Here is a 144,179-nt window from a genome sequence, read left to right on the forward strand (position 1 = left end):
ATTTAATCGAGAATTGAAATAGAATTGAGAGCTTGCGAATTGAAATCGAATCGAATTGTAACATCTGAATCGATACCCAACCCTATTGTTAAAACGTTGTTAGAAGGTTGGTTATGTTATTGTGCCAACGTTCTGTTTGCTGGGCCGCTCCGTCTGCTAAACGTTCATAAGCATGGGTCAGAGTTTGCATGCAGGTGCGCAAATTTTCCCGTCAAGTGTGTTTTAATAAATCACAATTTATGCGTCGGGAGTGGCGTACGCCTCTTTTAGGGCCTGTTTTGTGCATACACAACAGTTATAAATGAGACCCCAGAGGACCAGACAGACACATACACAAAAAGGAAATATGTTTTTTTTGTCAGAAACACTATTTTATTCAATCTTATTGATTAAAATGAAAAGTAAACTCATGTCTTGCATAAGAACTCTTAAACTATTTTAATTCAGTAATTTGTATAAAAAACTAAACAGAAAAGGGTTTAGCCTAAGCTCATGTTTCGTGTACACATCATGGCAGATCAGACATTTTGGAAAGCAATCGTCTGAACATTTTGTCAACTTCTCAGCGACAGGTTGCTGAAGAACTTCACAATTTCCAGAGTAGTACTGAATGGTCACCTCTTCTGATGAAATAAACTCTGTGGCCAGACTTTTTAGGCCCTGTATATGTTAACATATTATATTTTAACATCTTAAAAGTTGTACAACCACATTACTTTCGTAGTTTTAAATGTTGTATATAAAACCACAAAATGGGGAGGAAATTAATAAAAAGATGACGTACCCTACCCTGATTTAAGTTAAGAAATTACTTTGGTAAACCATGTGTTTTTTGTTTTGTTTTTTATAATTTTTGTCATATATTTTGTAAAGGCAATATAATGTCAAATCTAATCAATAAAGAAAAAACAACATTATATTTTAAAAATAGCAGTTATACCATACTCACTCGGTTTAGATGATTCTGAAAATACAAATGAAGGAATATTCCCAAGGAAAAGACTGACTAATATTAATATCATCTTGGACATGTTTACATAACTCACTTGTTTTGAGTCTGTTTCAGTCTTCCTTGTTCTGCTCTAAATGTATCTGCTCTTTGTGGTTTGACGTATCTATTTCCTGTTCACCAGAAACCACTTTTTTGCTCACTGCCTGTTATGAAAAGAACTGAATGCTAAATATGTGTATAAAAGAAAATAGTAGTTAGATTTAGAAGAAATAGGAATTAGAATAACTTATTTTATATTACAGTTCACTTTTACATAAAAACACAGTTATCAAAAACCTAAAATAAGCAATACGTATAAGGAATAAATATATATTCTAACCTTTAGTTACATGTAGACATTATATATAACAATCAAGTATAACAAAATAAATGTTTCACATCACAATTCATATTGTAAACAAACTTTGCACTTCTGTGCTATCATTCAATTGGCTACCATATCTTTATTTCAGTGGGGAAATTTACTGTACTGAAGAAGATAAACCATTAAATAAACTGATAATCAATTATATTTTTGCATCATATGTAAGAGATGCTATGATACATTTTGATTGTTTTATTGTACATATATTTTTATATTTATATGGTACATCAATATTAAGTAACTTGCTTACGAATGCAGCGAACTTCTGCATGGCAAAGGAGGGAGATAAGAGATGGGATGACTGTGGAGGATATACTTAAGAAATACCCTTTCTTAAAAACACCCTCAGGGGTCAGTGATATCACAGATTTTATATCAGTTCTCAGCTTAAAATAAATGTTGAATGTTGATGTAAGCTAAAAGTATACAAAACTGATCATTTTCTAAACCCTCAGGTGAACAAATATATGTCCATTCAAGCTTAGAAATATTTGTACAATAATATTACTAAAGGGAAATTGCAATGAAAGAGGCAACATAAAATATTAAATAAAAAAAATTAGTTCATGTGAATAATTAACTTTCTCTTTCTGTCTATCTGTCTAACTGTAAATGATCAGTTTTGTATACTTTTAGCTGCAAAAGTAGTTTTAACTGCAAAATGCAGTTTTAATGATGTCCTGTATGAACAAAATGACGGAGTATGTTTTTATGTTTCCACTGTTCGATCGCGCCCGCGCCTCTCTCTCTTGACACACACACACACACACACACACACACACACACACACACACACACACACACACACACACACACACACACACATTCCAGCATTGCAATCTTGACATCGCAGCCTGTTAATTTTGCTGCGTTCACACCAAACGCGAATAGAGCGTCAAATTCGCGTCTAGTTCGATGCTTGAACAGTTTGAATCCATTCGCGAATAGGACGCGCCACGCGCTCAGAGCTAAGACGGGGATACAGATTAGGTGTCCCTAAAGAACCCTTATATGTCTATGCGCGTATCTAACCGTAGTTCCGCATTACATTAATTAATGTGCACGCGAGTTTTATTTATTTTCATACTGTGTATTCTCCGTGTAAATCCATGCACCAAACCGTGACGCACGTACCGAATGTACGTTCAATACGAATACATGTACGGTTCCACCCCTAATAGGTATCGGATCATATTTTTTTCTCCCCTCTGATATCCGATCTAGCATATGGGCCAGTATCCGCACGATACCGATGACGTGGATCGGATCGGGACATCCCTATTAAATATGGATGAAAACCTAAATATTAAATGTAATGAATATTGACTGAGTAATCCACTATTTCACGAGTTCACATGTTAATGAAATCTGATGTAGGCTAATATTATAATGCGTATTTGGCTTGCTGTCCGGGGGAGGGCTCCGTATAGGCCTGTCGCGATAGTCAATAATTAAATTAATCGCACGATAAAAAAAATGAGCTCGATAATTTTTCCGGCCGCGATAATTCCATTTGCATGCTTGTTTGTTTTCCTCGTCTCTCTCTCTCTCTCTCTACCAAAGAGACTGGATGACCACTCTCGGTTCCTTAGCGTATAGGAGGAGTGAACCCTCTTGTCAGTTGCAAGTGTGGGGAAGCGGGGAAGCGGCGCTTGTCAGTCACATGGTCTTTGTATGGGAAAGCGGGACTGCTTGTGACGACTGCCGGGAGAGAGAGAGAAGACGCTAGTTGAGTTGGAGCCTGGAGGAAAAGAAAAAGATTGAATCGGTTTCAAAGCCAAACGCAACAGTGAGCCCGTTCTCATGAAAAATTTCTCGTGCCATTTATACGCCAAAAATAGTTTTTTGCATGCATGATACGCACTTTATGGCGTGTAATACGCACGCACTCCTCACCCCTAATCCTAACCAAGTATTTTCAGTGCGTAGCATATACACGCAATAAAGTGCGTCTCCGTCTTCCCGACAGTACAAAATCACTCGGGCGTTTAGTGGACAAAGTAACAGGAGGACAGTGCAAAATGGTGTGATATGGCCTGTTGAGGCTTTTTTATTTGTTTACAAAGGTCCTAACTGGCAGTTTTGCCTGTTATGGAATGTATCACTATTTATGTCTGAGCCTAATGTTTAAGATTTTTTGAAGTGCAATTTTGTTTACATCCATTTTATTTATTGTTTTTGGTATTTATTCAAGTGTTTTTGTTAACAGACACTGAGAGTCCATTGCTTTTATTGTTTTTGGATGTTTTGTTCCTTTTTTGTGGATATTTAAAATGTTTTCCATTTTCAATGTTTAATATTCTTTAGAAATAAAGGTTTATAGGTCTTTGAAAAGTTGTACCTGCATTATTATGCCATTATCATTATATTAGATGAAAATGGTCTCAGAACGACAATATTATCGTTTATCGCAATAATTTCTTGGACAATTTATCATCCAGCAAAATTTGGTATCGTGACAGGCCTAGGGCTCCGAGCTCGGAATTCGGCCCGACCCCAGAGTACTCCCCCCTATGAATGTATAGATCATGGGTATCTATGAGCAGACCCATCTGAATGTGAGGTGATGGGGTGGTGGCGGGATGCTGAGAAATTTGTCATGAGACAGGAGGTAAGGGAAGGCTTTATTTATACTGGCTTCTTCTTGTGCTGATTGGATGATCACCTGAACATGCTCCTCCCGAACTTCGTTACATAAAACTTCTTTTTTTTTGGAGGAGGGTCAAAAATGACCATTTTCACCCAAGACCACTAAACATGAGATATAATACACAATAATCAATGTTATACTTGCATTTCTGTAGTCGAAGTCTGTTGATGGGATTCTGCTGGCACTGGCTCTGTTAGTGTTATCACCTCCTTCATCTCATGTGCAAATTTGTTGAACTTGGACTGTTTTTTAAAGGAGCCTTGAAATAAATATGAGATAATGTTCTCTGTGAGGCCACAATCTAGCCTATTGTTTCCCCGTTCACCTAATTTTCTGAAAAAAAGAAAGAATGATCAACGTGAGCTTGAGGTTAACAATAAAATCAATGTCTTTTTTTAAATACTTTTTATACTTTCAATGGAAATTCATCAGTATAAAATATTACTTTAATTTAGAAAAATACACTATAATAACTGTACATATACACTCTCAGAAAAAAGGTACAAAGCTGTCACTGGGGCAGTACCCTAAGGTACAAAAGCTAAAAGGTACCAATATGTAGGCTACACTTGAAGTAATAGGCCTAATAGGCCTACAGAGAGTAATGGTTAACGTTACCTTTTTTTCTGAGTGTATGAATAGAAGCAAACTTATTTAAATTAGCAGCTCAAAGACTAGAAACTTATTTCACAAACTTACCAGTTTTGATAAATGGTGAACAAACTTTTTTAGGAGGGGCTCGATGCTGACGGACGCCTCGATCTCTGAGCCCTCGCCGCCCTGCTGCTCACATAGTTTGCTCGTGATGACTGACAGGACTAAATTATTACTCTCATGGACTAACGTTTAGAACGTTATTTAAATATTTAACGTTACCACATAAAACGGATATAAAATCAACTCACACGGATTTTTTTTTTTTTTTTACACAAAACGCGATGGGTTTGAACTGTTTCTATGGCCGCGGTCTCGCAATTAACCTTATAAGTTATGCTAAAATATATATCTTAATTTATGGCTAAAAACAAAACAAATAATTGTAATAACAATAAGTTTAAAACGTAATAACAGTACGTTGGTTTTGTCAGGTAGTATTTACGAAGAAAGGTTTTCCGTCACGCGTCAGTAGGCCTAACGTTACAGACGCTATGTCAAGTGCACATAACTCGAAAGGGAACCAACGGATTTTTACAATACTTAAAACTAAACATACCTGAATTTCTGTGCTTTGTCTTCGGTGATATTTATTCCGGCTTCTTTCAATTTCTGAAGAAGATCCTCCGTCGACAGGAGTGAGACAGCCATAAGGAATAACCGTCGTTTTTTGTGCACAGTGACAGTCCCTCAACTTCTTCTCGCGCTTAAAGTGCACTCACTGCGCGGGCTACGATCCCATTGGCTGGTCAAATGCGTGTACTTGAACTTTGAGGCAAAGTAAAAGTACCCCATATAATTTTAAATAAACGTTGAATAGTTTTCGTCTACATTGCTTTTAAAAATTGCTTTTGCTAAAAATTTTTTTACATATGTATTTATTTTAACTCTAAATTGAAACTTCAAACTTATTTTATAAGTTAAAACAGCTATTATATTGCACAGTTTAAAATTAGCCTACAATTAAAAACACAGGCCTACTTTATTACATTTGCTTTATGTTTAAAACTTATCATCTTGATGCTTTGCATAATCATTAAAAGGTCATGGACTTGTGTACTGTTCAGAACCAGTGGCAGTCAGTATGGGCTCACTTGGCTCCAGCAGATTAATAAAAAAATAAAAACAACAACAACAACAACCACAGCATCTTAAAATGTATAAAAATAAACTGCACAACCAGACAATTTAACAGGTTTCTATTTATTGTTTTAATGTTGAAGTAAATGGCTTTTGGAAACAGATCCATGTTGCACTTTTCTGTTTTAAAAACGAAGTAATGCTCCTTTCTTATTCACACCATTCTCAGTTCACTGTGAGAAACTCGTCATCTCCTGCAGATCCAAAAACAAAAAATTACACAACAAAAAAATGTGTTGTTGTTTTCCCCCAGTGTAATGTGTGTGTCCTACCGCTTCTCAGCATGACTCCGCAATACTCCTCACACTCCTTCTGGCTGTAGAACTTGTTGCCATTGCCCTTGCAGCCTCCATATGTGAAGGACACACACTTTCCAGCAGAAGAATCGAAGGCCCACAGGGCTATGGATAATTTACAAGGACCAGCGTCCATAGGCAGTCTACAGGCAGCTAGATGGACAAAATACACTATATATTAGGACCACACCAAGACTGCATTTTTACATTTTTGATAAAACATTGTTTAGTATGTTTTTAAAGCCATTTTAATTACAAGGACTCAGGAAATGTCCTCTTTAACCATGTTTATGCTGTAATACCAGTGTAATACCCATGTCATTATGCAAATTTGTGTCCTCATCAATCATATAAAGCACACACACACACACACACACACACACACACACACACACACACACACACACACACACACACCCTCAGTGCGACAGCTCTGCAGACACTCCTTTTCTGTCACAAAGTTGTTCTGGTTCCCCATACAGCCTCCATAGGTGAACATCTGACAGGTCATGATGGACGAGTTGTAATGGAAGCGCTGCATCATCCCGAAGCACGGACCGGAATCTGGCTCGGACTTACATGCTTCTACAGACACACACACACACACACACACACACACACACACACACACACACACACACACACACAGGTCAAAAGCAATATCAAAGCAATATCAAACTCTAGTCTTTAATCATAATGTAATTAAACTATATTTTTCTATATCAAAGCAATGATTATTGACTTTCATCATTCCTCACTCTGTGTTCTCTTTCTCGCGTAATAAAATAATGTAAAAACAATGTAAGATACACTACTGTTCAAAAGTTTGGAGTCAGTAAGATTTTTGGTTTGAAAGAAATGAATACTTTTATTCAGCAAGGAAGCATTAAATAGCTCAAAAATGACAGTAAAGACATTTAAAAAGTAGATATTTCAAATAAAAGCTGTTCTTTTGAATGTTCTATTCATCAATCTTGAAAGAAATGCATCACAGTTTCCACAAAAATCAGCAATATATTTCAGCAAAACTCTTTTTAACATTGATAATAATAATAAATGTTTTTTGAGCATCAAATCATCATATTAGAATGATTTCTGAAGGATCATGACACTGAAGACTGGAGTAATGATGCTGAAAATTCAGTTTTGATCACAGGAATAAATTACGTTTTAAAATATATTACAATAGAAAACATCTATTTTAAATTGTAATGATATTTATTATCTAATAATAATAATAATAAATCTTATCTGTATTTTTGATCAAATAAATGCAGCTTTTAAAAAATAATTGTAAAAAATAAATAAATAAATAATGCACATAGAAAGGGAATCTTTTTATTTTTCATAGTTTTATATATATTTTTTGAAGCCTGCCCAAATAAGCAAGACACATTTCCTCAATAACCATCCAAACAGGAAATATATTACAAAAAAGTATTTTAAACTGCATTTAAAAAAAAAAAAAATGTGTTTATTTATTAATTAATTATTTAACATGTCTTTTTATGGCCTCAATAATTTTGTGATTACTACTGACATATTTACTACTTACATATTAAATAAAATGGTTACCATCCAGTCATAAAACCTACAGATATACCCCAAAATATATAAACTTTCTCTTATACATTGCTAAAAAAAAAATTTGTCATACGTTTTTTTTTTTTAGCAATGTATAAAAGTTATTTGAGAACTACCCATGTATGAATCCTGATTGTTTCCTTCTAAATATGAAGGAGGCCCATTATTGGCAGTGTTACTCACCAGGCCCTCTGAACATGGGTGTGTCGTCGCCCGATCCCTCCTCAGGGGGCGCCACAACCACATTCCTCCTCGCCCTCTGTTATGAGCCAATCAGATAACAGCATCACTGGTTACACTTTACACTTTTAAATAAACTATATTGATTGTTTATGCTGTACGTATTGTTTAGATGTCTTGTGATGATGGCGAGCTCTTCACCTGGATCTGTGGCTCTGGTGTGACCGGCTCGCCTGGAACACACTCCCCTGATGACAGAGAAGGACAGAAAGGCATAAATAATGACATATGGTCAGAATAAAAGGAGTGTTTGGCACTGGTCCGTGCCATGAGGATACCTTTGTTCTTTTTGATAACTACAGTGTCGTCACCCATTCCCTGTTTAGCCACCAGAGTCTTGAAGTCTTCGATGAGAGCGGGCCGCAGTTGCATGCTACGTCCTACAGGGGGAGTATAACTAGATCATTAAAGTTCACAAGCACAAACATGTGTTCTCGCTGTCTATGTTCAGAACTGAACGCTAGCTTATTACTTACTGAATACTGTATTCTGCCTGATATTATTATATACAAAATAATGAACGGTAGTTCTTCTGAATAAGTAATTACTTAACGACAATTAAAAAGTTCTATATAGTATGAATGTAATCCACATGTACTACATCCGTCATTGTCATGTGACCTTACCAGCATCAGTTACGTCACTTCACAGCCATTCACAAATCCTCTCTCATGGCCTCATGGGACACTGTGAATTCGGACACTACCCTTTTCTTATACTGCTTTTCGCCTCCCAGACAGCAACATTGTGTCAGCCCAGATCCGGGCCACATCTGGTGGGCTACATGTGGATCTGGGCTGGACACTATTTTGCTGTCTGGGCAATTATGTAGTACAAATTTATGCAATTTCGGGTGCAGCCCATTAAAACAGCAGTAGCCTACCCCTTGTTGTGGTCACATGACCACATACTGCATGTGAATGGCATTCATTTATTTAAAAATACTAAAGTTTTTTTTTAATTAAACAGCATTTAGTTCAATGTGATGTAATTTAAACATTCAGTAGGCTCATATAAGCTCTAAACATAGACTAAACACACACACATATAATGACTATGTAGTAGGCAATTCTATTTTGAACATAGTCATTAAAGTCATTAAGAGAGAGTTTGAGTAGAAACAAAAGATGAAAATCATAGAAGGGTGTCTTACCACACACTTCTTTGTCTCATACTGTTTTCATTTGCATGTTAGCATTAGCATTTAGCTAAATTAATTGTTTGTTTCCATACATTTAAAACTTGTGGTGGCAACTTTGCCTCATATTCCTTGCTATTTTCTTCAACTGAAAGGCGAGTCATCAAACCATCACAAACTCCTTATCATCCGGTGTGGGTAATATTAGCAGCAAAAAAAAAAAAAAAGTAAAATCCCCAGAAATAATCTATAATGCATGCCCATATTTGGTAAGTTATTTTTTAAAGTACTTGATTTGAGGTCAAAGCTCATCAAGAAATTATGGAAATTGTGAAAAAAAGTTGAAGTGTTTCCTAAAAAGAAAAGGGTTGTTTTACCGTAGAGTTTCACAGCTATGGATTTTTCCCCGCCCGTTTTTTGTTTATACGTCACCACCAGCGCATACTCATCGTAGTTCGTGCCAACCACATACGTGTCCACATCGGCGTTCCACTCTACAGGCCGAAAGACACCCAAACCACAGTCAGATAACAGTGACATGAACCCAGTGATTGACAGCTGTGGTGTTGTACCCACTGGCATTGTGGTAGTGAAATCTTCCAGGTGTTTTGGTCAGCTGATATTCTCCACTGATGGACTTACAGGTGCCATGTCTGCAAAATAGACGAATAATATGTCATATGGGTCTCAAGACACACAAACTGCTTTTGAGGGTATGAAATAAAAGAGTTTCATACACTGGCTGCATTGTTCCCTTGGTGTAATATTATTCTATTGTTAGTTGCATGAGTGTGTGTTACCTGAGGCTGATGCGGGTCATGCTGATGGTCTGAGTCGAGACGCCGGACTGCTGGAGCTCCATCGAGCCGATGGATGCCTCTCCCTTATGACGCTTGAACCAAGGGCACGTGGACGCTATCGCAATATCATACCATTTTCCCATGAACTTCCAGAGGTGGAGCGGAGGTGTCAGATTCGGAGGAGGTCAATTAGAGGTCAGTTAGATCAGTGGATCTCAAACCTTTTGACTTCAGGTTACCTACTTTCTTGAGTAGGCCTAACTACACTGTAAGTACAAGTACCGTAAAATAAAGTGTAACCGTAACAATTTTCATGCTTGTTTTGTCATATGGATTTTTGTTGAGAAATAATAATAAAATGATCTGCATATTCATAACAGGAATGAAAAGAAAAGTGTCAGCCAAGTGTAATGGCAACAAAATGTGTGTGTTCATGGACTTTTCAGTCAGTTGTCATTTGTTCCTTTGTTCTGTTTCCCGCCACTAGTCTGTCTCCCTGGTTGGTGGTGCAACAGGGCAGAATATTGCATAGTTATTTACATGTTGTGCAATAGCCAGAAAGTCATTTAATGCAGACTTCACCTTAACACTGGTGGTATATGGAAGAAAAAAAAAAAAGGTTATTGAAATGTGTATAAAGCAACCAAATTAACTAAGACCTATAAAGTAATATTACAATATAATATTTTTTGTTTGTTTGTTTTGTTAGCAATAGATTTCAACTGAACATTTTGCATAATGTTAGGTTAGTCGGCAGCACAAATGTTTTAAATGTAAATATTGTATACAATAATTATATTACTAAAATGAATTATTATTTTGGCTATTTCATGATTTGCTTAGATTCTATTTGTTTCATGTTATAATATATTTTTTTCTCAAAATATTGTATTTTAATTATTACAAAATAAAAGATTGCTAAAATGCAAATAACAAGCCTAATTTTAAACTGATTCATATTTTTTTGTTTCATATTTATTTCGTGTTTAAAAGGTTGTATGTACTTTTTTGTTTTATATACATTTTTTCTCAAATAATATTTTATATTACATATATTTTTTAATAGATATATTTTAAATACATATATTTTTTAAATTTGAAAAGTGGTGTTCTAAAATTAGTGTCAATAAACAATAAGTTCCCATTGTGACATACAGTGTGACCCTTGGGGCATGTTGTCACAAAAGGTCAAAAGTCCTTTTTCCCGACCAATAATGGTTGAAGTGTTCAATACATAATATGTAATCAAAGCATTTGAGTTTTTGTGTCGATATAGAAATCAACTGTATCGAAACTGTAAATATGAAAACTTGTCCTGGTCTCCTATGCATAAACAGTCTCTTAAACTTCCAAAAGGAAACACTTACCTGTTTTACATCAAAGCTCTCCTGGGTCTCGAGGACGGGCTCATCGGGCAGAGGCCCAGCATGCAACAGTCCCAGGAGGGGCAGCAGGAACACCAGAACAACACGCATCATTCTGTCTGTCTGTGATCCGAATGAAGTTCTGATCCCAAAGCCAAATGAGAACCACTACCACTCCATCCACAGGACATCGACCTGCAGGCCATGTGTGCAACACCACCCCCAAAACCAGTCCAACAAAACAAATAGAACAAAGTTCTTCTTATCGGTCTATTGACTCCAACCTGTGCCTTTTTGTTTTGGCTGAAACTCTGACAAATCACATGATTCTGTTAAATAATTGAATAATAGATTATTCCTACAATTCAGTAGCCTATGTAAGAGTCAAAAAGATTTAATCTTCAGTTTTTTTTGTTGAGTGACTTTGTAGAATGAAATAAATATATTGTCTGCTCTGCAACAAATAACATACCCTCACAGAATTAGATTTTTATTTACTATTACCAAACATCTGTAACCAAAAATGGCATGTTTGACAGTTTGAGGCCGTTGATACACCATATATAGGGTGATATCAGCTAAATTGGGCCTGTAGAAATTTAGCAGAAAGTTCTAGGCTGATTTGGCTGTTGCTACTGGAATGGTGGGTCCATTAAAACTCATTCAGTCATCAAGTACTTTTCCCAGTTTATTTGTGGTGACATATAGGAGTAGACATTTCACAGATGGCAGTGATGGTAATTGTTGGTTTCTAAAACCCATAAACAAAACCATTAATTAATACAAACACAATTGCAAATCTTAAATCATACATCTGAAATCAGCTTTAACAATCAAATGAGTATAACATTAAAGAACTACTAAACAACTAAAACTCAATATATCAAACACATAATCCTTTAAACTAAACAATCAAAAAGGAAACTTACATGGTCAACAACGCAACAATTCCACACAAGCCATGTCTGAACAACAGCTTTTTGGTTCAAACAAGAGGAGACTGCAACATAATTAGTAAGGGGCCACAGGTGCTCTTTATCAAGACTCAGTCAGCCAATCAGATCACAGCAGGATTTTCCACAGCCGCCCCCAAATATGTTAACATATTTGCATTTACAGAAAGTTCATGTGATTGAATTATCAGAATCAGTCAATTCAGGAAGAACAATCAGACGGCTGACTGGACGAATTAAATATTTCCCTTTGCTGAAAATCTCAGCAACTCTCACTCTTCCATCAGAACTTGGCAAAATCTTACTGACAGTTCCTATAGGCCAGTGTCCCCGAGGAAGCTGAGGTTCCACAATCATGACGATGGCAGAAGGAGCAATAGGATTACCATCAAGTTCCCACTTTTGACGAGTCTGAAGACTTGGAAGATAATCTCGAACAAAACTGACCCAGAAACGATCCGCAAGAACTTGGCTGTGTCTCCACTTTCTACGGGTAAGTAGTTCTGAATCTGCATACACCACTTGAGGAAGAGATGCATCTCGCCGCCCCATCAGTAGGATATTTGGTGTGATTGGATCAGGGTCTGAAAGATTTGAAGATACATAGCCGAGAGGTTTCGAGTTTAACAACTCCTCAATTTCAACGAGCACTGTATACAAAACTTCCTCTGAGACTACTTGTATTCCCAAAACTACTCGTAATGCCGTCTTAACAGACCGTATCTCTCTCTCCCAAGTACCTCCAAAATGGGGAGAATATGGCGGATTGAATGAGAATTTAATTTGCTGTTGGGCAAGTATCTCTTGGAAAGAGGGACTAAGCTGCGAAAATGCCTCCCGGAGTTCTCTTTCTCCTCCCTTGAAATTAGTTCCTTGATCAGATAATATTTCATAGGGCCTACCTCTACGGGCTGCAAATCTTCGAAGGGCCAAGAGGAAACTGTCAGTATCCATACCAGAGAGGAGTTCTAAATGAAGACACCGTGTCGTCTGGCATTTGAATATAATGCCCCACCTCTTCTCATGTCGGCGACCTACTTTGATGGTTAAAGGCCCAAAACAATCCATACCTGTCGACCAAAAGGGGGGCTTATACAGGCGAAGCCTGGAAACTGGTAGATCGGCCATTCTAGGAACTGAAGGCACACCTTTCCACTTCCTACATTCAAGACATGATCTCTGAATCTTCTTTATTAACTGTCGCCCTCTCAGAACCCAGTATTTCCGACGAAGCTGAGCGAACACTCTTTGTGGTCCTGGATGGCACAGAGTGGAGTCATAATCAGCAACCAAAAGTTTGGTAACATGATTCTCAGGATCTAAAACAATTGGATTAATAGCTTCAAGATCCAAATCCTCACTCTGACGAAGTCGTCCACCCACTCTTATCAGCTCTGTAACGGGATCATACTCTGGTGCCAAACCAACTAAACGGCTGTGTGAGGGAGCTCCATGACCATCTTTAAGCAGTTTATATTCCTCAGGGAAATCTTCCATCTGGGCTTGACGCAAAAGACATAATTCTGCTTGTGTTTGAGAAGGTTTAGTCTCAGCTCTTAATTCCATAGAGAGGTGCTCAACAGTTGCTGCAATCAACTCTGACCAGGTATTGAATTGAGATGCATCATACTTTAGAGAGTTTACTGATGCTTGATTAAGTCCACAAAACAAAGGTTTTCTCAGCTCTGTCCCATCCTCCTCTGTTCTTAAGGCTGGAGATTTTGGCCATTGCTGATGGGGCAAATATAGAAAGGGAGGTCCTTGAAACCAGGAACTGGTTGCGGACAATTGATCAAGTCTCTTGCCCCGAGTGATGTCATCTGCTGGATTACTTACAGTGTCAACATATCTCCACTGATCCGGACTAGTATACTCAAGAATCTCTGTAATGCGGTTTGCCACGAAGATCTTGTACCGGCAGGATTCGGATTGAATCCAGGTCAACACAGTTGTGGAATCAGACCAAAGTGTCACCCTTTCAACATCCAAGGTAAGTTCCTTTTGCAACAGGTTTGCCAGCTGAGCCCCGGTCAGAGCAGCACACAGTTCCAAACGAGGAATAGAAATGGTCTTCTTCGGTGCTACCCTTGAACGAGCCATAACCAGAGATATAGAAATCTCACCATTTCCGTTTACCAGACGCAAATAGGCAACTGAACCATAGGCCTTTTCGGATGCGTCGCAGAATATGTGAAGCTCTCTGATGACTGGATCTTCCCAGTTCGTTCTTAGACCATACCATCGAGGTACTTGGAGCTTGACCAAATCTGGCAACTCTCCTTCCCATGCCTTCCAAGCTGCCTTGATCCCCTCCGGGATATCTGGATTATCCCATCCTCTGTTAGGTTTCATCCATAATTGTTGCAGAAGAACTTTAGCACGTGTCGTGAATGGAATAATAAAACCCAGAGGGTCATACTGACGAGCAAGTACCCGATATACAACTCGCAAAGTTAGGACAGTATACTCCACTAGACGGTGCGTGTAGTTCAAAGTATCCTGTAAGCAATGCCAACTTAGTCCAAGAGTTCCCTCGCATGGATCTGTGCAGTCATGACTTAACCACAGGTCAGTAGCTACTGAACGAGCTTCGGCTGGTAAGTGGTCAGTCACAGAGACATGGTTACTGGCCCACTGTCGAATCTCAAAACCTCCTTCAGCCAAGGAAGAACGCAATTTCATAAGCATCTCCTTGGCCTCTTTAGTAGTTTGAAAACTTTGTAGGCAATTGTCCACATAAAAGGAATGCAAGACAGAAGACTGCACATCTTGAAATTCAACAGGAAGGTTTTGAACACATTTCTGGAGAGCATATATGGCACAACAAGGGCTACATGTAGCACCAAAAGGCAAGACCTGCCATTCATAGACATCGACTGGATCATTTCTTCTCATATTTCGCCAAAAGAAGCGTAGCAAAGGAGAATCAGAAGCCAGGAGGCAAACTTGATGGAACATTGATCTAATGTCTCCACTTATCGCAACTTGATGTTCTCTAAACCGAAGTAAAACTCCTATCAAGGTAGGGCCTAGAACCGGTCCAGGTAACAAATAGTCATTCAAACTCTCTCCGTGATACTGATAGGAACAATTAAATACCACACGATGCTTGCCATTATGTTCCACAAGATGGTGGGGAATATACCAAGATTCGTCACTGAGATCAATCTCATTTAACTTCAGTTTCTTAACACATCCAGCTTCAATGAGTTTCTGAATTTCTTTCTCATAAATAGCTGCTTGTTCAGGATCCTTAGCTAGCTGTCTCTCCATTCGACGCAAAGCCGGCATTACTGCCTCTTGAGGTGCTTTAAGGACTGGTGCATTCTCAACTCGAAGTAAAGGAGTCGCATATCTTTTGATTCCGTTCATTTCTTCAAGCTTTGTTTTCTCGTCTAGACACTCGAGAGCTTTCTTATCTTGTTTAGACCGCAAAGCATGCTTTGGAGTCTGAGAGAAAGGAACTACGTCAACTTGCCATAACTTCTCCACATCTTTATGCAACTGATCCATGGAGAGAGATGCCTGGAAGAAACACTGAGCCGTGGAATTAGTCTTCTCACCCAAGAAAGTAGGTCCATGTAATGCCCATCCCAGTCGAGTATGCAAAGCAGCTGGACTTCCAGGAGGACCAAAACGTACTCGCTCTTTGGAGCAAAGAAGGTGAGGATGATCAGCTCCCACTAGTAACAAAGGTTTAACTCTCTGAAACTCCTCCAGAGGGAGGCCTCTTAGATGTTGGTAGCGTCTCTGTAGGACTTGCACAGGATAAGTCTGTTCAGGTAAGTCAATCATTTGAGCAGTAAAGGCACCTTGTATCTGGTATTTACTTTGCTTGTGAGAAGCTGGAGATATAGTGAAGGAAACCGTTGCACCTTCAATTTTCTCTGTGTCTTGCTGAATGGTTCGAAGAACCAATGATTCTGCCGCCCCATGAAGACCTAAACTCTCTGCTGCAGAAGACATGAGCATAGTTCTCTCAGAACCGTCATCTAGGATGGCATACGTCTCCAGAGTCTTTCCTTTGTGGCTCAGAACTACCTTCACAATTTTCAGAAGAACAGAGTTCGGACCACTTGATCGGCTCAAATAAAATATCCTAGAATGTGGTTTGCGAACATTTACTTCATGCAGTACTCCTAAGTGACGATCTTGACACAATGGACATTTTCCTCTTAAGTCACACTTAGATGATCTATGGGCCCAACCACATCTCCAACAACGATTATTGTCAACAATCCACTTCCGTTTGGCTGCCGTATCGAAGCTCTGAAATTCAGGACAATGACTGAGATGATGATCATTACTGCCACAGCTTGCACATGACGGTTTAAGGCCTTCCTTACCGTGTCGCTGAATTTCGTGGTTTGCAGTTTCAGTGTTCTTTCTTTGAGTGGAATTAACTTCCTGACTTATGCCATGAAGAAAAGTAGCTGTGTGATATTGGGACTTGGTAGGCCTTGCTTCTCTTACTTGGTACTTCTTCATATTTCGAGATTGTTCAAACACTTGGGTAGCTAGATTCTGACAATCTGCTTCCTCTTCCAACCAAACTGAAAAATTCACCAAGTTATAGGACTGGTCTAGTCTGGTGGTTTTGGCATATCTTGCAAAACTAGCAACCTGATGTGGTGGAAGTTTACTGAGTAACTGATGGACATGTGATGCACAAGATAATTCCTTTGCTCCTTCTTCATGATCCCAGGATTGAAGCATTCCCACAAGAGCTTGTACCCATACAGCAAAGTCACCGAATCCAACAGAATCTCCTGAACGTACAGCAGGTAAGTTCTTAATTGTAGCGATCTCTCGCAGCACCAACTGGTGGGGTTGCCCATATCTTTTCTGAAGAGCTTTTAAGGCAGTAGTATAAGGCTGGGAATGATGGGCATAGGCCAAGGCCAGAAGACGAGCTGCCTCCAACTTCAAATGATCAAGAAGAATATGATACTTGTATTGCTCAGTTTCCTCTGAGGGTAACAAATTCTTTAAAGCCATATTCAGCATGGCAAACTCTTGGGGGTCATCACTCTTCAAATATGGAAATGAAAGTCTTTCAATACGGGCTGACCTAGAAGGATGTAGAGCTGGCATACTTGTGTGAGACACATTCACTGGTGAATGAATAGACATATGCTGGTTAGGTACCATCATTTGCATTCCAATTGGGGAAAGTGCAGTTATTTGATTCACATCTCTTTCCTGCCCCTGAGGTGCTGATACAGTGGTTATAACTCTGGGTATCAAAGGATTCTGACGAGACATAATGGAAGGATTATCTTGCTGCGGTACAGTTCTAGTTGTCTGCTGTTCTAAAGAAGTTTGATAAGAATGACCAAGAGAAGCATAAGTAAATCCAGCTGATAAATCTCTAGGAGGCAATGTTGCAACCCTTGAAGGAACTGGCGGAACATTCTGGATATGAGCTGGATATAATACTGGATAAGGAAAATCAGGTAGATATGGAGGCCTTAACAATCCTCCATTTGGAGGGAAGGCTGGCCAACTTGGAGGCATCCACGGAAGACCAGGCATACAAAATGCATTTCCCTGCATTTGATCAGGCGGCCATATGCTTTGATCCCTTCCTACTTGATCACTAGGATAAAAACTGGGATTCATTTGATGATGACTGACTGAAGATGAAAGACCATTATGTTGTTGCTGAGTTAAGCCTTCACCCATTACATTGGGATGCATTAAAGGTTGTGACCTGAGGTTATCTGGGAGAGGAACTGAGAGCCTAATAGGCGGACATGGATCAGAAGGCTGCTGGTGTTGTCTCTCTGATGGCCCTCTAGTCGTGGCTGCTGAGGAAGTAGGCATTGAAGAGGTAGGTGGCACATTCTGAGATGAGGGCAAAGTATTTTGTCTCTGAACTTTTGGTGGTGTAGAAAGCACATTATCCTGCTTGGTTTGATGTCGTCGCATACATTCACTCAACTCATCCACAATAGAATCTCTGGCGTTCATCTCATCTTGCTGGTTTGCTTGTATTGGGATATGAACAGGGGATGCTTGAATAGAACTGCATTCAGAACCAGTAGAAAACGAAGAACTTCTTTTCCTTTGCATATCCTTCATCATGTGTCCCACATCCAACAACATTCCTTTCATTTGTTTAATCTCCTCAGACAAAGACTTCACCTCATTTTGAGTTGCAGTAATGGAAGCTCCTTGTGATGCAACCAAATGGCTCAAATCTTCTGGCTGGTGTGACAACTGTCCAACTGGATGCATTGAAGGATTTAACTGAGTCATCATATAATCTTTGTGCCATCTTGGAGGTTTTACAATCCTTGATGAACGTTTAGGTTTCACACAGTCATCCTCAGTCTCCATTCCAGTAGCCTCTCCGGCTCGAAGGACCATGTAGAAATTTAGCAGAAAGTTCTAGGCTGATTTGGCTGTTGCTACTGGAATGGTGGGTCCATTAAAACTCATTCAGTCATCAAGTACTTTTCCCAGTTTATTTGTGGTGACATATAGGAGTAGACATTTCACAGATGGCAGTGATGGTAATTGTTGGTTTCTAAAACCCATAAACAAAACCATTAATTAATACAAACACAATTGCAAATCTTAAATCATACATCTGAAATCAGCTTTAACAATCAAATGAGTATAACATTAAAGAACTACTAAACAACTAAAACTCAATATATCAAACACATAATCCTTTAAACTAAACAATCAAAAAGGAAACTTACATGGTCAACAACGCAACAATTCCACACAAGCCATGTCTGAACAACAGCTTTTTGGTTCAAACAAGAGGAGACTGCAACATAATTAGTAAGGGGCCACAGGTGCTCTTTATCAAGACTCAGTCAGCCAATCAGATCACAGCAGGATTTTCTACAGGGCCACTTTTTGGTAAATCGTTTGGGACAATAATACGATACCATATATGCCTTTTCCATGTGTTTTTATGATTAATAATGACTGTTTTTGATCATTTTGTGTTGAAATTATGTAATAAAATATAATTATTTAGGCCCTACAGTTCTTGAAACATCAGCTGTGCCAACTTTTTTTGCGTGAGCAGTTTCAGGTAAAATGGGCCAGTCAAACTGCAAAGGGAAATAGTAATTTATCATCAATTTTAATTTTAAAACACAATTGCTTATACAGCCACATAACATTTAAACTGCATTAAACAAACATATTCATATGTGCCATTAATAAAAAAAAAACATTTTGGGTGCAAACCCACTTATTCAAATGTGCAATTAAAAAAGTCCATTTTGGAACAGCATAGATCAGTGAACTGCTGTCAGTGGTGTGTGTGTAACTATATAACTATATTTAATTAAAAATATAAATTTTTGGGTTGGCTTGGGTTGGAAAAATATATCTATGTAAATATACACCTTAGATGCATTAAGCAGGGTAAGAAGATGTAGTAATATGCCACTCTTGAAAACAGTGTGCATTAGCTGTTAAATTGTAATATATTTAAAGATGAGTTTAGCAGAGGATGATGATGTATCAATATGTGTGTGTGTATATACATGTGTGTGTGTATGTATATATATATATATATATATATATATATATATATATATATGTGTGTGTGTGTGTGTGTGTGTGTGTGTGTGTGTGTGTGTGTATGTATATATGTATGTAATTAGGGGACATAAATGGAAACATGTGACTATTATAATAACTATTTAATTAAATATAGTTATTTAGTTACACAGACACACACACACACTCAAACACATGTGGATGTGTGTTTGTGAGTGACAGAGATGATGGCCCATTTTAGCTGAAACCATGCGGCCCATTTTACCTCAGTGGGTTAAGGTAAATTGGGCCGCCAAGAAAAACATCACTTTTTCAAAAAATATGTTCATATACCAAACTAACAACATTATTTCTGATTGATGCCATCAAGACAGATATTATGCATAGTTTTTTTATGTGCATGTTTGGTTTTTTTATAGATTTATCATCCTTATAATAGTTTAGTTAGATTTGGTATGCCAGGCTACTTACCATGCAGCTTTCTGGTGCAGTCTTGATTTGAATTATTGCCCAGCCCACCATAGCAACCATAAACCAATAAAATCACCTGTTACTTGTCAAGCACAGTTATGACAACAGTTTAAAATCCTTTGCAGTCATTGGCTCTAAATTCCAGAGGGGCTGGGACCCCTAAACCTTAAATGGCCCATTTTACCTGATGGCCCATTTTACCTGATATCACCCTATAAATAGGCTATAAATCCATTTTCGATGGCTCCAGACACGTCGGCGCTCCCGCCATCTTGGAATGGTCACTTGGTCAGCATGTCGTCACTCACAGTGAGAATCAATGATGCCACAACATCACAGCTCCTGATTGGGAAACCACCAAGATTTAAATTCCCGAAGAAAGGATAACCTTTCACAGGTGAGATTGAGAATGTGTTGCTTTCTATTTTTATCTGTATTTACTCAAAATTACAGTTTTTATACTATGGTAACTTTTTAATGGTTTTACTCCTAAGTTACATTTGTTACTGAGTAACTTTTTAATGCCATGTCAGCTGACGCCTTCGACTTGCTGTATTGTGTTAGTTTAACAAAATCATCTGCTGAAGTCTATTGCAGATATAAATATGGTTATATATAAATATGGTTATTTATGTATGGTTATTTATCCTGTCTGCCTGCTTGGAGAACTTTCATTAAAATAGATGTAGGCTATATTGTTCTTAATCTGTGGTAAACGCACATTAACTATGGTAAACGCACAGTCCACTTGCTCTCGAATGTTCACGGACCGGCTTTGACCGTTTCAATATGGCGGCCGGCTTATGTATAGCGGCCCATAGAAACACCCGCTAATGAGGCATTTATGTATATAATATATCTATGGTGGTGTACACTGGACCGCACATGTTCTTCGTCTCAGGAGTAGCGCGAGCATTTGAAGTACGTCAGAAATATAACGGCGTCATTATGGGTTCTGTTTGCTTTTTCCGCGTCGCGCCGCTCGCGTCTGGAGTAGACACGGTAGGCTATATTGAGACAATCCTTAGCACAAGAGATGTAGGCTACTGTAACTGTACACTACACACATTAACATTCCCACATATTTACACATTAACTTTCATTTCTTATCCTAAACTATAATGGCAGATGGGAATAATCACAACGTGAATAAAAACAAGAGTGTTTTATTTTTTGACCTTTTCTGAATTTCCACTTTTCTGTCTAGGTTGAATGTTTTGTCAGCTTTATAGCAAAGCAAACAAATGACTTCAGTTACAGTTTTACAAACTGTCACAAACAGACATCATTTTGGCACATTAAGGTAAAGATGTGTGTCGTGTGGCCTCCAGTCCAGCTCTAAATGGGATCAGGAACTGAAAGAGAGACACATCAAGTGTGATGAGATACTAGTCAGGTTGTTACTGATGAGAAAATGTGGTTTGATGAACTAGATTCAAAGCTCTCGCTTACCTAATTTCCATATGGACAGTCTTCTAAAATGAAAAGAAACAAAAATGAGAAATTTTGTGAGAATTTTGCTGAAAATACTACTAGATTAGACAATAAACAAACATTTAAATTGTTTGTGAAGAAAAGTTCTGTCACACATGGATGATCGCTTGTTGTATAGCAAATATTTGTGTCACTCTGTCATACATGTATAGTCTTGAAAGATAGAGTATTGGACACTTCGGCCACACTTGTCTCAATATGTCTGAGTTATATGTAATATATCATTCATTCCAATCACTACATTGATCTAGCCTAATAAACCTGACATGTATGTAGACTGTAGGATGGGACTGATTGAAACGTAGGCTACGACAAAAGTTAGTATAGAAGAATAAAACATCCTCAGCATGTGCTAGAGGTAAACAAGTAGAGCAAGATGAATCACACTTTGGCAATTGTGTTTTTAATGTGCGGTGAAAAAAGAGAAGGAACGAAAGAGGAGATATGGACGCAGTCATGGATTGGGAAAGAGGCCAACTTGGCATGCCAGTCTTGCAAATGGACCTTGGGTGAGTAGTTTTAAGTTTTAGTGCCATGTCATGTTGATCAATACACCTTTTGTACCGTCATACAATGTGTACTGGGCATTAGATCAAATATCAAACTGTCAAACCAAGTGTCCTATTAGTGAACATGAGCATTTGACAACTACAAATTTCCAAATACCTTTTTTCATCAATTTGAACAGTATTATTCTATTCTTTAACCTTAAAGAACCTCTTTTTGAAATGTTTTGTTAGAGAAGTGTTCGTGTGCTGTCTTTCTTTAAAATAAATGGATTGATATTGTGTTGTTTGATGCATTCAGACAGTTTTAAGCATGGCTTACGTGTCCAGATAAAGTAAAGCTTGTAGGTGTGAGTGATTTACCTGTTTTACCAGCGGCTGGTGGAGTCAGGATGGACTCTCTGGAGAATCCTCGAGCTGTGGCGTACGCTCTGAACTTCTCCAGCACATCCGCCCTCAACCTCTTAGTACGACCTACAGCCAAATTACAGGCCGTGAGAACAAATCAGAAGAACACAAACACCCTCCCAAGATGCTTTAAGTGAGAAGTTCATGCTGTTGTTAATCTCAGGCTCACCGTAAAGAGACACTTGTGTGAACTCCTTGTTGATCTTCTTGTGTTTGAGGACCAGCGCATATTCAGTATAGTTCGTCTCCACCACAGTAACGTCCTTCACCCTTCTATGACCTGCAGATGACAGTACAAATCTGAACTGGAGTATCATTTTCTCTGTGTCTGATCTGATTCTGCTAATGTCTCATGTCTACTGCTGACTCACGAGTGCTGTAGTAGTTGAATACGCCGGGCACAGACGTCTTCTCATAAACGTAGACCTTACGCTGACAACCAGAAGACCTGCATATAATCACATGCAATCATCACACAACGTCTGAGTATAATAATATAATATAATGTAATGTAATATCATATATTTTAATATAATATAATTTTAGAAACTATTATTAACAACTTTGAGATATGAGACAAGAATCATCACACAGTGTGTGAATAAAATAAAATATTAGGAACTAACTATGATATATGAGATGAGAAAAATCACAGTGTGTGAATAAATAAAAATAAAGAAATAAAAAATAAAATAAAATAAATATTAGGAACTATTCTAACTATGATATATGAGACAAGAATTATCACAGTGTATGAATAATAAAATAAATAAATTAAATTAAATATTAAGAACTATTCTCACTATGAAATATGAGACCGAAATGATCACAGTGTGTGAATAAAATAAAATAAATATTAGGAATTATTCTAACTATGAGTTATGAAACAGAAATGATCACAGTGTGAATAAAATAAAATAAAATAAAATATTAGGAATTATTCTAACTATGAGTTATGAAACAGAAATGATCACAGTGTGAATAAAATAAAATATTAGGAATTATTCTAACTATGATTTATGAAACAGAAATGATCACAGTGTGAATAAAATAAAATAAATAAAAAATAAAATAAAACATTTGGAAATAACTATGAGATATGAGACAAGAATTATCACAGTGTGTGAATAACAAAATAAAAGAATAAAACAAAATAAATTATTAGGAACTCTTCTAACTATGAAATATGAGACGAATCATCACAGTGTGTGCTGTGTAAGAACTATTATAACTTCATTGTGAATCAAAACTAAAACAAAATAAATGGCCACGTTGTGTCTGAAATGTCAGTTTCTCAATATGAACTTGTAATAATAATATATAAAAGCAATATCACAGTCTAATAGTGCCGTTGTTCTGTATATATTCAATTCTTAATTGGGTGAATGTAAAATACAGTGCTATGCATAAGTTTAGACACCCATGCTAAAGTTGACTAAAAAGAGGAATAAAAAATTATCTTTTGGAAATTGAACTTAATGCCTTAATTTAAAAAATTAGGAAAAATCCAACCTTTTAGGACACCAATTTTCTTTGTGAATGAATAATGTATCGTAAATAAATAAATGTTCATCCTTAAAATACAGGGTGCATAAGTTTGGACACCCCTATGTTAAATTCCCATAGAGGCAGGCAGATTTTTATTTTTAAAGGCCAGTTACTTCATGGATCCAGGATACTATGCATCCTGATAAAGTTCCCTTGGCCTTTGGAATTAAAATAGCCCCACATCATCACATAGCCTTCACCATACCTAGAGATTGGCATGGGGTACTTTCCATAAGATGCATAGTATCCTAAAAAATAAATAAAAAAAATACTTAAAAATAAAAATCTGCCTGCCTCTATGGGAATTTAACATAGGGGTGTCCAAACTTATGCACCTTGTATTTTAAGGAAGAACATTTATTTATTTACGATACATTATTCATTCACAAAGAAAATTGGTGTCCTAAAAGGTTGGATTTTTCCTAATTTTTTAAATTAAGGCATTAAGTTCAGTTTCCAAAAGATGATTTTTTATTCCTCTTTTTAGTCAACTTTAGTATGGGTGTCTAAACTTATGCATAGCACTGTATATAATATGTGTACTTATTATTATTCTTTTAACCTGGTGAAATAATGAACGAATGAATGCTATTATATTATAGTCTGAACACAGTCATAAGTGAACACGAGTGTGCCTCACTTCAGACTCCACATGGTCATGTTGACGTCCCCATTCTCCTTTGGCTCCACTACGCCCATAGAGACAGTGAGTCTGTTCCTGTACGGCACAAAGCCTGGAGAGTCATAGGCCAGACCCACCCGATACCACTTCCCTGCAAACTGAGCAAACACAAGAGAATACGCATCATTTCACAAGGATGTGCTGGAAAAAGAGCAGAAATATTAACCCTGATTACTAATGTCCAATCGGTATCGGACAGCTGAACCGTGTGGAGTCTGTCTGTTCATTAACTGCCAAAACATTTGTCTCAGTGTCTCAAGAACCAACACTCTTCTTCATAAAGTCCCATGAAGATGCCTTGGCAGAAGTCAGATGTTTCTGGTTGCAACACTGAGCGAGTGACCTTTGCCCTGAGGACTGTTTGTCTGCACTGTCTCTGCTGTTAACGCAATCACTGGCCCTGTAGAGCGTTACCCTCCTCAACTCATCCACAGCTTGTCCATGTCAGTGTTTCAGCCTTTAAAACAACAACTCAAACAAACCTCATATATCCAGCTGTTCAACTCCAAGACAACACCAGCCTGCTCTCACTTTTCAATTTTTGATACTAGTCCAGAAACTGTCCTACAGATAAAGGCACGTCTCCAAAAACGTAAGGCTGAAGTTCTCACCCTCTGAAGGTCAAAGTTCTTCTGCGGCTGGACTCCGGCGTTGATGCCTGTCAGGAGCATCAGCAAAGAAATGGTCACCAAGGCGATCTTCATGGTTACGTTGTAGAGAGGAACACAGCCAGAGATTGTGGACTATGCAGTGTGCCAACCACATTAGCTCCGCCCCCTCAACAATCCAGCCAATCGCACGCAAGAACACACACCTAACAGAAGGACCATTCATTGAAGGCCATGCTTGAAACTTAAAAATATTAAGATTTCCAGCCCACAAAGTCAAATACATGTCCCTTTATGAATCTTACTTAAAATGACTAAAAAAACAACCACCTCAAAATAACACGGCTTCACATACAAAGTAAACAAACAGGAGCAACAGCAGAGAATTAATATATTTTTTATTAATATGGATTCTTGGATGCCATTGTTTTGAAAGAGCATGATTTACAGCTAGTCTTTAAGACAAGAGGACTTCAGTGTGACGCGGCACACCTCACACACCTCCTCTACATAAACACACACACACACACACACACACACACACACACACACACCACCATCTCACTCATAGTTCCCACCTCTGCATGTTGTTCCTGAGTACTGAACAGAAATAGACAAAACAAAAGTGCATTTATGATCAGTCTTTTGAGAAGGGTGACAAATCTGTACAGTTTATAAACAAAACTGTTTTAGGGAAATCCCTAACTAACAAAATGCAAGATCTTCATTGGCTTTGGTGCTCAATAAAACAAGATAAAAACAATATAACTTATGATGCTTAATGGTCCTTTGTAGCTTTAAAGCCATTGACAGAACAAAATCCACAGTTCATAATTAGGTTAAACATTAAACATTAGATATCCCTTATTATCAATGAAAACATACTGGTGCATTAACAAGATTTTGGATGGCAAATGGAAGGAAAGTGAACGAGCACCACAACCTAGTGGACAGACATGAGAACAACATCGCATTTCATGCACAACATCATCTGGAAAATAAAGCGACACACAAACGGATCCTTTAAAACATGTTCGGAGTGAAAACAGACTGACTGTTTTTATATGGTGCAGTGGGGGAAAAAAACATGTATTTAAAAAAATAAATAAATACAAAATTATTCACAGCACTGGCTTTTGCATTTCACATTGCTAATGCCTTTACAATATATGAAAAAAGTCATTAAACCATAACCGACATCATTAACGTGGAAATGACTGAAAGTGAAGGTTGTCTGTGCGAATTGTGTGTCTTTGTATGACACTTTAAAGGGACGGTACCATCGAAAAAATTCAATTCCGTCATCATTCACTCCCTTTTATGTTGTTCCAAACGTGACTATTTCTTTTCTGGAACACATAAAATAATCTTCATTCACATTCTAAAAAAGACAAAGCACGATAGTAGTAGTTGTAATTTACTGATAATCTTCTCTGTTGAAACTCAAGAAATGGCTTGTTAATGCACCAGGATGATGTCAAAGTGATTTGCATTTTTAATATGCAAAATGGAAAGGACATATGAAAGCTGAAGTGGAGGTAGATTATCAGTTTTCTCACATAAAAGTATCATATGGCTTCAGAAGACTTGGAATAAGTCCTTTTTGGAGGTTTGGAACGACATGAGAGTGAGTAAATGCTCACAGAATTTCCATTTTTGGGGTGAACGTTTCCTTTATCTAACAGAAATAATAAAGAGAGGCCTCGGCAAAAGATTCCTGGTGAGGATTCTTGCGGTCATAGGACACAAACATTAACACAAAGTAATATCATGAGAGAAAGAAATGTTTGTAGAGAAGATTTGACATCATAGTGTGTCTAAAATATAACTCAGTGCATAAGATACGCTTTCCCTCTCTTTCACACACACACACACACACACACACACACACACACACACACACACACACACACACACACACACACACACACACACACACACACACACACACACACACACACACACACACACACACACACACACAGAGCAAAAGAAAACAAGCTTAACAGAGAAATAAAGCTCAACCCATGACAAATCATTGCACCATTCTTTTACAAAATCATTTAAAAAAAATCCAAGGAAAGGACGAACAACAGAATAAAAACAGGAAAAGGTTAAAGATGGAGACAACTGCATCTGATTGGCTGACTAACCAATGACATCACTGCTGCACCCTTGGCTAGAAGTATCACTCGAAGACAGAATGACGTGTACAGCTGTGTGGCAGACACTTCATTCCAAAAGAAAAATATATTTTGAATGAATAAAAAAAATGAAGTCCTATTTACATTGTTGTACTGAATTTCATTTATGCTAATTCTAATGAAAAAAATGTCCTGACAAGAACAATATTTCTTGTCATTACCTACACAAGCATATATATATTTTTTTTAAGTAAATTCGATTTTTTGTCATTACGGTAATTAGAATGAGATCTTACTGTCATTACAATAATAAGAATTGGATTATTGCCATTACGGTAATCAGAATGAGAAGTTGTCATTATAGTAATGGAAATTAGCATTTTAGTGTCATCATGGTAATGAGAATGAATTTTTGTTGTTGTTATGGTAATGAACTAACATTTTTTGTAACGTAATGAGTGACATTTTTAATGTGAAACCATTTTTTGGCATTATGGTAATGAGAAGAGATTTTTTGCATTACAGTAATGACAAATCCTTATTTTTAATAATGGAAAAACATTGCAAAATAGGCTTCATTATTTTTATGCAAAGTATAAATCTTTTTTTACATTTATTTTTTGGTAAAGTATGTTCTTCATGATACTCGCCCATATAATGTCAACAAAGTTCTATGTTTTCCCACATATGTGCCGTACGTTAATTTATAGTGGCCAAAAAAAGTGACTGGAGAAAATCAAGTGCTGTCTCACATAATCATCTCATCACACGTGCACACACACTTAAATACTTGCTACGATATAAATAAATAATCCGCTGTCAGTGGGCGAAGGAGAACAGGAAAGTTTGCAAGAGAAGATGGCGCAAAATACACATGGAAGGGAAAGGATGCCCATAGATGTAGTGCCGGACACTTTGCATGATGGGAATTTTTAATGGGAGGGGAGTACAAGCTAGGTCTAGAAAATGAACTAGCTGTTTAAGAGACGTCCAGGGTCAGTTAGAGTAATGATACAGGGCAAGAGCGATAACACTACGTACGTGGTGACCTGACAGTAAGGCACAGTGCTCTGTTTGCATCAATCATTCATGCTGCTGAGAGAAAAACTAAAACCCAGGTGACAGATAGCCTACATCACTTTCCCTTCATTCTACTCTGCTTCCGTTCTCTTCACGTCAAGAAGCAAAGACGTTTTTTTTAGGTCTGGCGCCACTTTGCAGATGGGGATGTTCACTCTTTAGCACCAGAGTAGTTTACTACTTTCATTAACCTCTATGCAAAGTCCACTATAGTGTCCTGTAGGAGGTCCTCGCCCGGATCTGAACGGTCGTCACGTCTAGCAAATCGAAGCGAACCCATGAAGCCCACTCTGCACAATGTCGCACCGGGCTGTTCGGTCCACAGACATTAGCGAAAAATCAGCTTTCGTGATTGACGCTGCACATTAACGTCCGGAGAGGTAAAATAGACACAGTAGCAGTGCGATCGTGGATGTCTTCAATGCAGCATATAGATTCAGATCTTGAAAATGATGAGCTATTCTACAACTTAAATATATTTGGTGCACATTTAAATAAACAGCATTGATCAAGTCATGGCAGCTGACAAGTGCGCAGCCAGTGCTGGGTTTGTATTGCACGTCGATCCGCATGGTTTGGTGGCGCATTTACGATGGCAGACCCGTCAAAATGAACGCGTGTCAGTCCCGAATCCTGTAGCCAGACGAGCATTGTGCAGCTGAGGCAAAGGGAAAGCTTTACCATTTGACAGACGTGTAGTTGGTCCTTGTGCCTTTCCTTGCTGTTGGTTTTTTGTATTCTTGTTTGCTAAATTGCTTAATTTGTTGTTTTGTTTTCAAGATGGCTGAACACCACCTCAGTCCCATCTCAGTTGTAAGAGAGGTGGGCTATGAGAATGAATATGGGGCTTGAATAAGTGTCCAGAATGCGTTCCTGCGGCCCCTCACTGTGTTTGTTGAGGTAACGAGGGGCGGGGTGATGAGGGGGGTGGGGTTTGAGGGCTGTTGAAGGCGGGGTGGTGAGGGAATGCGTGGAGGTTGGCAGTAGTCTCATAATTTCTGCTTTCCTGAGACGATGCTGCGATGGAGCTCTGCGTTCAGCTCCACATATTGTCCCTTAGTGCAGTCCAGGAAGTAGAGTTTGTCAGAGACGACACTGGGGTCGAATCCCTCCCGTCGCATGTCTGTCTTCTGGAATTTGAAAGTCCCTGAAAGAAAACCACATGCTTAGCATTTTATACTATGCACTGGCGCACTGCACATCTTTTGGCTCAATTATCTGTATTGCCCCATATATCAAGTTAAAGGGTCCATAAGTCATTTTTTGTACAGTAATTTTTTTTTCAAACTTTATGGCGCTTTTCCACTGCATGGTACGGCACGGTTCGGCTCGGAACGGTTCGACTCGCTTCGCTTTTCCACTGCGTGGTACGACTCGACTCGGTACAGCACGGTTCGGTTCTCTTTAGCTCGGTTGCTTTTCCATTGCAGTTAGTACCGCTTCAAACTGGGTGGGACTGATCGTTATAGTTGCCGCCTCTACTGCCATGACATCATCGTAAACACGCCACATTTCAAACGCACAACACAGGGGATGGTGCTCTTGATTCTCGGCATGTTGATGTTTTTAAATTAAATTAAACGTTCTTATAATGGTTTACTATATGGAAGGAAAATTCTTAACGTGTAATTAAACGTTGCGTTCATATTCTGGGCTCATCTGATTTTTTTTGTACATAGCATAGCCTACTTTGTTATGATTTTAGTATCATAATGATTAATAAATGCACGCACAATTATCCGTGAACTTGATTTGAACAAATGCCTTTCAACTTGTGTGTGCAAAATTCAGAATTAAATGAATGTTCAGCAATCTTTACAAATAGAGAGTCTAGGCCTAATGTACTGTTTTAAACTAGCCTACTGCCATTAAAAAAGCGCATTTAGTTAATGTTATGTTATTTTTTCCATCTGCCTATATGTTGATTATGAAAAGTGAACAGCACGAGTAGAGACATGGAGCGAGTCGGACATAATTTTGACCACTTCATTAAGTTTTGTTTTGTAGAAAGCCTTTCTCTAAAGTGAATTTCGTTTTGTATAAATTGTATCTTAATATTAATATTTTTTTCATCAAACAATTGATGAAAAAACATCACATCCTCAAATACACAAAGCTTGAAATGTCTTTAAACGAAATAATTCAAAACAAAAAGAAATGGGCTACTCTCTTATAATTCATTATGTGCATTTCTCTCTATAGGCGCGTTTACTACGAATATGGCGATCGTCAACTTCATCTTTGCCATGCACAGACACTGACAGAAAACACTATTTTATAAATAAAAATCAGTGCACGCGTTTAAAAAAAAAATAAAACTTTAATTGTGATCATTAAAATAATTGAATATTAAATATTTTGAGGCCAAGTTTTGCTCATTTATTAATAGTATATATATAGGCTATATTTAGGCGTAATTGTATTAAACTGAACAAGTGCAAAATTCAGCATTCAATCAAATATTCAAAAAGACTTAGGCTAATAATAATGTTATTTCAACATAATATCTCGTTATTTCGACATAGCCTAATGTGCGTGCAACAAGCAAGATGTGCATTTGTAAATCCGGGGATGCGTGCATAGATTTTTATTTATAAAATAGTGTTTTCTGTCAGTGTCTGGCAAAGATGATTTTGACGATCGCCATATTCGTAGTAAACGCGCCTATAGAGATAAATAACATTATTATTAAGTATTTTTGAATATTTGATTGCTGAATTTAATAAATTTAAAACTTTAATTGTGATCATTAAAATAATTGAATATTAAATATTTTGTGGCCAAGTTTTGCTCATTTATTAATAATAATAAAAAAATGTGTGTGTGTGTGTGTGTGTGTGTGTGTGTGTGTGTGTGTGTGTGTGTGTGTGTGTGTGTGTGTGTGTGTGTGTGTGTGTGTGTGTGTGTGTGTGTGTGTGTGTGTGTGTGTGTGTGTGTGTGTGTGTGTGTGTGTGTGTGTGTATGTATGTATGTATGTATGTATGTATGTATGTATGTATGTATATATATATATATATATATATATATATATATATATATATATATATATATATATATATATCCTATATACACACACACACATCCTCAGCACATGCGTTAAAAATTATCTGGCGCCGCCCCTGACTGCAAGAAACAGTTTGCAAGAAACTTTTTAACTGCAAGAAACTACAGCGTTGGCTGTTGTCTACTGGCTATTTAAATCTAGCGGGTTTGTCTCGTGCATGGTCTCGTGTCGCAAATACAATGACACTGGTAGTGACGATTCTGTCTGACCAATCAGTGATCTTCAGTGTTTTCATGTCACATTTTAGTATCGGTACGGTACGCTTGGAACCTCAACAGAGGTGGTACCATTTAAAGCGAGCCGTACCGTACCGTACCGTACCATGCAGTGGAAAAGCGCCAAAGCGTGCCGTACCGAACCGAGCCGTACCGTACCATGCAGTGGAAAAGCGCCATTAGATTTTGTTAGAACCTTAGACTGTATATGTCCCCCAATTGTCATATTTAATGTAACCCTGAACATGTCAGAGTAAGGCTGCACCGAAATGGGCAGAAGGTGTAATATAACTGGCCTCTGGCCATCATCTGCACTGTCCAACATGTCAAGTTCAAGGGTCTATCATTTAAAAAAATACAGTACAGTACAAAACATTCAACCTTTGGGTTTTGTTAGAAGATTAGACCGTATGAAGGCCCAGTGTTTTACAGAGTATCTGCAGAGTGTTTAAAATGAAACTTTAAAACCTGCACAAATAAAATGAATACTGTATGTCCAGGCAGAACAAACCAATACAAATACAATCTCAAAATAAATAATGCATCTCAGATTATTTTACCTAATTAAACAGGATGTATATGATATGTAAACAGGATATATATCAATATTATATCAATCAGTATATCATACATACGCATTAGATGTTGATAGATAATGGATTTTTCTGATATAATAATAATAATAATAATAATAAATAAAAAAATTAACGTCAGGCAAAAAAAAAACATTTAAAAAAAAACATGCTAATACTAGTAAAATCTATATACTGCATTGCATATTCTTAAGGGTAAAGAAGCCAAATTTAAAAGAGTCTGGAGCCCCTTTTTAATATTTATTGAACATGGTGATATTAAAAATTTAACAGAGGAGGATCAAACTGCTTTTTTGTTAACTTGCACTACCAAAGTACATATCGTAGTAACCCTTTGCTGGTTTGTTGTTATGATTTAGGCTGTGTAGTCCCTTGTGTTGTGTTTTTTTAATTAATGTACATTGTTAATTGTGAGTGTTCACAAAATCTAAAAAAAAACAGCATTGAGAAAAATAATAATAATCTATATACAGAATAATGTTATTAATCTTTCCTTCCTATGACATGGTGGAATTAAACACCAGATACAGTTTGTTTTGTGACTAAAATACCAATAATATCCAGAAAAAATGAAAAAGCAGTTCTTTTCATTTTAAATAAGCCTAAAATACACCAGAACTCTATGCTCTCCTACTAATATGCACTCTTACAACCATCTACAACATATTACAATATAAACACCACAACATAAAGTGTCATAATTCATCAGTAGTAGATCATAAACAGTTGCTTAATATAAATATGCAGTATTCATTGATTGTGAACTGACCTGAAACCGTGAGCCTGTAGAACGTGCAACACTGCTGCGATTTAACTTTGAACGTGCAGTGCTCACATTTATTTCATTAATGTCCCCCTGTAGTCAACTGTATCCCTGAAAACTCACCTCTGATCACCAAAATTACACATTTAAACGTTTTTCCTTGAAAAAAATTCTTCATGACTTAAAACAGCTTGAATGTAACTCTACACCCTTCCTTCATTCAGTATACACGGCTCTATGAATAACCAAATTAGCCCCGCCTCCACTCACTCACACCAGCTCAGAAATCCACTTACAACAACGTATAAGGTAGTTTGTGATCAGAAACAACCGCATTTTTGAGACTGTCTTTGGTTCAGTGCAGTTTTAAGGAGAAAATACTCAGCAATGGTGTTGACTTCTGAATTTGCACTTAAAAACACCACATAGACATAATAAATCGATTTTTCTCCACAGGGGGACTTTAAATCACAGCCTTTTGAAGTTTAATGATTACATTAGATAATATCGCAATACCTGTTTTTTTCTGTCCACAAATTTAAGATATCCTAAAATAATATTTAAGACTTATGCTATACTATTTAAGTTATTTACGACTTTTTATGACATTACCTTTAATCAAACTGAATGTGAGACATTTTAAGGATCCATAGGAATCCTAGTTATATTTAAAGGAAAATCAGCACTTTAAATCCATTTATGGGAAAAAATGCTTTAGATATGGACTCAATGTACCGTTGCATAATTTAAGGTTAAATGGAAAGCACCAATAAGTTACTGGTGAATAAAACCTTGGCACATGGAATATTTACATTTTGGGTTCCGTTCTAAAATAGGACAGGATTGTTTCTGTGATATCAACAATATTCATCAGACAGGGGTCAGTTGGCAGACTGTGGGCTGTCTGAGGCTGAGATTAGACGTGCCATATCTCACCTGTTTTGTTCACTTCTGGCAGGAAGCGCAGAAACACGGGCCGGGCATAGGGCGGCAGGGCTTTCTCCAGGTCCCTGCTAAACTTCGCCAGGTCTGAGCTGTGGTCCGGGTCTGCTATGGCCGCCATCCCTGCCTTGCCTTCAGCTCCTGAGGAAAAAAAAAAAAACGTCCATATGAATCACACAAAGGCAACCTCATGCGATGCATTCTCAGCACTGCCACAAGAGGCGCTATACCCACCATTTGTAAAAACTGCTCTTTTTCTCTTCTGTTAGTTTTCTCTTTGAGGTCAATTACAGTAATTTAGCAAGTTGGTAAAAGTTAAAAAACTATCTGAATAATAACATCAGGCTTAATGGAGGCACAGATGTTTGAAAACAAAGGCGGGATCACATTAGCCAAATTTCTTAAAAATGACATTTCCCAGATAAAAACACAGTTTAAGTAAAACCAGATTAACACAGCAAGGTTTTTGCCCATTTTTCTGATTCGGTTTGGTATGTGAACACTTTAATTGTTGTTCTGCTTTTTCAACATTTGCAGTCTTGGGTGTGTCTGTTCATGCTAAAGTCAAGGCTAAAGAAAACCCTTATGATTTGATGAAAAGTTTTTCTTGAGTCATTGGTTTACTGATTTGCATTTAGACTCTTGAAACATTTTAATGGTTATCAGCGTATGATGTACACGTACACCTACATGTTGTAGACCCACAATTCCAGACTTGCTGATGACTTTGTTTTGAAGGTGAGAGTGTATTTTTCAGCTGGCAGTCTCAAATGTAGAGAGCTATTATTCAGCACTCTGCCGCCATATCTTTATAGATCTAGTGTAAGCAAAACCAGAGCCAGGCCAAGAGAAGACTTTGTTTGGCTGTGTATTCCCAGAATCCTTCAGGAGCTGCTGTAGTCAGCTTTGTTCAAATTAATTATTCTCCTCTCCACAGACTGGCTTGGCACCCGGTGATTCATGTTACTTCAAAACACTTAAAAGGAACAGTTCACTGCAAAACACAGTCTTTAGAGATGCTCTCTTTATTGTTACAAGATCATTTTAACTTGAATCTTAAATCGTATCATGTGCATTTATTTCTTTGCCAATTAGTCGTGCAATCAGGGTATCTGCAGGGTTTTTAAAACTAATAACAATATATAAACTAAGGGACCGTTCGGTATTTATGGAAGGGGCCACCGGAGGAAAATAGGGGAGGGTCATGTCTTTTTATTCTTTGTTGAGGGGAGGGTCATCCAACTTTTTTTAGTCTAGGGGGAGGGTCACCCAACTTTTATATTCATTAAAACAGCAACATTTCAAAGTGGCTTGTTTCGTGCTATTTTTTCCATTTAGCTCCATGTTGATCTCGCGTTATCAGCCCCCCTTCGATATCAGATGGGTCTGACCCAACAAAAATCCAGTTTGGCGCTGTTTGACAGTGTGCGCTTCAGTTCGCGCTTAGAAAAAGTGCATCATGTCAGAACAGAATGCCAAAGAAATGTTTACCCGGCAAAGCTTTAAAGCACGAGCAAATAATGAACTTTTGTTAAGTGCACAGTGTCCTGTGAGTGTAACTCTACCGCTGCATTAACATGTGATGTGAACGTACGTCGAGTTTAACAGTATTGGGACTGAGGCGCCAGAACTGCTGATAGAATGTGCGCTGTAGGGCGATACTGCATATTTTAGTTTCCACTCTTATTTTGTTTCCACGATGTGTAAGATGTAGGGCTACCACCAGCCGCGGCGCTACCATTGGGCCCGGGTGGGCATTTAGGTCCGGGCCCACCCATTTTCTATAGCCTATGGTTTTGTACGTTTTTTCATTCGGATCTATTTGCGGTGATCGATCCAAATTCTAAACAAACAGTTTACATGCTTCGTCCTTGTTACATTATTCATTAAGATAATAACTAATAAATGCACGCATAATTATCAGTGAACTTGATAAATGTTGCAGATATGCCCGCGTGGTCACTTGCACTGCTCGTAAACAGGAGCGCATCTCATCCTAACTTAACGAAACTCAGCATATGCCTCACATACATGAAATATATCTTAAGAAAGCTTGAAATGTCTTTTTAACAATTTAAAACGAAAAGAAATAGGCTACTCTCTGGTTATGTAATGATGTGCATTTCTCTCTATAGGCGTGTTCACTACTACGGAGATGGCGTCAACTTCATCTTTACAGCTGTTGTTGCTGTTAATAAACTAAAAATAATAGGCTTATAATTTTATTAAACAACAAATTAAATGATTTTTTTATTGTATTAAAAAAGCAACAAAAAAATCCTGTTTATCAATATTGTGTGTGTGTGTGTGTGTGTGTGTGTGTGTGTGTCGAAATAATTTGTCCGCTGCTGCTCAAAAAAAAAAAAAAAAAAAACGGTCAAAAACCCCACTGTCAGTGTTTTGTAAGGAACAGGCAAATATGTTCAATATAGCAGGAGACATTTTAATTTTTTACTAATAAAACAGTTATTTTTTATGTCAGTGTCAGCTAGACGAAGTTGACGACTCGCGATCTTCGCAGCGCTACCACATCTTTAAATCACTATTAGTAGGCTATTATTTAAGTTAACATAAAATACATAGACCTACACCACAAAAACTAGTTTAGGATAAATTCGTTAAAACTGGGCGATTCCAGTGAATGGACGTGACATTTGCAGTCAAAACTTAAAATAAAAATTAAATAAAGATCAGCCTCCACAGAAAATTAAAATTTATATTATTTTCATTTTATTTTTCGTGTTTGCATTTATGTGAAAAAAAAAAAATGTTACGGACGTGACAGTTCTCCATTACGCACGGACATGACTGCTCTGAACGACTTTAAAAATTGCACAGAGACCTCAAACAGAAAGCACAAAGCCTTTCTTTAAAGTGAATTTCGTTTTTTTTATTAATTTTATCTTAATTTTAATCAATGTTTCATCTGGATTAAATAAATAAGAAGTAAATATAGTAGAAAATAGATAATCATGACACGGAGACGCGGGCGAGTGAACTGGACTCTTGTCTCATAAATGAACCGAAACTCAGCGTAAGGTATTCTACTTGCCTCATAGACCTGAGAAATATATAGAAAGCCTGAAATGTCTACATTTAAACATGCAAAACAATTCAAAACGAAGGAAAACAGACTGCTTTCTCCTTATGAAATGTGCATTTCTCTCTGGCGCGTTCTGAGACGATCACGACGCATCGTCAACTTCATCTTGCAGTCGACACAGAAAACACTTGTTTATTAAAAACAATTAAAATGTCTAGCTATATTTGACATATTAATAATCATTACTTTTGCCGGTTCTTTGTGACAGCTTTTAGATGCTTTATTCGCAACGCCACCCACATGTTGAGCGCGTCACACCGCATCAGCACCGAAAACATGATTTTTTTTTTCCAAATCTAAAATAAAAAATCGTGATACGAACCGAATCATAGGTTTGGTCTATCGTTACAGCCAGATGAGAAAGCAAGATTTTATGGTTTAAAAACAAACAAACAATCTGAACATCTTTGCCAAGCCAAACTAGTACAGAATTAGGCTAATCAATAAATTATCGGGGAGGGTCGTTCCTTTTTTCACAATCATTTTGGAGGGTCATAGAAAAAATTATTGCTGGCGAAGGGAGGGTCATGTCTTTTTTGACAACAGATCTCAAAACTCCTCCGGTGGCCCCTTAAATAAATAACGAACAGTCCCTAAATAATAATAATAATACAATTAAAACCTTATGAGTGGGGTGGGGTAGTCTATGGGTAACAACCAAAACTGGAAAATGACCACGATTGAAACTTAACGTTAAGATTATAAAATGATAAATGATTTCATAATTTAAACCATTTTTTTAAGAAAAGGGATGAGTCAAATCTAAAAATAATATTATAATATTAAAGATTTAAAAATAATAAAAAATTTAAAAACCCGTAGGGATTCTGTGTAATTAAGATCGTCGCAATTTTTTTTTCTTTTCAATGTACTGCTTAGTTTAAAAATTGTTCAGGTGCTTTATAAATATATATTTTTTTAAATAAATAAATAAACCTCTTCAGCACGAAACTCCTGCCGATTTTTTTTTTTCCTTCCACTTGAAGATATAGTCCCTGATGAGTAAACTCTATGCGTGCTGCAGATTGATTAAGATTCTTAAAGGGTTAGTTCACCCAAAAATGCTAATTCTGTCAGTAATTACTCACCCTCATGTTGTTCCAACCCCGTAAGACTTTCGTTCATCTTCAGAACACAAATTAAGATATTTTTGATGAAATCTGAGAGCTGGATCACTCCTCCTGCAGGCTTATGGACACTATAACTTGCTGGCCCAGAAAATGTATTAAATACATTGTTAATATAGTCCAAGTGACTCCAGTGGCTCAATCTTAAGTTTATAAAGCGACGAGAATACTTTTTGTGCGCAAAAACAAACAAAAATAACGACTTTATTCCACTTTTCATTTCCTTCTCTCTGGACCTCGAGTCTTTTTACGTAGTGTAATAGCGTAGCGCGTCTGTGTTACACGTCACCACGTATCACACACATGACCAGAGTCGCCCAATAGTGAGCCTACGTGGTGACGTGCAACACAGACGCGCTACGCTATTACACTACGTGAAAAGACTCGAGGTCCAGAGAGAAGGAAATGAAAAGTGGAATAAAGTCGTTATTTTTGTTTGTTTTTGCGCACAAAAAGTATTCTCGTCACTTTATAAACTTAAGATTGTTAATATAGTCCAAGTGACTCCAGTGGCTCAATGTCTTTAATAAATTTTCTGGGCCAGCAAGTTATAGTGTCCATAAGCCTGCAGGAGGAGTGATCCAGCTCTCAGATTTCATCAAAAATATCTTAATTTGTGTTCTGAAGATGAACGAAAGTCTTACGGGGTTGGAACAACATGAGGGTGAGTAATTACTGACAGAATTTGCATTTCTGGGTGAACTAACCCTTTAAACAGGATGAAATGTCATTTGTGGAAAGACAACGAGAGAGAAAGACAGGATAAAATCAAACAGAAAAGGTGGAGAAATGTGCCGTTACCTGGCACCTCAACTCCATACACCACCACATCTTTCATGTCCAGCAGACGGCTCAGAGTTCCCTCCACCTCGGTGGTGGACACGTTCTCTCCTTTCCAGCGGTACGTGTCTCCTGTGCGGTCTTTGAAATACATGTAGCCATAGTCGTCCATCTCCAGCACGTCCCCTGAGAGAGGAGAAGCAAACAACTTCTATTATCTAGCTGAGTGTATGCAAGCAAGAGTGCGGTTGTGTAAAGTGTTTCAAAATACAATACCTGACAGATATGCACTGTCTCCCTTTTTGAAGACATCGTGGGCAACCTTCTTATTAGTGGCTGACTGATTGACGTAGCCGTCGAATCGTCTGAGGGGGTCGTTCTGAATGATTCGGCCAACCAACTGACCAGGTTCTCCTGAGAAACACAGTAAGGAAATGGACGATAAATAATATTTTTGCATTTTCTGTAGTGGTCGACTGATATAGATAGATAAGATTGTTTTATTTAATGCCATGTCAGCATCTAAGGCTATTTTCATGGCAAAAATTCAATTACAAAAATACAAATATCATATAAATACAATGAAACCAAGCAAACAAACACAAGTAGTCATATTATATATTTTTTTTTAAATTAACATATGATAAAAAATCCAAAACCTTTTCAGGCATAATCTTACTAAATAAATCCTTAAGTGAAATAACTTCATATTAAGAGTTGTATATCAGTCAATATTTGGCAATTTTAAATTAAAGGCAGAGGGCCGATGAGTTTTTGTGTTTGGCTGATAACTGTAAGAAGCGGGACTTTTATTTTGACAGCGCTAAGGTGGTCAGTGCCTGAATGTCTTAAGGCAGGGACATACCAAGCTGACGTCAAATAACTAAAGGCGACGGATGCTGACTGTGTTGTCTAAATATTAATAAATATAAATCTGTTTATTTTACAGGTTTATTTTTTTAAGGTGAAATTATTTTTTTATATAAATATCCATATGAAGTTATTTTCATTTTTTTCTGATTTAGTAAATATTAAGTCAAATTAATTAATTAACTAATTAATGTGTGTGTGCACACTTGTTCAACTGCTCGTTAAAGCAACACTAAGGAACTTTTCCTCTTCGTCGCCCTACAGGTTGGAAGCGGAATTGTCCATTACCGCTGCCGTAAATAATTTCGCCGCCCGCAGCCGACTGTCCCACGCACGCTCGCTGTTTATCCAGCACCGGCTTTGGAATGAACGATGTCCACTGACAAGGTAGAGTATGTTGCATGATTTCATGAAAGTATGATATATTGCGACATCAGAAACAAAGGAAAACTAAATAATGACTATTGTAACGCTTGCCGTAAAGCAAGTCAAATTTGTAGTTTTCTTATGTCTCATTCGAACTACAGAAACGCGACCCGGTTTGGCAAACTTGCATAGTGTGGTTATAGCAGATATAGGGCTGCAAAGCAAATGTAGAAGTGCCGTTCACCCTGTTACGACTTGTTGAATCACTGATACGATTTTGGAAACATTATTTTAAGGTAAAAAATGTTCCTTAGAGTTGCTTTAATGCAAACATCTAATCAGCCAATCACACGGCAGCAACTCAATGCATTTAAGTATTGTAGACATGATCAAGAAGTTTATTGTAGACATGATCTGCTGAAGTTTAAACTGAGCATCAGAATGGGGAAGAAAGGGGATTTAAGTGACTTTGAATGTGGCATGATTGTTGGTGCCAGACGGGCTGATCTGAGTATTTCAGAAAACTGTTGATCTGCTGAGATTTTCACACACAACCACCTCTAGGATTTACAAATAATGGTCTAAAAAAGAGAAAATATATGCTGTGCCTTGTTCTGTTCTGTGCCTTGTTGATGCCGGAGTTCAGAGGAGAATAGCCAGACTGGTTCGAGCTGATAGAAAGGCAAGAGTAACTCAACTAACCACTCATTTCAACTGAGGACACATCAAACATTAAAGCAGATTAACTACAGAAGCAGAAGACACACCAGTGACACTCCTGTCAGCTGAGAACAGCAAACTGAGGCTACAATTCACACTGGCTCACCACAATTGGACAATAGAAGATTGGAAAAACATTGTCTGGTCTGATGATTCTCGATTTCTGCTACAGCATTTCGATGGCCGGCTCAGAAATTGGGCGTAAACAACATGGATGAAAGCATGGATCCATCCTCCCTTGCATCAGCGGTTCAGGCTGCTGGTGGTGTAATGGAGTGGAGGATATTTTCTTCAAACACTCTGGGCCCTTTAGTATCAATTGAGCATCATTTAAACGCCACATTCTACTTGAGTATTGTTGCTGACCATGTCCATACTTTTATGACCACAGTGAATCATCTTCTGATGGCTACTTCCAGCAGGATAACATGCCATGTCACAAAGTTCAAATCATCTCAAACTGTTTTCTTGAACATGACGATGAGTTCACTGAACTCCAATGACCTCCACAGTCACCAGATCTCAATCCAATAGAGAAGCTTTGGGATGTGCTGGAACTGGAGATTCGCATCATGGATGTGCAGCCGACAAATCTGCAGCAACTGCGTGATGCTATCATGTCAATATGGACCAAAATATTTGAGGAATGTTTCCAGCACCTAGTTGAATCTAATCCATGAAGAATTAAGGCAGTTCTGAAGGCAAAAAGGGATCCAACCCGGCACTAGCAAGTTGTAAATATCAGAATTGGCCATCAAAAAAATCCATATCATCAACCAATAACTTTCTGTCTGCTCCCCTGTGTACGAAGCACGAATGTGAGCAAGTACTGTACCTGGACCACATGGGATACAGACTCCATCGGGTCCTCTGATAAGCTCCATGGTCTCCTCGTCCACTTTGACTAAGCGGATGGGGTAGATGTAGGGAAGGATCCGGCTATTGAATCCACAGGCCCCCGTCTGCAGTCAAAACATCATATGTTTGTTACAATCACCTCACACTCTTCAAAACTAAATACTGTGTCGAGCAAAATAAACAGCTAGGTGCATTTTCAATCAGCAACATAAATGGCCCATAACCACCTGTGCTTGATTACTGAACATATTGTAGATGGCCTTGTAAAATGGTAATGGTATGGTAATACACAACACTAATTGCTGCAACCCTTAAAACCCTATATATCCTTTTCCGCATGCACTATCCACTATTGTGTGGGTTTGCAAGTATGTGCTACTCAAAAAGGCTGTTTACAGACACTTAGTCTAAAGGTGTGCTTTTGTTAGGACAGACCTGGTTGTCGAAGTTGCCCAGGCTACAGTTGCACTCGGTGGCGCCGTAGAACTCTGCGATCTGTGGTATGTTGAAGCGGTTGGTGAACTCCTCCCAGATGGACCGGCGAAGGCCGTTTCCGAGGGCCATGCGGACCATGTGTTGGTGCTCCATGTCCTTCTTTGGCTGGTTCAGCAAATAGCGGCAGATCTCGCCAATGTACTGCACGATCTGAGACCAAAAATGATATTTTAAAACTCCATCAAGCTACATTTCACAACCATGCAACACAACTACAATTTGCAATCCCACAGCTATAACATTAAAGCTGAGGTCTGGAAGCCCTCGGTAAATTTACTGAATGTAAAATATATTGAATATGATTTTGTTTGACTTTGTCTATTAAACCTTTGACAAGTAGCCTAGGCTATGATCACAGCGAACATTCAGATCTGCGTTGGCGCTGCCGCTGATCAAGAGAGAGCAGTTGTCATGTATAGGTATGAAACAGCTTCACAAACAGTCTCTTCAACCACACAGTATCATTTTTTCTGTTTTCCCAGATTATCACAGAAGTAATGGGATGAAAGTTCGGATATAAACATTGATGTATACGGTAGCGATCAAAATAGAGCAAATCATCTTTGAAAGTAACTTAATGCTTCAAATAAAGGTGGTATCAATTACACCAGTAGGTGGCGACAAGTTACTGTTAAATATTTATAATTTAATCATTCATTCATGTTTCAAAAACTCTGATTCATACAGTAATTAAACAATGAAGTCTTTATAAGTAAGTAGTAAATTACATGTTATTTTGTAGAATCGTGGGAGAATCGTGATATCTATTTTTTTTTTCTCATTTTATCCAGAATCAATAGATGACTTCCATTCATTTCTGTGAATCAGTTCATTTAAACAGAAGTGGATCAAAACCTTTCATCAAAGTTATTCATGAATTTTGAACAATACCTGTTCTTGTCTTAGGACAACTTTGATTAACTTTTTTGATCAACTTCAAATGTTGACTACTGTACTTGAATAGAATACTGCTGGTTATTACGTATTGCTATATAATCAACATGTAAATGCATGTAAATATATAAACAAATTTTTTTTATTTTTTTTTGACAAAATGTATTAAATTTGTCCACCTCCAAAATGTCTTTTCTTAACGCGCTGCAACTGAAGGAAACACGTGCCAGTAAAAAAAAAAAAAAACACCAACAAATTAAGAAAACATCATCAGTTTGAAGAATCTGAGTAAATGAAAAATTCACAGATATCACATTTTTTATACACTATCATTTGGGGTCGATATGATTTTTAATGTTTAAAGAAGTCTCTTCTGCTCACCTAGGCTACATTCATTTGATTAAAATGTTTTAAATTTTAAATAGTTTTAAATTTTCACATTTTAAAATAGCTGTTTTCTATTGTAATATATGTTAAAATGTAATTTATTCATGTGATCAAAGCTACATTTTCGGTATCATTACTCCAGTCTTCAGTGTCACATGATCCTTCACACATCATTATAATATGATGATTTGATGCTCAAGTAACAGTTCTGATTATTATCAATGTTTAAAAGAGTTCTGGTGCTTCATATTTTTTTTTGGAAACTGTGATAAAACATTTTTTTCAGGATTCTTTGATAAATAGAATATTCATAAACAGCATTTATTGATCACTTTTTTGATCAATTTAATACATCTTTGCTGTAATTTGCTGTAAAAACTATAGACAAATTAATTTCTTGTATATTCCATAATAATCCATATATTCCATTACTCACCGTGCAGTTGTATTTGATACAGTCATCCCAGAACTTTGATGCACTGAACTTCTTCCTGATCACCACAGTCATTCCATGGATCAGGCACTGGCCAACTCCCACTATGTTTCCTGCCACAGAGAACAACTCTGACCTCAGAACAAACCTATTGATTACTTCCAGATTAAAGACTCACAAATAGTTGGTTAAACCAATAAAATATAAACAAACTAAGTTATTTTTCTCAATACAGCATTGGACTCAAGGATCTTATGTAGACATCCATCAAAACAAGCCACAAAACTCTAGCCTGAACCAGACTGTGACAGGAAGTGCACATATCATGAAGGTGTAGAGCAGCCTGTGTTCAGTGATGTACCTGCTGAGTGGTAAAGTGGTAAGCAGTCATAAAGCACATCTTCAGACTTCATTCTGAAACCATAGTACACCAAGGCAGCCATGCGGTAATACCTGAGGAAAGAACGCAGGAAAGACAGGGTGAAAAACAGGGAGTTTGATTCATTGAGAGAGAAAAAAGAGAAAGCAAGGAACGAGAGACTGAGAAATTGAAAAAACGAACACTGTCATACACTTACCGGCTATGTACAACGATAGCAGCTTTTGGCATCCCAGTGGTTCCCGACGTGTAAATGTAAAAAAGGCGATCTAGAAGCAAAGAAGAAGAAACAACTATGGTTATGTGATTTATGGGCCAGATTTACTAAGAGCTTGTGCCAGTCACTAGTCAATTACTATGAAATACTAGTCAAATTGACTAATGCACTAGTCAATTTACTGGTATTTGCACCATTTTTACCACCCCAAAAAAGCATGCCTTAACCTATTTTGACGCATTCGGTGTTCTTTAATTTGTGTATTGTCAGTAGATCAGGCTCAGAACTTTCCACTCCCACCGGCACTTTATGGGATTGCGGTCTCACGCTAAATTGCAAATTTGCAATTTCCAAGCAATGCTTAATTTTGTTCAGTCTGTGGTGTAAAAAGGTCGCATTAGCAATTAAAGGAGAACTCCGGTCAATTTTAACATTGAGCTCATTTTATTGTACATTTGGAGTGCTGTCAATACAGAGAACAACGACAAAAATCGGTGTTGCCTACACCGAGTTATTCTATTTTTAAAATTTGCACCCTGTTGACTTCAATGGGGCAATGTTTAAACCTGCTTTTAGCCTCTTAACATCCTTGATGTGTCATTACAAGTGCACAGAAAATGTGAGTGATTCCTTCTGAGTGAACACGAGTGGATCTGACTGCGGTAGATTTAAAAGATATGTATAAAAATTATGTTATTTAAGCCAGCGCAAATACCTGTTTACATCCTGTTTTTCGGTTGAAGTCCAAAGTAGTCGATTGCCGAGTTCATGCGCGTGATCATTGGTAACTAAACCTATGCGCGTGAACTCGGCAATCGACTACTTTGGACTTCAACCGAAAAACAGGATGTAAACAGGTATTTGCGCTGGCTTAAATAACATAATTTTTATACATATCTTTTAAATCTACTGCAGTCAGATCCACTCGTGATCACTCAGAAGGAATCACTCACATTTTCTGTGCACTTGTAATGACACATCAAGGATGTTAAGAGGCTAAAAGCAGGTTTAGTACTTGCCCCACTGAAGTCAACAGGGTGCAAATTTTAAAAATAGAATAACTCGGTGTAGGCAACACCGATTTTTGTCGTTGTTCTCTGTATTGACAGCACTCCAAATGTACAAAAAAATGAGCTCAATGTTAAAATTGACCGGAGTTCTCCTTTAAAGAAAACACACTTAAGCAAAACATGGTCAGGTCAAAGTGTCTGAATATTTGGTCCCACATTTTAAGACATTTTACTGGTAGTCACTGTATGAAGAATTTTTGGGTGTAATATGTCACAGTTTACTTTATTTTGCTATCTTCACTTACATAAATGTAAGACATCGTTAAATGTATATATATATAGTGTCCTGCACCCGCTAGTAAAAAAATATATAAAAAATTATATCTGGTGTCCGAATAATTTTTGGTTTGACTGTGTGTGTGTGTGTGTATATATATATATATATATATATATATATATATATATATATATATATATATATTATATAAATATATATATATATATATATGTGTGGACAGGAGCTCATAGGCCTTAAATGGTGGCAAGTCTCTGTTTCGATTATCTTGCCTGTGAAGCTGCGATCTGGTTGTCTGGGCTGGTTTGTAGGCGTCTCCTCCAGCAGCGGCTCTAGATGCTCCGTCCCTTCAGGAACACGCTTAGGGTCCCATTCTCCAGAGCAGAACAGCTTAACAGTCTTTCCCATGGAGCTGTGCACCTCACACAGCGCTGAGACATTTAAAGAGCGAGAGAAATACGTGAATACATCACAGACACAAATAATGCAACAAAATGAGCCTAGAAAATCCTTCAGCGAAAGCACAGGACAAGCAAACGCCCGACAATGTGAAATCAATAAGAAACGAAGCTGACTCAACATGGCATGCTTTATGAGTCAGTATCCAATTACTTAAGAGACAACTAGGAAACCCAATTTCATTAGGATTGTGCTGCCTTTCGTGACCTCAGGAACGAATACTCTTTGGTGCAATGACATTCTTTCACTATGAGTTACACGCAGTGACCTCTGCCCAAGATAAATATTTACTCTATGCTACTCATTCATTGTTTCTCTGGAGTTCACACACTAATCTTTGTCCAAGTGCCACTTCCTTATTTTCTTCTTGTGGTGTGTCACTTTTGCTTGCAACACTTCTGAACCACTGCCTCAACTGATACTATTGAGGCACATTTTATTCATAAAATGCAAGCCTTATGCTTAAAGTCAATTTGAAATCAACTGACACTACTGACATTAAACTACACATTCTTGGTATATCACTGTGTAAGATGCACCAGTGTACCTCATTAAAAAAAAAAACACAACAATTGTTTTTTATTTAGACAAAATGTATTAAATCTATCCATCTCCAAAATGTCTATTCGATTGATGTCACCAATCCAATTTTTTTCTAAAGTACCTGACTCCATTTTGGTGTGTAATGAACACAATCCAATTAATTCCAGATGGATAAAATGAATATCCTACGGTGGCCGAGAGAGCTTAACTGCAACTGAAGGAAACACATGCCAGTAAAAAAAAAACACACAAAAAAACATCAACAATTGGTTGCGCTGTGAGTATTTGCAGCTTGTTTCTATATATTTGGTTGCATTGTGAGTATTTGCAGCTTGTTTCTATATATTTGGTTGCATTGTGAGTATTTGCAGCTTGTTTCTATATATTTGGTTGCATTGTGAGTATTTGCAGCTTGTTTCTATATATTTGGTTGCATTGTGAGTATTTGCAGCTTGTTTCTATATATTTGGTTGCATTGTGAGTATTTGCAGCTTGTTTCTATATATTTGGTTGCATTGTGAGTATTTGCAGCTTGTTTCTATATATTTGGTTGCATTGTGAGTATTTGTAGCTTGTTTCTATATATTTGGTTGCGCTGTGAGTATTTGCAGCTTGTTTCTATATATTTGGTTGCATTGTGAGCATTTGCAGCTTGTTTCTATATATTTGGTTGCGCTGTGAGTATTTGTAGCTTGTTTCTATATATTTGGTTGCGCTGTGAGTATTTGTAGTTTGTTTCTGTATTGGGATGCGTTGTGAGTATTTGTAGGTTGAATTTGTGGTTCAACTGATTCACTGTTTCGAAGCACTGGTGGACTTTGGGAGTTTAATACGCGCTTCAAAAAGACAATTCATTATTTTAAATTTAAAAAGAAACTGCCTCCGTAACAGCCAAATGCAGTTAGCTACATTTGTTAGTAGCAGCATGGCTACTTTATCAAAAGCGTAGCTTGACTGTGGTTTAACTGCTATAAATTAGGAGTAGTTTCCTCATCTCTGATAACGATCGAATCACTTCTCACCATCTGTAAGCTCACTGCCGAACACCACAGCTTTGGCGCTGGAGATGTTGACACAGTGAACCAGGGCCTCCAGTCTCAGGTTGAAGTTGATGAGCGCTGCCTCCACTCCGATCTTCGCCATGCCCAGCCAGAGCCCCACGTACTGAGAGCGGTTCTCCATGAACAGGGCCACCACATCGCCTTCCTTGAAGCCCCTCTGGAGAAGAAGGTTAGCCACGCGGTTGGAGTAATCGTCAAGCTCCTTGAAGCTCCATTTCTCGCCCGTTCCTTCGAAAATCAGAGCCGTCTTGTCACCGTATTTCTTGAGGGACTTGGCAAACAGTTTGGGAATGGTGTTGCGCTCACGTAGGTGCTTTTTGACATTCAGCTTTACCCTCAGCAACACACTGGCTGCACTGTAAAAGAACACAAAAGAATTGATGGTATTATTCCGGACACTTTTTAAAACATCTACTTTGAGTTTTGGGTGAACTCTTAATTAAAATAGATACACTACTTTTAAAAGTTTGGAATGATTAGGATATTTGTATGTTTTTAAAAGAAGTCTCTTCTGGTCACCAAGGCTGCATTTATTTTAATTAATTTTTTTTTTTTTATTGTCAAATATAATTTATTCCTGTGATCAAAGCTGTATTTTCAGCATCATTACTCCAGTCTTCAGTGTCACATGATCCTTCACAAATCATTCAAATATGATTTGATGGTCAAGTAACAGTTCTGATTATCAATGTTGAAAACAGTTCAGCTTCATATTTATGTGGAAACTTTGATAAATTTTTTTTCAGGATTCTTTGATTAATAGAAAGATCAAAATAACAGCATTTATTTGAAATAGAAATCTTTTAAACTTTAAAAATGTCTTTACTGTCACTTTTGATCAATTTAATGCATCTTTGCTGAATAAAAAGTATTAATTAATTTAAAATATATATGTATATTTTACTTACCCAAAACATTTGAATAGTAGTGAATCATGGTCATGCACAGCACAACGGTTTTAAACATTGATAATAATCAGAAATGTTTCTTGAGCATCAAATCATCATATTAGAATGATTTGTGAAGGATCATGTGACACTGAAGATATATTCACATAGAAAACAGCTATTTTAAATTGTAATAATTTTTCACAATATTACACTTTACTGTAATTGTGATCAAATAAATGCAGCCTTGGTGAGCAGAAAAGACTTATTTCAAAAACATTTAAAAAAAATTATTATAATTATTCCAAACTTTTGACCAGTACTTTACACCATTTTGTACATTTAGTGTGTGGGTTTAATGCATATAATCATCTGTTTAATGATAATGATAGTTATACTGGTCTCATCAACTTCTTGCTTAAGTGACAAATAAGAAATCTGTAAGTGGCAGGAAGTAGTTTGTGTGTGTGAGTGTGAGCACAAAAACAATGTCACATTGCTAAAAGCAGTGATCCCTGTCCCATAAGAGTTCTTACATCCATTAACAGCTATCCTAAAAGCCTCCATCCTCCAATCCAGGCACTTAGAGTAATCTGTGCTGTAGGAAAAGATAAACCCACACCTCCAGGACCTGAAGTGGAACTGAACTCCATAAGCCCCAGCACTTGCTACAAGAAGCGGCAAAACTGTGATTGTTAGCAGAGGTTTTGCCTTGTTTGCTCATCAAACATAGAAGTTCAGGGGGAAGTTCAAGTTCAAGATTGAAAAACTTGAAAAGCAAAATCAGGAAAAACAGGGTGAACCTGCCATGAATAACCCAGAAACCCACTTCAACCACTTGTTCCTCTTAACAAACTCGTAGCTCGTAATACAGGAATGTGCGGTTATAATTTGTTGAGGAACTTCTTTAAGGGTGGTTAAAGGTTCACACTTTTTTTTTACATTTTTTTTTTTAGGTTTGCTCATTTTCTCCAGCCCCCCCTCCAAAAAAAAAAAAAAAGTGTTCACATTTTAACACCGAACCTAAATGCAAAATGCTCTCGCTGTGTGTGTGTAGCTACATATGATGGTATTTTGAGGAGCTGAGAACTCGTGAAGAGCTTATAAAATGTGTAAAGGAGTCAAAACAGCATCAGGAATCCCTCCGTCACACACATGAAGATCTGCTGTGAGGAGACGCGGTTCTGTATTATGTGATCTTAAAACCACCAATCAGGTTTCTTTTACAAAGGTCTGTTAAGAGTGTCAACATTAAATGGATAGTTCACTTTGAAATAAAATTTTGGTATGTTTTAGCTTACCTCAAGGGCATCCAAGATGTAGCCTTGGTGTCTTTGTTTCCGCAGTAGTTTCAATTTTGATATTTTTAGGTCAAACCGTTCTTGTCTGTCAGTCATATAATGCAGGTCTATGGTCACTGTCTCAAAGAGCATGCACAGAGAAGTCCAAATGAAACAATTCCCCATCGTAAGTACACATTGATGGCATAAGACACGAAACGAGCGGTTTGTGTGAGAAAACATCGTTTTATAATGACGTACACGCACGAGAGATCACTTCCGGCGCTTGCGCAGACTAAGCCAGACTAAGCCGTCACACAGCAGGAAGCGTGCGCGCCCTCAGTTCACTTGGACGTGTGCTGTGTACAAGAGGTAAAAACGATATAAATACTGTTTGTTTTCTCACACAAACCGCTCGTTTCGTGTCTTAGGCCATCAATGTGTACTTACGATGGGGAATTGTTTAATTTGGACGATGGGGAATTGTTTAATTTGGACTCTGTGCATGCTCTTTGAGACAGTGACCATAGACCTGCATTATACGACTGACAGACAAGAACGGTTTGACCTAAAAATATCAAAATTGAAACTACTGTGGAAACAAAGACACCTACATCTTGGATGCCCTTGAGGTAAGCTAAAACATACCAACATTTAATTTCAAAGTGAACTATCCCTTTAATGAAAGAAAGTACTTTTTTTTTTTTTACTTTTAACACGTTTTTACTTTTTTAACGTTAATTTTTAACTTGATTTAAAAAAAAAAATTCTCAGAGTAAAAAAATATTACAATTTTAGATAAATTACGTTTGACAGACAATGAGCTCTGACATACTTCGAGGGTATGAAACTCAATACGGTTTAAAAACATCCAAATAGTTGGTTAAGAAAATGTCCAGAATGTGCAGAGCTGGAATATAGATGAAGTGTGGAAAGCTAAAACAAGATAGTTTTGATTTATTTGACTTTTTTTGTCACTACAGAATTTCCATACTTTCACTTGTGTGCATTTCAGAGTTTTCACTGAAAAAGTGGAAAAGTATATTCATATTATAGAGTATATAAAAAAGCAAGTTAAAATGTATATTATAACATATAAACTTACTGCAAATCGCGATATATGGTCTTTGAAAACACATGGATGGACTTCCATCCTCCAGAACCCAGGTAGAAAATGAGAATGGATGGTAGGACCTGGAACCAGGACAGGCCGGCGAACAGCCTGAGAACGAAGAGAAGAGCCGTGGAGCACGCCAACCGCAACATCCTGACAACACACACAACACACACAGCACAGTCATTCAGACAGCAATTTCAACATTTCATTATTGCATTAACATTTTATTGGGCCTTTAAAAAAAGACCTTGATAAAAGTTATAACAATCATTATAAACCTGATAATTACAATGGTTGATATGCAGAACTCTTGCCTTAAATCGACAGATTCTGAGATTAACAAGATACTTAATCATATCAAGACAAGAGAGAAAACAGATCTTTGACCTTGTAAATGTATGTTAAAGGTATACCAGTCCAGAGTACTCGTATTATCTTACTCGAGAGAAGTCAGTGACTTAGGTTTCCAGATGTGTTTGGACAGTAAATCAAACATTTGTTTTGAAATATTTATTTAAATGCTGCTGTTCATCACACATTTAATATATTATGCATATGAAGGATATCATTACACATAATGATGGAGGATAACCAGTTTTTATGTTTCCATATTTCTGATGACCAATGAAGATGGATACAAACAAATGTGATAATTATATATATATATATATATAAATAAATAAAGGTAATTCATTAAAATGCTCCTTTACATTAAAGTGTATTGACATGTTTCAAGGCCTTCTTGTCCACTAAATCACCTGTAAAGTAACTAGGGTGGATTGAATGTCAGGCAAGAGAGCTATTTGATCTGTACGATCCTTTCCTACAGCTCATCTGAATGCAGCAGAAGCTTGACCTGCTGAATTACCAGTCACATCACATCACTCTAGGGCCAGCTATATAGGGACACCAGGGCTAGTTGTCACATAGGAAAGCTGCCACAAGGGCTTTCTTGCACTCTCTGTAAGTTTGTGGTTGAATCCACAAATGTATGTTTTTTTTTAGCAGTGGTTTTGTTCCATGCTTTCAAACATCTAGTTCAAAACAGGAGATAAATATGAGTTGTTTTTATCTACTATTTTAATCTGACAGCCTAAAATAAATTAACTTAAAAACTCACGGCGTACAGTATTTGCAAACACATAGATGGACAAAATTACCATATTTTTTTGGTAATGCACAATACAACCACTCTCAGGTGGATATCTAAACTATATAATTAATTTTGATTTTTTTTATGAATTATTTATTTATTTAGAATTATGCAGGCAACTTAATTATACAATTTATTAATTTATCAATTTCTGTTGAACAAAAGTTTGTAATCTTGTCCATTGTTACAGCTTCATGATTTTTTTTTTGTTTGTTTCATGTAGGTTTTACTGTTCAAATTTGCAGGAAAAGACATTAAATAGAGTTTCCATTGTGACAACGAACTTACCCCATATAGTGTAACAACAAGCCACGTTGTTAAAATAACTGTATAACAGTGGAAATAAATAAAATGTAAAACACTATGCATTCAAGAATTCTATCCAGAAACGAAATCAAAACCTACTCTGGGAAATGTTCACTGGAGTAAAAGTGTGACAACTAGCCCCGGTGTGATTCACCTATAGATAATACGCCATTTCATTCACATATTCTCACTCTAATGACGGACAGAAGCGATGTTGACACATCGTCATATCACCACCACCATCATCATACATTTTCGATACAGAAGGGAAATCCAACAATGCGCGGCTGTGTATCGTGAAGGATGCTGGGGAGAATGGTATGCATGGTAACGTCTGTTCGGTCCTGTGACCGCGTGGTGTTGTAGCGAGACAAAATGATAGACGTGCTGGGGGTGCGGATGGCTATTTAAGCAATGCAGAAGAGCCATCATCTCAATCATTACCGCAGAGCCCTAATTCGTTGCTCCACCCGGAAACCTGAGCGAGCACATTGGATTGTACAGCACTAAAGATGACTCATTTCCGCGATTCGGCTCTTTCGAACAGTTCATTTCCAAGATTCAGCGATTCTCTTACGCCATGAACACATCACACGTTCGCGGTATTACATCCTTTTGCTGTTTAGAACACAAATATAACTTGCATTTATTTACAATAAACAATACTTACATTTAATCTGCATCTCTCAGTAATGTTTTAGCCTCTTCATTCCGTTTATTATAAACAACTTTCAAATGTGTGTTGATAAAACTGTAATGCAAACAATTCAAATACGTTTCTGTGGTATTTCTTGTGTTTTAGGCTCATTCTGAATCGGATAAAAAAGAGTGAGTCTGTGAGTTGTTGATTCCAGAACCGTGAACGAACAACTCAGTCCGTTTTAGTGATTCGGTTGAAACGAACGAGTCGTTGGAGAATCGAACATCACTACAGCACTGCAGTAACGTTACACTGAGCTTCACTATACTGATACTGTTACAATCACAAGATACATTATGAGGATTTCACACATTCAGACTATACATTATAGTATGTGTCTATACGACCAGGTTTACACAGTAGTAGGCCTATATCAGTAACGGTTATGCTGCGTTATTTGATGTGCGTGTTTTATATATTTAAAAAAAAAAGCCCAGTGCGGATATCTGGCATCCTATATCCCTTTATCTGGATTATCAGCAATAAACTGTAACATATGACACCGCATCCATCAGCATACGTGAACAGGACACAGTGTGCGCTGAAAATGCATCTTTAACTGGCAGTTGACATCTGCGATCATGACGATTAATGATACAGGAGATGCCGGAAATGGACAATGGCTAAAATATTTGGCATGTAGGTGTCTGTGGTCCAGGAAATACCTTAATATTGGTCTCCGTGGTCACAATAACGTGTGTATAATGGCAGAAGGGGAAGCTGTTCCGTACGATCCCACCTTGATCGGCTTAAGCGAAACCTCCACCGCGTTTACCTGCGCTGAGACGCACGCGCCGGTGTGTAACGGCCGCACGCCTGCCTTTTACCTACCGCAGCTTCTTTGGTAGACTTTGCCCCCGTTTATTTCATTTTTCATTATTATCTGTTATCGCTTCATTGTAACGATGGCTTGTAGCGCTGATAATTCCAATGACCTTATAATTTTCTTACTTGAGCCCGCCTTCTCTCTATTCGCCGGTGCAGTTGCGTATACATTGATTGACAGCTCTTTGAACCAATGGCGTTCTCGGAGCGCTGCGTTTGCCTCAGTAAAGGCGGGACTTAAAGTCCTGTCAGGGAAATGTGGCTAAGCCAGCGAATCATCACGACAGTTTCCGCCCGGTAGTTGCTGCAAAGCAGCTCTGCAGGTCCATGAGGCATGATGGTGGAGGAGGAGGAGGGCTTTTGTCAGATATCTGTCCGTCTGCTGGTCATTGTGATGGCAGAAATTAAAATTATGTAATGCATATGGCATTTTGAATGAGACATGCTTCTTACTTGTGCATTGGAAATTACTATAATGGAGACGAGGATGTTTTTTTATTAATCAAAATGCATGAAACTGCTAATTTAGTACTGTTTCTTTGGAAACAGTCTATATACTTTCTTAATGTGTTTTTCTGGTTTTATTGTGCACAACTAGTGCATATTACATTACAGAAAAACTCTGCCCTCATACTCTTTAAAATACATTTAAATACCTTTTTGGCTGCCGTCACACATCCCTCTTATTTTTCAATTCTCCTAAAATGGTTGTGGATACCATTTTATGTTGACATGCTTTGCCAAACAAATACATTTTCAACTAAACAATTCATGCTTTATTTAAACTGATCACACTATTTGCCATTTTATACATTATGTTCCATCATGTCCAAGACTGGTCAGTGGAAATCACAAGTGGTAATAGAAGCAAACAGACATTTCTTGATTCAATTTTATTCGGTATATCCAATTCACCGTGGATATCATGTTAGATAGCAAAAAGCATTTTACAACTGTCAGCAAAGTGAGGCAATCTGCTATCAGTGTAGCAGATGGCTTTATCTATTGTTATCCAAAATATTGACAGTGCATAAACCTCTATCATAACTTCCATAAAGTGTATTTAGTTCAACTTTCACACAGTTGGATTAGTTCTTGTAAGATAAAACCTTTGAGCAACCACACAAATGTGGCATATACACTTTGAAATACACACATTTGCTTGTTTTATAGTTAAACAATGAATAATAAAGCAAAATTGAACCCAACAGCAATACATAGGTCAATCAGTTTGCCATAGCACTTGTTTAAAGGAATCGTTATTAACCCATAAACGAACATTTACATTTGCAAAAGTGCAAATATGAGTTGTGTGAACACTGAACATTCATAAAGTTTCATCTCGTCTCATTTTTGGTTGCACTGAGAAAGAAAGTCATACAGGTTTGAAACTGTGTAAATGATGACAAATGTATATTTTGGGTGAACTAGTCCTTTAATTCACCAGAATTAGATGACAATCTCTCTCATGCACAATAACACCTCCCATTTGGTGCAAACACAATGTGAGGAAAACCGTGTGCAGAGATAAACATTGAGGGAATTCTTCTCACAATATTGACAGAAACCTTTCCATTTCTTTGAAGCTTTATATGTATCATGGAATTAGTTTGCCAGAGTTAAGCATGTTCATTTCACTGAAACGTCTTAATTTTACTCATTCAGCACAAGAGCATGAAGAAAACAATACTAACGGGTGTATTTGCTATTAATAAAAAGATAAAACAAGAACAGTATTATGAAGCCGTACAGTATTCCATCTCCTCTCAAGAAGCTCAGTCAGTCTTCCAACCCAAGGCCAAAGTGACTGTATAAGTCTCGTGTGGTCACTCCACGCAGGCCAGCTGAGAGACACAGAGAGACAGTTGTCTTTGTCAGGTCACATGGGGGAGAATGATGTGGCACAGACCCCCTCTGGCCCTCAGACCATCTGAAGTCACAGAGAGGCCAGAGCAGGCAAGAAACTCATCTTGCTGGGAGTCTGAAAGGGTCCATTATATTACAGAATACAGTGGTAATACTGGAGGATGCTATTATCATAATCTTGACACTAGAGAGAAATGCCAAGCGCATGGAGGCTGTAACCTACTTATATGAGTGGGATGGGAGAAGTGTGTAGGCCACAAGTGGTTATGAACAGGAGATGAACGATTATCATGGAATGAAATGTTTTTATGTTGGTATCAGACACCGTTGCATTTACTATTTATCACACGATTGATCCATCAAGTCTTACCTAGTGTGCCCAGTAAGGTTTGTCCGATGTCTTTGATGTCATTGTATTCGTGCAGCAGGTCTATGTGCTGATCCAGCTCTTGTACAACAAATCCTCTGTAAATACAAGAACAGAGTAACACAAGCTCAATTTAATCTGAGAATAAATAACAATGAAACACTTTAAAGAAAAATGTAGTTATCAGCAAACGATCTAAATGGACCATATTATGCACTTTAGATTTAAAAATAATAATAATTTGATTTAAAAGAAATTGTTCCGCCAAAAGAAGTTGTTACACAGTTACTGTATTACTTAAGAACTATCAGAATAAAGCACACAAGTCACATTTTAAAGAGTTAGTTTACTTGTCATAATTGTGCAAACTGCTACAGCAAATGCTGAACAAGTATTTAAAGGTTGAGCAGCTCATTGGCTACCGATACAGCAGGAACCAATCAGCTGTGCCCTATAGAGAATGATGTGATTGCAAGAAGATTGAGTTAAGGACCTATCAGCCATCTAGAGTTTCATGACAGAACTTAGTGCTTACCCTAATGTCGTTCCAAACCCATAAGACTTTGTTCATCTTCAAAACACAAATGAAGATATTTTGAAAGGAATCTGAGATTTCTGTCCCTTTATTGATTGTCCACGCAACTACTACTTTGACGCTTCAAAAAGTTCATAAAGAGATCGTAAAAAATCCATAAGAATTAAATGGTTTAGTCACAATTTTTTTGAAGAGACAACCGCTTTATATGATGAACAGATTGAATTTAGGCTTTTATTAAAATATAAACATTTATCAGCCTATATAAACAGAAGCTCAAGCGTGCTGCGTAACACGAGAATGAACCTCATTGGTTCTTGCTGAAGTTCAAACGTGATGCGTAACACGAGAACGAACCTCATTGGTTCTTGCTGAAGCTCAAACGTGATGCGTAACACGAGAATGAACCTCATTGGTTCTTGCTGAAGTTCAAACGTGATGCGTAACACGAGAACGAAACTCACTGGTTCTTGCTGAAGCTCAAACGTGATGCGTAACACGAGAACGAACCTCATTGGTTCTTGCTGAAGCTCAAACGTGATGCGTAACACGAGAACGAACCTCATTGGTTCTTGCTGAAGCTCAAACGTGATGTATAACATGAGAATGAACCTCATTGGTTCTTGCTGAAGCTCAAACGTGATGCGTAACATGAGAATGAACCTCATTGGTTCTTGCTGAAGCTCAAACGTGATGCGTAACACGAGAATTAACCTCATTGGTTCTTGCTGAAGTTCAAACGTGATGCGTAACACGAGAATGAACCTCATTGGTTCTTGCTGAAGCTCAAACGTGATGCGTAACACGAGAATGAACCTCATTGGTTCTTGCTGAAGCTCAAACGTGCTGCGTAACACGAGAATGAGCCTCATTGGTTCTTGCAGAAGCTCAAACGTCCAGCGTAACACGAGAATGAACCTCACTGGTTCTTGCTGAAGCTCAAACGTCCAGCGTAACACGAGAATGAACCTCATTGGTTCTTGCTGAAGCTCAAACGTCCAGCGTAACACGAGAATGAACCTCATTGGCTCTTGCTGAAGCTCAAACGTGCTGCGTAACATGAGAATGAACCTCATTGGTTCTTGCTGAAGCTCAAACCTGCTGCGTAACACGAGAATGAACCTCATTGGTTCTTGCTGAAGCTCAAACGTGATGCATAACATGAGAATGAACCTCATTGGTTCTTGCGGAAGCTCAAACGTGATGCATAACATGAGAATGAACCTCATTGGTTCTTGCGGAAGCTCAAACGTGCTGCGTAACATGAGAATGAACCTCAATGGTTCTTGCTGAAGCTCAAACGTGATGCATAACATGAGAATGAACCTCATTGGTTCTTGCTGAAGCTCAAACCTGCTGCGTAACACGAGAATGAACCTCATTGGTTCTTGCTGAAGCTCAAACGTGATGCATAACATGAGAATGAACCTCATTGGTTCTTGCTGAAGCTCAAACCTGCTGCGTAACATGAGAATGAACCTCAATGGTTCTTGCTGAAGCTCAAACGTGATGCATAACATGAGAATGAACCTCATTGGTTCTTGCGGAAGCTCAAACGTGATGCATAACATGAGAATGAACCTCATTGGTTCTTGCGGAAGCTCAAACGTGCTGCGTAACATGAGAATGAACCTCAATGGTTCTTGCTGAAGCTCAAACGTGATGCATAACATGAGAATGAACCTCATTGGTTCTTGCTGAAGCTCAAACCTGCTGCGTAACACGAGAATGAACCTCATTGGTTCTTGCTGAAGCTCAAACGTGATGCATAACATGAGAATGAACCTCATTGGTTCTTGCGGAAGCTCAAACGTGCTGCGTAACATGAGAATGAACCTCAATGGTTCTTGCTGAAGCTCAAACGTGATGCATAACATGAGAATGAACCTCATTGGTTCTTGCGGAAGCTCAAACGTGATGCATAACATGAGAATGAACCTCATTGGTTCTTGCGGAAGCTCAAACGTGCTGCGTAACATGAGAATGAACCTCAATGGTTCTTGCTGAAGCTCAAACGTGATGCATAACATGAGAATGAACCTCATTGGTTCTTGCTGAAGCTCAAACGTGCTGCGTAACATGAGAATGAACCTCAATGGTTCTTGCTGAAGCTCAAACGTGATGCATAACACGAGAATGAACCTCATTGGCTCTTGCTGAAGCTCAAACGTGCTGCGTAACATGAGAATGAACCTCAATGGTTCTTGCTGAAGCTCAAACGTGATGCATAACATGAGAATGAACCTCATTGGTTCTTGCGGAAGCTCAAACGTGCTGCGTAACACCAGAATGAACCTCATTGGTTCTTGCTGAAGCTCAAACGTGATGCGTAACACGAGGATGAACCTCATTGGTTCTTGCTGAAGCTCAAACGTGATGCGTAACATGAGAATGAACCTCATTGGTTCTTGCTGAAGCTCAAACGTCCAGCGTAACACGAGAATGAACCTCATTGGTTCTTGCAGAAGCTCAAACGTGATGCGTAACACGAGAATGAACCTCATTGGTTCTTGCTGAAGCTCAAACGTCCAGCGTAACACGAGAATGAACCTCATTGGTTCTTGCTGAAGCTCAAACGTGATGCATAACATGAGAATGAACCTCATTGGTTCTTGCGGAAGCTCAAACGTGCTGCGTAACACGAGAATGAACCTCAATGGTTCTTGCTGAAGCTCAAACGTGCTGCGTAACACCAGAATGAACCTCATTGGTTCTTGCTGAAGCTCAAACGTGATGCGTAACACGAGGATGAACCTCATTGGTTCTTGCTGAAGCTCAAACGTGATGCGTAACATGAGAATGAACCTCATTGGTTCTTGCTGAAGCTCAAACGTCCAGCGTAACACGAGAATGAACCTCATTGGTTCTTGCAGAAGCTCAAACGTGATGCGTAACACGAGAATGAACCTCATTGGTTCTTGCTGAAGCTCAAACGTGCTGCGTAACACGAGAATGAACCTCATTGGTTCTTGCAGAAGCTCAAACGTGATGCGTAACACGAGAATGAACCTCATTGGTTCTTGCTGAAGCTCAAACGTGATGCATAACATGAGAATGAACCTCATTGGTTCTTGCGGAAGCTCAAACGTGCTGCGTAACACCAGAATGAACCTCATTGGTTCTTGCTGAAGCTCAAACGTGATGCGTAACACGAGGATGAACCTCATTGGTTCTTGCTGAAGCTCAAACGTGATGCGTAACATGAGAATGAACCTCATTGGTTCTTGCTGAAGCTCAAACGTCCAGCGTAACACGAGAATGAACTTCATTGGTTCTTGCAGAAGCTCAAACGTCCAGCGTAACACGAGAATGAACCTCATTGGTTCTTGCAGAAGCTCAAACGTCCAGCGTAACACGAGAATGAACCTCATTGGTTCTTGCAGAAGCTCAAACGTGATGCGTAACACGAGAATGAACCTCATTGGTTCTTGCTGAAGCTCAAACGTGATGCATAACATGAGAATGAACCTCATTGGTTCTTGCGGAAGCTCAAACGTGCTGCGTAACACCAGAATGAACCTCATTGGCTCTTGCTGAAGCTCAAACGTGATGCGTAACACGAGAATGAACCTCATTGGTTCTTGCAGAAGCTCAAACGTGATGCGTAACACGAGAATGAACCTCATTGGTTCTTGCTGAAGCTCAAACGTGATGCATAACATGAGAATGAACCTCATTGGTTCTTGCGGAAGCTCAAACGTGCTGCGTAACACCAGAATGAACCTCATTGGTTCTTGCTGAAGCTCAAACGTCCAGCGTAACACGAGAATGAACTTCATTGGTTCTTGCAGAAGCTCAAACGTCCAGCGTAACACGAGAATGAACCTCATTGGTTCTTGCAGAAGCTCAAACGTGATGCGTAACACGAGAATGAACCTCATTGGTTCTTGCAGAAGCTCAAACGTGATGCGTAACACGAGAATGAACCTCATTGGTTCTTGCTGAAGCTCAAACGTGATGCATAACATGAGAATGAACCTCATTGGTTCTTGCGGAAGCTCAAACGTGCTGCGTAACACCAGAATGAACCTCATTGGCTCTTGCTGAAGCTCAAACGTGCTGCGTAACACGAGAATGAACCTCATTGGTTCTTGCAGAAGCTCAAACGTGATGCGTAACACGAGAATGAACCTCATTGGTTCTTGCTGAAGCTCAAACGTGATGCATAACATGAGAATGAACCTCATTGGTTCTTGCGGAAGCTCAAACGTGCTGCGTAACACCAGAATGAACCTCATTGGTTCTTGCTGAAGCTCAAACGTGATGCGTAACACGAGGATGAACCTCATTGGTTCTTGCTGAAGCTCAAACGTGATGCGTAACACGAGGATGAACCTCATTGGTTCTTGCTGAAGCTCAAACGTGATGCGTAACATGAGAATGAACCTCATTGGTTCTTGCTGAAGCTCAAACGTCCAGCGTAACACGAGAATGAACTTCATTGGTTCTTGCAGAAGCTCAAACGTCCAGCGTAACACGAGAATGAACCTCATTGGTTCTTGCAGAAGCTCAAACGTGATGCGTAACACGAGAATGAACCTCATTGGTTCTTGCAGAAGCTCAAACGTGATGCGTAACACGAGAATGAACCTCATTGGTTCTTGCTGAAGCTCAAACGTGATGCATAACATGAGAATGAACCTCATTGGTTCTTGCGGAAGCTCAAACGTGCTGCGTAACACCAGAATGAGCCTCATTGGCTCTTGCTGAAGCTCAAACGTGATGCGTAACACGAGAATGAACCTCATTGGTTCTTGCTGAAGCTCAAACGTGATGCGTAACATGAGAATGAACCTCAATGGTTCTTGCAGAAGCTCAAACGTGATGCGTAACACGAGGATGAACCTCATTGGTTCTTGCTGAAGCTCAAACGTGATGCGTAACACGAGAATGAACCTCATTGGTTCTTGCTGAAGCTCAAACGTGATGCATAACACGAGAATGAACCTCATTGGTTCTTGCTGAAGCTCAAACGTGATGCGTAACACGAGAATGAACCTCATTGGTTCTTGCTGAAGCTCAAACGTGATGCGTAACACGAGAATGAACCTCATTGGTTCTTGCTGAAGCTCAAACGTGATGCGTAACACGAGAATGAACCTCATTGGTTCTTGCTGAAGCTCAAACGTGATGCGTAACACGAGAATGAACCTCGTTGGTTCTTGCTGAAGCTCAAACGTGATGCGTAACATGAGAATGAACCTCAATGGTTCTTGCAGAAGCTCAAACGTGATGCGTAACACGAGGATGAACCTCATTGGTTCTTGCTGAAGCTCAAACGTGATGCGTAACACGAGAATGAACCTCATTGGTTCTTGCTGAAGCTCAAACGTGATGCATAACACGAGAATGAACCTCATTGGTTCTTGCTGAAGCTCAAACGTGATGCGTAACACGAGAATGAACCTCATTGGTTCTTGCTGAAGCTCAAACGTGGTGCGTAACATGAGAATGAACCTCAATGGTTCTTGCAGAAGCTCAAACGTGATGCGTAACACGAGGATGAACCTCAATGGTTCTTGCTGAAGCTCAAACGTGATGCGTAACACGAGAATGAACCTCATTGGTTCTTGCTGAAGCTCAAACGTGATGCGTAACATGAGAATGAACCTCAATGGTTCTTGCAGAAGCTCAAACGTGATGCGTAACACGAGGATGAACCTCATTGGTTCTTGCTGAAGCTCAAACGTGGTGCGTAACATGAGAATGAACCTCAATGGTTCTTGCAGAAGCTCAAACGTGATGCGTAACACGAGAATGAACCTCATTGGTTCTTGCTGAAGCTCAAACGTGATGCGTAACATGAGAATGAACCTCAATGGTTCTTGCAGAAGCTCAAACGTGATGCGTAACACGAGGATGAACCTCATTGGTTCTTGCTGAAGCTCAAACGTGCTGCGTAACACGAGAATGAACCTCATTGGTTCTTGCTGAAGCTCAAACGTCCAGCGTAACACGAGAATGAACCTCATTGGCTCTTGCTGAAGCTCAAACGTGCTGCGTAACACGAGAATGAACCTCATTGGCTCTTGCTGAAGCTCAAACGTGATGCGTAACATGAGAATGAACCTCATTGGCTCTTGCTGAAGCTCAAACGTGATGCGTAACACGAGAATGAACCTCATTGGCTCTTGCTGAAGCTCAAACGTGATGCGTAACACGAGGATGAACCTCATTGGCTCTTGCTGAAGCTCAAACGTGATGCGTAACACGAGAATGAACCTCATTGGCTCTTGCTGAAGCTCAAACGTGCTGCGTAACACGAGAATGAACCTCATTGGCTCTTGCTGAAGCTCAAACGTGATGCGTAACACGAGAATGAACCTCATTGGTTCTTGCTGAAGCTCAAACGTGATGCGTAACACGAGAATGAACCTCATTGGTTCTTGCTGAAGCTCAAACGTGCTGCGTAACACGAGAATGAACCTCATTGGCTCTTGCTGAAGCTCAAACGTGATGCGTAACACGAGAATGAACCTCATTGGTTCTTGCAGAAGCTCAAACGTGATGCGTAACACGAGAATGAACCTCATTGGTTCTTGCAGAAGCTCAAACGTGATGCGTAACATGAGAATGAACCTCAATGGTTCTTGCTGAAGCTCAAACGTGATGCGTAACACGAGGATGAACCTCATTGGTTCTTGCTGAAGCTCAAACGTCCAGCATAACACGAGGATGAACCTCATTGGTTCTTGCTGAAGCTCAAACGTGATGCGTAACACGAGAATGAACCCCATTGGTTCTTGCTGAAGCTCAAACGTGATGCGTAACACGAGAATGAACCCCATTGGTTCTTGCTGAAGCTCAAACGTGATGCGTAACACGAGAATGAACCTCATTGGTTCTTGCTGAAGCTCAAACGTGATGCATAACACGAGGATGAACCTCATTGGAGCTCAAACGAACTTTCCTTTAAGTTATTTTAATCCTGTAAAGCCTGACCTATGAAATAAAAGTCAGAAAAATCTACATTTTTTAAATGGAACAGTTTTGATCATGTTGATAGATTAAAGGCCTTATACATTTGTGTATAAAATATAATACAGTAGGCGTTATAGTGTTAATGATGCTGCTTTCATTGTTTTATTTTGGAGCTTTTTGGAGTTCATTTTCATTATATGGAAACGAGTCCCCAGGATATTCTTCAAAACATATTTTGTGTTCAACAGAAAAAAAAGAAACATGAGGATGAATAAATAATGGCAACATTTTATGGGTGAATTATTCCTTTTTAAAAATATGCACTTTACTGGAAGCCAATTAATAGGTCTCACGTTGTGTTTCTATGACCTCCCAACCCCCTAAATTGAAAAAGAATTCTAAACCTAATATTCTAAAGTATCTTCAATATGAACAAACAACAGCATCTCTTGTATCTCTCTTTCCCACATTCACTACCTACTCTTTTTCCAACAAGGCGATCTCTGAATTCAGCCGATCAAGTGCTTTCCTGAGCTCTTTGACTTCTTCCTCAGGGCACAAGGGAGATTTCACCATACTAGGCTTCTGGACCTATGACAGAACAAACACAACTCACCACATATCCATATAAACCTTAATTCATCTGTTATTATCAGTTATCAAACTCACATGAATATTGCTTTCTACCTCTAGGTATCATATCACAGACTACTAATCTGCTAAAATCACAAAGTATACAATAGTCCTCTGAATACATTTGATTCAATAATAGACTTTACGTACAGGAGATTTAAAACCTGAATTGACGCCCCTAACGTTACATCTGGAATCTGCAGGTCTGCATGGAATAGACAAACGTTGCTAATCATGATAAAACAGACTTTCTTAAGATTTTAATTCTTAAATCTTCACAGAGTCGATATACTTGTTTACCTTCTTCTCACAGACACGCCCCCTTCTCTTGGAGTGACTGTGTCGTGCGCATCATCTACAATGGATTTGGTTTTCATTTCTAGTTCCGCGGTCGCATTCATTTCTTCAAAATCCACGTTAAGTGTTCTAACGGGTGGATTTTAATATTTTAATATGCGAACAGCTGATTTTTTGCGAGTTCTGAGCATTTAATAATGAGACGCTCTTTAGCTGTAAACAGTCGCGTGCTGTTTCTGTTGAATTCATTCGCGCCTTGTAGCGTCATCATACGCAATCGCTCTGATTGGTCCGCTCTGGTATGAGCGTTTGGATTGGTCCATTGATGCACTTCCGGTGCACAACTTTGCTGACAGATGTTGTTTCTGTAAACAGATGTCGGAAAATTTGTACAATTATTTTTTGTTGTATTTATGCTAAATCATTTTAGTCTTCACTTTTTCATTAATTGAAATTTGGTTTTCACAAAATTATTAAAATCTGATACAATGGTCTTGTTTAGGGATTGTGATAGCGGTCTATCACGATTCAAAATTCTGACTGTTTTGGCAAATCACATACATAAAATAAAATATATGTCAATTGTACTATATTGTTTTCCACTAACTTATATAAAGATATAAATGTATTTATATAAAGTTCAACAGCATCTTTGTTATTGCGATATGACTGGGGATTTTTTTGTAAGATGTAAATTAAGGCACATCTATTAGATTGTTATGTTTTGTAACTGTATATGAATTTTTAAAGTATACATTTTATATATCATTTCACTGGGAATGTTAGAAGTTTGAAAAATAACTATATGGGTTTTGTTATGTAGCAAATCAATAAACATTACAGACGGGATACACGAGTAGGATCCATAAAGCAGTTCCGTATTTTATCGGTAGATGGCGGCATTTCACAATTTATGGTTTAACGATTGACGATGGAACATTAGGTCAGGATTAGTATTTAAAATATCTAATTTGGAAAGAAATTATTAGTTTATCAACGTTTTATAAATTAAAGCACAAAACAGTGTTTAAAAAAGAACCTAGGTCTAGTAAAACACTGCTTACAAGAGACAAAAATGTGTTGTATTGTAGTCTCACTAGTGAGTAAAGTAATGGCAATTGATCGTGGGATATAAAGTGAGTGACAGTCACCTTAAATTGTTGAAAATGTTCTCATTGTGCACCAGACATTTATTTAAAAATGCTTCACTTACAGTACATTTACACTCATAACCTGAATATCATTCATCCAAAGACAATGGATAATGAAATGTGCATTAGTATCAGTAATATCAGTAATTTAAAGAATAGCTAAATCTCAATCCATGTTAAAGAATGAAAACACAAACTGAAGACTGTCTTGTAAAAAATATTTCAGTATGCAGAAGTAAAAGTGGGGTCCACTGAACAGTGTTTGGATACTGACGAGGACATGACCTCCACGGCCCTCATGAGACTGACACCAATGCCTCTTTCTGAATCACTGCACACAATTAAAGTGTCCTTTAATTTGATTAACAAACTGTATAATGTGGAAGGATAGTATCTTAGTACAGCTGCAGGGAATACAGGAGCTTTACACAAATAACTATAATGGTGTGGATAAAATCACACAGACACTATATGTAAGGTGTTGCTATGTGGTTGCTAAGGTGTTCTGAGTGTTTTTAGTGTTACCCGATGGACTGCTGCAATACACAAGTGATATGAGTTATTACACGGTTCTTCGAGAAGACTTCAGTTTCAGAGGAAGAACCAGGAGGTGGAAATTTACTTTGTGCTCCAGATTTCCCCTGACATTTAGATGTAGTTATCGGGGAAGCTGTTAAACTTTATCACCGATGCCAGTGTTTCAGAGTCTCTGCTGCACAGGGACAAACATTAGGAGAGAACTGTGTGAAAGACAGTACATCAAACACCTGATCTGTCGCTTGTGCTCGTCTGAAGCGATGCGTTGTGACGTCTGTAAGATTTACAGTTATCATTCACGACATCCTTGGAGAAGAAATGATTTAAGTCTTTGTTCAACAAGATGGTATGGAGACCCATCTGACAGTATAGATCATTTATATATAGAAACACATACAAATTGACTTATTTTTGATTCATTGAGCTGCATTAGTGAAGTGTTTTTATGAATTCATTAAACATTACTGGAAAACAACTAAACAATATGGAGTGTTTTAAAAATAAATTCCCAACTCTGCCTTGGGTTATGATGTAACGTGTATGATGTATGGTTTCTGATGTAATCATAACTAAGCAAAGAGCTTACCTTTCCTATGTGCTGCAGATTTATCTTGCTCAGGGCTGTTTGAGACCAACAGAGTCAGCGTTCACTGGACACATAATATCTGCTCAAAATCTGCCATCTGACGCTGAATATCTTGTGGCCATTTCAAAAGCCGTCTGCCTGTGGTTGAATGGGCAGTGTCAAAGGAAGAAGGGTTTAAATAAATGAATGAAAGGAAAATGAGTAATTAATCCATTTGGACAGCACTCATCTTGAGCCATGTTTATTAATTCTCAGTCTCTCCATACATAGAGCTGCGGATGTGAGTGGATAGGAGGAAAACTCCTCCTATTCCTCCAGATTTAAACTAACAAGCCTGCGGTGTATGGGCTCTTTAGATCTCACACCAAACAAATCTTATTTGCATGATTGTGTCATGTTTATGTCTGCAGAATTGTAAAAATCTGCTGATAAGACCAGCAGGAAAGGCGGTTTATTACTGTTGGTTTGGCTTGTCTAAAGGCCTGTTCCCAGCAAACACAGAACGCTGGCACAGCGTACCCAACCTTCTAACAACGTTTAAACAACATGGCCAAAGGTTTGCTATAACTGCGTTGTGTGGTGAAGGTTGTTACAGCGTTGTCACAAGGTTGACATTAAACCACCGTTCAGGGCCATTGCTTAAGCTTGTGCCAACGGTGACTGGACAACCACTGGACGACATCACTGATCTATTATAATGACATTCTATCTAGATCAGTGGACGACATATGTGATGCGATCTGGGAAAACCCGTCGGATGTCGCGCTGGGCCGTTTTCAGTAAATTCCAAAATAGTTTGAATGTCATTTTTTTTTGTCAATTTTTTTTTCCATTAAATTATTATTCTATAACATCTTTTCTCTTATCTCTGAAAATATCTTGGCAAAATTCCCTTGTTTAGTGCAGAAAAACAGCGATTTATAGTGTCAAGCTGAAAATACTCTCTTTCTCGTCTAATGCATTCTATGCGACCATTTCTCTAACGCCCGGCAGAGGTGAAAAAAAACAATCGCCGTATATCCCATACATCTGTCCGTCCCTTAACACTACAAAGATAGTTTACCTTTAAAATAAACCACATACATGTACAGTGAATGTGTATAGTGTGCATTTCGCGGCAATCCTGTTTAAACTATAACGTCACGCAGTTTTATAACAGTCGCGAGATGGACAAGAAGCGTCTCGACGGTGACAGTTAATTAAACCTGTTTTTCTCAAAATTCCGTTCCAGAAAATCATAGCGATCGGCCGACTTCAGATAAACATAACTTTTGCTACCAACAAGCTATGATAAAAATAAAAACAGATTTGGAAAGGGCTTGATACCAGCTTCCATATGATATCAAAACCTGTAATAGGTAAAATTTCACCATGTGGTGGGTTTTCCCAGATCGCATCACATATGTACTCGTCACTGCCCTGAAGCGCGAAAACCAGCCTTTTAAATTTCAACCGACCGTTGGGCTCAAGTCTCGTCTCATTCGTCATCGAGAAAGGATACGAGAGAATTGCGTTTAATTTACCTCAGCTAAATAAGATATGTAGCTAATTATTCAAACACAACCTACAACTTTCTTGTCTAATGTGACATGTATTTGTTCAGTCTAACTGAAGGGACAGAATAACGTTAGCTGACAATTCATGCGGTTTGCTTGCAGTCTTGTTATTATTAAATTACAGTAGCCTACTAGTGTATGCGCTAACGTTAGCTATATTTCTTTTAGTATTCAGATATCCTTTAATCCTTACAGTTAGGAAAAGTGTTGAAAATCTTCTGGTCAGGCATGACAAATATTTTAACTTTATGCCAAAAGTTATAAGCCATAATGAAGCCAAAATGACTTTAATAATGAGTAATTGACATTTCAGCACACCAACAGACAACGACTTAAGGGCGTAACTTGCACGGTAATGTTTTTTGGTAATGCACAGACGAAAATAAGAATAATGTTTGTAACCACTTGCACACCTGTTTAGTTTTTCCTTTGATTTGTCTGCTATTTAGTCTAATTCGTTTCTTTGCTCCTCTGGATTTGTTCTTTTCACAAAGAATACTCTTACGAAAATGAACCATGGTTTTAAAAGTGTAGTAACCATGTTTTTTTGCTTGATTACCATTTGTATAACCGCAGTTTTACCAGCAAAACCATGGTTATTTTCATAAGGGTAGTTGAATCAGAGAATTTAAATGTACAGATTAAATTTAACACACTGAATCACTGAAATTATGTAGATGTGAACACATGCTCCAAAGACTGCAGCTTATTTGCATTTCATCATGTTTGTAATGCATATAGCCTCCCACCTCAGAGAAGCGTCCACAGCTCTTCCCCCGTGTCACTGTCAAGGACCCGACACACAGTCTTTACGGAGGCAGAGGGAATGGAGAGAGGCCAAGAGATCATTGACAGAGAGAATGAGGTTCATCCCAGTGAGGGATAATTCAAGGCATGTCATAAAACATCAATACTGCTCCAGGGTCTGGCCAGCACAGCTGCATGCTGGGAAACGTTACAGTCTTAAATAATTCAGCATAGGATGAAAATCCTTCATTTTACTAAAACATTTACATCTGACTACACACATAAATACTGTCACAATATAAGTCACCTATATGTTTTTAATTATAACACAGTGTATTTATAAAGCATAATTTTCCCCAAAATGTTGTGCTTATTACTATATAATATGATATAGGGGAGCGCGGGGCTACTTGTAACACGCTCGTTTTAAATACTTCCGCACATGCTTGGATGACAAAACTTTGTGTATTTACTAGTTGCCATATCAACACTAAAAAAAAATCAGAAAATATTTTTTTTGGAAGATATCCATAGACATTTATTAAACCATAGCAAAAGTACATTTCTTACTTAAGTTAATTTTTCATCTCTATTTTTTGTGTTTATTTAAAATAAGACAAATCTGATATTATTTTAATCTCCAAGATGTTTAACAGTTGAGATAGTTCTTTAATGCTTCGCTAACTAGCAGAAGACACTAGCAGGGTTTAAATCCCAGTTGTGCAGGCGGGGGCATGTTGTCACAGTGCGTTACAGTGTGCCCCTATTAGAAATATGCTATTATATTCTATACTTTTATTAATTTTATTGAGAAAACGTGAGAAAAAGGCGAATAAAGACTGAGAGTCAATGTTCAGAAATGACTAATTATTTATTTGTTTTGAACTATGTTGTATAGCTGTGTTTTCCTGTGCTCGTAGTCAAAACTCAAAAATGAGTTTATATTTAATTATTAAAAATTGCCATTATCTTATATGAAAAAGTTTTTTAATTGTATTTTATTTAGAAAATATTTTAGTTTGTTTTGTATATTTTTTTTATTAGATCAGATAACATTTTAAGCTGTCATATGTCATGTTACAATGTGCCCCACGACACGTTACAATGTACCCCACCTATGGGGCATGTTGTCACATTTGACTTCCATTCTTTCGGGGTATATCAAGAAAAAAGTATATACTGTATTAATAAAACAAAAACACATAATTGTACTAGACATGTGGGAAATTAATGTGGGAAAAAATAAATACTCTGAACCATAAGTAGATTTACACAAAATGAGAAAGTCAAAAAGCGTTACTTTGTGCCCCGCTCTCCCCTAATATAATTAGATATATTATTAATTTTAGTGTTAGTACTCAAACTCTTCACTGTGACACAGCAAAGTTCATATCCTCCATGCCTCTCCATTATCATTGAATTGTGAACGTGATTGGAGTGCCAAATTTACTTGATTAGTCATGATTTAGAAATGCTCACATCTGTCTAAACTACGTCCTACAAGACAGATAAAGCTGCAGTGACTTTGGCACTGAAAAGTCTGAGAGCTCCAGCCAACTCTGAAGCACACTGAACCCAGAAGACCGTGGATTGATGTTATCAGATTCTCCCAATTCAATCTGACAGAGAGCATATCCAAAACAAAGCTTACACAACGACTGGACTGCTGTGCAACAAAATGAAAGCAAACATACATCTTCGAAATATTGCATATATTAGGCATATATTAGGCTATGTAATAAAATAAAGAGAAGATAAAATCGATAAGAAAATAATGTTTATATAGATTGTTTTGTCCATATGACGTGCTAACAAACAGCTAACAGCCTCATTAAGTTTCTGAAACGGGCAGTTGACTGTTTTTAATTGTAAACTGGTTAATTTATTTTTAAAATCATTTTAGATTCAGTGCGGCGTGCCGAGTTGATGCCCAATTTTCCCACATCAGCCATTTTGGGCCTTTTTAATTTTGCGGATTAGCGCATTGGAGTATCGATGTGAAACTTGGCAGGTTTCATCGTTGACCATGCCTTGAAAGCACTTAAAAAGTGTCAGTGCCATTTTGTGGTCAAAAGTTATAATGAAATTTTCTTGATTTTTCTTGATTTTCTTGATATTTTTCTATAATGAAAATAACTTTTGATTAAATTAGCCTATTGTAATGAATCTGGTCTTAGTGGGTCATGCCGAGAACATAGATACCAATTTTGTCATAGTCGACTGAACTTCCTGTCCGCCATTTTGTTTTTCTTTTAAAACCTACTTTTTCAAACTTTTCTTAGACCATTTGTCTGATTTTCACCAAAATCGAATCTTATCATCTATATACCATGGCGGAATTTTTGGGGGATTTCATGTCGACAGATGAAACCATTTTCGGATACCGCTGCAATGAAGTTGAGAGTATTACAGGTAGAGACATATTCCAACTGGAATCACAAAATGATCCAACAGGTTGTCTCTAGGAAATACCAAATAATGTAGGTTATAAATGAACTATGAATTTCACTTCATATTCAACTTTAAAACATGCCAAAAAGTTTTCAACCAATTTATTGTCCACAGTATTCTTAATTGTATTATCAATTACAGGAACATTTCGGCATCACTTTAGAACAAGAAACAATATTATTGACCTATTTCTGAAACAAAAATACTGTGATAAAGTAGTGATGCAAAAACAATTCAGAAATAATGATAATAATAATAATAATACAGTTGGTATTAACAGGCACTGAAACGTGTATGTGTGCGCGTATGAGAGAGAGACAGCGTGAGATTGAAAAGGGACCCAGTGAGTGAAAGAAGAGCTAGGAGAGAGAATTGAAATCACAACACAAGCACATGGTGATCATCACAAAAGTCAATGTCACCTGCAGGGCTGTAGTGTGCGGCTACACACCCAGAGAGAGAAGAAGATCACTTTCAAAACTAGAAACAGAACAAATATTCTTGATAATCACCGTAATTATAAAAAAAAAGAAAGTCGGTGCAACGCCCCACTTGTTTTCACATCAACTACGCAGGAAATAGGCTAATTGACGCCTCTGTAAGCATGAACAGTAGAGAGAGAGAGAGAGAGGGAGAGAAAACCCTTCTGGCTGAAGATGTTCTCTTCATAGTCCAACAAGCAGCGTTTAGAAAGAGCAACTGTAGCCCATGAAATCAAATCAGCCTTTGTATCCGTCTCACATCCAGATTTGTAAAAAAAAAAAAAAACAAATTCAGTGAAAATCATAACATGTCAATGCAGGTAAAACAAAAATCTAAACCTTTTCAGATAGGAGAAATGTGAATAAAGAAGAACAAATAATTTAAACATCCAAAACAGAAGAAAGTTTGTAATCGTGAAAACATCTATTAATACCTAGAATCACGCACGGTAACTCAGTAACTTTTGTCAGTAAAAAATAATGCCTCTCATCCCATACGTTACCTCAAAATCAAACGCCTACATCATGTTGTTTGCCGATGTCACATTTTGATCTAGCAGTGTTATTGCAGCCGCTTAGGGCTCTTTGTAAGTTGTCCTGTATGTGTTGGTTTGTTAAAACGAAGTCCGCGGCTATATCAGTGAATATCCAGCTAAAACGTCTCGAGCTACATGAATGAACAATACAAAAGTTTCAATTCAGACTGTATATTGAAAAGTGTCCCATTGTGTCTTTATTTTCTGAATCTTCTTTTCAATTACTGAAAACAGAAAAAAAAGGGATTCAGGAGTGAAGCAGAGGGGGTGAGGGAGGGAGAGGGGCTCCGAATCTCTGCTCTCACCCCATTTCCGCCTTTATAGTTCCCAGTTACGCACAAACACACTGGGCTGTCTTCCTGAAAGCTCGGCACTCTGGGAGTTTTCCAGAGGACATTGTTTTTATGCAGGCAAGTGCAAGAGCTTGAATGCTGAATTATGTTTTTCAATGAGAATTGAGTCTGTTGCCTGTGTTGACGCAGTTAGCCGTTAGCATCTAGCATAAACCGTTCGGATGGCAGGCTACACGTCGGTGCTAATGCTGCAGCTTCGCGTGAACATCTCCCTCATGGTGACCGAGCGGCTGAGGTTTAGTTTGTGGTAGTTGGGTAGCGGCATCGGCAGCTGGGTGGGCAGCGGGGCGGGCAGAGAAGTGGGCAGCGGGGTGGGCATCCCCAAATCCTGCTGAAGCACGCTGCGATAGCTAATGCGTTCGCCACCATTTCGCAGGCCGTCTGGCTGCTGCAGGTAAAATGGCAGGTCGTAATGCGTACAGGACGGACAGTACGTCTGCGAGCGTGTCAGTTTTCGTGCCGGCGGGGGCGTGAAGAGGGCGGGCCCATTGGGGGTGGTTGCCGTGGGGACAGTGGCCGCCAGGATGTTGTGATTTGAATGCACCGGCGGCAGACGAGACGTGACGGCGAAGTCAGGCTCCTCCTCCTCTGACTCCGACTCCTCCTTCTTACAGCAATAGTACTAGAGGGGTGCAAGGAGAGAGAGAGTCAGCTTCGCATTTTCACTCTTTAATGCATGAATATTTCACTAATCATTATTACATATATGGGTCTTTAGCAACCCGGATCTACATCTAACATGGATGGATCTCTAACTGCCGCAATAGATTAAACCCCATTGATATCTAAATAACAATGACAAAAGAATAAAATAAAGCATAATTTGTTACCTTTTGAGATTAGAAGGGTTCAATTTGAGCAAATGTTTTATACCATCATCGCTGTCCTTGCCAGAGCTCATTTCCCAGTACATTCAGCATCTGACTCATATTCACAATCTCAAACATATTCTCAAAACTATAATTTTCAACATTTTCAAAATCAATGTATTTAATCGCTAACAGCTTCTTCACTAGATCCACCATCAAGTGACAGTGATACTTATATTTGATTGTAACAGTTCTTGCTCTGCAGTAAATCGCTGAGCCATTTCAAGTTTTGCTGATGATACTTCCTATTCTTTTGTTTTATGCCTGCAGTAAATATGAGTGAAACATCACTTTCATTATTGTGTATTAGAAATTGCCTTGTGGAATAAAGGTGAATTGCACTTATTCAGTCATCAAAGATTTAATTATTGTTGTGCAGAAAAAAATAAACTTACACTATTACATACCTCAGGTCACTAGTGTGACCCTATACAATTTTTACAAAAATTAATAAGAAAACAGTTTTTTTTTTTGTTGTTATATTGTTCATCATGAATAGATTGAGGAATGCTAAAGTTGATGTCTATTTTTAAAAAATCAATGAGTGAATGACGTCCCAGGTCGATAATGACCTGAGGTATGCGTTTAAGGGTTAATTCTATAAAATAACTTATAACAGTAACATTTAACAGTATATATGTAAAATTTAAAAGAATTAAAGGCAAAGTTCACCCAAAAATCCATTTTAAATTTAAATTGTTTAGGACCCAATTGACTTTCATTTTATGGGTAAAAAGTATATTTTAGTTTACCATAAATGCTTGTCATATGTCATTCAGCAGTAGACTTTAACCAAAAACAACAGAATTATAAAATTACTTTAATTAGTTTAAGGGTATATTCACACCTGCCTCGTTTGGTTCGATTGAATCGAACTCTAGTTCGTTTCCCCCCTTGGTGCGGACCTTTTGGGCAGGTGTGAATACAGCAATCGAACTCGGGTGCGGACCAAACAATCGAACCGAGACCCAGCTGAAGAGGTGGTCTCGGTACGGTTCCAAACGAACTCTGGTACGGTTCGTTTACGGTGTGAACATGAACCGACCCAACTGCAGAAAACTGCGTCTTTTTATTTGACTGCTCTTATGAGGATACTTAACAAAACGGACATTTTGGCATAATGCTGTCTAAAGCGAGCGAGCAAGAGCGCGCCCACGGCAGAGAGAGGGAGCGAGAGACCTTGCGTGTGTGTGCCGTGCCTCACGAAGCGCATGTTAAGACCCAAGTCAGTGCGGGCGGGCTTTTATCTATAGGCTACCATATAGTTTCTTCATATTGCGTTTGTAGAGAATAACACCAAATCAGTAAAATAACAAATATTACATAACGAAATATCTCCATGCTGAGCCTGTTTGTGCACTTCCTGCTTTTCCCTGCTTGAGAATTCCTGTCCAATGAATGAACGACCTTAGCACACGTGTGGTTTTGTTTACACATTTTGGTTCACTTGCAAAAAGAACAGTGTAAAAGCGAACCGTACCAAACAAAAAAAATCAACATTCTATTTGGTCCGGACCAAAGCAAGTGAACTATCGGACTTTCCTGGTGTGAATACACCCTAAGTCTTATTTAAGTGGGTCAAAAATGCAATTGTTTTCTGCCCTTTTGGAAATGTAGTACTTCTCAAGTTTTGGAAAGTTACTCCAGTCTTCAGTCACATGATCCTTCAGAAATCATTCTAATATGATGATTTTCTGCTCAACAAACATTTATTATTATTATAAATGTTGAAATCTGTTGTTCTGTTCAATATTTTTGTGAAAACTGTAAACCATTTTACAATAGAAAGTTCAAAATAACAGCATTTTTTTTAAATATAGAAATCTTTTGTAACATTACAAATATCACCTTATGTGTCCTTGCTGAATAAAAGTTTAGGTTTATTTAAAAAAAAATCTTACTGACACCAAACCTTTAAACTGTAGTTACTTCTTGCAACTGAATTGCATTACAAAGAGTGAAAAAAACTTGCACAAAGTTCCATCTGCATTTCATATATACATAAATTGGTCACTGTTTCCCACTATGAGGTTATTTCTGAATATATAACTTGGTCAATTTTACTGCAAACTGTTTCAGTGTCAATTCAAATGACAAAAACAATGTAACTGAAAAACATAATGCTCCCTGACTTTTCAATTCTGATGTGACGTTAGTGTTTGTGAAAAGCAGACACATTCTTTACAGAAAACAGGATGAGATCTAACAAGAACTATAGAAAAAGAAGACCATGTCACTAATTCCTAAAGGAAGAGAAGGTACTAAAACACAGGATTATACCTACAAGACAGACTGAGAAAAACAGACACAGAAGCAAAATGGCAGCAAGAGAGAGTCTCACCTGCAGCCTACAGTAACACAGTACAGCGATAATGCACAGTAAGATTACTGTAGCTAGAATTCCACCTGTGATTACCACTGTCCCGGCTGTCATTCGAAAGGCTCTCCATCAACACCCTAAAAACACAAAAACAAAGAGAGAAAAGGTAATCAGAATTAGGTTACCGACAAATGCCTGTAAAAAACTTGCCTACGATCTACGGTAACCCTCCATACAGCCACTGTGTGTGCGACTGAACTCCATCAGCTTCAATCAAATGTGTCGGGTGAATTTTATGGACATTTCAGTGTGAGAAATGTTCCCCTGCATCAATGTTTTGAATGCCAGAATCATCACCGCACAGGGATGAATGTGAATGGGCAGAACAAATGGGAGGAAAAGAGAGACCACAGTCACCCTAGGAGCGATAATGAAAGTCAAAAGAACAGGAAATGATGGAGAGATACCCTTGGACCAAGAAGACTGATAAAAAGGGCAACAGTCAATATAGAATGTCAATAAACAAAGATAAAGTGATGGTATTTTAAAGTGATCTTAAAGTCATCATTTTGCACATTCTACAGTAGAACTTCAGGTTAAATGTATTGTTCAAAGGAATAGAACAAGATGCAAGAGCAAAATCTGTAATGTCGGTTTTAGCAGCCTAGATGCCTAAATATTACACTACCACCAAGCAGAAGGGGCTGATCATAGCACAAAGACGCTGATGCCCTCACACACCATTTGAAATTGAAAATACAATTCCTTTTAAAACACCCATCACTATACTTTAATAAGCAAATTATATACGTATTTAATAGCGGTTCACTTCTGCAAGTTAGTCTGGATTGCTTTCAAAACCACTGCAGATTGTACAGGCGTTCACATGAGCCGTACACCAGACAGACATTTGCCCAGAGCCCCACACCAGCAGGGGGCCCCGATGAGCTGCAGATCTACTTTCACTAGCCGGTTATAAAATGTATTGACAACACCTTCCCATGGACCCTTTTCACAGACCTTGATGATGCATTTCCACAGTTAAAAGGCAATTATAAAATTATACTATTAAAACTATTTAATTTTTTCTTTCTTTCACACAGTATAAATGGGTTTTTAACATTTATATTTGGTTACACATGCATAAAGGTCCATTGTTATGATATTCATTTCAGATTGGCCCGTAAAAATCACATAAAAATTTCCCATGTCAGTCTGGATGGACCCTTTCTAAGTGGAGTTTTTTTTTTGGGTGCCAGAATAATAAGCATCAATGTTGGCCAGTCCTTGTGTGAAATTATCTCTGACTGGACCCCAGGTCAAGCCAACACTCCTTTAGACATGAAAGAGAAGGAGCAGCAGCTGGAGGAGATGGACTGCTCAATGGACAAGGTCAACTGACCCCAAAAGCCTTGGTCAAATGTCACTGTCCTTTGAGAATTGAGCAGTTTGTCTCCCTGAAGCATGCGAAATAACATGTATGCCTTCACATGTTAAGATAAAATGGATGGAAAGGATTGGTTTACTGACTATAATGAAAGGCCAGACCTTTGTAGAAATCAGCGCGTTTCAGACAGACTGGGAATAGTTGCAATAATGTACAGTATGTGAAAAACACTTACATGTGTTTTTAGAACATTAAAGCATGTTAAAGGATTAGTTCATCCAAAAATTAAAAAAATGTCATCACTCACCCCTAATGTAGAAACACAAAGATATTTTAAGTCAAATCTAAGAGGTTTCTGTCCCTCCATTGACAACCTACGCAACTACCACTTTGACGCTTCAAAAAGTTTATAGAAATCATAAAATTAATCCATAGAGAATGAAGAATGAAGAATGAAGAATGAAGATACACAATCACTTTATATGATGAAAATATTGAATTTAGGCTTTTATTCACATATAAACATTCATCAACGCACACGTCAGTTGTGGTAAACAATCTTGCTTGACTTGCAAGAACCAATGAGGTTCATCCTCGTGTTACTCAGCACGTTTGAGCTTCAGCAAGAGCCAATGAGGTTCATTCTCGTGTTACGCATCACATTTGAGCTTCAGCAAGAGCCAATGAGGTTCATTCTCGTGTTACGCATCACATTTGAGCTTCAGCAAGAGCCAATGAGGTTCATTCTCATGTTACGCATCACGTTTGAGCTTCAGCAAGAACCAATGAGGTTCATTCTCGTGTTACGCATCACGTTTGAGCTTCAGCAAGAGCCAATGAGGTTCATTCTCGTGTTACGCATCACGTTTGAGCTTCAGCAAGAGCCAATGAGGTTCATTCTCGTGTTACGCATCACGTTTGAGCTTCAGCAAGAACCAATGAGGTTCATTCTCGTGTTACGCATCACGTTTGAGCTTCAGCAAGAGCCAATGAGGTTCATTCTCGTGTTACGCAGCACGTTTGAGCTTCAGCAAGAGCCAATGAGGTTCATTCTCGTGTTACGCATCACGTTTGAGCTTCAGCAAGAGCCAATGAGGTTCATTCTCGTGTTACGCATCACGCTTGAGCTTCAGCAAGAACCAATGAGGTTCATTCTCGTGTTACGCATCACGCTTGAGCTTCAGCAAGAGCCAATGAGGTTCATTCTCGTGTTACGCATCACGTTTGAGCTTCAGCAAGAGCCAATGAGGTTCATTCTCGTGTTACGCATCACGCTTGAGCTTCAGCAAGAGCCAATGAGGTTCATTCTCGTGTTACGCATCACGCTTGAGCTTCAGCAAGAACCAATGAGGTTCATTCTCGTGTTACGCATCACGTTTGAGCTTCAGCAAGAACCAATGAGGTTCATCCTCGTGTTACGCATCACGTTTGAGCTTCAGCAAGAACCAATGAGGAGCAAGTACGCTTGAGCTTCTGTTTATGTTTGCAGATCAATGTTTATATGTGAATAAAAGTTCAATCTGTTCATCACATAAAGTGATCATGTTTTTTTCAGAAAATTTGGACTAAACTGCTCAATTCATATGGATTAGTTTTCCAATCTCTTTATAAACTTTTTGATGTATTAAAGTGGTAGTTGTTTGGACTGTCCAATGGATTTCATTCAAAGTATCTTCATTTGTTATTCAAAGATGAGCCAAAGTCTTATGGGTTTGGAATGACATGAGTCTGAGTAAATTATGACAAATTTAAATTTTCCCAATACAATCCTATTACATCCAATAAACATAATAAGCACTTTTAAAATATCATTATATGGTCTCTGTAATGTTTAGTTATATTAGAAATTTTAAATAATTTCTGTTGTTGAAGTTTTTATGTACCTATTCACTTTGTTAATTTGACTTAACTTAGTTCAGTAAACTTTACTTAATGTCATGTGTGAAATGTACTTGAAAAAATAAAACTAAAAGTAAAAATGCTGTATACGATAACTCTAACATTCGTTACGTTTAAATAAGACTAGCTGTAATAGCGTGTAATTCAGGTGTGAAGTGACAAAAGCAAAGTAATCTTGTGTAATGGCAATGGCAACTGTAATGAGCTTCATCTATCTTCCCTCCACTGGGCACTGACATGGACCTCCATCAAACTCCTAGTTGAATTTAGCTCCAAGACAATTAAGAAAAGAACAGAACGGAAACATTATGTCCTGAATACTGAGGGGAGTTATGTACTCTTCTCTAATGATAGTGTCCTGATGGGATGAGAAGACACATAGAGGTCTCCTCTTCGACTGCCTTGATTAAGAAAATTTGACTTTCTTTCGGCTTCTAGGCTTTTTGTGTTTTAATTTTGAGAAGCATCTGTCCTGACCAATCAGCTGAGCTGTCCTCGAGTAGTTCGTACCTGCTCACAAAAATCAAATTAGTCCTTAGTAATCTGATTCGTCTAGTGGCTGAATGCAATCAATCGATCTGGGTTGGAAATGAAACAGGACTGTTGGTTTTCATTTGATTGTGAGAAAAGGCAGCTAGAAGAGAACATCAATAATGCGTCAGAGCAGATTTTTTTATTTTAGGCTTCAGGAGAAGCTAGAAATCAGTCTGACAACCCCTGGGTCAAAGACAGGACGCTCTTCTTTTTTGTGTCCTGATTCAAGAATCAATTAATTAACAATGCAATTCATACATACTGAACAATGATTTGAATATACCTTTTCTATGACGTTTTTAATTTCTGAATTAAAATTAATTTAGTTTTTTGGGGGTTGGCGAGGGTGATACAACTGACAACATAATGAAGAAAAAAATCTTCATTAGAAAAAAGAATTCTTTAAAAGGAAATCATTAGTTTGAGTAGTAGTTTTGCATACATTTTCATTATCATTTGCTCAACTGCTTAATATTAATATGTGAAAAGCGTTAGTCATGTGCAGAAACATGCAGAAAAAACATAAAACTGAAAATGATGTCATAAAGAGGACCATGGACTCTCATGAAGTCCAGTGTGGACTTGATTTGCAAGTAATATTGTAATATTTCCGTGCTTGGTTCTCAGATTGGACTGTCTGATCACCTCTTCATCGAACTGTGAAATGCCTCTTCCTCTTAGGGTGAAATCTGCCATAGCCTACCGTAACCTCAATTCTGTTAATCCATTACTGTTTTCTGAATCTGTACACACACATCTCTCTGACATCCCTGAACACACTAGATCTTTGTCAAATATAATACCTCTATATCCACAGCTCTTGATTTACACGCCCCTCTTAAAAGTAGATTTGTGCCTTCTACACACACACTTCTCCCTGGTTTACCCCAGCAATCTGAAAACTGCTGGTCATCACCTTGAACGCCTTTCCAGGAAAAACGGTTTTACTGTGCATCTTACTGCTTACAAAGACCATAATTATATTCAGTTATACAAATTTGCTTTAAATACTGCATGCTCTAGTTACTACTCAACTCTTATTAGTAACGAATCCTCTCAACCTAAAACACTGTTTTCTGTAGTCAATAAACTTACCAACCCTCCTGCACCTGACATGGGTAACTCAGTAGACCTCTGCATAAATATAACTATAAATATATAACTTTTTGGAAAATAATGATCAAGATGTGTACACTTGTGTCGAAACTTATTGTGCTAATATATATATTTTTTAAATCAACTAGATGCCTAAAAGATTTTTTATTTTTTTTTTGTAGACACTTTTATTTGTCATTGACCCCCTATTGAGTGACTTGTTTATGGCCTTTGACCAATAAAGATCAGTGCTACTGGGACTCAGTGATTAAAAAGGGTCAATTGAAAAGAAATGTCAAGCAGGTAGCCTATATAAAACACAGCATTTACGCACATTGTTCATGTGCACACGTCACTGTAATTCAATGAAGGCAAACATCCATTAGTGTGGTGCAGTCTGCCTCACAAACCTCCCATGGGGACAGCTAAATTAGATCACGGTATGAAGAATATGTTGCCACATCACAACACATTCATCACATGTAGCTTTAATTACAGCATGTGTGCAAACACACACTCAGAAGAACACTAATATACACAGCCGACCACACAGAAATCATCCTTGCAACGTACTAGTCAAAGTTCAAGCAATTTGAACTTAGAACACCATTTTATTAAAAGAAAGAGAAAAGGGCCAAAATGAAGAATCCGCAACTTTAACATATCAGGCACTCTGATTAAACACAACCACATCAATCTCACTGAAGACTGTGCACAGTCAAAAACTTAAACATGATTGAAAAATCTATGACATAATCAAAACATCTGCTTTAAAATGTATTGCATATTTGCATGCAGTTTTAAATATATTTTGGCTGATAATTAAAGGTGCAGTAAGTGATTTCTGAGAAACACTGTTGGTATTTGAAATCAATCCAAACAAAAACACCCCTCCCTTCATTGCTCCGCCCCCAAAATGCACGAACACGCAATGCAAGAGTGGATGTTTCTTTATCACAGCAAAATAATGCTTTGTGAAAAATAAAGCCAAGATGACGAACAAACAACAAGGAAGAATAAAAATATGAACATACAGTTCACAAGAGTATATCCAAGCAAGAGTTGGTTAGTCGCCAGCAGCACAGCAGCTCCAGACCCACAATGACACTCAAAACTGTCCTGTTACTATAGCTAACATTACAACAACAGCATACAGTATCTTGGTTCTGTGAAACATAGCAAAACCAATGTTACTCATGTATGTATAAACCATTGTTCAGCTAAAGTTAGTTTTGATTGATTCACTTCCGTTGCAAAGATCATGAGTAATCTCTGCGCAAGCTCTAAAAACGCAAACCTGTGAAAATGCTGACAGCGCGCACATGCGTATTACGTGTTTAGTCTATAGGTATGCGCGTTTGAATATATATGTGCGCAGGCGTGTAGTCTTTCTTTACAAATTAACCTCAACAAATTACTTGTCTGGCCTTAAAAATGTATAATACAGCTTTATCTGTACAGAGGTAAAGGGAAGGAAGGGAGGCCTTCACAGGGTAGAGACTAGTTGACACTTCAGGACTGCATTGTCATCGTGTCCAGGCGCAGGTCCTTCATCAGATCTGGATACGGCCTGGATTCGGCAGACTGCAGCTAACCTCGGGATAAATAGAGAGACTAATATTAGCGTAGACGCCATTCTTCTTATGATGTAACGAGTACATCAGGATTTATGGGAAGTGTTCCTGGTTCCGGCTGACATAATCTATGCAGCCTAACATTGAACATTGAGCACTAAGATCGAGTAACACTAATAGAGAGATACAATCACGATCGGATGATAAGAGCAAATCATTTGTGACTCTAACGAGAGCTGTCTTGGTACTATGGTACGGTCTAAATCCTGACTGGAAATCCTCGCAGATATCATTTCTTTCTAAAATGGAACACAGTTGTGAGGATACTGCCTTTTCTAGTATCTTTGACAGAAAAGGTAGATTCGAGATCGGCCAGTAATTGACTAATTCTGTAGGATCAAGTTTAATCATAGCCAGCTTAAAAGTTTTTGGTACGTATCCTAATGACAAAGATGAATTAATGATATTAAGAAGAGGATCTATGACCTCTGGAAGCATCTCTTTCAATAGTCTCTTAGTCGGTATAGGGTCTAACATACATGTTGTCGATTTAGATGATTTAACGAGTTTAGTCAATTCTTCCTCTCTTATAGCAATGAATTAATAAAATTTTCCCTCAGGGAGACTGCAATGCACTGCCTGATGTGAGTAGACGATAGTAGTAGTAGACGATTGCATAGTTATAATTTTCTCCCTGATATTATCAATCTTATAAGTGAAGAAGTTCATAAAGTCATTACTGCTGTGTTGCTTGGAAACTTCTGGGGTTGAAGCTTTATTTTTGGTTAGTTTAGCTGTTTCAAATGGGGTTTTGTTTATTTTCTTCTAATATGGTTGAAAAATAAGCAGATCTAGCAGTTTTTAAGGACTCTCTGTATGCAATCGAGCTCTCTTTCCATGAAATGCGAAATACCTCTAGTTTTGTTTTCTTCTAGTTGCGCTCCATTTTTCTGGCTGCTCTCTTAAGGGCCCGAGTGTGCTCGTTGTACCACGGCGTTGGACTATTTTCTTTAATCTTCTTTAAGCGCAACGGAGCAACTGTGTCTAAAGTGTTGGAAAAGAGAGTCAAAAGTTTCTGTCACAATATTGAGTTCTTCTAAGCTATCTGGGATGCTGATGAGATGAAACTGATCAGGAATATTATGAATAAAGTAATCTTTAGTAGCAGAAGTGATAGGTCTAACACAGGGATGGGCAACTTCAGTCCTGGAGGGCCAATGTCCTACAGAGTTTAGCTCCAACCCTGATAAAACTCACCTGCCTGTAGCTTTCTAATAATCCTAAAACGCTAATTAGCTTGTTCAGGTGTGTTTGATTAGGGTTGGAGCTAAACTCTGCAGGACAGTGGCCCTCCAGGACTGAAGTTGCCCATCCCTGGTCTAACATATTTGTAACAAGGAATCGTCTTTGCAGCCTTGGCTAAATGAAGTATACATGCGACTAGATAATGATTTCCAGCATGCGAGGCCATCATGAGTGGACACGCCCCCTACTGCTGATTGGCTCTCTCTCCTCCCCCATCATGAGTGGACACACCCTCTACTTCTAATTGGCTCTCTCTCCTCCACAATCATGAGTGGACACGCCCCCTACTGCTGATTGGCTATAAGTGTGTTGTGCTGCTCGGTCTGATCCACTTTCTACAGCTTTTCTCAGAAATCGCTTACTGCACCTTTAAAGAACATAAACACATACACCAGTCTGTCCCATGTATAAGGTATGGGTGTGCTTTTATATCATCCAAAAAAACTATTTTAAAAGTATTTTGAGGTGGCTGTCTTCTGTTTTCTGCACAGCATAATAGTGTCAAAAAAGCAAGATCTATGTTTGCAATAGTTTTGTTTAAAGCCAGAATGACATTAATCAACAACATGCATAACTACACGTTTTTAAATAATTGATTAAAAACAGTTAAAACTTATATGGTATGGTAGGAATGTAAATTTACATAAATTCCCATAATCGATCCAATCAACCATCAATTAATCTATTCATTGTTAACCTTAACATCGGGGGAGTTATAAAGGCAGCATTTGCATTACATGGTTCAAGTGACATGGTTCTGTCGATGTGGCACAGATCGGATGTGAGCCCCAAACGTGTAAGCAGGCAAAAACACATGGATTCTGATATGTTTAGATCGATTTAAGGCCTCATTCATAAGTGGAAATAAATCTGATATGAATCTGATATGTACATTTGCGTCTGACAGACTGGATATCCCCGTCAAAGCGAGTCATACGGCATTGAAAAAGCGTACAACTCTCCTCTTTTTTCTTTGTGTTAAGAGACCAATGGTTTGCTGACCTTTAAAGATGGTGCAGAGAGATCAACATTTCATTTAAATCATTGCAAATCGTGTCATTTTTACTTCCCTTTCAGCCTAAGCTTTTTAGTGTCAGTATGTCTACCTTTGGTTATTTCACCAAGAGTACAGTGTAAATGCAGTTATTGAATATGGATCACTTTTAAAAGAAGATGTAAGCTGGTTGTCAAATAAATTGGATATAGTCAACAAATCGGAAATGGGTATTAAGACCTGCAGTGTAAATGCGGTCTAAGTTATCACAATATTTAACAACCACTTGTTTAACCAACGCAAAATAGGTGTCATTTTAAAGTTTAGAAGCTTGGCTTTATAGTGAATATAGTGAATATGACCATCACTTAAGTGTGCTGACATAATAGAAGTGCTTTATTATAAAATCATAGTACAGATAAACCTGTATCATATATCGTTGAAAAAGTCTCAACTAGCAGAAAACAACAAGCATATTTCTTTCAGTTAGAGACCACACTATACAAAGTTTTTGCATGAAAAAACAGCGGAGACGCATGTGTAAACAGTATACACATGATGCTTTTGCACCATGTTTTTGTTTGTGATGTGGGGAAACATTAGTAAACCATAGTAGATCCCATATCTTTATTTAATGCAGGTGGTCTTGAACGAGCCCAAACACAACATAAGATAATACGTAGATCACGGAGTGACATGCTGCTTGGCTAAAGCTATAGGACTTCCAGGATCCAATCGCGTCGCAATCATGACGCAGTGTTTGTCAACGTCATTTGAAAGTTCAACCAATGGAAACCTGATCTTGGGTGTAGTGAGTGGGTATAGTGTGCAGGGACCATGTGTAGAGGACACTGTTTTACAGCTGGAGCGCGCTTGGATTGGATCAATCGCTCAGATTGACAGGTCTTGATTTACTGTGCGCCATAGAATAGGATCTAAAGCTGGAACAGCTCTGGAAGATCATCACTCATCCACCAGGATCTTATTACTTGTTCTTTATTCTACATACTTTTATTGTGGAGTTTACACAATAAGTTCTTATGTTCAGTAAAATTACATGTCTGGAGTGGGTTTTTTGGACCCTTGGTTAATTATGCTCCGAAATAAACGGCTAGCCTATACCTAATCCATTGCATGGCTTGAAGACATTAATACACTTAGAACATGTAACTACGGTGCTCTCGCTTCTTTTTTTCTTGTGTGTCTGCTGGACTTGTTTTCCCGCCTCAAAACTACGCCTTCTAACGATGACCTTGCTTAATTGACCGTCCATAAGTTTTATCGAAATTATTCTCATTAATCGTTAGCATCCCTAGTATATGTTGTTGAAAAGTCACACCAATTGAAGGATTTTCATGTAAAAAATATATTTATACATCATATAAGACATTACAAGAATTGATTATGGAAGTCTGAAAAAGAAAAGAAAAAAAGGTGAGCTTTAACTAAAGTGCATTGTTACAAATGTTAAATTACAAATGTACTTAATTATATTTAAATGCATTTGTTTACCATTAATGCTTGTAAGTACAATCGACTGTAAATTTCAGTGCATTCAGCTGTAAATTTCAAAGACAAAATTACATACAAAGATGTACTTAAGTGGGTTGGAAAGCTCAACTAATTGCAACTATTATACATTTTCATTTAATTGCAAATAACATTCAGTTAAGTGTCTGAAAACATTATATTCAATTTGCACTTAAGTATATTCCATAATATGTATGTTTTTAAAAATAATCAAGCGCATGACGAAGGAGATATAGGAGACTTTAATTCAATACATAAACAAAAAAACATACAACCACCTATCACAAAGAACTGTAATAATGCTAGACAAGGGACTGACTGAAACAGAGGGCTTAAATGCATGGGCAAACAAGATAATAGACAAGACACACCTGAACAGAATACTCAAATCAATTAGTAACCATAGTGACAAACAGAGAGATAACAGAGAACTGACCTAATTAACAGACAAGAGGATGAACAACGAAACTCAAACATGAACCGGACAGAAAAACAGATCAAAACACAAACTGAAAACATGACAGTCCTTCTTTTGCACAAGGGATCCTTCTTATTTATTTTTCGCAATTACCTATTTTATTTTGCATTACTTGGAGGTGAAAACAGGCTTCCACAGATAGTTATTCCACACAAAAGCAAAAAGACATTTGAAGCACTTTTGGGTTTCAGCCCGCTGGGTCTAAAACATTTTGTTTCTGCCAATAATTTTCATTTTCATGCATTACTGACAAGTTTTGGCACCATGCCATGAGTGTCTGCTGTTAGCACAGTGTATCTATAGGTAGTTAATATTGAATTCAAATGCACATTGTCACAGGTGTGCAAATGTGAATATATCTGACATTTTACAAAGGCTTTAAACAGATCCAGTCATATTTATAATGCATCAATCTTTCTTGTATTATAGTCTTTCATTTTAACTCTAGTGTTACATAACATGAAGTTGGTTTTGTACTGACGCCAGACTTATCATTCCCTTGATATGAATAATCATGTCTTTTGGTGTGCGTTCAAAGCATCAAGATCCAAAAAATAAAAAAAATAATCATATCCAATAAAATGAAGTCATATTTTTCAAGTCACTAGATTATTAAAAATAGACATGATTATGTTTTATATAACACATTTTAAGGGTAGAATTTACAGGCAAAATAATTATATTATATATAGATTTATTAAACTTGAGCACTAACAAACAAAACACACAAAGCAAAACGTGAACAGAATAATCGGTAACTGAACGGACAAAGAACTGAAAGAAACACAGAGCTTAAATACACACAAACCAAACAACGAAATGAATAACAGGTGCACATGATAATCAAATCAATGAGAAACCAGTCCTGAAACACAGGAAACTGAACTAAAACATATGCCAAACAGACCCAAAACAGAAACAAATATGCTTTCTCTGGCCCTGTCCCAAATATCTCCCTAAGCCCTCGCGATCTTCCTCCGAGTTCACACTTTCGTGAAGTATTGGCGCTTCGACTGTCGGGAAGAAGTCGCAAGCACCCTTCTGAAACCGAACATGACAAATGGTACACCCTATGGTCTCGTGGACTTGACGGACATGCGCACATGGCGCCCATTGTAAGTCCACAAGACCCCAAGTGCACATGAAGTGTGCCATTTGGGACAGGGACAATATTTTCCTTCTTTACAATCATACTTTCTTGCTAGCAACTTCATAAAATCCCTTTACTGTGACACTATCTGCAATACTTTTCAAGCGGAGGTCAAAGGTGCATTGAAGCCCTGGTGTGTGAATCATGTGAAAGTGACTTAACAGATCTTGACACAGAAGTTTGCACATTTCTCTGTGATGTGCCATGGGGAATAATGAGAAGGCATTTTCCACTGACGCATGACAGGGCACACAGGCAAGTCCACTCATGTGACAGCATGATAACACAATCTGACAGGGGACATGAATGTGGAAACATGAACCTGCAACAAAGGTCGTTCATTTCTGCACATGTGATAAGATTGTGACCCGACGTGGCATCAAGTACACTTCCAGAACAATACATCTGGACTGCATGCACAAAGAGGCTTGAATATGGATGTGCCACACTGCTGACAAGACCACCTGCATACATTTTCATTCTGGCTCAGGCTGGTTTATGCTAGTCAGTGCCTGTTTGGTGCTGATCTTGCTTGGTCATGCTGGGAGACAGTGAAAACGTAGTTGGTGAAGTTAGTCAACAAACCCCAGCCTGATGAAGCTGGTTGACCTAGGTAGTCATGCTGGTTAGGCTAGTTTAGAGGTCTGATGTGGACACCAGCATCCAAAATAAAGTATTTTTGACCACATTATTTATGCAACCAGAATACTGAGTACAGGCAGATGCTTGCATGATTCTGCTTCAGATATGTGTAGGCTATACATTTTGTAAAAGTAAGAAATTACTGTTTATCTGTGTACCACCACAACTTCACTCAATAGCTATTTTAACATTGTTTCAGAGGATTCCTAAAAAACGGGGTTATCTTGATTACTTTTATATGATTTGGTTGTATGTTACAATTAACTGTCTGTTACAATATACTTTTGTTGTGTTGCATCATGTATGCAAGCTTGCTAAATAACCTGTGTGTTGCATTATGCATGTTAATGCATGTTGTTACAGTATGTGTATGTTAGCAGTATGCATGTTAGCATTACACAGTATGTTACAGTAATAATGTTACAGTATGTCTATGTTAACAGGGCTCATGTTAGAATGTTACAGTATGTGCATGTTAGTAGTATAGATGTAAGCATGTTATGGAATGCGTATGTTAATGTTAGCAGGATGCATGTTAACATGATGTTATAGTATGTATGTGTATGTTAGCAGGATGCATGTTAGCATGTTACAGTGTGTATGTTAAGTAGTATGGATGTTAACATGTTGCAGCATGTCTATGTTAGCAGGATGCATGTAATCATATTGTTAAAGTATGTGTATGATAGCAGGATGCATGTTAGCATGTTGCTACAGTATGTGTGTGTTAGCAGGATGCATGTTAACATGTTGTAACAGTATGTGTGTGTTAGCAGGATGCATGTTAGCATGTTGTTACAGTATGTGTATGTTAGCAGGATGCATGTTAGCATGTTGTTACAGTATGTGTGTGTTAGCAGGATGCATGTTAGCATGTTGTTACAGTACGTGTGTGTTAGCAGGATGCATGTAAGCATGTTTTTACAGTATGTGTATGTTAGTAGTATAGATATTAGCATGTTACGGAATGTGTGTTAACATGTTACAGTATGTGTATGTTAGCAGGATGCATGTTAACATGTTGTTTTAGCTTGTTACACAGAATGTGTATGTTAACATGTTACAGTATGTGTGTTATCAGGATACATATTAGCATGTTACAATGTGTGTATGTTAACAATATGTATGTTAGCATTTTGTTACAGTATGTGTTTGTTAACATTAATGTTACAATGTGTATATGTTAACAGTATGCATGTTAGTATGTTGTTACAGTATGTACATGTTATCAGTATGGATGTTATCATATTTAATATGTTTATATGAATATAATGTATGTTAGAATGTTATATTATAAGTATGTTAGCATTATAGTATGTGTATGTTTAGCATTTTATGTTAGCAATATGTATAATAGCGAGAATGTCAAGTACACCATTTAAGAACCTTTTGTAATTCATACAGTACGCCACATCCCTTAATATCCTTCATTGTTTAAACATACCGAAGAGAGACATTTTGCATGGAAAGACAACCATAGAGAGTGATGTTTCCATTGAGAGTGTGTTTCATAATTTTCGCAATGCAGGAATTGAATGATTCATTAAACTGTATGAAACCTTAACTAAAATGTTCATTGAACTGCATACAAAAGAAAACCTCAACAACACAAACAAAGGTTTTGTAAAGATGAATTACATTTTTTATAGGTCATGTCAGGCTTAACAGGAAGACAAACTATTTTAACCTTGACCAAGTCTGTGTGTAAATAACTAGAAGGCAAAAGCTGATTTAAAATGTGCCGTAAGTGCAATAAAACTCTCTAAGTAAGAGTATAGTGTAACCTAGCGAAAGTTTCGCACACCCTGCAGTCAAAACTACATTTCTTTAATTTCAAAGAGATAAAAGGAAGAAGAAACCTTATATATGATTAAATCATGTTCAGACAAGCTCAACACACTTGTCCTGAAAAGTTAAAAAATATACAGAGCCTGAAGGACAATTCTATATGGGCCAAGAGAATTAAATAGCCTATAATGACTTAGTAATATAGCATGTCCTTTGTTATGGCGCGAATAAAGCCGCGAGTTTTGAAACCATCATACATCAACAATTCATATCAACAAACAAGCAAAAAAAGCAGAATGCTGACAGTAAACAAACACACTATAAAGGTTACCAGGCATATCAATACCACTTCTTTTGGTTTAGGAATAAATGTGGCAGATCATTTGTTCATATCACATTAATTCAAAAATAACTCCATGACTATTTCTTCACACGCCGACTATAAAGATTAAAAAGCCTATTCTCATTTCTAAGTCACACATCAAACTCAGTAAAAGCACTTCAAGATGAATAATATGAAACAGTGCCATATGCACCCTGCATAATCTTTCTATTTGTGGTTCGTGACAAATAAAGCGTTACCCTTGGCAACCCCACGGCTACTGCACAGGCCTATTTGAGTGATCCATGTGTGTTGAGGGATAGAGCGTGCAGGTATGCCATTAAATAATTCATTCCCACACTAATGAAGGGCCAGTGAACACATGTGTACTTCCATCTATAAAGGACTGATGTTAAACCCTCACTGATCCAAATATATGACAGCAGCGAGATGTATTCCCTTACCAAAGTACACAAACACAGCTTTTTCCTAATGTGCAGAATATCTCTGATATCACAAACACTTGCATACAGGAAGTAAACTGATTGCTGCCGACAGCTTGGATTTGAATTGCATAGAATATGCAGAAATGCATACCGCAGATAAACAAACTGAAGCGGGCACGCTCAAATGCCAGGGTGTACTTATTTAATGTTTCATATAGACCTACTGGTTAGTTCAAACAGTCTGATATATTAGTATAATCTTTCATGATGCAAAGTCTGCAAAATTTTCAGAATAGTACATATGCAACTAAAATGTATTTGCTTATCTATAATCATGATAGGGTAGGTTGAAGCAATTTGTGGAAAGTGTTGACAACAGCATTTTATTTATGTTTACTCCCATTGTATCATAGGCTACTAATGTGTTTTGTAGCGTTGAGCGCTGTATGCTGAGCACATAACATTGCTATGGCCAATCCAAGGAGTTTAAATAAGTCACTGCGCAGAAAAAGCTAGTCTTGTTCATCGTGATCTCATTGACTGATGCTCCTTTCTGGACGACTCGGAATTAGGATTTTTCCCACCTCCTACTTGGAAATAATGTCTGGAACGCCGTTGAAGTGGGCCATCCGACTTGTGAACTCGGGGCGAATCGATCAACCCCCACCTCAGCGAGATGCGTCATTTGACGTCACTTCCAAGATGGCGGCAAGTCCTGCTTCCAACGAGCATAGCATAGAGAAAAAAACAAACTTTAACATTAGACATTAGGTTTATACTGTATAATGAAACCTTAATTTTTGATTTGGTCAGCTGTTTTCAAAGCAAAGCTGTTTTTCTTTCTTTTGGTTTTTGCCATAATTAACTCAAAAACACAAAATGCTTTCATTATGTGAACATGACGCATGATTGACTGGAACTCACTGAGGTCGGAAGTAGTTCAGGAGTCGTCTCATTTTAACCAAGTGTTTGCACAATGTAAATAAGGCATTTATTATGCAATAGTCAGCTTCATTGATTACAATGGGAGTTTTAGTGAGAGTGCAGAACTCAGTGAGCTTGGCGGAATAGATCTGCTGCTGTTGTACAATAGCGTACATGAATTACCCATGGCAGATCTATACAGGTGGAGCTGGGGAAGGTGGAGGGTTTCTGAAAGCACGCTGCAACTGCTACAGCAAATGCTGACCAAGTATTTGAAGGTTGAGCAGCTCATTGGTTACTGATACAGCAGGAACCAATCAGCTGTGCCCTATAGAGAATGATGTGATTGCAAGCAGATTGAGTTAGCCTGCGCCATCTAGGGTTTCATGACAGAACTGGTATTTAAATGCGGGAGTGAATCTGCTAAATTATAGTTCTGCGAGAGTCACTGATGAAATTGCGATGACTGACATTGTGATGACCATATCTACATTTTGGCATCTCATGACTGTGAACAGAGAACAAGGATGGAACAGTTTAACCCGTTTGGTGGTTATTCTTTATGCAAAATTATATTAGTGCGTACATTTTAAACAGCACCCTCTATGGATGGACTGAATATGACATGCAGAATTTTCATTTAAATTATTTTAATCAACATTAATAATTGCAATTAGAATACAAGGAAAATAATTGAAAAACATGATTTTTGATGACTTTCATGATTTTTAATAGTGCAGCTCTGATTGTATATAGCAACACTTTGCCGCAAATAATAGGTCCACTAGCCTGTCCGCCCATGTCATTATGCCCTATACCAGCTAAAGAGATGAAATCCTTCAAGGGCACTCAAAGTGTCATCTTGTCACCATGGAAATGTCAAACAGGTATGCCGCTTGAGTAAGTCTCACCCACACAATACAGTGATTTAAGCTCATACAAATTAATAGTTAAAATGGCTTCTGCTGTAAATTGCAGGTGTTCTGCATTGGGGTTATCCATTTGTAACCTGTGGTATTCAGGCATAATTACTGTCGATTTCATCAAATCAGGCTTGATGTTAAATTATTTAGATGCTGAAAAGTATAATTATATAATTATATTTCCTAAATGGCATAAAAATAAAGGTTTGCATTAGATCTACTCATGGAACAATGAATGTCAGAATGTCACGTCTATCATGTAGGTTAGAGTTACATGTACATTTTTTATGTACTCTTTCCCTAAATTAACACGTCATTCAAAATGACAAGACTTAAAAGGATGTTAACTATAGTCTCATTTTCAAATTTCAAAGTCAGGTCAGGTCACTCAAATAAAGCTGATATTTTACATATTCAAATATTTTAAGCTAATTTCTTTAGTGTTCAACTATTTCAGATTTAGCTGCCCCTGCCTAACAACAAAATGAAATGTTGTTGGTTGCTTTATAAGTGTGCAGCATCATCATTTTTAAGTGGACAGTTATTGGCCAGAATAAGCCAATGTAATGCAATCAGGGCCTAAAATTTACTTTTTACCAAATCTGCCAATGGTCGCTGCCGGTGACTTAAGAAAATTTACCAGCCATAAATATTTTTTACCTGCCACAAAACAGATTAATCCTTTATTGAAGTTACAAAAGTTATTAAGTCTAGAGCAGTGAGTGATTTTCTCTTTGTCTTTTATGTTTGATTAACATTAAAAACACAGACAGCATCAGGAATATTAGGCTGCTGTCACTTTAAGAGCTAATGCACAGATCCAATATACACGTGCGATTTCTTTCTCAACTGTTTTAAGTTCACTAAAGACATTATCAAATGTTTACGAAGATACTTGCCAAGCCATTTTAATATGAATTTCTTTCTTCTGCTGAACACAAAATAAGATATTTTTAATTAATTTTTGGACCCCATTGACTTCCATACTATTTTTCCCCCCATACTATGGAAGTCAATGGGGTCCATCAACCAACATTTGGTCTGATTACCAACATTCTTCAAAATATCTTCTTTTGTGTTCAGCAGAAGAAAGAAATTCATACAGGTTTGGAACAAATGATGACAGAATTTTCATTTTTGGGTGAACTATACTTTTAAGCCACCATTTTGTCAAAAAAAAAACACTCACATTCTTCTCTTTTCCTATGGAAATTACAAACAAATTAAAGTTGAAGTTTTGCTGTTACTTTTTAACTGAAGCAGGAACCATAAACCACAATGTTATTTTAGACATAGAGCTGTGCTTGCTAAGTGCCAATAAGCAATCACATTTCAACTACTTAGAAGAATAACCATCCCGGGCTGCGTTTCTCAAAAGCATCATGAGCCAAGTTGATCGTATAGCGAACATTGGTGGATCTTGCAATGCTTTTTGAGAAACGCAGCCCTAAACACATTAGCAACCATGTAGCAACAGCCTGGCAACCACCCAGAGCACTTTAGCATACTTCCGGCAGGTTTTTTCATGGGTAAGCAGCACTCCCTGAAGAAAATGTCAATATCCAGTTCATTTTAAACCATCAAATTCTATTTTGTAAGAGCTAAATGTGGAATGGACAATACACTGACCGACACATCCAATCATCAGGGTTCCTTGAGTGAGTCTTCTCAACATAGAAGCACTTCCTATACTCTCATCGAAATATCTATTTATAACTATATTACGTGATAGTCCAGATGTTTGACTATAAAAGATTCTCATATAAGGTACATCAATGACATTACATAAATCCAAATAAATTCTCACACATGCTAAATTTATGAAATATCCCTCCTATTTTGTATGATTAAATTCACTTCAATCAAATTCGCAGCACTATGTATTTCTAAAGGACTTTTTAACTGGAACAACAGGCGTTTCGAGCCACTCCGACCTGAGGGGTAACTGACTGTGTGTGCATTATAATTACATAGTGTAACAACCACTTTTTATTGCATCACCTCAGATAGAATTATATTAAAATGTTTGTAGTACACAGTTTTAAAACGGACCATATATGGAGAGACGTTTAATGATTGGATATTTGGAGATTTTCTGCCAGATCCTGCAGGCTGCCTTTCACGCCACATCTCCTCGCTTCTCTTTCATTTCTGTCCTTTACTGTCCACCCGTCCTGCTCTCCTCCTCCATCCCCTCCCCCACGCACCCCCACACGTTGCTATGTCTCCTGCCACAAGGCCATGTCACTTCCTACAACCGCAGACACCAGCATGGGCTTACAACGCTCCTGCCGCACCAAGGGAAAACATGCCATCCGATGCCTTGCAGAATATAAACATGTTAGACGTTACAAAGACTGTTTTTACCAGAAGATGGAAGCTGATGCTGTCACATCCCCCAAGCTGAATTGGGAAGCAATGAAGGTCCCAAAGCAATACCAAAATGGATTATTTCTCACAGCTTTTGGTTTGGAAGAGGTTTCTCAGCTGGAAACCCATCTTCTCCATAGAGGGACCGTGCACATCTAGGGGTGTTCAATGTGAAACAGCAACTTTCGAAACACATAACGGTGGAATGAATCTGGATACGGAGTGGCCGCTTGCCAAGCAGACAGGCAGAGATATAAAAAGATTAGGACAGGAAGAAAAGTGGAAAAGAGGCCGTAGCTGTACTCAGCCACCGTACAGGAATAACACCAAACACACTCGCTGTGTTATCTCACTAAAGAGTGTTTTTATGTAACACCTGTAAACACTTTTATCCTCTTCGTGGTGATGGAAGAAGGCTGGAGGTTGTGTACATACTGTAGCAGCTACAAAAAAACATGGACTCATATGTCATATGCTCACTCCATCCCTCCCAATCCTTGCTGCATGCGGAATACAAATCATTTTAGTCCCTGAGAAGCACATTATCATCAGATTTTTTTTTTTTAAATTGTCAGGTAGCCTAAAAAAAATCAGCTTAGGGATATTTCACCCCAAAACATTCACTTAAGCTCATGCCATCCCTATGACTTACTTTCTTCTGTCGAGCATGAAGATATGTTGAGGAATGCTTGAACTGTTTTTTTTTTGTCCATACAATGAAAGTCAATGGGGTCCAAAAACATTTTTCAAAATATTTTCTTTTGTGTCCTTCAGAAGAAAGAAAACCACACAGGTTTAGAACAATATGAGAACAATATCCCTTTGACAGTCAAAAATATGACTTAATTAACTTGACTACATTTGGTTACACCACTGAAAGGTGTGTTTACATGTCAGATCAGGTTGAAATAACTCTTCATCCACTGTTACAGCACAGAAAAGCTGTTTTTAAGATAATTTTAAAGAAGTGGTGGCTGCATTTAAAATGAAGTCTGCATATGTGACATTGGCTTGTTCCTTGTTTTTACCCTCCTTTGAAGACGACACTTTGGAATAGATATGCCATTGCAATTAATACAGAGAGGCGGAGATGTGACGGGGGAGGGTAAAGGATGGAGGAACGGTCATGGCTGGGGGTGGAAAAAACTATTTAACATTATTATGCAGGAAATGCCCATCCCCCTGTCCCATCTCGCAACTGACATAAGGGAAAAATCTCCTTGCACCTTTCAAAAGGGTCATGGGAAATCAAATCTACCAATCAGAAAGAGTGTACATTGCCATATCTGCTCGACTGCAAGTGACATTAAGATGAGTAAAGAAGACAGGCTTACTGGTCACGTGATCAAAACAGTGCATTGTAGATTGAACAAGGGCTGTCTCTTTGGATGCAAGCAACAGTAGAAAAATGTGGTTTAAAATTTGGTTTTACCTGCAATTGAACCTCTCCTCAGGGTTTTTTTATAGGTCTTTAATTGTATAGAAGTAATGTTTTCGATGCGTAAGATATTCTCAGTGTATGAACATAAAAAGATTTGAACTAAATAGAGTTCAGCAGGTCAACTTTCCATAACTTCAGCACCATGGACAGAGAACAACTTCCTACAATGGCATTTGCAGCTACATCAAGAAAAACAGGCCTAATTTCATTTAATTAAAAGTGCCAATAATGAAAATGTCAACTGGAGAATGAGCCTTCGAGAATAATTGACATGAAACGCGAATTAGGAACAATTACCGTTCACACATTACATTTCTTCACAACAAAAGCAAGATTGTGGACAAATAAGCCAAACTAAATCACTAGTGTTGTAAAGCCCATAATGTGGAAATCTTACCTACACGATGGTTAGAATTGAACCAGAGCACATCTGCAGAAGTGACGATGCTCCAACGAGACGGGCACGAGCTTCATGAACGAGTTTAAACTGAACTGTTACGGGATCCGCGTTAGTGACTTTCGTCGTTTTCCCCCTCGACTTTTGGGGTCCTAAAACGGCTTAAAACATGAAGCGAATGGGGTGAATAAAACAATAAATGTGGCGTATTAACAATCTCACGCGATTTCGTTGCAAAATCAAAGAGTTCCTTATTTCATATCCGTTATGGTGGAGTTGTCAACATCCTGAGAGACTTTTCATAGACAGTTCCTTGAATGTAAGGAAAGGTAGAAGCCCCGAGAGCACAGTATAGTAATTTAGAACAGAAAAACTTGTTGAGGTGACCAAAAGTCCCTTTCAATAGTTTTCAAATCCGCCTTCAAATCCGTTTTCAGAATAACTAGTTCTGCATCGAAGAGTGCTCCGTAAAATGAAGTGCCGTACAAAACGCTGTTCCTTTAAAACGTCCTCAATGAAAACCTTCGCAGCTCTACATCACAATGCACTCAAGCTCCATGTGTTAGTGTCTTCTCTATTCCTCCTTCTCTTTGTGCGACAAATTACTATGGACTGTGAAATCTCAGCTGGTTTGTTCTCCTCAGAGCTGAGCTCGCGACGCTGATGTGCCGTATATGTTTGGTGTCGCGCGAGATAATTGCTGCTGTTTGTCTCGTGCAGCTGAAGTGCACTGTAAATCTGCCCGCGCGCGGAGTGGGCTGAGACTGTTTTACAGTTCCGGACACTGACTGACGATATGCGGCTATCAGGAACTGAGATGTGAATTCAACGAATCCAGAGAAGCGTCATAAATTCATCAGAGCCCATGGAAGGCGTTCATATAACACCTTACTGATTAATAAGTCGTAAAAATGTTTGCTAAACTTTCTGGGGCCACACTAAGTAATGCAGTAGTTTATTTAATCAACACAATAATTTTTTGCCTGTTGACAAAATATTATGCACCGTAGGCTACGTTATTAGCTTATTAAACATTATGCTAATAAGATGTTTTATAAAACGAATAATTCCGAGTTCCGACTCTAAATTCTAATTGGATGAGCCGCATTGATAAATATTTATCAGCATTAATCAACGGATGTTTAAACAGTATACAGTTAGGATCATGAACTTGACGTAAGAAATGTTTATTTCGATTATTATTACTAAATTTAGATACTAAAAATTTAATAATTGGTGTCTTTTATCTTTTGCTGCTATTTTATAAAATACAGTGGTGAATAGTCTGTAAAGCCAAGGCCTCACATAACTGATGATTGCTTTATTTTGCTCCACACTTTTTAGTATTTTTTTTTTTTTAGTGTGGCCAAGTTATTACAAATGATGTTGTAATTTTAAAGGTGAATTTCTGCACCACTAGCCTCACGATGGCTACGTACGAAATCGCATACTCTCATGGGTAGGCTTTGAATAAGTAAATGCTTCACAACCGCTAAAAGGTACGTTCTATATAGTATGAGTGTGTGTAGTATCAGAGCCCGTCTACGGAGAGCCTTGGCACTTCCTATTAAGTCCTATTGTATAGATCTTGGTTGCAGTTCCATTAGAATTCCACTGGAGGTGATCGCGGGCGAGTGCAGACTGAATGGGAGTCAATGGGGCTATACGGCTAAATTTGTCTCTTTCACCCGATTGCCGTTGAGAAATCTCAGATTTTATTGTAGGTTTTGCAAGTTCATCATGGGTTATAGGTCGAAAGATGAATGAAAGAGTACTTATGTCCTTTCGATTTCTTACAGGTTGAGTTGTTGTTGCCCATAACACACTAGCATTCTGCTAATGAACTCTGATTGGTCAGTGAAGGACTGATTACGACCAGAGATACCGCTTCATGGCATCGTGGCATCCGTAGCGGGACCAGAAACAAACAAAACAAAAACTCTTCTAGCACGTGTGTTTACCTGTGTCAGCTGTGTTGTCGATGCCTCGAGCGAAAAGAAAGTGCAGAGCGCGAAAGCACCAAAGTGACTGAAGGATTGCCGTAAAGCAGTATCTCTGGTCGTACGATGTGTATGACGTCATTGACACTTTAAAAGACTTTTTAAAGCAAATAAGTGACTCTAAAAAATCTAACACCCAGCCATGTGTAATTTCTTTGCATCTCCTTTCGAATACAACATTCAAATTACTAGACAAAAAATTATATCCTGAGAAAAGTGGATTTTGATGGATATAGCGCCATTGACCTCCATTCATTCTGCACTCGCCTGCGAGCGCCCCCGCATGGACAGAGACTTGTTACTGCAGCCAGTCCAGAAACCGGAAGTAACCAGAGAGTGCGAATTGAGTTTACCGACAACGCCTTATCTGTAGAGTGGTAAAGGGATCCTCCATAGGGAGAGACTAGTTGGCACTTCAGCACTGCGTTGTCATCGGGTCCAGGCGAAGGTCCTTCATCAGATCTGGATACGGCCTGGATCCGGCAGGCTGGGGGAAAACCTCGGGATAAACAAAGACACTAAAATTAGCGTAGATGCCATTCTTATGATGTAACGAGTACATCAGGATTTATGGGAAGTGTTCCCGGTTCCAGCTGACCTAATCTATGCAGCCTAACATTGAATTATAGAAGTCTATAATGTGTTATGTGTATGCTAGGTCAAAGAGATGTGTCTTTAATCTAGCTTTGAACTGACAGAGTTTGTCTGCTTCCTGGACAATGGTAGGAAGACTGTTCCAAAGTTTTGGTGCTAAATAGGAAAAGGATCGACCGCCAGCAGTCGATTTTGATATTCTAGGTATTATCAACTGGCCGGAATTTTGAGATCGCAATAGACATGAAGGACTATAATGCGTTAAGAGCTCACTCAAGCACTGCGGAGCTAAACCATTTAGTGCTTTGTACGTGATCAGCAATATTTTCAAATTGATGCGATGTTTAATAGGCAGCCAATGCAGTTTTGACAGAACTGGGATAATATGGTCATACTTCCTGGTTCTGGTAAGAACTCGAGCTGCTGCGTTTTGGACCAGCTGTAGTTTGTTTATTAAGCGTGCAGGGCAACCACCCAGTAGAGCATTACAATAATCTAGCCTTGAGGTCATGAACGCATGGACTAACTGTTCCGCATTTGTCAATGAGAGCATATGGCGTAATTTAGATATATTTTTGAGATGGAAAAATGCGGTTTTACAGATACTAGAAACGTGACTTTCAAATGAAAGATTGGTACCAAAGAGCACACCCAGGTTCCTAACCGACGACGAAGACTTTACAGAGCAGCCATCAAGTGTTAGTCAGTATTCTAGGTTATTGCATGAGGAAGTTTTTTTGTCCAATAATTAGAATCTCTGTTTTTTCAGAATTTAGTAGTAGGAAATTACTAATCATCCAGTTTTTTATATCAGCTATGCATTCTGTTAATTTTGTGAATTGGTAAGTTTCGTTAGGTTTTGAAGAAATATAGAGCTGATTATCGTCGGCATAACAGTGAAAGCTAATGCCATGTTTCCTAATGATATCTCCTAAGGGTAGCATGTACAGAGTGAACAGCAGCGGTCCTAGTACTGAGCCTTGTGGTACGCCATACTGAACTTGTGATCGATGAGACATCTCTTCATTTACTGCTACAAACTGATAACGGTCAGATAAGTATGATTTAAACCATGCTAGTGCAATTCAACTAATGCCAACATAGTTTTCTAGTCTATTTAAAAGAATGTTGTGGTCAATGGTGTCAAATGCAGCACTAAGATCGAGTAACACTAATAGAGAGATACAACCACGATCGGATGATAGGAGCAAATCATTTGTGACTCTAACGAGAGCTGTTTCGGTACTATGGTACGGTCTAAATCCAGACTGGAAATCCTTGCAGATATCATTTCTTTCAAGAAAGGAACACAGTTGTGAAGACACTGCTTTTTCTAGTATCTTTGACAGAAAAGGTAGATTTGAGATCGGCCTGTAATTGACTAATTCTGTAGGATCAAGTTGCGTTTTTTTAACAAGCGGTTTAATCATAGCCAGCTTAAAGCATTCATTTATCAGCATTTTATTAGCACAACTCATATAGTAGTGGTCTCTGCACATCATCAAACTGTCAAAATCTAACATTACTTTTAAAGCAACATTTTAAACCTAATATTTGATTAATCTACAAGCGTTTACTGTATTGGTCATCACTATTCTGATCACACCAAAGAGATCCGCGACAGCTGTCGGGAAGTGCGATAAAACCATGTAAGTCATATTTCCATTTCTCATTGATTGCTGTTTCCCGATTTGCAATTTGATTGAACCAGCGGCTGTTTACAGTCAACAGTGCATATAATTCTTCGTTGCAGCGATTGAGAATTACACCCGCCCTCACAGTCTTCCTTTCTCTCACATGAAATGCTGTCATAAGATCTACTGTAGATGATCATGTCATGTCAGCCACTGATTTCCTGAAATCTGGCTGTGAGGTTGTTCTGAAGGAGAACAAAAGAGCTGGCCAGTGGATCTGGATGAAGGCCAAGATAAGCAGTAGCCCATCTGTAAGGCCTGCTCATTGATTCTGGCCAACATGATAATGACTGGTAGGATACAGAGAGCCAGGGCTCAGCCGGAATGTGGCCGGCTTTCCAGCTCGAGGCACAGAACGGGCTCTGTGGATTAATGGCGGCAATGCAGTTTTGTTTATACAGTGAAGAATACGAACCAAAAATGAATCATTGCGCAGTGAGATCTCTGAATGACTGAAACTGGCTCTAGTAAAATGCCTGAATCTGGCATTATCTTGAGGTTCAGCTTTAGTTTGGTTGTCAGGACAGCAGGATTGATCTGCTCTACTGTTTAACCAACACAGAAATGTTTAACTATTTTACGGTTTGGCGAATTGGTGGCTAATTCGTGCTCATACGAAATCGGCACTTTGTATGGTTACGTTTTCTCATGAGATTGGGTTGGTTTTAACTGTGAGACCTCAATTATTGATTGCACAATAAAGCAGACTTTGAACGGGTGGATTTGAAGTTTTCAGTGCAATGCATCTGTTATTGTCTGGTAACAGCTATTTTCAAGGCATGCAAGTATAGATCTTTGGCCCAAATGAAAAAAAAAAACGTATTTTTCAGATTGGTCCAGCATTCTAGAGCAAATAACAAGGCCAAATGTAAATTCCACTGTACCGTTGAAAAGTTTTTATAAAGAAAAGAACATTTTTATTCTGCAAGGACACATTAAATCGATCAAACGTGACAGTAAATGCATTTATATAATGTGACAAAAGATTTCTATTTCAAATTAATGCTGTTTTTAAACTTTCGATTAATCAAAGAATCCTAATTTTCACAAAAAATTTGCAGCTCATCTGTTTTCAACATTGATAATAATGCTAAATGTTTGTTGAGCAGCAAATCCACATATTAGAATGATTTTTTAAGGATCATTTGACACTGAAGACATTTTACAATATATTCAGAAAGAAAGCAGTTATTTTAAATTGCAATACGATTTCACAATATTACTGTTTTTACTGTATTTTTGATCAAATAAATGCAGCCTTAATAGACTTTCAAAAGCATAAAAAAATCATACTGACCGCAAACTTTTGAACGGTGGTGCAGTTTTCACCTTGAACACCAAGACATTTTAAGCATTGTTTTTTTCATGTCCTTACTCGCCTCTTCTAAGAAAAGAAAGTTGTACAAAATAAAAGTATTTTTTTTATTGCATTAAGCTCTATTAAAGTGTAAAGCTGTGTATTATACATGACCTGAAAGAAAGTGACAGGACCAGAGCTATTCCCTTCACCCCTCCGGTGTCTGATACGTCTTTCCTGAGACACGAGCAAACAGCTCTTTCTGTGTGTTTAGTGTGTTTGAGGTAATACTGACTGACTGACTGTTCTGAGCTGGATAATGTGTTTGAGCCTTAGGCCCTCTGACTCTGGTGTGTGACATGCAAAATATACACTGAAACGGATGGGTCACGACCTACAAATGGGCTGCAGGTCTGTCCTGATCATAACAGCAGGGGCTGAATTGAAAAACAATGCTGAATGTGACTCTGTAGCATTTTGGAGTGAATTCATCTGTTGCTCGGTAGATGCCAGTCACATTAGGCACAAACCAACATGGCCAGGTTATAATAAAAATGACATTATTACATATAGGTTCACTTGATACGTGGATAAATATGGGATTTATTTTTCAATAAATTGAGTGCTGAGAGCATGAAACCATCAAAATTCAAGAGACGTTTAGAAACCAAAATTCACATTTCACTCAATTTTATATAACATTCATGAATTTTTTTGGTCTGCCAAGGTGAGAATAAATTATAATAAATATGATTAAGGACATTTTGGTGTTTTATCCTCTTTATTTATAAGGATTGGATGAAGGGAAGAGGCAAGGACTCAATGATGCAGAGTTGATGGGCTTTTATTTAATCAAAAACTAACAATCTGGCACAGGACTGAGAAGAACACAAGGAGAAAAAATAGGAGAGGAAATTAAGAGGAATCCAATAACAAGAAAGGTGATGTTAAAGGGATAGTTCACTTAAAGAAGAAGTACTCAAAGTTCTTCTCAAATTCTTATGCTCATATGGATACTTTGACAATTTTCAATCTGGTTTCCGACCGCACCACGGCACAGAGACAGCGCTCATAAAGATAATAAATGATATTCGCTTAAATACTGATTCAGGCAAATTATCAATTCTGGTACTACTCGACCTCAGTGCTGCATTTGACACTGTCGATCACAACATACTCCTTGACAGGCTGGAAAACTGGGTGGGGCTTTCTGGGATAGTCCTAAAATGGTTCAGGTCATACTTAGATGGGAGAGGTTATAATGTGAGTATAGGAGATCATAAGTCTGAGTGGACATCCATGACATGCGGAGTCCCTCAAGGCTCAATTCTTGCGCCACTCCTGTTCAACCTGTATATGCTCCCAATGAGCCAAATAATGAGAAAGAACCAAATTGCTTACCACAGCTATGCAGACGACACACAGCTCTACTTAGCCCTATCGCCTAACGATTACAGCCCCATTGACTCCCTGTGCCAATGCATCGATGAAGTCAACAGTTGGATGTGTCAAAACGTTCTTCAGTTAAACAAAGACAAAACTGAAGTCATTGCGTTTGGAAACAAAGATGAAGTTCTCAAGGTGAATGCATACCTTCACTCTAGGGGTCAAACAACTAAACATCAAGTCAGGAATCTTGGTGTGACAATAGAGTCAGACCTTAGTTTCAGTAGTCATGTCAAAGCAATAACTAAATCAGCATACTATCATCTGAAAAATATGGCAAGAATAAGATGCTTTGTTTCCAGACAAGACTTAGAGAAACTTGTGCATGCTTTCATCACCAGCAGGGTGGATTATTGTAATGGACTCCTCACTGGCTTTCCAAAAAGACCATAAGACAGTGTCAGCTCATACAGAACGCTGAGCAGAACCAGAAAATATGAACACATCACACCAGTCCTCAGGTCTTTACACTGGCTCCCAGTTACATTTAGGATTGATTTTAAAGTATTATTACTGGTATATAAATCATTCAATGGCCTAGGACCTCAATACATTGCAGATATGCTCACTGAATATAAACCCAACAGATCACTCAGATCATTAGGATCATATCAGCTAGAAATACCAAGGGTTCACTCAAAGCATGGCGAGTCCGCTTTTAGCTATTATGCCAGCCGCAGCTGGAACCAGCTTCCAGAGGAGATCAGACGTGCTCCTACAGTAGTCAATTTCAAATCCAGACTCAAAACACTTCTGTTTAGCTATGCATTTACTGAATGAGCACTGTGCCGCTGTTCGTCCGACTGTTTGTACTTTACTGTATTTTATTTTTCTAAACTGTTTTAATTATTCTTATTTCTTTTTATTATTTTTATTTATTCTATGTAAAGCACCTTGAATTGCCATTGTGTATGAAATGTGCTATATAAATAAACTTGCCTTGCCTTGCCTTACCCTCAAGTTAAATTTCTTTCTTCTGCTGAACACAAAAGAAGATATTTTGAAGAATGTCAGTATCCAGACAGTTAATAGACCCCATTGACATTCTTCAAAATATCTTCTTTTGTGTTCAACAGAAGAAAGAAGACCGGTTTGAAACAACTTGAGGGTGAGTCAATGATGGCAAAATTTTTTTTTTAAAGTGAACTATCCCTTTAAGACAATAGACATCGGAGCACATGGCATGTAGAAACAAACAAAACAAAACCATTTTTTCACACAAAACGACACGAACACGCAGCCAATGAGAGCTCTCACTGAAACCACATGAAAGCATGCGGTCGATAAACACCGCGAGCCACGTGCTACACAGAACACGACAACACAAGAACGCCCGGCCAATGAAAACAAACCAGGCGCTCCACAAAAACACACGAGACAAGAGCGCATGCATGGCGAGTGAATGAACACTCACCCCCAGACAAAACATGGAGCACGACTGTCCGAACCCAGACACTGAACTGAAACCGAACTAGACAGAAGTGTCAGGATCTGAACACCACGCTCCACACATACAACGCAGACAAAAGAGCCAAATCGGAACCAAACGCTCACAATGACAAGAATAAACCAAAGCGAAGTGACACAAATGTTAATCCTTCAAGCATCTATTTGTTTTCTATTTTCCTTTCCTAGTAAGCTAGTAAGACTCCAAGAATTCACCCATAACACCCTCGAAAACACCCAGAACACTCTTAACCCACACAGCAATTCAACATAGCAAAAAAGCAAAGAAAGCCACGCGTCCAGAGCAGGCCAGGTTTAGGGTGTCACAGGCCTGATGATCTGTTGCTCCAGCTCAAGGAACAGTCATGTCTCTAGGGCACAGAAATGCCCCTCTGGCCCCGCAACTTCATTTCATTAGCGGATCAGACCGGCATCTGTTCCTGTCTCGCTCCGCCCACGTTCACACCGCCTCCCGCCATTGCCACAGGGACCTCAATAACCTTTATTCCTCAAAGCAGGTATCCATGTTTCTTGATTGAGACGACACAATTGGCAGCAGCTGCAGCGTGTCGCACTGGCTCCAGGGCATGTGCATTAAGGACTCGGAGGTTATCACTGCAAGTGTTTCATCTCAATATCTTTTAGTTTCTTGAAAACCAGTGAATTGATGAAGACACAGGTGGTATCTTCCAGAAGCCCTGCCATTAGAATCAGTCTTTCTCCAAGGAAACAGCAGAACACATGTCTGTCACACATGCTGTGAAATATTGTGCAAACATAAAGCTCAACGAATGTCACAGTTATACCAATATACTTATACTTAGGTTATATTATATAATAGTTCAAACCAAACAGCTGTTTATTGACAGAGAAGCAGAGCAGTTATGCAGTTGAGTAATGAAGAAGTCAGAGTAATATTAAGCAGATGGATGCTGAATAACTAAGAGGCCGTTTACACAACACCGTTCTTAACTAAAAACTGATTTTTTTAATGCATTTTGGCTGTATTTACATGACAACAGTGTTTTGGGGGCCTGAAAAAATAAACAATTGACAGATGTTTACTTCTAAGGCACATCCGTTTGAAAGGTTTTGCATCTGAAAATTAACTGTATTTATAATCTTTTCTTTTTTTCTCAGACAGTACCATAAGGTCTCAGACAGTATCATTTTCACCAACGTTTGAAGTGTATTTTCAAGTTGAAATGTTGTTTAAATTAATAAAAGTCATGTATATTAACCTGATACTTTATTAAGTGTTTTTTCTTATTCAATAAAATGACCCTGGGTTCTCTGAAAGCGTATAAAGGACATTTTAGCCAATAAAACAGGCAAATGTAAACCAATCAAATGCAATTTTCAAATGCATATAATCTATAGCGCTATAACATCCCAAACTGTCTTAGACGTAAATGATTTTTCACAATAAATTCCATCTATAGCAACGGAAAAAGACAGTATTGCAGAAATCCGCCCTTCTCGCTCACAACAAGCAGATGTTGGAGAAAAAAAAAAAAGTTTGACCAGAGGGCAAAATAAACAATTGAATTTTCGTTAACCCAGCTAATAGAATTAGCCGGGATAAAGTAGAGGCTGTCACAGGGTCGTGCTCTTAAAAGCCAGAGAGAGTCCACAGCCAACAGAAGTGGACCAACGCGAGGACCGGTGGACACCTACCAGCTGAAAAACACTTCTGAAACGGGATCAAGAAGTCAACAGAAGAACAATCCATTCGGGAGTTCTCAAAAGACGACAGCGTAAGGAGATTTTTGACGACTTGTGACTTCAGAACAAAAACATCACACTAAAGACCAACCGAAAGGGCCTTCAAGTGGAAGACAACATAGGCAATGCGTCTTCTCAACAAAGACCTGCGGTTGCAAGACGTCACCCTCATGTACCTCACCGTTCTGGCCACTGTGGTGGTGCTCTTGGTGGCTTCCTACCAGGCTCCTGCGCTCCCCTCCAGACCCCCCCTGGCCTACCACATCCCCTTAGACCCCTCGGGTCAGCTGGAGCTGTCCTGGAACATCAGCTATCCCACCCAGGAGGTCTATCTAGAGGTGAAGGTCAAAGAGCTGCACCACGGCCTTTTGCTGGGCATGTCCGATCGGGGAGAGCCCACCAACGCCGACTTGGTCATTCTGTGGGACGACGGTCAAAAATCCTATTTTGGGGTAAGAATAGACCATATGGTTTGGTTTTATGATGGTTGTTTCTTTATGGTGTTGGTAATGTGCTCTGGGGATAGTGTAGGATTATGTGCTTTTATGAAATACGTATTTGAGATGAGCAGAAAAATGATGCAACATTATGCAGAATCTTGTCAATATGAGGGTTTTTCTTTTTTTGGTAAAAGGATTGTTCAGCCATAAATTAAATGTTGACATCTTTACTCACCCCACCATGTAATTCCAAACCTGCATGACTTTCTTTATTCGGTGGAGCATAACATTTTTTTTTTGATGAATGTTTCAATTGCTTTTGTATGTACAATTAGTGGAGTCCAATATTGTTTTGGACCCCATTGACTTGCAATGTATACACTCTGAAAAATAAAGGTTCTTTATTGGCATCGATGGTTCCATAAAGAACCTTTAACATCAATGGAACCTTTGATTTGCACAAAAGGTTCTTTATAGTGGATAAAGGTTCTTCAAATATTTAAAGCTCTTTTAAGAACTGTTCACTGAAAGGTTCTTCGGGAAACCAAAAATGATTCTTCTATGGCGTCGCTGCAAAAACCTTCATTTATGGACAAAAAATATTAAGAGATTTAAAAAAAAAAAAAAAAAAACATAATCTTTCGTGTTCCACAGAAGAAACAGAAGTCATCCAGGTTTGGAACAACATAAATAATGACAGAATTCAGAGACCGTACTCGACTTTTTTGTTGTTGAATAATGAACGACTAATGACGAATTCTAACCTTTCGGTCAAAGCAACCTCTCTCCATTGCTCTTGAGTCTGAAGAGTCTGGCTTTATAGATCTTGTTATGATTGCCTGGCTACAGCAGACACCCACATACACACCCACACACACACACCCGTGCACTTCCAGCTCAGCTGTATAGTGCAACAATCCTTCTAACATTGAGCTGAACAGCTCACATCTGGGTTTTGCCCGCCGCACCCCAAATAAAGTGGTTGAAGGAAGGTCATGCGTGTGTCAAAGCCCCTCTTCATTCATTATGCATGATTTATTTCATTATTTTGCCTTTGGATTGCACTGTTCAGTCCGTTTTGAATAAATGTTGTATGGCCAGCCGCTCGCCCCTGCCTCCCTCAGCGTATGTCCAGGAGAAGAGTTACTGACAACAAGTCAAAACATTGTAGGCTGGCGGTAAATTCTGAAAGAATTATTGGTTAAAATGACTCGTAAATTCGTTTTTCTCAGATCATTATTTTGGGTAGTTAATATATTAATTATATATACACTACCTACCGTTCAAAATTTTGGGGTACACATTTTTTCCCCACAAAATGTATAAAACATTTATTCAGCAAGGATGCACTAAATTGATTAAAAGTGACAGTAAAGACATTTATAATGTTACAAATGATTTCTGCTTCAAATAAATACTATTGTTTTGAACTTTCTATTCATTAAAGAATCCTAAGGAAAATAAATGATCATGGTTTCCACAAAAATATGAAGCATTGATGATAATCAGAAATGCTTCTTGAGCATCAAATCATCATATTAGAATGATTTCTGAAGGATCATGTGACACTGAAGACTGGAGAAATGATGCTGAAAATTTACCATCACAGGAATAAATTACATTTTAACATATATTACAATAGAAAATAGTTATTTTAATTTGTAATACTATTTTACAATGTTACCGTTTATACTGTATTTCAACTAAATCAAATGAATTTAGCCTAGGTGAGCATAAGAGAGCTATTTCTGAAACATTAACTTACCGACCTCAAATAGATGAACAAAGCTGATGTTTGTTTTTGTGATTGAATGTGATATTCTTAGGATGCGTGGAGTGATAATGAAGGCAGAGTGATGTTGGACACTCAACAGGACTATCAGCTGCTGGAGACCCATCAGTCCTCTGAAGGCTTCTTTCTGCTCTTCAAAAGACCATTCAGCACCTGCGACCCACACGACTACATCATAGAGGCACGTTACTAAACATCTGAAAGCAGAATAGCAGATAGAGGGCGCTGAGGTGGGACAAAGAGACAGTTGCATGATAATAGAGTGCAAAAGTCTGGTTCTGGAAGGAAAAACTCCATCATTTTCTCCACAGGGAAACTGATTTTGAACGATAACTTTTAAACCTTTAAAGACAGACCTACCGTGAGCTACGAGGTTGTTAATCCATAGTTTTTGCTTCTGTTGAAGCCGTCAGCCTGCATTATGTCAGCTTATTTTTTAAAATAATCCTATTTAACAGAAGAATTCCTAGTGAAAGAATACATTACCCATGATGCTGTACAAAAAATTACACCAACCAGTGAGACATAAAGTCTTCAGCTCCGCCCACTCCTATTAAGCACTGCGAATGATGTTATTGAGTTGATCTCTCTAAGGTCTCAAAATACTGAAATATTTGTGTGTGTATATATATATATATATATATATATATATATATATATATATATATATATATATGCATATTTCGCAATAAACTTAAAATATATTGTTTTATATATATATCAAAATGTTTACATTTTAGATTTATCCATCGTTTTTAATTTGATTATGCTGTTCGCATTGTAGTTCTTTCCCTCACCAAAGCTGTTAAATTACACAGTCTTGTACCTTTGTCATTTTGCCGATTTTCAAATCAAAGTTTGTAATGCTGTGATTCACCTCGGAGCTGATTGGCTTGGTTCATGGCTTATAACTCTTTAATGAAGACTTTTTTTAAATCCCTAAGGGAAAAATACTTCCAGAACCAGCACTCTATAGTCCTTAGTCATGTTAGACGCCATATTGAATTTACCACGGGTGAAAACAAGGCTGTGAGGTATAAATAGACTTAGTTTTTACTATGGCATACACTATATAAAGGTCCAGATCATTTAATTTTAACAACTCATAACTTTCAAAACTGAGTTTGTCTACTGAAATTTGATTTTTTTTCCGGAAAGATGTTTTGTCAGATGAACAATTAGTATGTTAAACAAAAGTAAAATCCATTGAACGCACTGTATTCGATTTTCCACAGCCTCGTTTTTATTCCTATCAAAAAATAAATATGGCGCTACCATGATTAAGGGATATATTAGGTCAGAAAATTACACATTTTTTAGGGAAAATATTTCAGTCAAATGTATTAAAGAGCTTGTCTTCATTTACTCACCTTCATGTCGTTCCAAACCCTTCCATTCGTCCATGAAATACAGACCGAGACGTTTTGAAGAATGTCCGTGCTGCTCTTTTCCACAGAATGATCATCGTCAGCATTACGTCTAACATGTTACTTAGTCATATGGGTCTGGAAAAACATATGGGTGATTAAATGATAACAAAAAATCCTTATTTCCAGGAAGGCACGGTCCACATAATCTACGCCTTGCTGGAGCATCCGATCCTATCTTTGCATGAGCTCAACATTTCCCGTCTCCAGCCTGGCGTCCAGAGGGTTCTGCTCCTGCGTCCGGACACTCTGTCCCTCGCTCTCCCGAGAGATGTGCAAACCCTGGAGGTCCTGGCCCCTGAAGTCATCATCCCCACACAGGAGACCACGTACTGGTGCCACATCTATCAGCTCCCGCCTAATATGCCCAAGAACCACATTGTCAAGGTAACTTGAAACTCTTGGAGCCACTTTGACCAATTATAACGCTCTTTAGTCAAACACTTTTGTAAGTTTGGAGTGATGTAAACTGAATCTGAATGTAATTATGGAATTTGCTTAGGCAATTATCAGTATTGCTATTAACTCTTTCCCCACCACCATCGTTTTTGGAAAAAATTGCCAGCCACTGCCAACTTTATTTAAATTTTTTTTAATATTTTTTTAATATTTTAAAAAGTTCATGGTCCCCAGAATATTTTGTTGTGTGACTATCTGAACATGCAACATATCAAAAGAAAGAACAGACCCTCTGTGTTTAAACAACAACAACAAAAAACGTTTTATTCTAGCTTCATGCAATCCTTTTTTATCAACACTTGAATATGGGTAAGTCTCATAAAAAAGCAATATTTTGACACATTTTTGTCAGAGACTATGTCTGAATCGGATTCAAAAGATGATCAAAACATAGATGGAGTAGATCGAGTCCATCAACACCCCTAATGCTTCACAGTCCAATAGCTCGTCCTGGGTCGACATTTCATTCAGTAACGTTAGGCAGTTTTGATTTATATGCTTATTTATATGCATTGCAGTCGGTCCCTCTCTTTTCAGTGAATTGCAAAAGAGAGCTTTGTTTTTGTCCATTATGAGATTTAAACAGATGTGGCTGTTCAAGTAGAACTTTCATTTCTTTTAAAAATGTGAGACATAATGCTGAAGGATGGAAAAGGACTACTTCTGCAAAAAAAGTACTCCAAGTAGTATGTCCAAATTCATAACAATCAAAAAACAGTAGGCATAAAATTTGTGGATGACCTACTACTTAAACTGAGATTCTGGAGTGTACATTTTATGGACACTTTACTATCCCATGAGGCCACAGGAAAGGATTTGTGAATAGCAGTGAAGCGACGCAACTGGCGCTTACAAATATAGTGTATGCGAATTCCATTCATGATACATACATTCAGTGTTGCCAACTTACCGACTTTTCAGACCGCATTAATGACTTTTTTCTCCCCCAAAAAAGCATTTAGCGATGACTTTTTGGACTGTTGGTTAACATGTAGTCAGTCCCTATATCACACTCGTTCTGTTGTCTGACAGAAAATATGTAAATGAGATCAGCTTTATTGGACATTTGGCTATATATTATTTTAAAATACAGTACGTGAGCACGGATTAGGAGAAGAAACAATTGCAATTGGTGCATGACATCATCTAGTAACGTTTAGCGGCTTTTCCTACTTTTCCATTGATAATAATTGGCAACTGCATACATTCATACTATACTCACTCATTTATGCTTTTTGACCATTGCTGGCAGTCCCTCTCTTTTCAGTGAATTGCACGAGAGCACCTTATTTTAAGTCAGAAATGTAAATTTTAAAAACACGTCCATTTTGAGATCATGCGTTCTTTTACGCTGCACTGTCGGAGTTTTAAGTCTACATTTACATTTACATTTACATGACACTGTTATCAGCTAAAAACTGAAACCGTATGCGTTTTCACCGTTCATTTACACGACAACAGCTGCGTTTTGGGGGCCTGAAAACGCTAACTTTTGAAAAAGGGTTTAAAAATGCAGTTTTTTGAAAATTATCTCCGTGTAAACTACAAAAACGCGAATCTGTGAAACGGTGATGTCATGTGCATGAGTATTGTGTGTTCAGTCTAGAGGCGCGTAGTGTTTCTTTACAAAGTGACATCGCCATCTACTGGCCTGGCCAGTAATATAATACAGCGTTTTTAGTCGTTTTCGCAGATCCATGTGAACGGGGATTGTTTCGACAACGTTGCCATCTGTACGTGAAAAACGCAAAAGAAAAACTTGGTTTTATTGCACACTAACTAAGTTTTCTGAATTAATTCCCCCCTCCTGTTTTTCTGCAATTTATATCTCTTCATCTTTTTTTGCAGTACGAGTCTGTAATCACTCCTGGTAATGAGGCCATTGTTCATCACATCGAAGTGTTCGAATGTTCCCCTCAGATGGACACCGTACCTTCATACAGCGGCTCCTGCGATTCAAAGATGAAGCCCCGCAAACTCAATTACTGCCGACATGTTCTGGCTGCCTGGGCCATGGGAGCGGAGGTACACACGTGACTGCATACGGCATTTACATAGTATATAATTAAAGCCACAGCTCTCTTAAAAAGGAAAATTTTGTTATCATTAACTCAGCATGACATTCAAAACCTCAATGGCTTGCTTCCCAGATAGCACACGTACGTCTACAAGACGTCTGTTAAAGATCACTTCATCTGGAAAGCATCTGGTGTTTACTAACATCTGATAAACGTCTTTAAGACGTCAGTTTTACATACATTCTAAATCATAAACATTTTAAAGACATTTTCTAAACGTCTATTTGACATCTGACAGGAAATGTCCAATAGACGTATTGCAGATGCTCAAACATTATAAAAAATACGTCTTCCAGATGTAAATACGCACATCAAATAGACGTCTCCGTGATGTACGTGTGCTGTGGAACACAAAAAAAGATATTCTGAAGAATGTTCACCCTGCTCTTTTCCCGTACAAAAAAATAAATTAGGGAGTGTCAAGCTCAAAAAAGACAACGAAAATTCCAATAAAAGTAAAATGACACATTAGCATTGTATCAAGTCTCCTGAAGCCATGTGATAGTTTTTGCTTGAGGAAAAGAGTGAAATTACGATCTTCCTCTCTGCTGTAGCTCTGACACTTCTGCATATTCCTACATCTCTTGTCACAAATGTCTACTTTCATGGTTATCCTCTTTGACAGCATGCTCTCGCAATTTTTCATCATGAAGCATATCCGTAGAGGTCACTTTCTACATCAGTTTCTCCCCGTTTAGCGCTAAGTTTGAGAGCTAAAAACAGAACATATGATTATCAGCATCTTTAGGAGGCACACATACAGATGGGCTTTTTCTGTGCCAATTCGCCCACTCTAGGTAGGTGCCAGTCAAGGTTTTGAGCAGAGCTGTGAGCCAATCTGAAAGCAGAGGCGTCCTGATAAATCACTTATGGAGCCAAGGACCGATGCCGAGCTTGAGAGATAGAGAGAGAGAGAGAGAGAGAGAGGGAGAGAGGCCTGCAATGAGATTACATGGGAGTACAACAAACACAAATCATGTGTTCTGCTAGCTGCCAATGTCAAGCTGGAGAGATGAGATTATGTAGCAAAATTTAGATGTTTTCTTCAGTAGATTGCAGTTTGCCCTCCCCCCCCCATCATTTCGTTTTTAAATGTGTTTTAATGCCTTGTGAGAGAAGGAGGGGGAGTGAGTGAGAGCCAGGAGAGTGTGATAGAGGAACGGGAATGGGGCGAGAAACTGGAGGTGGAAGGAGGACGGTTATGTAAAGCGGTCCTTCGCACACGAGTTCTAAAACAGATAAGGGTTTAGGTTTCGACTTTGCAATCCTTCATAAGTCTAAAACGATGGTCGTGAACTGTCATGGATCTACAGGACTTTTCTGGCTCTGACTGAGCCGGAGTTGGCATAAGCTTCTTGTGCATTGGCTCAAATATCTTATAGCCTGCAAAGCATAAATCAGAAGCTTCACTGCACCACGATCAATCTTATTAAAGTTCACATACAGTTCTGTGTCTGTACGCACAGCCGTTCTACTACCCCGCCGACGCTGGTTTGCCTCTGGGAGGAGAAGGTTCTTCAAGGTTCCTTCGTCTTGAAGTTCATTACCACAACCCTCTCCTTATATCAGGTATGCAACAGGCACTCAAACCATGTGAAATACTTAAGCCCAGTTGCTTGATGATGATGAAAATGCTGCGTCATATTGCACAGTATACACTTACTATTTATAATGCTTACTATTAAAAATATCTGTAAAATAGTTGACGTTATGAAATAATTTCAAACAGTTATATCCTACATATTGTTTTCATTTGTATGATATTAGACACCATATAATGAGGCCATGTTTTTAGTATCGTTATAAAACCATCTTAGCCTGTCCAAAAGTGCATTGCATTATGGGATACAGTATTCTGCACTGTGTGCTTTGTTAGAGACTGTTAATATAATAGGATCAGAGTATTCTATGTGTAAGTATTTCTACAACTTTGGGTCATACTAAAATGGTCATCATAAAGAAAACTTCATTATCATTTATTTTTACTCCTTTTTTTGTTTACTACTAGATTTACCCCTGTCTCAGAGCCTTTAAATCTTAAAATATGAAAATTCATAATACAAATATGAGTTGGTACATGTTTGATTTTGCCCATAATACTCCTCCACCTTAGTTTTAGCAAGACAGAAAGCCATTTTATTTCCAAATTTGAGCATGAAATTGTGTGTGAATGTTTTCACTAACAAAATCATGATTCATTAGTAAATTTCATTCAAAAATATATTCCAGAATTGCATAAAGTAAAAACAACTAAAACCACACTTATGCAAAAAACAAAAACAAAAAGGTTTAGGTGAGTCAAGGCACCCACACACTACAAGATAATCAAGCCGGTTGTGGGCCCAATTCTCCTCTTCCAACAATCCTAGTCAAAGTCTCGATTATCTTGATGGTTCTACAGGTTCTCTTATCAGATTGTCCTGTGGTGTGAGGTGTGTTAAGAGTGACTGAATCTGCTCGGAAGAACGTTGGGCCGCACCGATCTCAAAGCGTAAATATCAACGATCAAAGATTTTACATACCCGACGTTATTAAGACAGTTGCGAAAGGTAGTCAGTGAAGGACAGTGATGTGTCAGAGATTATAAGTATTACAATGACAGCTCTATATACAAGCAACTGGAATCCTGATTCACACTGGAATCTGATATTGACCACATTTAAAAAACAACATTGTGAGCAGCTATGCAAAAAATTAGTAGCTATAGCTGAAGAAATACCCAATTTGAATACTGCTCACAAATACTATATACTGCAGCAAGCGTAAGAATAGCATGCTAGTATGCTAATATCTTTCTTCTAAACTCCTCAACAGCCTGATTTCTCCAGTCTACTTCCTTTGATTTCTAAATGCACAACTCTTCATCACTCGTTCTGTGTGTGTTTGTCACAGGACGGAGGGACTCCTCAGGCATTCGTTTATGGTACACTCCATCTCTGAGGAGGTTTGACGCAGGCATCATGGAGCTCGGGCTAGTCTACACTCCTGTCATGGCCATTCCTCCCCGCCAGCGCTCTTTCCAGCTGACTGGCTACTGCACCGACAAGTGCACACAGACGGTCCCGGATCCTCTCAAACATTCCTAAATACTGCACTTCACTCAAGCCAGCCGAATAAATTCAAGATAAATTCAACCAAAGCTGCGGCTGAAGATAAATCTACAGCATCCAGTTCTAACTGCATTCAGACTTTGAATTCAATTAAAACACATTGGGTGGCTTCATGAAAATAGATTAGGGCCATTTTTCAACAAATTATGCAATCGAAATAGACTAACTTACTAAAAAAAGAAAAACACTCCCATTTAGGGTGTAATAAAAGTCTAATAAACCAGCCCACAGTGGCAAAAGCTCATCAACAAAAGGACAATTGTGAAAAACAAAGCATTGTTATATAAGAGAGCATACTGTATAACGTCAAGTAACTCTGTTTGGGCTACTCATGAATGATAGTTCAAATCATGTGGCTTGTTGAGGTTAAGTTGCAAAAAGCAACCACTCAAAACACCCTAGCAACACCCCAGCAACGCCCTAACATTAAAACCGCTTACATTTTCTTCATAAAATGTCAAATATAGTTGACATATTAATGATGAAATATCATTTTTTTCTGTCCTCCAGGCTCTTCCTGCAGGAGGTGTACATATATTTGCATCCCAGCTACACACTCATCTGGCTGGCCTCAGGGTGAGAACCGTCCTGGTGCGAGGAGGCATAGAGGTGGAAGTGGTGCAGGAGGACAGACACTTCAGCACTCACTACCAGGTATTACCAAGTTTAAGTATAGAAAATTAGTTTATCTTTACCCTTAATACATTTACCTGGTCTTACTGTGCATGGTACACGTTATTCCAAAATAAAAGTTTTTCCATAATATTTTATCATAATTTTATAATTTCCTTCTCTGCTGACATCAACAAGCCCTCTTATTTTTCAACCAATCCCCTCCAACCACAGAGACCACACCCAGCTAACTGTTCATGAGGAAACTGCAGGGGGTTTGTGGTTTGATGAAAATCAATAATCAATTGAATTAATCAATTGAATTAAAAATTTTAAATAATTTTAAAATAACAAAATAAAACATTTTATTAAAATGTTTTATTTGTTTACCTGTATGTCATGTGACCATTAACCGACACTAGACCGTAAGCAAACTTTAAACATACAGATGTGCTGTTAAAGTGCCACTATTATGCTTTTTTGAATATTACCGTTCATGTAGTGTGTAATATAGCTGTTTGTTACTGTAAAAGGTCTGTAAAGTTTCAAAGATCAAAATGGACGATAAATGGAGTTATTGTCTCCTAAAAGAAAGACGCGATTCTGAACTGCCTGAAAAGAGTCGTCAGTAATTCATATCGTACCTACGTAAGTTTTGTAACAAATTTGCATAATGCCAGCCTATGTTCTTCATTGGCACTGTAGTTGTATCTGAGGCCTGGAAGAGTTTGGATCGTGTTGTTGAGATGTTGAGAGGATGCTGTTTTCTGTGCTGTGAAAGCAAATCCACTTTGATACACTTACAAAGGATGAGGACTCAGACTCGGATTGATGCCATTATTACTGTTCATATCACTGCGTATCAAGTGCTGAGGATAATCTGGAGCTAAAAGTCAGATATGGCAATGGCCGTTTGGTTTTTGACACAACCTTTAAGTGGTAGACCAATCACAACAGACCGGGCCATCTGACCAATCAGAGCAGAGTAGACCAATCACAACAGACTGGGCCATCTGACCAAACAGAGCAGAGTAGACCAATCACAACAGACCGGGCCATCTGACCAATCAGAGCAGAGTAGACCAATCACAACAGACCGGACCATCTGACCAAACAGAGCAGAGTAGACCAATCACAACAGACCGGGCCATCTGACCAATCAGAGCAGAGTAGACCAATCACAACAGACCGGGCCATCTGACCAAACAGAGCAGAGTAGACCAATCACAACAGACCGGGCCATCTGACCAATCAGAGCAGAGTAGACCAATCACAACAGACCGGGCCATCTGACCAAACAGAGCAGAGTAGACCAATCACAACAGACCGGGCCATCTGACCAATCAGAGCAGAGTAGACCAATCACAACAGACCGGGCCATCTGACCAAACAGAGCAGAGTAGACCAATCACAACAGACCGGGCCATCTGACCAATCAGAGCAGAGTAGACCAATCACAACAGACTGGGTCATCTGACCAATCAGAGCAGAGCAGAGTAGACCAATCACAACAGATTGGATCATCTGACCAATCAGAGCAGAACAGATCAATCCCAACAGACTGGGCCTTCTGACCAATCAGAGCAGAGTAAACCAATCACAACAGACTGGGTCATCTGACCAATCAGAGCAGAGTAGATCAATCACAACAGACTGGGCCATCTGACCAATCAGATCAGAGTAGACCAATCACAACAGACTGGGTCATCTGACCAATCAGAGCAGAGTAAACCAATCACAACAGACTGGATCATCTGACCAATCAGAGCAGAGCGGGCTCTCAGAAAGGTGGGGTTTAGAGAGACCGGATCTTTTATCGAACGGTTTCAGAGACTGTGAGAAAAGAGGAGATTCTGAAATGTATATTATAAGAATATTAAAGTGTTTTTTGACCTTGGATGCATGTAAACGTATTGTAGGAGACCTCCAAAACAAAATTAGGAGCCTTTAAAATAGCATAATAGGGGCACTTTAACTTATTTATGTATTGTCTTAAAATCTCAGGGGGAAGGGAAGGTGTATATTTAAGGTGCTGTAACTGTTCACCATTTATTTTTAATTTAAGTTTTTTTTTTTTTTTTAGTTGACTTAAATACTTTTTAAAAGTAAAAATGTTCATTTCGCTCCATGAATGCAGTTTATAATAGTTTCAGATGACGAGTCGCATGTCACATTGACTGCAGCACACTGTTCCCTGCTTGAGACGTGTCAACCACCCACGTTTCCCTGCAGTATACCTGAACAGCTGACGGGTCCATCACACCCACGCCATCTTTCATGCTCACATACTCCTGTTATAAAAACCTTTAAATGAAATACAAGTGATTTATTTCTGTGTTGCCCTTTTCAAATCACAAAAGTAACATAATATTATCGCATATTATTGTATATATTTTTAGGGTACCGCTATGTGGTTGATACAATTCTAATAGGCCATAGAAAGGTGCTATGCTAACAAATTCAGTTTTGCATTCAATTTTGCTTCTCATACATATTGTAAAACGAAAAATCAATCAAATGCTAACATTTGTAACCTGTTCCTTTTTTGTGCAGATTATCCGTGTTTTAAAGAAGATGGTGACTGTTTTGCCAGTAAGTTGCTCTTCACACATGTAAAAGCTGAGGCAATATTTAGATGAGAGAAAGAGAGACGGTGCAGTGCAGACTTTACAGGAAACGCCTGGAGCCAGCAAGCCACCAACAAAAGCACAGATCTACTGCATTTAGACTGTCAATACAAGCACCCACACACGGCTGAGGCTGCCAATCTAATGCTAACCTGCCAAGAGACATTCATTCTAACATGCTCTACAAATAGCGGAGTGCTAAACCCCATCTGAACGTGTGTGATTGCTGCTTTGTGCGTTTGTCTAACCCACAGGGCGATGCTCTCGTCACAAAGTGCACGTATAACACTGAAGACAGGAACAAAGCTACAGTGGTAAGTCTGAGCAATAGCATATGCTTACACGTAAAAATGACACGAGCACTCAAATACATTCTCTCATGTGAATTTGGAGGATCTAGACGCCACAGATTGATTGGCTGGAAATCAAACAAGTTCAAAACTCTCAGAATGAGATTGTTATCATCCTGCACAATATAACACAAGTTTATAATACACATTTAACTAAGAGCTGCTTGAGCTAAATTAAACCCACACTGATAAACTATTACATTTAAGCTACTACTGTTTAATAGGATACAATTTGTCATTCATCCAGGTAAACATTTAATATATGCAAATAGGCATTATTGACCCAGTCTGTTGTGATTGGTCTACTCTGCTTTGATTGGTCAGTTGGCCCGGTCTGTTGTGATTGGTCTACTCTGATCTGATTTGTCAGATGGCCCAGCCTGTTGTGATTGGTCTACTCTACTCTGCTCAAATTAAAGTCCCCCTTTGTAGTCAATAATTTTATCCTTTAAAACTAATTTTTGATCACAAAAATTACATATTAAAACCTATTTTCCTATGACATGCCTTAAAATAGCTTGAATGTAACTCTACACCCTTGCTTCATTTAATATACGCGGACCATGAATATGCTAATTAGCCCCGCCTCCACTCACGCCAGCTCACAGATTCACTCGGCCAACTTGGTAAACACTGCACAATGATATCGCTCTTTACAACGTCAGACACAAGGTAGCCTTTTGCTTGACTATGTTATCAAACAGCTGAGGTCAGGCACTGATGTTGGACGAGAAGGCCTGGCTCACAGTCTCCGCCCTAATTCATCCCAAAGCTGTTCTATCGGGTTGAGGTCAGGACTCTGTGTAGGCCAGTCAAGTTCCTCCACACCAAACTCGCTCATCCATGCCTTTATGGACCTTGTTTTGTGCACTGGTGCGCAGTCATGTTAGAACAGGAAGGGGTCATCCCTAAACTGTTCCCACATTGGGAGCATGAAATTGTCCAAAATGTCTTGGTATGCTGAAGAATTCCTTTCACTGGAACTAAGGGGCCAAGCCCACACCATAATCCCCCCTCCACCAAACTTTACACTTTGCACAATGCAGTCAGGCAAGTACCGTTCTCCTGGCAATCGCCAAACCCAGACTCATCCATCGGATTGAGTCCAGTGAGAGTCCACTCTAGAGTCCAGTGGCGGCGGCTTTACACCACTGCATCCGACGCGTTGCATTGCACTTGGTGACGTAAGGCTTTGATGAAGCTGCTCGGCCATGGAAAACCATTCCATGAAGTTCTCTAAGCACTGTTCTTGAGCTCATCTGAAGGCCACATGAAGTTTGGAGGTCTGTAGCTATTGACTCTGCAGAAAGTTGGAGACTTCTGCGCACTGTGCGCCTCAGCATGCGCTGAACCCGCTCTGTGATTTTACGTGGTCTACCTGATTTTGTTCAGAATCGCTTCTTTCTTTTAGGAGACTAAAAAAAAAAGCATTATAGGGGCACTTTAAAAGGAAGTTCACCTCAAAATGGAATCATTATTTACTCACCCTCGTGTCATTCAAAACATGAATGACTTTTTCAAAAGGAGAAATGGTGAATAAGTGAAAGAAAACTGAACCTGTCAAGCTCCGAAATGACAAAAAAAACTGTCCGTAGGTAGAAGATTGTGTTCATAGTCTTCTGATGCTACTGTATATAACAGCTGTGTGTGAGAGAAACAAACATTTTACTTCACTTCAAATCAAGTGGCTTTGTTTTCTCACTTCCGCAGGGTGGTTTTGGGATCATGGAAGAGATGTGTGTCAATTACGTCCATTATTATCCCCGTACACAGCTGGAGTTGTGCAAGAGCCACGTGGACACAGATTACCTACAGAAATACTTCAGTCTCATCAACAGGTACACCACAAGTCCACAAAACATCCACTCAAAAACACCAAACATGACCTTCCTGTCTGACGTCTAACACATCCCAGACAGTCATTACCTCACAATGAGTAGAAAACCTTGAAAACAGCAACACTGCTGTTGATGTGTCACAGCGCTCTGACCCAGTCGGGCTACAACAACAACAGCATACCTGAAAATAATGTCTTTCTTTGAGACTAACTGCCTGAGGACAAGAGGAATACTTTCAATTCCTGTACGAATTCAGACGGAAAAACAGAAATGAGTTTTCTTCAGCAATGCATAAACAAAGATAAGGCTATGACATTTGCATTCATCCATTTTGCACAGGCAAATTGCATTTTCTAGCTTCAAAAAAAGCAATTTTACGACATTGTTGTGAGATCAGACCAATTATGAAAGTGGTTTCGTGTCTATGCAACCAAATTATCACTTCTTGAGATGTTTTGGGGGTGGAAAGGTCTACCAAGTTATGTTGTATTGTCATCTGTGTAGGTTTCAAGGACGTGAGAGTTGCAGTTGTCCTCAGACTACTGTGGAAGAGCAGTTCTCCTCAATAACCTGGGACGGCTTCAGCGGGGATGTGCTGAACTCCCTCTACATCACTTCCCCCATCTCAATGCACTGCAACCAATCCACCGCCGAGCTCTTCCCCGTAAGCACAACACTTAAGCCACGATTTCACTATCTCGGACAAACTGGAAGCCATTCATTTCCAATGGAGGGTAATACGGGAGCTGTGTGAAGTTATGACCATATGAGTATGCAGAATCTTTAGATTCGGATGTGTATCTTTAAACTTTTGTGGCTATACCTCATGTGAACCACCCAACTTTATATGGTGTATTCTAGGCAAAACTGAGATTAGTGAAGAACACTAATATGCTAATATTTTTTTAAAATCTACTATGTTCTTCTTACATATTGGCAGGCATTTGTTTTGTCTGGATAAATTCATACATTCATTTTACCATCGTGAATAAGCGGAGGGTAATGGCCAGTATTGGGGAAAGTAACTTTTACAACATTGTTACAATATTGCGATACTCCCTTAAAAAAAGTTACTAATTACATTACTTAGTTACTTTTTATGGAAAGTAATGTTACACTACTTTTGCAATACCTTTTCTCACCTGCCTGAGGCTCAGTCTCTTCCAGGCCTTGCAGGGTTTTTTACTGAGAAGTTCTTGTTTGCAAGTGTTTAAAGCACCTTTATTGTGTTTTAAAGACACATTTAGAATATTATTATATTCTGAGCTCTTAGAATATTTCCTGACCCCCAGAATTGACCATACAATGTATACAATATGCCATACAAAATATATCTTGATATTACAGGTTACATTTCCTACTTTTTATTGAAAGTTGAAAGTAATGTGTTTTGTTACTTTTGTAATTTGTGTCTGTTCCCGCACATTCATTAGTGTGCATGTCCAAGTGACTATGTTATGGAGAAGAGAATTTTAATTAAATTTTTTAAAGTTAATTAAATTGAAATGTAAGCATAACTTTTAAAAAAAGTAACTCAAATATGAATGTGTAAATTTATAAAGTAATGTGTTACTTTATTCGGTACATCAAAAAGTAATCTGATTACTTACAGTAATGCATATTGTAACTGGTAACAAGTAACAAGGTATCAGCTGCTTGTACGATGGGCACTAGGGGCCAAATGCAACAATCATTTGCGACGGTTGGTGACAGTGGAAAGGCGGCTTTTGAGTTTTGACAGAAATGGTGTTTAAAAATGAACATTTTAGTACAAAAACTTAGGAAATTCTTATCTTGCGCTCATAGATTCGATTAGAATCAGATCCGAAAATGATATACAAGTAAATATATGTATATATATATATATATTATATATATATATATCCGAAACTCAACAAAGAAAACCTTGAATTTGACTTTCTCAAACAGATTAAAAAACTTGCATAGTGTGCATCATATATGCTTACATACATATTACTTATGATGTATACGCATATTTGTATGCAAGTCATCATCGAGAGTTGAAAAGCAGTTGTGCTGCTTTACAATTTTGTAGAAACAGTAATGCATTTTTTAAGGAATTGTAGAAAGTTCAAAAGAACAGCATTTATTTGAAATAGAAATAAATAAAAAGAACATTATAAATGTCTTTTCTGCCACGTGTAATCAATTGAATGCATCCTTGCTGAATTAAAGTATTCATTTCTACCAACATTTACCAAAAGTTTTAAATTAAATCTGTAAAAATTTGCAATGAAAAAAGAAATGAATAAATTTGAATGAGGATTCAAACAATATCCTCGAAAGAGTCGGTAACATTATGTACAATATGTGAATGGGATTTAGAGGATTAGGGTTCATATAAACAACTTTGAAATTGGATTGGATTAATTTGGATTAACAAAAATGAGTCAATGTAACCATACCTAATGAGAAAATGCCACCTCAGGTTGAACTGAAACTTCATCTTTACATATTAACGCTCAAGTCTTTTCTCTTAGGGTCAATGGGAGAAACAGGAGATCCCGGTGGTGACGGCAGAGCTCCAGAGAGCCCCGTACCCGTGTGAATTAAACCCTCGAGCGAGTGACAACCCTACAGAGGTCCGGTCTGACAGCAGCGTCTGATGCCCAGACACGCACCTGCCTCCTGCTGAGCTCAACCTTTACCACTCCGTGCTCAACGACAGATTCACACAGCAGCCTGGACACTCTGGAGGAGATGTGCTTTAAAGTTATCACATTAAATCAATCACTAAAGTACTGTTTTGTGTGTAGACTATTATTTTAGATATTACATTAATATTTGTTTGAGAAGGTGCAGTATGTAAAAAACAGCATTTATATGGACGAAGGTGCTTTATTGTGAAGTAGACACTGAATCCTGTCAACTATTTAGAAGATAGTAAAATAGTCCACATTATGCAATGATGAACATCTCTAATAGTAGCAGGTTAAATAATGCATGCTTAATTCCGTGGGTGGCGTCCAGTTTTCTCCGAAATAAAAAATATTACACTGGAAAATTGAGTGCAATGCATTGTGCGATATTTTTCCGAAGCTCTATGCTGTACACTTGAACTAGTACATCTGACAAAATGTGTAGTATGCTTCCGGGAACTCCATGTGTACAGAAGATCTACACTGACGTTAAAAAAGTTTGGGGTTGGAAGGTTTTTTTTTTTTTAATAATCGTATTTTAATATATTTTAAAATGTTATTTATTCCTGTGATCAAAGCTGAATTTTCAGCGTCATTACTCCAGTCTTCAGTGTCACGTGATCCTTCACAAATCAGTCTAATATGATGATTTGATAGCATTATCAATGTTGAAAACAGTTGTGCTGCTTCATATTTTTGTGGAAAGCAAGATGCATTTTTTTTGACGAATAGAAAGATCAAAAGAACAACACATTTCTGAAATATAAATCTTTAAATGGCTTTACTGTCACTTTTGATCAGTTTAATGTATCCTTGATGAATAAAAGTACTAATTTCTATCAACAAAAACATTTTTTTACTGACCCTAAAGTTTTGAACGATAGCGTATGTTTTCCTATAAGACAGAAAAATACAAAGAGTTACAGATTTCACAAAATTAGGTTTTATTCTTCATAAATTTTTCAAATTTACACTTTCCATTTATATAACATATAAAGTTAAACAGCAGTCAGCTTCAAGGCCAGATTTTAGAAAGAGTTTTTACTATTATTAATTATTACTAGTAATGAGGAAAATAAGTTAAAATACCATAAAATATTAATTTAAGTAATTTAATTTGAGGGAATAAGCTGAAATCATGTTCGGTTTCTCTTGTTCTGTCAGAAAAATACAGCGTACAAGATGATTTGTAACATGTACACAAAACAGACCTTCAAATTTAATTCCATAGATGTATATTTGGCAAACATTCATTAATCCCTATTTTTAAATTTGACACGTGACCACTGAATAACATCTTTGATGCACAGCTATTCAATGAAAAACTCACAAATGTTCAAACCAGCACAGAAAAGTAAGAGTCAGACTCATGATTACTCACTAAAATATGATTTTCTGAATGTTTTCTTTATGAAAAAGATGCAGTTTAAGGCTCAGGAAGATGCTGAACACTATTACACTGAATAACCATTTTTTAAATTTTTTTATTCACATTAGTACTTTGCTCTTCTATGATCCGTGATGGTGAATCATCCCTTTAAGACAGTTAATATAATAAATCCAGAAGAAACAGTCATTTGTTTTGTCCAGGAATGCTGATGTGTTGGATAAAGGTCTGGATCAATTACATTCTGACCTCGTGCACTTGTGGAGAGCCGTAGATCCCCTTAAGACGCTTGTTTTCGGGGTCGAAGGGTGATTTCAAGTGAGCCGTAGCTTTGTACATGACGCCCATCCTCTCCAGCGTGAATTCACCACTGCGGACGAAATCAGGGCTCACCTGCGAACACAGACACATTTGAGTTGAAATTAAGATGGAAATATGATTAAAACTCAAATTTATATCAGTGTCAAGCCATGCAATGCAAATGAGGTCTGCTCTCCTCACCTCCCTCTCTTTCTATCTTTCCCCTCGTGCTCGCTCTCTGTCAGGGGTTGCATCTCTTTTTAATTAAATCTGAAGAAGCTGCAGGCATTACCCTGTGGAGTTGAGATCAAGACGCATTCGCTGGAAAACTAGCCTGACCTCTTTAAGTGGGCACATTGCAGCATTAATGGACACATTGGTAGATGTCCACTGATTGGCCCTGAGAATGAAGCAGAACGCTGTGGCTACAGTCACTAAAGCACAAACTATTGTGCAATGGCTCTATGTACAGATGAAACACACTGTTTGCTCATGTTATTAATACAGAGAGCAGTGTCTTGAGCTCCACATAGTCCTATGTGTATTTAAAGGTACAGTAGTTCAAAATATTAATATGTATTTAGTTTCTTCAGAGAATCACAAAAAGAGACAGAATGCTGAAGCTTCTGTTTTCTATACAATGAAAGCGGGCGTTTTATACAGGTTTATACCGATTTATACAGTGCAATAGTCGGGTTCTGGAAGGAAAAACTCCATTCATTTTCTCAATAACAATTAAAAGACAACATTTAAAGATTTTAAAGAACTTATAAACCGTTTAAACTGAGGAAGACCTAGGGTGTGTTCACACTTGGCATGTTTGGTTGGATTAAAGCGAACTCTGGTGCGACGAGACATACAACGAGAGCATTTATCCCAGAACACAGCATTGTTTTAGATGTTCGGTAAGTTTGGTCTCAAAATAGACAATATGCCGTAAAAGCCGATCAATCGGGTTTGTGAACATATCTCTATGCCTTTAGGTTCAGTATCTTTTGGTTTGGCGTTAAAATGCCAATGTGAACGATAAGCGGACCAGAACTAAATGTTTTTTGGTCCGGACCAAACTAACCAAGCGAACCGAGCTACAAGTGTGAAGTTGAACACACTCCTAATGTGAGCGACAAGGCTGTTAATTGATGGTATATGCTTTTATTAAAGCCATCAGCCTGCATTACTTTCTAATTAGGCCTATTTTGTAAATAATCATGTTTAACAGCTGAATTATCGGTGAAAAACTACATTACCCATGATTCTGTTAAAAAAGTATGTTCTATATGGTATGAAATTGAATGCGAGTAGAATGAATGAAATTTGGACGCACTACTTCAACCACGTTGTCACTGTCATGTGACCTACGACATCAGTTGAGTCGCTTCACTAGCCTGGTTTCCAATACAGATTTGCGCAAAACTTTTGCGATATTTTCTAAATGTCGATAAACACTATTTTTTCACTTTTCTATTAACCAATGTTATGCGACTAAAACATAATTTTTTCCTCTAGCGATAAATCAATCCAAAAATAATGGCGACGGATGTTGTAGGTTTACGTATATCTCAGCCACCGCACTCGCCATTATTTTTAACCGAAGAAGACGTAGGCGTGTTATCCAAGCTTTAAAGGCAAGGAAAGCCCCTTATACTTAGGAGCGGAACAGGTGTTTCTCCCTCCTGTCTGCTTCAAGCTCTTGATAAATTATGGCATTTCTTTGTTGTTTAGAATCCAGTATTCCCGTGATACTTTTGTCTTTTTATGTTTTCTGTCCAAACATTCACCTTCTTTAAAGAATGATCGACTTTAACGTACACCAGGTGACCTGTAAATGCGGAAAAACTGTTTCCATTGCAGTTTTAAAAAATATTCCTTTTTCAAATTGCCTGAAAAATCACCTCATGCGAGCGTAAACACTTTTTTTTTGCAATATATAGGATTTTTTTTTTTTTTGCGAAATTACATACTATATAGTATGTAAGTAGGCGTATCTGGACGCAGTGATGGTTCAGTGTAGGAGACGACTCTGAATGATTCACTGACCGAGTCGGATTCAAACTGCCAACTCACAAACAAGTTTGAAGCCGTTTTGTGACTCTTTTAGACTTACTGATTAAAAAGAACAGGTTCATTAGAGTAATTTGTTCTTGAGTTGGACATTATGGCTATAGGGCATTGTTCGTTGTTGAGTGTTCGAAACACTGGCACACACTTGAGATGAGATTTGATAAAAATGCATATGGGGTACATTTTAAATGATTTATTTTTACATTTGAAACCATTTTAGTCACAGTTTGAAGCCCTGGTCATGATAGCTTTGTGTGACAAAAATGTAAGATGTTTAAACCAAAGTTTAAGATGTTTCTAAATGTCTTCTTTTTGTCTTCCACGGTAGAAAGAAAGTCACATAGAAACTTTAAACTAGAAACAACAAAAAGTCTCATGCATGAAGTCTCAAGGTCTCTCTTCCATGAATAATACTTGTGTGACATTATGCCCAGTGATGTGTCTGTTATCGTCTTCCTCGCTGTGGAATGGAGATGTCTCAGTTCTACCTCCCCATCTGTCCCTCCTCATCTAGTTGTCTGTCAGTTAGCATTAACTACACATCTCCCTGTATCATGTCATACTTGTACACAGACTTCAGAGTGTGTCCAAGCATTACAACACACACACTCACATGGTCTCCCTTCACTCTAAACCATCACACACACACACTAATTTATGTCAAGCTCTCTCAAACCTTAATATTTTCAAGTATTTTCTATCTAAAATGTTTAATTAACCATCACACACGCGCACACACACACACACACACACACACACACACACACACACACACACACACACACTTAAATATACTTAAAAAATAAGTTAATTTCATTATAATTTATTACATAAAATGTAATATATTCATGGTTGAGAAACCTTGAGACATCATTCATAAAACTTTTTTTGAGTTTCTAGTTTAATAAATACATTATTTATTTTTTAATTTTGTACTTTATAGTTTAAATGTAAAAAGATTGAAACCTGCCTTTCTCCATTATTTAATAAATTAATATTACATTATATATATAACATTTTATTTCTTTTCATGGTTACTTATGTTAAAGGTTGTTTAAAGGTTGTTTTTCAGTGAATTTCCATCAAAACCTAATGTGTTATTTGCAGTGATCTTACGATGAGGTTTAGGTCGTAGCACCCACCGTAGTCCATCATTAGACACTGGATTAATGCAAATGAGCACTTGACAATAATGGCAGTATGAGCTCAGCAGAGAGCATGAGCCACACACACACACACACACACACATCCAACCCTTCATCTAATCATCACTCTTTAAATGACCCCATATGAGGAGCAACTCGCATGACTCACCCTGAATCATAAAAGCAGAAAAGGAAAAATGAGTGCGTATGCGTCAAAGACCCAAATCAGCGGAGTGTCTTAATACTTATCTCTTAAAAGTACTTGCCCAAGCTCAAGTTCAGTTATACTTAAATATCATGTTGATAATGACCCATTCTCATATTTTGATGTCTGATCTGACTGAGAGAGTAAAACAGTCGTTAAACCAACATTTTGTAGCACTAGCTGCAAAAAGAAAGATGTTCTTTCTCAGTATTTTTGTCTTGTTTTCCCAGTGCAAATATCTAAACATTCTTCAGTCAAGATACATTTACTTGAGAAGCAAAATTATATAAGACGTCAAGTCAACAAATTAAAATTTAGTTTTTACTTAATACAAGAAATAAATATCTGCAAATGGGGTCCAAAAAATAATCTTTTTTTCTCTTTGAATTATATTGATTTTTCATACCCCATTCGCATAAACTCATTTAATTGATACATTTTTCAAAAAACAAGACTTGCGTCTCTTGCACACTGAGTCCATGCGAAAAATGCAGAAAATGTATCCCGATCCGAATTATTTTTTTTTAAGGACGAAAGTTTCGGAGGCAGTGTTTAAACGTGATTGACAACGTGAGGTCGTATTTATTTTTTTAACGTGCGGAAATTTCGGATGACAATTTCGGACTCAGTGTGCAAAGACCTTACACTTGATTTCAGTGGAGTTAAAGCCCTGATATACTTCAAGCGAAGTCAAAGAACAAACTTGTGTGACGTCATTTCAAACTAAATCAGGCCAAAACAGAGTTCATTTCGTTCATTTGGAGTTCATTTCGAAGCAGCATGCCAAAGTGAACTTTCAGGAAAAGTTTGTTCCGAGTGCTAAACGCCTTCGAACTCCCTCAAGAAATCCCTGATGTATATAACTTTCTTCAGATAAACACAAATAAAGATTTTTAGAACACAAATCAATGCTTCCGGTCTACTCCTCGTTCATGAGAGGATTGTTGTGAAGCTCGCGCGTCAAGTACAGTTGAGAAGCACAGAGGACCGGCACTTGTGTTTCACAACACACTTATGCTCGTATGACTTTCACGAGGGCGGAAATATTTCATTTGCGATGAAAGATTTCAACATGCAGATTTCACAACAGATGATGTTGCATCTAACTTTTAGAAACTTTTTGGAAGAGTTCCTATGCAGCCATAAACAGATAAACATCTATACATAGATAAATAGATAAACAGCTCACTAGTTTTAGAAAGAAAGCCATCGCACAGTACTTACCACACCACCGTCTGGGTTGCGAATATAACCATAGCCAATGGTCTTGTCAATGGCAAACCCAAATTCGGAGCGCCGCAGGTGTCCCACAGGAACCCCGTTGCGGAAAATAGCTTCCAGACCAAACATTGGCACTTTCCTGCAGGAAAAACAAACAACACATTAGTGCTGATCAAATGAGGATCCCTAAATAACATGAAAAACTGCATGGTATTTATGCCAGATCCTAGAGGCCATATTTAGATCTGGCTGTTTGATTTTTAACTTCATAAAGATGATCATAGATTGATTTCAAATTCTACATTCAATTTCTTCAAACTGTGTTGGATGGAGTTGTTTGGGCAATATGTAAAACATTGGATTGCTGAAATATTTACTAAGGCTCATGTCAGGTGAGAATGAAGCTCTAAGCAGACAATCATGAAGAGTGGTGGGCAAAATCTCCTTGAAAAACCTTATCAGGCAAATGTAAGGTGACACATTATAGCATTATTTCGGCATTACAGCAATTATTCACTTTTAAGCCAGACGGTCTGTAAATAAATGTCAGAAAACTTGCCAGATACCCGAGGCTATGAACACACTGATAGCCAACATAATAGCCTGCTGCTGCGCTTTGAGTTTTAACCCTTAAGATCACATTCAGGAGTCTGCATCTGCTCAATCGATGCTTCACTGTTGTTGTGATGTTGTAAAGCAAAATTGAGCAATTAACACAAAAATGATCAAAGTCAAGGTGCATTAAGTGATTTCTGAGAAACACTGTTTGTTGACACTGTTGATGTCTCTTTATCATAGCTGAAGCGAAGCAAAATAATGCTTTGTGAAAAATAAAGAGAAGATGACGAATTAAAGATAAAAAATTGTTTATTGTTAATCGCCAGCAGCAGCTCCAGACAAACAATGACACTCATGTTACTGTAGCTAACATTACAACAACAGCAGCATATCTTGGTTCTGTGAAACACAGCAAAAACCAATGTTACTCAGGTATGAAGCAGAAACAACACAACCTTGCCGTCTGTTTTCAGGCCTTCAGTCTCCACTGCGCTGGAAAGCTTTTCTAATATTAACGCGGGTCCTAAAGCTCTTGCCTGATCATAACCTTTCTTTTTCCAGTGATATTCCTCTGACCTTTTCTCTCAGCCATTTTCTCTTTCTTCAAATCTCCCTCTTGCTCTCTCTCTCCTTCCCCATCATGAGTGGACACGCCCCCTACTGCTGATTGGCTCTCTCTTCCCTCTCCCCATCATGATTGGACACAGCCCCTACAGCTGACTGGCTCTCTCTCTCTCCTCCCCCATCATGAGTGGACACGCCCCCTACTGCTGATTGGCTCTCTCTTCCCTCTCCCCATCATGATTGGACATGCCCTCTACTGCTGATTGGTTCTCTCTCCCCCATCATGATTGGACATGCCGCCTACTGCTGATTGGCTCTCTCTTCTCTCTCCCCCATCATGATTGGACATGCCCCCTACTGCTGATTGTCTCTCTCTTCTCTCTCCCCCATCATGATTGGACATGCCCCCTACTGCTGATTGTCTCTCTCTTCTCTCTCCCCCATCATGATTGGACACGCCCCCTACTGCTGATTGTCTCTCTCTTCTCTCTCCCCCATCATGATTGGACATGCCCCCTACTGCTGATTGGCTCTCTCTTCCCTCTCCCCATCATGATTGGACACGCCCCCTACTGCTGATTGTCTCTCTCTTCTCTCTCCCCCATCATGATTGGACATGCCCCCTACTGCTGATTGGCTCTCTCTTCCCTCTCCCCATCATGATTGGACACAGCCCCTACAGCTGACTGGCTCTCTCTCTCTCCTCCCCCATCATGAGTGGACACGCCCCCTACTGCTGATTGGCTCTCTCTTCCCTCTCCCCATCATGATTGGACATGCCCTCTACTGCTGATTGGTTCTCTCTCCCCCATCATGATTGGACATGCCGCCTACTGCTGATTGGCTCTCTCTTCTCTCTCCCCCATCATGATTGGACATGCCCCCTACTGCTGATTGTCTCTCTCTTCTCTCTCCCCCATCATGATTGGACACGCCCCCTACTGCTGATTGTCTCTCTCTTCTCTCTCCCCCATCATGATTGGACATGCCCCCTACTGCTGATTGGCTCTCTCTTCCCTCTCCCCATCATGATTGGACACGCCCCCTACTGCTGATTGTCTCTCTCTTCTCTCTCCCCCATCATGATTGGACATGCCCCCTACTGCTGATTGGCTCTCTCTTCTCTCTCCCCATCATGATTAGACACGCCCCCTACTGCTGATTGGCTCTCTCTCCTCCATCATGAGTGGACACGGCCCCTACAGCTGATTGGCTCTCTCTTCTCTCTCCCCCATCATGAGTGGACATGCCCCCTACTGCTGATTGGTTCTCTCTTCTCTCTCCCCCATCATGATTGGACATGCCCCTACTGCTGATTGGCTCTCTCTTCTCTCTCCCCCATCATGATTGGACATGCCCCCTACTGCTGATTGTCTCTCTCTTCTCTCTCCCCCATCATGATTGGACATACCCCCTACTGCTGATTGTCTCTCTCTTCTCTCTCCCCCATCATGATTGGACATGCCCCCTACTGCTGATTGGCTCTCTCTTCTCTCTCCCCATCATGATTAGACACGCCCCCTACTGCTGATTGGCTCTCTCTCCTCCATCATGAGTGGACACGGCCCCTACAGCTGATTGGCTCTCTCTTCTCTCTCCCCCATCATGAGTGGACATGCCCCCTACTGCTGATTGGTTCTCTCTTCTCTCTCCCCCATCATGATTGGACATGCCCCTACTGCTGATTGGCTCTCTCTTCTCTCTCCCCCATCATGATTGGACATGCCCCTACTGCTGATTGGCTCTCTTCCCTCTGCCCATCATGATTAGACACGCCCCCTACTGCTGATTGGCTGACTCTCTCCTCCCCATCATGAGTGGACACATGGTGGACTACAAGCTGATTGGCTCTCTCTTCCCTCTCCCCATCATGATTGGACACGCCCCCTTCTGCTGATTGGCTTTCTCTTCTTCCTCCCTCATCATGAGTAGACACACCCCCTAATGTTGATTGGCTCTCTCTTCCTCCTCCCTCATCATGAGTGGACACAGTGCTGATTGGCTACTAGTGTGTTGTGCTGGTCGGTCCGATCCGTTTTCTCAGCATTTCTCAGAAATCGCGTACTGCACCTTTACACTCCTGTTAATTTACCATGTTAATATTCAACACTCACTCATCAACTGTGAAACAGACGATTCGTCTGCGCAGACCCTCAGCCTTTTGGGCCTCCAACGCCTTCCGACCCAGGAAGGGAATGGAGGTCTTCATTTTACAGGTGAATGCAAGTCCCGCCTCCAGTGGCGTGTCATCAGGACGCAGATCTGCATGCCAATGCCTGTAACCTGATAGAGACAGACAGTTCATTCAAAAATCATTTAAATAATAATAAAACGATTCTTATGTTCTTAGAAAATGGAATCTTTGTATTCATGTTGTTTTCATATTATATTATAAAAATGAACAAAAAAGTTTGATTTATTAATTCTAAAAGTTATATATATATATGTATATATATATATATATATATATATATATGTATATATATATATATATATATATATATATATATATATATATATATATATATATATATATATGTATATATATATATATAAATTAATTTTAATTCAGAATTTGAAAACATGTTCATCATAAAAAGTGCATTAAAGCCATTGTCTGTATGAATTGCATTTTTAGATATTTGTAAATTATTAATAGCTCTAAAGAGCATCACGTCATTGAACTAAATTCAAAAAAACATTAAAACCCCTATCCATTATTACTAGCACACTGATGCTTTCACATAAACAGAGATGGACTTATTTCTTCATCATACTTCGTCATGAACTCAGGTAGAGTCTGAATACACAGTCTAGTAGATATGACCTACATAGTGAGCAAACAGTGAAGCTGAGTTGAGTCTCAAGAGTGCAGTGGAAGTGCTGAAGTGTACAGCTCCAGTAATGAGTTTTTATTGTGTCCAGCTGTCTACTTTTCCCTTTAATTCCAGGTAGAGCTAAATGCATAAGGGACACCTACCAACCTACAGAACTACTATGACCTGTGCTTTTACTGTCGCTGGTTCAGAAAAACTGCTGCGGTTCAGTTTAAAGCTGTATTGAAAGCAGCACTAAGAATGAATTATATATGTGGCTCTATTGGAGAGCTATACAATGATGTTTTATGCTTGCAGTGTGAATCAAAAATGCATCTACAGAACTCTAAACGATCAATCGAGATCTGTTGAGTGAAACTCTTAGTGGCTCAAACAATATTCATCAACAGAATCCCAGAGTAAATCAATCTTGACACACTAAAAGCAAAGTTTTACGATGTCACCTGGAGAAACACATCTCATAATGCATGAGGGATTGTGAAAACATCTTTTACCACTGAACTAGATTTTTAGAAGAAAATGTAAGTATTGTGCTTTGGATGGTTGCTAGGCATTTGCTTACTGGCCCAAGTCAAAAGAATATTGATAGTGAAACCAATTACAGTGTTAGTAATGACACTAAAGCATACCTTTCTCAATACTCAGGGAGTCAATGGCCCTGTATCCAGCGTTACAGATGCCGTATTTGGCACCGGCGGCCATGATGGAGTGGTAGACGGGCAGACAGGACTCTTTCGGGATATGAAGCTCCCAGCCCATCTCACCCACGAATGACAGACGCATGGCCCTCACCTACACACACACACGATGAAAAAAATGCAACGTTATAATACGTAAAGATGAGAATCCTGGATATTGAGTCCATTTTTATGTATAAGGAATGGACTCGTTTTCTTAGAGGAAGCTTGGAGCAAATCTAAGATAAAATAATTTCAACTATTTTCAACTCAAATATTTAATGTCCATTCATTTTTTATTTTCTAAGCAGTCATGCAATAAGCGGGATAAGGTGCGCGTCAGGTGGTCATTATCAAAAAACGTATAAGTGATAAAGGGTGTTAAAACCAAGACAGATGAGACTAAAAAACAGTGTAAGCATAATATATCTGAAGTATAATAGCAAATTTTCCATACAAACAAATTTTGCGGTTTGTAATGTTTCTGAAAGAAGTCTCTTCTGCTCACCAAGGCTGCTTTTATTTGATCAAAAGTACAATAACAATACAGTAAAAAATATTACAATACAATATTACAATATTTTATATCGTAATATATTTTAAACTGTAATTTATTCCTGTGATCAAAGCTGAATTTTCAGCGTCATTACTCCAGTCTTCAGAGTCACATGATCCTTCACAAATCATTCTAATATGATGATTTGATGCTCAAGAAACATTTCTCATTATTATCAATGCTGAAAACAATATTGTGCTGCTTGATATTTTTGTGGTGACATTTTGTCAGGATTCTTTGATGAATAGAAAGTTCAATCTTTTGTAACAATGTAAATATGTGCTCAATTCAATGTGCCATTGCTGAATAAAAGTATTTCTTTCAAAACAAAATTTTACAGACCCCACATTTTAGAACGGTAGTGTAATTTAAAGCTGATTTTAGTGTCGTAATTCCAGGTTAAATAATTTTCATGGTATACACACGTGACATATGTGACCCTGGATCACAAAACCAGTCTTATGTTGCACGGGTATATTTGTGGCAATAGCCAACAAAACATTGTATGGGTCAAAATTATATTTTTTTCTTTTATGTCAAAAATCATTAGGATATTAAGTAAAGATCATGTTCCATGAAGATATTTTGTAAATTTCCCACCTTAAATATATAAAACAATTATTTTTGTGAATGGATGCAGCACTATCACCAATAGAAATGGACAACTTTAAAAGCGATTTTCTCAATATTCCGATTTTTCTGCACCCTCAGATTCCAGATTTTCAAATAGTTGTTTCTCGGACAAATATTGTCCTATCCTAATAAACCATACATCAATGGAAAGATTGTGTATTCAGCTTTCAGATGATGTATAAATCTCAATTTTAGAAAAAATACACATAAGACTGGTTTTGTGGTCCAGGGTCACATATGAGGTGAGCTCATGTTCTTCTTCTGGCGTATCTGTCCAGCCTCGACTGACTTCACCCTTCAGAAAGCTCAACTGTTCATGAAACTGGGCTGAATACCGAACATACATTAACACCCAACCAGGGATCAGGATACAGTATCAACAGCGCTAAACAGTCACTTAGATAATAGGCTGGCCGCTCTCCAGAACCTGCAGCAGTAACAGACGCGCCGAGTGTGTTTGAGAAGCGGTTCATTGTGCCCGGCCTGAGATCATGTGAAGGACACCATTATCAGCCAGAAACAAGCACTGCGTTCACAACTGTAACCTGAGGGAGATGCAGTGAAGCATTTCTGGAGTCGAATTCAAGACACTGTTAGATTGGTACCCTGTTACCCACAATCCACTAGTTTTAGCCTTAGATAACCCATATGCAGACTGTTCACGGACCGCCTCATGCATATTCAGCCAAAAGCTGGCAGAAATTGGTGGTCACAATCTGATTGGCTGGCTTTAAGCAATTTATGTCAAACTGCACAGGTTTTTATCAGTTCGGCAGGAACACAGTTGGTATTTTTCCCGGCAGCCCTTCCAGGAAGAACTAGCCAATGGATTTGCTGTATGCAGTGTTCATGGCATCAAATCTTTGAGAGAGTTTATTCTTTTGAACTTTCTATTCATCAAAGAATCATGAACAATTTTCAGGAGCACAACTGAACATTTTAATGATATCTTTTGAGATGCGATAATCTTTTGAGAAATTGAGAAATAAAAAATTCTAAATGAATTAAAAAAAATTCTAATCAGCCAAGCAATCATTTATCAACATATTTATTCAAGATTCCATTTGATAATAGAAAACAATCAATTAATTTGCAAATGTATATTTATCTGCGATTATAAAATAAGTAAAAATGCATAATCGTATTTTTGAACAAATCTTTTAAATGAACGAATGATTCTTGTTTGATTTTATGTTCACTGAAGCCTCTTCTTGCTTAGGTTGCACTCATGGTTGTATTTGTTGCTCTGTTCAACGGGCCGCTGATGGAGGACAGCACCTGGCCAGGGGCCCCCAGGTTATTTGAGTCGGGGCCCCTGCTGTAAGCCTTTGGTTATAAAGGAAATAAATCTAATGTAACGTCTAATGTATGCATAAATAAATGTGTAATGGTGCTTGATACTATGAACTACATAAACTATAAACTATTTGGCTACTGTATTGTTATGCATGGCCATGTTCTGAGGTGAGTGGGAGAAAGAGTGTGATTGGGTAAAGAGATAAAAGTGCATGACATCAGCCAATAGAGTTGTGTGTCTATATTCGAATCACAAGAGCGGAAGTAGACCATCGGTCTGATGTGCAGAAACACAAACACACGTACACATGCATACAGAAAGTGTCCATGAGATTCATTGTTATTTTAGTTTTTATTAGGGCTGTCAAGTTTTTAATCTACTTAATTACATGATGTGCCGATTAATTAATTTAATTAATTGCAAAATAACCACATCAATTTTGGCTAAGAAATTACCCGCCAAAAATAATTTTAAGTCGTTATTGTGTTAAACGAAAAAACAAAACAAAAAAACAACATGTACACTGTGATTACAATTTCATAAATAATGCCATGAGATTAATGGGTCTTAAATGGATATTAAAGGTTCACCCTAAAAAGTCTCAGTATTTTTTGTTCATACAATAAAAGTCAATGGTAAACCAAAACAGTTTGGTTACTAACATTCTTCAAAATGTCTTCTTTTATGTTCCGCAATAGAAAGGAAGTCATACAGGTTTGAAACGACATGAGAGTGAGAGACATCACGCAGTGAGTTGTGTGATGTATAAGAGGACCAATGTAGGTCTGGGGTGGGGCATGTACGGTAAATGCATTAAATCATTATAACACGTTATTTTTTACATTATAATTGATTAAATTGATGTACAAGAACCACTAGTTAGAGCATGAGCAAATGTGTGAGACTGAGCTGGAACTGCAGAACGATGGAGGACAGGGAGAAGGAGGGAGCGTTACCTTGTGTCCAGCGGCGTTCACTATCTTGTGTGTGGAGAAGGGAAAAGCATCATTACTGAGGTCGGAGTCCAACACTTCCTGCAGAAGCTCACGACTGTCAACACACAGATCACACACTACAGTCATACAGCCATACCAACAAAATCAATACTTCAGAAATCACTATCAAGTTTTAAAGTTAGTGAAATGAACAAGAGGAAAGGTCATGAGAGGCATTTTCGTGATAACTTGTATTCTACCACTCTCTCACTTTCATAATTATTTAATAGTTTTAATGAAAAAAAAAATGTAAATGTTTATTTAATTTTAAAATGAATTAAATATGTACACTCGGAATATTCTGAATGAAAGTAGAATAAACACAGTGCCATATATATATATATATATATATATATATATATATATATATATATATATATATTATATATTATATATATATATATATATATATATATATATATAATATAAATAATAACAATTATACGGCCATTTACTTGAAAGAAAAGCACACTTTTTTTAAGCAAAACAGTTCACAAGAGGTTTGTTTGTTAAAAATAATAGAACTTTAATATAAAATATTATTTTAAAGTATTTTTTTTTTACATTATTAAAAAAACAGATTAATTAGTGAAATAAATACATTGAAAACAGAATAAATACAGTGGCACTTAAGCCAGACTTAAAATGTATTAAATGTCATTATATATATACAGTGCTATGCATAAGTTTAGACACCCATGCTAAAGTTGACTAAAAAGAGGAATAAAAAATCATATTTTGGAAATTGAACTTAATGCCTTAATTAAAAAAATTAGGAAAAATCCAACCTTTAAGGACACCAATTTTCTTTGTGAATGAATAATGTATCGTAAATAAATAAATGTTCTTCCTTAAAATACATGGTGCATAAGTGAGTACACACCTATGTTAAATTCCCATAGAGGCAGGCAGATTTTTTTTTTTAAGTATATATAAAAAAAAAAAAAAATTAGGATACTATGCATCCTGATAAAGTTCCCTTGGCCTTTGGAATTAAAATCGCCCCACATCATCACATAGCCTTCACCATACCTAGAGATTGGCATGGTTTTATTTCAGTTAGCCTAAAAGCTAGTTTGATTTGCATTGAGAGATGATCTTATGGAAAGTACTCCATGCCAATCTCTAGGTATGGTGAAGGCTATGTGATGATGTGGGGCTATTTTAATTCCAGAGGCCAAGGGAACTTTATCAGGATGCATAGTATCCTACATTTTTTTAAAAAAAAATACTTAAAAATAAAACTCTGCCTGCCTCTATGGGAATTTAACATAGGTGTGTACTCACTTATGCACCCTGTATTTTAAGGAAGAACATTTATTTATTTACGATACATTATTCATTCACAAAGAAAATTGGTGTCCTTAAAGGTTGGATTTTTCCTAATTTTTTTAATTAAGGCATTAAGTTCAATTTCCAAAATATGATTTTTTATTCCTCTTTTTAGTCAACTTTAGCATGGGTGTATTCACTTATGCATTGCACTGTATATATATATATATATATATATATATATATATATATATATATATATATATAATAAAAAACCAAATGGCATTTACTGTAGAGAAAAACAAAACATTTCACAAAAGGCAAAAAAGTTGAAAAGTGTTGAATACAAGAGTGTATATAAACGCAGCAAATTAACATAAGAGTCGTGGTTATTATTTTTACTATATATTCTTTATGGAGTGCATGAAAATGTTCCTATGTGTCACCATTTATACTGTCTCCATTTCATCAGGTCAGCCATCAGTCTCTCTCCCTTTCACTCTCTCCATCAGTGTTCCTTTCTATTTTCAACCCGCGGCCCTCGCCTGACCTGCTCTTTTCCTGCGAGTGTGTGTGTGTGTGTGTGTGTGTGTGTGTGTGTGTGTGTGTGTGTGTGTGTGTGTGTGTGCAATGGACTTGTTCTCGCTGCATCATTTGGGGTGACAGGAACAGCTTGGCCTGTTTTGCATTAGCATGTGTGTTAACAAAAGCAGAAGGATGGCCTGACGGATGTTTGCTCAAGTGCAAGAGTGTGTGTTTGACTTCATGCTACATGTATCTCACAGTACAGTTCTATTCCAGCAACAGACGAAGAGAAAAACATGATATCTGTGTGGGCAGAGAAGACCGGTAAAAAGGTTTGAAAAAGGTGAAGGAGGAGGAACAGAGTCAGGGGAGAGCATGAGGATGATGAAGGTGGATTGCCATGTATTCAAAGGACTGCATCATGTGTGTGTGTGTGTGTGTTTAAGTCTCCTTCCCTCCACCCACTCAAACATCACTCTGTTCACTGAAGCACAAAGGCCAACAACCACTCTAATTATACAGTGAGTGTGTGTGTGTGTGTGTGTGTGTGTGTGTGTGTGTGTGTGTGTGTGTGTGTGTGTGTGTGAGAGAGAGAGAATCTAATTAGGCACTCTGTCTCTCCTTTAGCAGTGTCAGTTAAGCAAGGATCAGATATAGTCTTAATGAAATCACTTTTCACCACAGAGCACAAACGATGAGAAATGAAGCGAGGCGCTCAACCAAAACGCTCGGAGAATCTACACGTGAATAAAATGTACTACTCTATATCTGAGTGAAATGTTACATTAAGATGAAGAAATGAACATTTAACCACTAGAGAATATCACAGTTTTAAATATATTCTTGTATACATTCTTGAGTATAGTGTGTATGTATACACACATTATATATTCAATAACATGTATTTCTAATTTAAATAAATGGTGCTCTTTTGAACTTTACATTCATCAAAGAATCCTGAAAAAAATCAGCACAACGCTTTCCAGCATTGATAATAATAATAAATGTTTCTTGAGCATCGAATCATCATATTAGAATGATTTCTGAAGGATCATGTGACACTGAAGACTGGAGTAAAGATGATGAAAATTCAGCTTTTAACAAATTCAAATAGAAAATAGTTAATTTAAATTAATATAACATTTCGCAATATTACTGTTTTTACTGTATTTTTGATCAAATAACTGCAGCCTTTGGGAGACTTCTTTAAAAAACATTAAAAATGAGATATTTATTTATATATGACTTTCTTTCCTATGTGGAACAAAAAGAGAAATTTTGTTGAATGTTCAGGCTGCTCTCTTCCATGTAATAAAAGTGCTGTCAAGCTCCAAAAATAACAAAAATAAAGTAATGTGCACTATATTCTAAGTTTTCAGAGGACAGACAATAGTTTTATTTGAGGAACAGACTAAAATTAAAGTTGTCTTGAAAATCTTGGTTGACTTGGTCACCATTCACTTTCACTGTTTAACAGCTTGGACATTCTGCTCTAAATAACTGCTTCGGTGACCCAGAGAAGACAGTCCAGACCGACAGACATAAGGGCGAAGAAATGTCACGAATTCTAATTTTCATGTTCATTAAAATGTTCTTTGTACAAAAAAACAAAATCTGCCTGCTTTGGCGAATGAAATGTCCTATTATAACATGCATCTGCTGATTCCATCTCCAGACTTCATTGAAAATCATCAAGCTCACAGTGGTTCAGTGCATCGCGAACGCAGCTGTGGTAAAGCACGCATTCACACTTCAATATAAGCACACTGCATAAATCTCACTCCCGTCCTGACAGGGTCGCATATGACACAGGGATCATTTCAATATGCACACAGCCTTTCAGACAGAACGTGGCCCAGAACATCTTTACCCAAATACACTGCATCTTATGAGCTTCCCGGGCTTTACCGTCACCCCGAAATAATGTCTCGATATTCACAAACAACGAGATTTACACTAACAAGTTCCTTGAATCAACATCCTTTGTTGTTCCTGGAACATGTCGTACCTTTTTTTTTTAGGTCAATCAACAGCACTTGTGGCATAATGCTGATTATATCAAAAATTATTTTGACCTTTTCTTATAAAAAAATCTGGATCCAGTGAGGCATTTACAATGGAAGTGACCTTAAACAACATGTCTGTTAAAACATGGAAACCATTCAAAATTTGGGGGTTGAAGCAAGAAGACATTTATAATGTTTCAAAAGATTTCTACTCCAAATAAACACTGTTCTTTTGAACTTTCTATTCATCAAACTATACCAAACAAAATATATCAAGGTTTCCACAAACTGTTTTCAACATTGATGATAATAAGAATCATTATTAATTGAGTGAGTACCAATAATAATTTATAGTAATTAAGCATCAAATCATCATATTAGAATGATTTCTGAAGGATCATGTGACTCTGAAGACTGGAGTAATGATGCAG

General features: G+C 38.1%; 7 protein-coding genes across 8 annotated transcripts in view; 1 reads left to right on the forward strand and 6 right to left on the reverse strand.

Moving 5' to 3' along the window:
• Positions 1-5,863: 5,863 nt before the first annotated feature.
• ambp (alpha-1-microglobulin/bikunin precursor) lies at positions 5,864-11,513 on the reverse strand. Its single transcript, XM_081353711.1, has 10 exons — positions 11,246-11,513; positions 9,879-10,024; positions 9,655-9,731; positions 9,456-9,572; positions 8,219-8,320; positions 8,082-8,128; positions 7,884-7,959; positions 6,534-6,701; positions 6,093-6,269; positions 5,864-6,014 (listed from the first exon to the last, which is right to left on the reverse strand). The coding sequence occupies exons 1-10, from the start codon at positions 11,354-11,356 to the stop codon at positions 5,986-5,988; spliced, it is 1,050 nt and encodes a 349-aa protein (XP_081209837.1). The 5' UTR covers positions 11,357-11,513; the 3' UTR covers positions 5,864-5,985.
• Positions 11,514-21,347: 9,834 nt separating this feature from the next.
• ptgdsa (prostaglandin D2 synthase a) lies at positions 21,348-25,551 on the reverse strand. Its single transcript, XM_081354044.1, has 7 exons — positions 25,446-25,551; positions 24,793-24,932; positions 22,976-23,052; positions 22,774-22,884; positions 22,560-22,670; positions 21,649-21,671; positions 21,348-21,551 (listed from the first exon to the last, which is right to left on the reverse strand). Exons 1-6 carry the CDS (start codon positions 25,536-25,538, stop codon positions 21,649-21,651), a joined length of 555 nt encoding a protein of 184 aa, XP_081210170.1. The 5' UTR covers positions 25,539-25,551; the 3' UTR covers positions 21,348-21,551.
• A 1,927-nt stretch (positions 25,552-27,478) lies between these two features.
• On the reverse strand, positions 27,479-54,699 carry slc27a4 (solute carrier family 27 member 4). The gene is made up of 13 exons (XM_081353685.1): positions 54,349-54,699; positions 51,513-51,674; positions 48,202-48,596; positions 46,450-46,608; positions 44,855-44,924; positions 44,638-44,729; positions 44,280-44,389; positions 42,503-42,712; positions 42,045-42,171; positions 39,530-39,667; positions 39,275-39,439; positions 34,238-34,384; positions 27,479-29,813 (listed from the first exon to the last, which is right to left on the reverse strand). Exons 2-13 carry the CDS (start codon positions 51,671-51,673, stop codon positions 29,656-29,658), a joined length of 1,932 nt encoding a protein of 643 aa, XP_081209811.1. The 5' UTR covers position 51,674; positions 54,349-54,699; the 3' UTR covers positions 27,479-29,655.
• Positions 54,700-55,233: 534 nt separating this feature from the next.
• Positions 55,234-65,411, reverse strand: swi5 (SWI5 homologous recombination repair protein). The gene is made up of 5 exons (XM_081353745.1): positions 65,131-65,411; positions 64,981-65,035; positions 64,679-64,788; positions 56,745-56,839; positions 55,234-56,352 (listed from the first exon to the last, which is right to left on the reverse strand). Exons 1-5 carry the CDS (start codon positions 65,229-65,231, stop codon positions 56,288-56,290), a joined length of 426 nt encoding a protein of 141 aa, XP_081209871.1. The 5' UTR covers positions 65,232-65,411; the 3' UTR covers positions 55,234-56,287.
• A 6,830-nt stretch (positions 65,412-72,241) lies between these two features.
• LOC308683301 (protein FAM163B-like) lies at positions 72,242-98,646 on the reverse strand. The gene is made up of 3 exons (XM_081353719.1): positions 97,915-98,646; positions 76,737-76,852; positions 72,242-74,148 (listed from the first exon to the last, which is right to left on the reverse strand). The coding sequence occupies exons 2-3, from the start codon at positions 76,827-76,829 to the stop codon at positions 73,696-73,698; spliced, it is 546 nt and encodes a 181-aa protein (XP_081209845.1). The 5' UTR covers positions 76,830-76,852; positions 97,915-98,646; the 3' UTR covers positions 72,242-73,695.
• A 9,595-nt stretch (positions 98,647-108,241) lies between these two features.
• Positions 108,242-125,610, forward strand: dbh (dopamine beta-hydroxylase (dopamine beta-monooxygenase); the record flags this gene model as incomplete). Its single annotated transcript, XM_081353533.1, has 12 exons — positions 108,242-108,568; positions 110,383-110,529; positions 111,905-112,162; positions 114,083-114,259; positions 115,779-115,881; positions 117,205-117,371; positions 117,933-118,076; positions 120,588-120,626; positions 120,916-120,975; positions 122,722-122,849; positions 123,354-123,513; positions 125,351-125,610. 12 exons carry the CDS (start codon positions 108,242-108,244, stop codon positions 125,474-125,476), a joined length of 1,836 nt encoding a protein of 611 aa, XP_081209659.1. The 3' UTR covers positions 125,477-125,610.
• Positions 125,611-126,431: 821 nt separating this feature from the next.
• The window catches only part of sardh (sarcosine dehydrogenase), a 57,985-nt gene continuing 40,237 nt past the window's right edge, over positions 126,432-144,179 (reverse strand). For both annotated transcript variants that reach the window (XM_081355214.1, XM_081355215.1), the window contains exons 17-21: positions 139,907-140,000; positions 136,417-136,579; positions 135,065-135,233; positions 131,832-131,967; positions 126,432-127,289 (exon numbers count right to left, since the gene is read on the reverse strand). In XM_081355214.1, the coding sequence (XP_081211340.1) occupies positions 127,134-127,289; positions 131,832-131,967; positions 135,065-135,233; positions 136,417-136,579; positions 139,907-140,000 (718 nt within the window). In that variant the 3' untranslated portion in view covers positions 126,432-127,133. The remainder of the gene's footprint in view (positions 127,290-131,831; positions 131,968-135,064; positions 135,234-136,416; positions 136,580-139,906; positions 140,001-144,179) is intronic.

This window comes from Scardinius erythrophthalmus (assembly GCF_964197995.2).
Source record: "Scardinius erythrophthalmus genome assembly, chromosome: 23".
In the NCBI taxonomy this organism is placed as follows: Eukaryota; Metazoa; Chordata; class Actinopteri; order Cypriniformes; family Leuciscidae; genus Scardinius; species Scardinius erythrophthalmus.

Coding starts and splice junctions, on each gene's coding strand:
- ambp (XM_081353711.1), bottom strand. CDS start 11,356: ATGATGCGTGTTGTTCTGGTGTTCCTGCTGCCCCTCCTGGGACTGTTG. Junction 6,270..6,533: donor GCAGAGCTGTCGCACTGAGG/GTGTGTGTGTGT, acceptor TTGTCCATCTAG/CTGCCTGTAGACTGCCTATG. Junction 6,015..6,092: donor CGGAGTCATGCTGAGAAGCG/GTAGGACACACA, acceptor TTGGATCTGCAG/GAGATGACGAGTTTCTCACA.
- ptgdsa (XM_081354044.1), bottom strand. CDS start 25,538: ATGAAGATCGCCTTGGTGACCATTTCTTTGCTGATGCTCCTGACAGGC. Junction 22,885..22,975: donor ATTCAACTACTACAGCACTC/GTGAGTCAGCAG, acceptor TGTCATCTGCAG/GTCATAGAAGGGTGAAGGAC. Junction 22,671..22,773: donor CACACAAGTGTCTCTTTACG/GTGAGCCTGAGA, acceptor ATTTGGCTGTAG/GTCGTACTAAGAGGTTGAGG.
- slc27a4 (XM_081353685.1), bottom strand. CDS start 51,673: ATGTTGCGGTTGGCGTGCTCCACGGCTCTTCTCTTCGTTCTCAGGCTG. Junction 44,925..46,449: donor ACCAGATCGCAGCTTCACAG/GCAAGATAATCG, acceptor CTTTGCTTCTAG/ATCGCCTTTTTTACATTTAC. Junction 42,713..44,279: donor GTATCAAATACAACTGCACG/GTGAGTAATGGA, acceptor TTTTGGTCTCAG/ATCGTGCAGTACATTGGCGA.
- swi5 (XM_081353745.1), bottom strand. CDS start 65,231: ATGAATGCGACCGCGGAACTAGAAATGAAAACCAAATCCATTGTAGAT. Junction 65,036..65,130: donor GGCGTGTCTGTGAGAAGAAG/GTAAACAAGTAT, acceptor TATTCCATGCAG/ACCTGCAGATTCCAGATGTA. Junction 64,789..64,980: donor ATTCAGGTTTTAAATCTCCT/GTACGTAAAGTC, acceptor GTTCTGTCATAG/GTCCAGAAGCCTAGTATGGT.
- LOC308683301 (XM_081353719.1), bottom strand. CDS start 76,829: ATGACAGCCGGGACAGTGGTAATCACAGGTGGAATTCTAGCTACAGTA. Junction 74,149..76,736: donor TGTGTTACTGTAGGCTGCAG/GTGAGACTCTCT, acceptor GCACCCCTCTAG/TACTATTGCTGTAAGAAGGA.